We start from the raw sequence: 107,500 nt of genomic DNA on the forward strand, positions 1-107,500 counted from the left end.
GCTTTTATTTGGATCCGAAAGGCAAGCAAGGCAAACCAAAGGGCAAAACAAGAAGGCAGTCAAAAGTGCTATGGTGGCTGTTTCTGCCCAAATCTACAAGTTGAAATGGTAACCAAATGTGTGCTGCTCATGTGCTCTCCCCTCCCCCAGTGCCATACAAGCTGCAGGAGGGGGAGGTGCGCCTCATCTCCCTGGCCCAGTGTCAGTCCTACTTCGACATGAAGACCATCACCTCACGCATGCTGTGTGCCGGCTACGAGTCAGGCACCGTGGACTCCTGCATGGTGAGTGTGTGTGAGTGTGTGGGTGTGTGTGTATGTGGTGACCATTTTGGCACAGTGGACTTCAATAAATGAGGTGGGTGGGTTGGCAGACACAATGTATTAAGTATACTAGCTACAAGTTTGGCACTCTGAACTTCCAGTGAAATGCTCAATGAGCAGAGACTGTTACATCGTCATATTATGTTTTAACCTCCTGAGACCCGGGGTATAAATTTGAATGCATTTTTTTTATTTATCTCAGTTATTTTGGTTTATTAGGGCTTCATGAGTATACAAAATAAATTTCACCTCTGTACATCAAGTAGTTTTTGAGAAAAGTGATGTCCTCATTTGAGGACATTAGGTCTATTTTACCATAAAACACAACTAAATCGCCATTGTGTAACAAAGTGTAACTCTGTTTATTTCATTGGAATAGAACAGAGTTAAAAGTAAAACAAAAGTACAAAGTGTGTGTGTTTGTTAGTGTGTGTGTGTGTGCATGCGCGCTCACGTGCGTGTGTGTATACACAGGTACATGTGTGCACCTATGTATTTTATTTGATTTGATTTCATGTGTGCACCTATGTATTTTAATTGATTTTTTGATTTTTTGTTTTTTTTTAAAAAGTAACAAAAACATAAACAGTGAAATTAAACACTAAATTCAAGGATGTGCAAACTGTGTGTGTGTGTGATAGTATTGCACCCTGGAGGTGTCATTGCAAGATATTTTGTGTGTATATCAAGATAATGTGCACTCATTTTACTAAAAATGTGTGTAATTTAGCTAAATGAGCCCACAATTTAATAAAATGAGCACGCTATTTACAAAACTGAGCACATCATTTGCTAAATTCAGTGCACAATCTAGTACAATGAGGGCATGATTTAGCAGTTTTGCTAAAAATTAGCTATTTTTGTTAAATGAGCTCGCAGTGGGCTATTTACTAAAAAGAGTGGACAATTTAGTAAAATGAGCACACTATGTACTAGAATGAGTGCACAACTCAGTAAAATAAGCGCATGATTTAGTAAAATGAGCGCATATTCATTGGAACATATAATTAAAAAAACATATTTTAAGTTTAGTTGACAAAACTGTGTGGAAACAACAGTGCAAAATGCAAAAAAACAAACAATGCAAAGTGTGTGAGTGTGTTCATGTGTGTATTGAAAACGGCTAAACTTTTAGAACTAGCACCATAGGTCTATTATGTGGAAGCAATCTGGAAGCACACATTTTAAGTCCCGATGTCCTCAAATGAGGACATAAAAGATAAAAGCTTCCTGATGTGTTACAATAAAAAATAAATGTAAAAAATGTATGCCATATCATACTAGAACTGTTAATAAGCATGAATAAACAAGTTTCAACCCCATAAATTACAATGGCACTTTACCATGACGACAGTCATGTGCCCGCTGATAAAACATTTAGGTTGATATCGACGCCATCTTGTTTTTTCCCAATATAGTGTAATGTACTTTTATTACCACTAACTGGTACAAATAATTGTCATGATATGAGGGCAACAGAAATGTATTCAAAATATTGAAGTAGAAAGTCCTGCAAAGCCTAAATGTTATGTCCTCATACGAGGACGCAGGGTCTCAGGAGGTTAATGACCTTTTTCTGTGTTTGTTACAGAACACAACAAGCAATGTGTCTCTATACCTTCTCTCTTTCTCTCTCTCTCTGTGTGTGTGTGTGTGTGTGTGTGTGTATGTGTGTGTGTGTAGGGTGACAGTGGGGGCCCTCTGGTGTGCCGTGAGGGGGATGGCCGCTGGCGTCTGTATGGCCTGACCTCCTGGGGCTCGGTGTGCTTCTCCAAGGTGCTGGGGCCTGGCGTCTATGCCAACGTCACCCACTTCACCAGCTGGATCCAGCGCCAGATCTACCTGCGCACCTACAATCTGGACTAATGACACACACACACACACACACACACACACATACACACACACACTACAGTGCAACACACACACATAAAAACATGATCTTTCTAAAGTCACACACACACACACACACACACACATACATGCACATACACATACACATACACATACACACACATACACACACACACACACACACACACACACACACACGCACAATGTATACAGTACATACATGTAAACATACATACAGAGATCTCTCATACTTTGACTCACATGTTTCTGTATGTCCACACACTCACTCACATGTTGGATCCAGTGGCAGAACTACCTGTGCTTGTTCCAGCTTAAACACTGCAGTGGAAGTCTGAAGAGAGAGGGGGGGTGGGGGGGTGGGGTATGAATGAGAGAGGGTACATAAGCTTTCAGTGAAAGTGCTTCCCTAGTGCCTGTTTGTTTGTCCACGTGTATCTGACTTTGGCAGACAAGTGCAAGTCTTAGCTTCTTTTTCTTCTCATCAAGCTTTCCAATGACAACACTTTTTGCACCAAATGTGTGTGTGCGCGTGCTCGTGTGTGTGCAGAGGAAGGTTTAAGGCAGATTTGAAGAGCTGATTACGACCAAATTCAATAGAACTGCAGTTGGCAAGCATACGTCTCTCTCTTTCTCTCCCTCTCTCTTTCTCTCTCTCTCTCTCTTATTCTCACTCTTGATCTCCCTTTCTCTCGTCCGACATGGGGACCTACGTTTAATGTTTTCTTTTAGTGTGTTATGTTTTCTTATGTATATGAAGTTGCAATGCGTAAATGCATAATGATACACACAAACATACACACAAACTTGGACACACACTGTCTGTTTCAGTGTGTCATTATCTTGTACATGGATGTTTGTGTGTGTGTGTGTGGCCATGTCTGTGACTGTTATGCAATGATGCTGCAAAGACACTTTTGTTGGCAGTGTGTGTGTGTGTGTGTGTGTGTGTGTGTGTGTGTGTGTGTGTGTGTTTTCTCCTGACTAATGTACTTTCTGAGACCACACACACACTACAGCTGTGAATACACTTCCTGACTCTTCACCTTTCAACATCAACAGTCACTGACCTGTAGCAACTGATTTCTGTGAGTGTGAGTGTCTTATGTGTGTGTGTGTGCGTGCATGCATGTGTTTGTAGTTATTCCCATTGTGTGTATGTATGTGTGTGTGTTTGTGTTGTGTAGGCCTATGTGGATGTGTTTTTGGTTTTCTAAAACTGTTTGTGTGTGTTTTGCGTGTCCTTTCTCTCAGTGTGCTAGAACATTCCGTGTAAAGTTTTTTGCGTTGTGATTTTTTAAGAGTATTTTTCTACTGCTTTCTGTGGCTCTGCTCTCTCACCTGCTCTCTGGTGTATCAACAATTATAAATAAAAGATTTCTATCCCCAAAATGACCTGTGTCCACCTCAGTGTTATTTGGTGTAGAGTCTCACACACTGTAACGCCTCAGCTCAGGGGTCCGTCCGAGTGGTCCGAACAGTTAGATCGTTGGCAGTTCTGACTAATTCATGCTTGTACTGTATTACTCCTGTTCTTATGCTGTTGTATATTGTCCTTTTCCATTCGTAATGCTGCGGGCTTAGTTGCCATGGACAGATGGGTGCCGTAGAAACCACGTCAAATGTTTGACTTGCGATCATTGATGTTGCATTAATGTTTGACTTACGATCATTGATGTTGCATTAATGTAAAACGTTTTTTTTTTTATAAAACGTTTTGATGATAATCACAAAGCAGACAGACTGGACAATGATGTGTAGATAAAGATCAAATCTATTTTGTATACTATAATGTTTCTTTAGAACTAACTTTTGCTAGCTGGATCATTTCTATCACTAACAATAGTGTTGGGGTGCCCTCTACTGGGCAACTTGCTAATTGACTTGCACACATAATGCACACCGTAACTCATTCCCTAATCTAACAGGTTAATGTGACCTCATCCTATCCATACCTAAAATATCACAAGTTCACTTCTTATCACCATGGTAGCTCCTCCATGTGGACTCTAGGGAAGCACACTCCTGCCGCGGGATGCAAATGTACATATCCTGCAGCCATATGGTTTTGGTACGTTTGTCCACGGCCAATCAATTAACTGTTTTAGAGTGTTGAGAGTGAATGATGCAGTATGTAATCTACTGTAGAACATTGATTAAAAGTTGAGTTCCAATTAACCAGGACTTAATTAGAAGTCTGGTCTGTCCTGATCACTAAAGATAACTAACTAGCCTATAACAATAGTATGAGCGTCCACACTGACCATCGATTAAGGAAAGTCTCTCCTCGTGTTGATGAATGATGTCTAAAATTTGATGGATTCTGATTGTCAGTTTTTTTTTATTGTTCTCAAAATCACACTAAAAGTGATCCCCTATTGTTCTTAATGTCGTTATGGTTATAGTTTATGTGTGGACAGGACATCATCATTCATATTAGGCAGTGCCATAGGCTACTGTTTTGTCCTTACCATTAGGGGCCCAAGCAAAGCAGCTGGCTAGTAAAGGCTAATTTTCTAAAAAGGTTGCCGTGTTCCTTTAAGTATCCTAGTGAGGTGTTTGATAATATAATATATTTTGGTGGTATAATAAATTGCAAGACACACCATTTTGGCCTCCTTGCTCCCTCTTTGTGTCTTCCTAAGACACACTACCTTTTAACACACGCACACACACACACACACACACACACACACACACAAACAAACAAACAACTTCTATGTTGTATTGCATACTACATACAGTAGATGGATAGATAGATAGATACTTTATTGATCCCCAGGGGAAATTCAACATACAATGCAGTACAACATAGAACCACACAGTGGCAATGTGTCTCCAATTTTCTGAAAGAGCCAACACACTAATGTATTAACATAAATGAAACATTTTGATGTATGACCAAATTGCATGCAAACCACATACATATACATATGATATACAAACACTTTGTATCATGGTACAGAAAATACACCTCCCCTTTTCTTTCATGTTAGTGCTAGTGCTGCAGAGCCACTCAAATGCCCATGAGCTCAGAGATGAATGAAGGGAGATGGATGTTTGTGTGGAGACTTGCCTTCACATCAAACAAGCTTTTCCTTAAAAGCTCTCTCTGTGTTTGTGTGTGTGTGTGTGTGTTTGTGAGGGAGAGAGAGAGATACAAGCACAATTTCTCTGTTTTAAATTCACTGAATGTGGCAGCCTATCCACTCCAACACTTCAAACTGTCAAGGCGCTGTTACACCATGCGACAGGTGATGCGTGTGTGTGTATGTGTGCGCGCACGCGCGCGTGTGCGTGTGTGGATGTGTTGTCAGTAAGCCCACTCCAACCCATACGCATCTTCAATGTCTCGCAATGGTTTTAGTTAAGAATGATTGTCTCTCCACCCTGACGCCAGTGTCGTATGTTCCTTTGCGTGCTGTGGTGATCCACATTCTGTCGGTTTGGGAAGAGTAGGGAAATACATATCAGGAGAACATCGTAAGAAAATGATCCATTCACGTGCAAACTTATCTTTAAATAGTACCGGCAACTTCACCAACCAGTTTGTACAGCCGACATGGCGCGTGGTGCTGTGGTCTTTGGTGTATACTCTCGTCGTCGTGGTCGCCGTTATGGGCAACCTTATCGTCATGTGGATCATCCTAGCACACAAAAGGATGCGCACGGTCACCAACTATCTCCTTTTCAACCTCGCCCTCTCCGACGCGAGCGTGGCATCTTTCAACACGCTTATCAATTTCGTGAGTGCACTACACGGGGACTGGTACTTTGGCGAAGGGTATTGTAAGTTCCACAACTTTTTCCCGGTGGCTGCGGTGTTCGCCAGTATCTACTCTATGGCCGCGATCGCGGTGGACAGGTAAGGATTCGCACCCAGATGTTTTGTACAGATATTTGTATTAGACTTTTGCGCCTTATGATGACAGCAGTCACAGATCATCTGATATTTCACTGCCATACAGTATATTATGAATCACTCTACTTGTATATTCCTATTCAGGATTAATATATGAGCAGAACACTTTATTTATACTGTATGCTCTCAGTCTCTACACTAAGTTCACCCACACATACAGACACACTCTCTCAGTCTCTCACTCACGCATATAAAGACACATACTCAGACTACTGGTCTGCGCATTCCCTTGTGCCATCCTGTAAACACTGGACTGGCATCTGGTTCTTCTCCAGCGCCCACTGAGATGAGTGACGATAAACAGCCTTAACAGAGCTAGAGGGAGAGGAAACAGCCTGCATGTTAAAGAAAAGATTGTGTGTGTGTGTGTGTGTGTGTGTGTGTGTGTGTGTGTGTGTGTGTTGTCTGTGTCCATGAGTGTGTGTGTCCGTCTGATGGATAGCAAATGTGGGGGGTGCAGATGTGTTGTACAGAGGGCAGAAAGTGTCAGGGCATTAAGAACAATACCAAACACGGAGTCGAACTTTGCTGTTGATCTCTGGCAGCACGCAATGTCAGCAAGGTACAAGTCGCTGATATCAGTGCATTGGTGGCTCACTGCGGATTTTCCTCAATTGCTTTAATGCCACTGTCAACTCTAACACATTTTGTTTGCAAAAGGCACTTACGCTTTCAAAACATTTACAGTTTTTCTCGATTGCTTTAATGCTTGAGTCAACTCTGACATCACCTTTTCAAAACAATTACAGTTTTACTTTTTAAATGCTTTAGTCAACTCTGACATCACATTGTCAAAACAATTAACACACAGGTGACAACACAACTTGTAGTCAAATCGCTGTGTGCTTTCAATCAATCACTACACAATGGACAACAAAAGCCTTATTTTTTTGCTATGTCTGTATAATTTCTTTCTCATTTTTCTGGAATCAGAAAAACTGTGAAAAGACAAAATGAATAACAATGAATCATATTCATTCTTCCCAAGATGTAACTGCCATTGACTTGATACCTGTAAGCACCTAAATGAGACAAATTTCATTGAATTACAACTTGTCACTTTTTATTGAACTAGATACAGTAAACACCTGAACCAAAAAGGTGAAACAGTACTTTCTCAAATGTGCCTTAGATCCTGAAGCACTCTGGTCAAAATGCCACATTTTGCTTGCAAAAGCCTCTAACACTGTCTCAAAACATTTAAAACATGCACCAAAGCAAATTTTGCCTTCAAACAACACATCTTGTAGTCAAATCACTGTGTGATATCAATCAATCATTACACACTGGACAACAAAATGCAAAAAATAGTTCTCAAAATTAGGAGTTTCAGCCTCATTTCTGGTAAAAGAACTTGGAAAAGGTGTGTAATGATAAAGAAAACAAAAGGAGAAATGCCTCTTAACTAATTAGGGTAACTGGCAACATGATTGGAAAAAGAGCATCCGAGAGAGGCAGGGTCTCCTAGAAGTAAAGATGTATGGGTTTTCATCACTCTGTGTATCTGTGTATGATTAAACAATGTCATTTTAATGCTTCTTTTTTTGTGAAGTGTTTGGGGGGTTCATCATCTACAGGCCATAATAGTATTAAAACATTCAGAGAATCCAGAGAAATCTTTGCAAACAAGGGAAGAAGCTGAAAAACACTTTGGATGGTCGTGGTCTTTTGGACCTCAGATGGCACTGCATCAACACCAGACCTGTTTCCACACCTGTCATTCTATGGGCTCAGGACAACCTCTGATAACCATTGTCTATGTGCACAGTTTGATACTCAATTCAAAAACTGCAGCCAAAATTGTAACAGCCAAAATTGTATTGGGACACGATACAGAAAATACCACCGTCTTATCTGGGCCTGAGCTTGTTTAAAATGGACTGATGGTAACATGGAAAAAGGTCCTGTGGGTAGACCCATCAAAATGTGCCATTATTTTTGGAAATCATGGACTAATCTGGGCTAAAGAGGAAAGGGCCTATCCAAGTATCCAACCTATCCAACTTGTTTTAGTGCTCAGTTCCAAACCCAACATCTATGATGGTGTGGAGGAGCATTAGTGCCTACAGCATGGGCATCTTGTACATTTGACAAAGCACAATCAATTCTGAAAGACGTATACAGGTTTTGAGCAACATATACTGGCATCCAGGCAATGTCTATTCCAAGGAAGACCTTGAATATTTCAGGAAAACAATGGCAAAATTAATTCTGCACATATTTAGTATTTATCCATAGAGGAAGAGTCCATGTGCTAAATGGCCTGTCTGCAGTCCAGATAGGTCAAATTAGGTGCATAATGGAATGAAAAACATGACTAAGAATATCCCATACTGTTGAGCAACTGAAATCGTGTATTGGGGAGTAATGGGGCAATATTTAATTCTCAAAACTGTAGCAAATAGTCTCCTCAGTTCCTAAACATGTACAGCATTTTGTTAGATGAAGAGGTGAAGTAGTACAGTGGTAAACATGCTTCCATCCCAAACATGTTGCTGGCTTCAAATTCCAAATTAACATATTTTCCATGAAATAGTCCAAATTTTCATTTTCAACATTAGATATGTTGTCGGTGTCCTTTTTGCTGCTAAATATGGGTTTACGAGACTTGTTTGTTTTTATTTGCATTTTACACAACGTCCAAACTTTTAGTGCATTTTCAAACACTTGCCTCAAAAGCTAATATTTATGCCATTGAAATGGTCAGTGCAATCAAAATGACAAGTAATGAATTGTTTATGTCAAGATAGTCAAACTGTTTTATCTTCTTGTCAATATGACAGTTTACTCTGTAAATCTCTAATGAACAATGTGCAAGGCAGCACTATTTTCTATTTCAAAACTACGAAGTTATACAGTATTGTGTTTGTGTGTGGAGGGGGTTGATTGCAAGACAGTAGATATGCTACTAAGTTTTTTTGTTGACAGATATTGTGAAAGTATAAAGAAAACAAAGGCTTTTACAGCATTGTGTAAAATGAAAAATTAGCAATATATAGTAAAAAAAAAACCTTGTTCAGAGCTGTGCACCACTGTCTTTCTATACATTCTGACGTTCTTGTCTGTCAGGTCACTTACAACCAGAAATATTTTCGACCCTTTGAAGTATTACACATTTTGTTATGTTCAATTCATTTTTTTTCTCATCAATTTACACACAATACTCTCCTCCACCATAAAGCAGGTGTATGGAGTGTTTTGTAAATTTATATAAAAAAAGTAAAAGACTGAAATATCCTATTTATGTAAGAAACAAGAAAGCAAGCAAGATGGAAATAAAATAAAATCCAGAGTGAGTCTGAACTGTTTTGAATATGCTGTTGTGGAAATTCTGTTATTCCATCTGACTTCTATATGACAGAAAACCAGAGCACAATAACTGCAAAGGATTCTTAGATTCTTAGATGTAGTCCACTTGCGAGAAGAGGTGTCAGCTTTTGAGCCAGGACTGAGATGCTAGGTCTGAATTGCACATTTTGTTGTGCTCAAGGATAGCATAATGGAAATAATACTATAGTACTCCTATATACTGTAGTATGTATATCCGTTGTACGTGCATGTTTCAAGGACACTTGTCTAAAGGACACATTCCTCAGCCAAAGCAAGATGCAGTTGCCAAGGTTGTCCAAAAAAAAAGCACAATAGATAGATAGAAAGATAGATAGATAGATACTATAGATAGATAGATAGATAGATAGATAGATACAGTAGATAGATAGCCTGGTGTCCTATTTTCCAGTGGTCAGCCTGGTGTCCTATTTTCCAGTGGTCATTAGACTCCCATACTGTTCCAGCCCTCTGGAAAAAAACAGCCATCACCCCAGTCCCTAAGAAGCCCTGTCCTGCAGAAAATAATGATTTTAGACCGATAGCTTTGACTTCAATAGTCATGAAATGTTTTGAGAAATATATGGTTTGTCTTTTAAAAACTCAGGTAGGCCAAAAACTCGACCCCTGGCAGTTTGCCTACAAATGCCACAGAAGCTCAGGTGATGCTATAAGCAGCATCACCCACCTGGTCCTTAAACATCTTGAGGACACAAAGGCCTATGCACGTCTTCTTTTTATCAATTTTAGTTCAGCGTTTAATACAATACAGCCCTTTTTACTGCTAGAAACTCTGAAGGAAATGGGTGTCAGCCCCTTCATTATTAAATGGTACTACTCATTCTTAACAAATAGGGTGCAGTATGTAAGAGTCAATAAAGAAGTCTCACAACTAAAGCCTATAAGCACAGGGGCCCCCCAGGGGTGTGTGTTCCCCAGTCCTCTTTACCATCTACACAAATGATTGTGTGAGTAAACACCCACACAACTACATTGTTACATTTTCAGATGACACTGCCATCTTGAACATAGGGATCAAGACACAGCATCTTACCATTCAGAAATCAAGCAGTTTGTAGATTGGTGTGATGCTCACCATCTAGTTGTGAATGTAAAGAAGACTGAGGAAATGATTTTTGACCCTAGAGCAGTTTCTGAATCAAGTCCAGTGTGCATCCATAACACTCCCATACGTCAGGTCTCTTCATATAAATACCTTGGTGTTTTTATGGACTGCTCACTCACATGGCATGTCCATATAGAAAGTCTCTGTTCTAAGCTCCAGCAGAGGATGTATTTTCTGAGAAGATTGAGGCTGTATGGTGTCAGTAGCGGGCTCTTGTTTTTATTTTTCCAGATGATCTTAGAGAGCGTGATACAGTATGGCATGCAGACCTGGTATGGCAATCTGACAGTTCAGTTAGTCCAAGTTGGGGCGTCTGGTCAAAACTGCCCTGAAGATTGTAGGTCATCCAGACCAGGGCTACATGCAGGCACTCTATGAAAAGTCAGTCCTCAGGGAGGCACTGAAAATTGTAGAAGACCCCACACACATCCTGTACGAGGAGTTTGCCCTCCTACCCTCAGGTAGACGCTTTAGAGTACTAAACTGCAGATTAAATAAATACAAAAACTCCTTTATCCCAACTGCCATAAAGATGCTCAATGATAGGTAGCTGGCTACCTATATGTTATCCAGTGTGCAGCTCTGACTGAGTTTTTTTTTTTTTTTGTAACTGTGGTGGTGCGGAGCTGTATGTGTAACTGTTGTTTTTTAATTGCCTATGTATGAGCTGTGTATGTGTGATGCAGTGATCGTGAAGCCCAAGACAAATTTCCCCTTGGGGACAATAAAGTATAAAGTACAGTAAGATAGGACACTGGGGTCACTGACTAGGAATGGAAGTATTTGGGAAGCTTTGTAATGAAGAGGTCTAACTGCACCCTCATAGAGGTTAGATGTTGAAGTTGAGGTTAGAGGCTGATGTAGATGATGAGCCAGAAACTCTGTGAATGTGTATGAGCCAAAGGCAAGCACTGCCTACATTGTGCATTTGTGAGTGTGTATGTTTTCATAGAGAACCAGAGAGTGTATGTGTGTTTATTTGTCTGTGTGTGTGTGTGTGTGTGTGTGTGTGTGTGTGTGGTCTTGGTGCATCTGTGTACTGTGGCCCCTGAGAAGAGCATCTAGTGTCATTGTGCCAGAAGTTATTTAACACACACAGTCATCACACAGGGACACCCTGTAGGTATGTATGTGTGTGTGTGTGTGTGTGTGTGTGCGTGTCTGCCCTTGAGAAAATATGTAATAGTCATGTTGTTGTTTGTTGCTTGTGAATGTATGAGATTGAGAGGAGAGAGCTCTCACTCTGTAAGCAGCAGCTTCCTCCAGCATTTGCATATGTTCCTATAAACATGTGTGTGTGTGTGTGTGTGCATGGTTGTTTGTGTTTGTTGTTTTGTTCCCACTCTTGAATACTGCAGACATGCAGACATGCAAAACAAGTGTGTGTGTGCACGTGCTTGTGTGTGTACTGCATGTGTGTGTCCACCACTGACCTGTGATGTCACCTCCGGTTGGAAGGTACATGGCGATTATCCACCCCCTGAAGCCGCGACTGTCAGCGACGGTGACCAAGGCTGTGTGTGTGTGCGTGTGGGCCCTGGCCGTGATGCTGGCCCTGCCACTTTGTGTCTTCTCCACCGTCATCGTCATGCCACACAAAACCGTCTGCCACATCGTCTGGCCCCGCGGCCCGCAGGACGCCGTCATGTGAGACACACACATACACACACACACATGCATGTACTGTACACATACATGAAACACACCACACACACACACACACATGCAAGGTAAAAATGTAGAACACTCAACTATGAAGGCCGTTTAATGAAGGAAACACTGTAGAAATGTGAAAACATGTTTTGCTTTTACAGTATGTGTGCGAAAGTAGTTAACCAGAGAACTGTATAACCAAGTGGATTTAAATTGTTTTTAAATTAATGCACAGCACACACAAACAGGCACACATAAATGTACATGTCAGCATAATAATAATATGAAATAAGATAAAAAAGAATACATTCATGAAAGGCCTGTACTCAAGAAGACTTGCATTCATGAAGACACCCCATGCACACAATATACCCATGTGTAGTCATACATGTATTTACTCTCTCAGTATCTCTCTCTCTGTGTGTGTGTCTCTCTCTCTCTCTCTCTTAGGTACCACATCGTGTTGGGTGTGCTGGTGTATTTGCTGCCCCTGAGCATCATGGGAGTGGCGTACAGTAAGGTGGCTCTGATCCTCTGGGGGGCAGAGGTCCCTGGAGACTCCTCCGAAAACTATCACCAGCAGCTCCTCGCCAAGAGAAAGGTATGTGTGTGTGTGTGTGTTTGTGTGTCTGTGTGTGAGAGAGTATTTGTGTTGTGTGTCTGTGTGTGAGAGAGTGTTTGTGTGTCTGTGTGTGTGTCTGTGTGTGAGAGAGTGTTTGTGTGTCTGTGTGTGAGAGTGTTTGTGTGTCTGTGTGTGTGTGTGTCTGTGTGTGAGAGAGTGTTTGTGTTTCTGTGTGTGTGTGTCCGTGTATGAGAGAGTGTTTGTGTTTTGCTCTTTCTGTGTCTGTCTATGTACCTGCCTGTGTCTGTGTTTGCGTAAATAAATGTGTGAGTTTGTGGGACTGAGTGTGTGTGTGGAGGACTGAGCAAGCGTGTGTGTGTGTGTGTAAGAATTAATTATGTATTGTACAAGAGCACACTAGAAATATTTGAACGCTGGGTGTTGTGTTGGTTTAGAGTTTAGAGTTGGTTCAACTGATCCTGTGTGTGTGTGTGTTTGTGTGTGTGTGTGTTTGTGTGTGTGTGTGTGTGTGTGTGTTGTGTGTGTGTGTGTGTGTGTGTGTGTGTGCCTGCGTGTGTATGTGTGTGCACATGTGCAGATAGTGAAGATGATGGTGGTGGTAGTGGTGACCTTTGCCCTGTGCTGGCTGCCCTATCACCTGTACTTCCTGCTGGTGGGGCTGAACCGGAGGCTGATGCGCTGGCGGCCCATCCAGCAGATCTACTTGGCCGTCATCTGGCTGGCCATGAGCTCCACCATGTACAACCCCATCATCTACTGCTGCCTCAACAACAGGTACACACACACACACACACATGCACAAAGACATACAAGCTCTCTCTCACACACACACAAGCTCATCCACAGAGCCCCTCACATAGTCATATGTACACAGACAAATACAGAGAAAAACACATTCATTGCTCATGGAAACTGCACACATGTAGTTTACACATTGCACAATATGAACTCATACACACAAACACATACACATTCACATGACCACCCATTTACAGTTTGTGTGTGTGTGTGTGTGTGTGTGTGTGTGTGTGTGTGTGTGCGCATGTGTGTGTGTGCGCGTGTGTGTGCGTGTGTGTGTGTAGATTCCGGACTGGTTTCAAGCGTGCCTTCCGCTGGTGTCCCTGCGTGTCCCTCTCGGAGCTGGAGGAGCAGGAGCTGTTGACCACGCGACGCCACACGCTCCGGCAGAGCAGCGTCTACACGCTGGCACTCACGCGCTTTGAGTCATGCCATGGCGAGCACGGCACCGGAGACCCCAGAGCCCTCTCCACCCACCGCAAGAGCTCGGGCGCCCGCCAGCTCAACCTCAACGGTGCCCCTCGTCCACAGCAAACACGCCTGCCGGTCAGCAGCAGCAGTTGCCATGGAGATGTCATTAGTGCAAACAGTTGAGCAGTGCCAAACAGAAGACACTAATGAGAGGTAGATATTGAGCAGGCTCTTTATACAGCAAGTCAGGAAGTGATGAGTACAGAAACTTCATGAGAATGTCTAATGATAAAAATAAAATAACAAAATATGTATTTATCTAAGTCATCTGATTAGCTGTGAAATATCCAAAACACAGGTGCACACAGACACTCTGTTGGTTTAGCAATTACGGCAAGGAATTTCAGGACCAAGCCTTTGTCAAGCCATTCTGCATTTTATTTTAAATTGTAGCCAGCTTATACTTATGATACCATCTCAGGTGGACCACCGATCGCCATTTTCATTTTTGTCTCATGTTATAAAAGGGGAAAGCCTGGTAGTCTATTCCATGTAGACAATAACATAAATTTGACAGTTTTATGGGCCAACTGCCCGGGTTGTCTGCCCATGTCAAGAATGTTGCATTAAGTCTGCAGGCTATGTTTAGGCTACTTAAACAACTGTGTGAAGTGGTCCTGTTAAACCTTGCTAAGCTAAGAGCTGTTTACAACGAGCAATAATCTAGCGGAAACAAAGGGGCTTCAGCGTGTCTGTAGTAGTTCTTTGCAGACACTGATTTGGTTCTATGTGAACACTTCTTGGCAGCCTTGGCAACATATTTCTGCCTGATCATAGTTCACACACTCCAGTGAAAATGGTTTATGGATAAGTTATAATACCCAGGGGTTTTACAGCACAGAGTTTCATGGTATGACAAGGTCAGTGAAAATAATTGTAAACACTTCTTCTGCACTAAGCCAATTCAATTCAATTAACCATAGAAATAAAAAAATAGATGAAGGAACAGGAAATTATAAGATGAAATTAGACGAATAAGCATATAATGTAGTAGAAAGAAAGATAGCTAGAGTGTAGTGCAGGTCTAGCATAGCAGCTTAGTGGTGAGACAGCAAATCCAGTGTGTTTTCAGGTCGGATTTAAAAGAGGAGTCAGGAAGGGGGCACATCTGATACCCGTGCGTGCACAGCTGGCTCCAGAAGGACGTTGCATTATAGCTAAGCTAAATGTTATGTCTCCATATTTGGCTTTTGCACCAGGGACCACTAGCTGCCCTGCTCCTTGTGATTTAAGAGGCCTACATGTTTATATTGCGTAAGGACGTATATAAGTGACACCTTTTGGCCCTCATAAACTGCTCTGTAAACTAGCAACGATATAATGAAACTGAGAGTGGAACCGGTGCACATTGCACAACTGTAAGAGTTTTGTGTTTGGTTAATGTTCACAGCATGGGTTTTATTGATGTTTTAATGTTTTGAATGAGCTGTAGTTGTCTGGGGCTATTTCTTTAGACACCGGGAGACAGCACTACAGGAGTAGAGGCTGCTGTGGAAGAATATGCGTCTGGCTTTGAGTGGAGTTTGCTTATGAGTCAGTGGTCCTTCGGCTGAAGAGGTGCTTCAGGGATGTTTAGGTAGTTTCCTTCTTGTAGTCCAACTGCAAGGGGCAGTCCTACTGTGTCCCCTATGGATCTGCGGGTGAGCTGCCTTGGCAGAAGAGGCTTCAGAGGGCTTTGGCTGGTCGTCTTTTTTACACACAGCAAATAGACGACTGAGGGAGATAAAGATGGTTTGTGAGGTCTTTCGACCTGTTGGGGTGAAAGCCATGTGGCATGAAGATTCTGCAAAATATTAGGGTTTTGAAGAACATTGTGTTCTTTTTATACTGCATGAACTCTAGAGCCAGGTGTTACAGTAAAAGCAGATGCAGTTTGTCTCTGTTGTTACATTTTCATGTGGTTTCTGACACAGAGCACAAACTACTGTGAGAAGCTTGGGCGGCTGCATTATTCAAAGTTTAAAAAACTAACCACCATAATGCACTCTTAAAATGAATGTGTTGTTCCTATCTGTATCTGAACACAGAGATGTGTTAAAAACAATGCAAGTTGTGCTGTTTTCAACACATTTGTTTTATATAAGTATAAGTATAGTATAAGTATATATACTCTTTTGATCCCGTGAGGGACATTTGGTCTCTGCATTTATCCCAATCCGTGAATTAGTGAAACACACACAGCACACAGTGTACACACAGTGAGGTGAAGCACACACTAATCCCGGCGCAGTGAGCTGCCTGCATCAACAGCGGCGCTCGGGGAGCAGTGAGGGGTTAGGTGCCTTGCTCAAGGGCACCTCAGCCGTGCTTACTGGTCAGGGTTCGAACCGGCAACCCTCCGGTTACAGGTCCGAAGTGCTAACCAGTAGGCAACGGCTTTAAGAGTGCTAACCAGTAGGCCAAGGCTTTAAGAGTGTGGATAACAACAAGTGTACTGATCTAATTTGTCACTGGATGGTCAATTCATATTTAAGACAGTGTTTATTTACAGTACTGCCTCTTAGTGTTATTTCCATTAGTAATTCATATTTAAGACGGTGTTTACTTACTGCCTCTTAGTGTTATTTCCATTAGTAATTAAGACGGTGTTTACTTACTGCCTCTTAGTGTTATTTCCATTAGTAATTCATATTTAAGACGGTGTTTACTTACTGCCTCTTAGTGTTATTTCCATTAGTAATTTGCTTGTTCTTCTTTAGTGACTCATGTCTATTTTCCAAAATAAATTCATTAAGGCTGCTCATCATTGTGTATCTGCAATGTCACTGATTTGTCATGCTTTGCTTCATAGAGTGTTTGTAATAGCTCACTCGCCTCAAATTAAAGCAAAGAGTTCCAGCTCTGAATAGCTACTTAAATGCCCAACACTTTATGGGCTCCTCTCCATAGACTGTGCATGTAAATCATTTGGGATAATTGCCAGCTAGTTTATGCTGCTCAGCAAGGGAAAATGGAAGAAAAGTGTCCACCAGATTTGCATTATTACTGGCATTGCTTTGCATAAGTACGCCACAGTATTTCTAAAATAGAGAAGGTATGTGGAGCCTAAACAGTCCACCTATAAAATATGTCTCATAGATTATTATGATTGTTATTATTATTATTGTTGTTGTTATTAATATTAATTATTGTAATGTAGGCTATTTGACTTTAAGCTATTCATTTGAATGATAATGCAAAGTGTATTGATATTATTGTAAGTCACTTTGGACAAAATGACAGAAAGAAAATAACAGAAACATAGACCTACAGTACTTTTGCATTTAGGTTACATTACGAACTAGACACTAGTTAATGTTACACTGTTATTATATTGGGTAATGTGGCAAATAGAATACCTTTATCAAACATCACATGCATTATTTATTCAGAACACCATAATCAGAACCATACATTTACAGTTTGTTCATATTTGTGCATGATGATATGTCATTTAACACGAACACATCTAATATGTTAGAAAGCACATTGTCATTGAAATGTTCACACAAATGTAAATATTACACATTAGGATAAACTGTGCAGAATCCAGAATGTTCTGTTACAATTTATAAACCTATTGATAGATACTTTGTAAACAGCTGCATTGCAGATGATTTTGTTCACAACCAGTTTGACTGTGGTAAATTCTCATAAAAAATATGAAAGACTACACATCAGAAATATTGAATTTGAAATATGATTGATGAAATATGATGATTTTGAAATTCAATAAAAGTAATTTAATGTATCTGATTTCACTTCGTCATTTTTTAAATACTTTGACTCACAGTATAATGTCATCTAAAGCTGTGCTAGTTTTGAGAGTCGCATAATACCAGGTGTCCATACAACCTTGCACTCTGGAGCTTACTCTGAAGAATGAGGTGCTCTCACAGAACATTGGATTAAAACTGTTCCATTAGGTACATAATACAAAGGATCAAATGAAAGAATAGTTTAGAATTTATGAGAAATACTCAGATACTTTATTAATTCCCATGGCCCAAGTTTGGCAGCGTATTTTGCTGCCAGTGCATGCGCACTGTGGCCAGAGCAAGTCAGGCGCACAACGTGGGCCTAGGTTAATTAATAAAAGATTTGGTTAAAGCCGACCAATAGCAGTGTTGAGCAATACCTTTAAATGGAATGATCCAGACAAATAATATGTAGCATTCAGAAGTACTCCCAAGTACTCCCAAGTGCTATTGTGCCACACATTGTAGTTCTCCTCTTTATTCGCTTGGAAAATCGCCACGTTTCATGTTGTGTGACCTTACACATTTTTATCAACTGTATTTAAGTAGGGAAAACGTGGATGTTTTTGATTACTGCCGTGGATGTTTTTGCTTACTGCCTTAAGTTAACATTTCATTTGCATATTAATATGGTGATGGTAATGCCATTATTAGAGTCAAATTTCCCTGTATTCTCCTATTGCTCAAGTGCAGTAAATTAGTCTGTTTATCTACTGTGGTAAATAGTGATGTTTGAGAACATTAATTTTCTTTACTGAAGGAGTGAGACAATGAGCTAAAGTTTTAGCTAACTTAGGCTGATTACATAGTATGCTAGCTTACACATTAGCCTACTGTAAATTTCACTAAATTTGTTTGTCTTAGCTAGCTAGCTGTCTATGTGTGCACATGGCTGATTGGAATCCTAAATTTCTATTGACTGTGGGAATCCTGCAATCTGATTGGCTCCGAGAATCGTGCACTCTGCTTGGATGTTGGAATTCTGCAATCTGATTGGCCGTTGGAATCCTGCAATCGGATTGGCTGTTAGAAATCTTGCAATCTGATTGGCTCCCAGAACGCTGCAATATGATTGGCTCCCAGAATCCTGCAATCTGATTGACTGTTGGAATCCTGTATTCTGATTCGCTCCCCGAATCCTGCAATGTAATTGGCTGTTGGAATTGTGCAATCTGATTGGTTCCCAGAATGCTGCATTCTGATTGGATCCCAGAATCCTGCAATGTGATTGGCTTTTTGAATCCTTTATTCTGATTGGCTCTAATATTTGGAAAGGAGGAAAGACTTGGTTGCCACTCTCCTTGACACAAAAGGGTTGAAAGCAAAGTATACTGTTAAACATATTGATGTATTAATTGACAGTGATCTAACTTTCAACAGCCACATCAAATCAATAACTAAATCAGCTTTTTACCACTTTAAAAATATTGCCAAACTTAGGGCTGATGTCAAAACACGATTTAGAAAAACTCATTCACACATTTATCTCCAGCAGAGTGGATTATTGCAATGGGCCCTGCACTGGCTTCCAGTAAGTCACAGAATTGACTTTAAAGCACTACTGCTTGTTTTTAAATCAGTAAATGGGGCACAACCTACAGTAAATACCTATCAGACATGCTTCAGCAGCACACACCTACTCGTCCTCTCAGGTCTCTGGAGAAAAACCTGCTGGTAAAACCTGTTGTTAGAACTAAACATGGTGAAGCAGCTTTCTGCTGCTATGCGGCTCAGCTCTGGAACCAACTTTGGGATGACATCAAAAAGGCCCCAACTATAGCCAGTTTTAAATCTAGACTTAAGACCAAACTGTTCTCAGATGCCTTCTGCTAACTGCACTGAGTTACAAATTCTGAATCTGCCTTTAAATTATTCTACCTTGTGTATTTTATTTTGGCTTCATAATTATTATTTATTTTAAAATGATTTTACCTTGTGTGTTTTATGTTTTCTTTTTATTATGATCTTTACATTTTAAACTGTTATTTGACTATGCCCTTCTATACTTTTATTTACTGTTTGCTTTTGTTTATGTAAAGCACATTGTATAAACCTCTCTGTATAAAATGGCAAGTCAGACCTCTCTGTATAAAATGCGCTATATAAATAAACTTGACTTTGGTTGCTTCATTACAGGGACGCTGGCGAGACTGACTGCTCCGTCTGGCAAAGTTTAAACTACGTTTCGGCTATCTATAGCTATAATTTACATTTTACAGAAAGATGGTTCCTTTTGTTTAGGACAGGGAGACCAATAGAGTTTAGTCTTTGAATGATATCTGTGTTAACTGTTTTGCAAAAGGGTGTGAGAAATGTGTGAACCCAATGAAAACGTGTGAGCACATTTGCAAGAGATGACTTCTGCTGTGCAAAGAAGGTGTCAATAAAGATCAAGTGGATCCCAGTCTGATTGGCCCCTAGCCAGCCAATCAGAAAATATTTTTCGTCTCTCGGGGATATGTTTTCAATAATATGCCTTGTAGTTTCTTTTAAAAGTTTGTATACCATGATTTTTGTGTGGGTATTTTTGTATTTTCAAATATTTACTTGTATTTTACATTTATGAGCCATTTATAGTTTGTAACAAAATAGCTTTTGATGTATTTGTGCCCACCTCTGACAATGAGGACGGTTTGATAGTGATGTAGAACTCAAGACCGGTCTCGAGACCGATTTCTGCTTTCTCGGACTCGTCTCGGACTTGTTCCTTCAAAAACTCGGCCTTGACTCGGTCTCGGACTACAGTGGGAGGAGAAGGACTCGTAATTTCAGACAGAGTCCTCGAGACCAAAGCATTTTTTTTATGTTCATATAAAAAAAACACACAACACACAACAATAATAATAAAATGTTTATGTAATTTGTGTGTGTTTGTGTGTGTTATGGGGAAATAAAGATTTAAAAGATACTGAATTAATGTATTGTCAAAATGTTTAAAATGGGGAAATATTGAATATAATATCTGAAGACTTAACATGGACTGTTAACACTCAATATGTTCCGAAGAAGTCCAGACAACGACTCTACTTCCTTCGTCAGCTAATGAAAATTCAAAGTTTCTACATCCATCATGAAGGCCTTCTACACTTCAGCGGTTGAGTGTTCTAACTGGTAGCATCATCACCTGGTATGGGAACTCCACAGTTAGAGATTGTAGTACTCTGCAGAGAGTAGTGCGCTCAGCTGAACGTACTATAAGAACTCAACTCCCTGCTCTACAAGATATCTATTCCAGAAGAGTACTCCTAAGAGCCCAAAAGATTCTGAAGGACTCTTCTCATCCTAACAATGGATTATTCCTACCACTTAAATCAAGAAGACGCCTATGTAGTCACAAAGCCAGAACTGAGAGACTCAGGAGAAGTTTTTATCCCCAGGCCATCCGAACTCTGAACTGACTTTGCTCACATTCACTCCTCAGCACTCATGACCCCCCCCCCCCCCACACACCTACATGACCTTTAGCACTTTTACATCCCTCTCCCTATGCTACAGACCTTTTATTTATTTTCTTATTTCATCACACGTCAAAACACACACACACACACACACACACACATACATCTGACTTTCTCCAACTTTTGCACATCTCCATAGAACTTTTTATTTATTATTTTCGATTTCTCCTCCATCTATCTACCCATGTCCTTGATTGCCTAGCCTTTCTGCCCACCCCCCCCCCCACACCCCTATCCCCAACACACATCATTGTCATCACCTCACATACATACAGCACACTGCTTGCTACAGTAAGCCTCCTCTACATACTTGCTGCACACTGCCCCCCCCCCTCCCTACATCCACAGCACATTGTCTTCAGGATCTTCTCCAACACACATCCTCTACATACTTACAGCACACTGCCCCCACCTACCCACACACACACTACACACACACACACACAGTCACTGCTCCACTCCCCTCCCGCACACATCTTCACTGTCATCACTCACATACATCATACATACAGTACTCTGCTTGCAATAGTAAGTCCCTTCACCATACTTGCAGTACACTGCCCCCCCCCCCCTCCCTACACAGCACATTATTTCATCAGGAAGCTTCTCCAACACACACCCCCAACATACTTACAGCACACTGCCCCCCCCCCCCCCCCCCCCCCCCATACACAGCACATTATCTCATGAGAAAGCTTCTCCAACACACATATTGCACACTGCCCTCTCCCCACATACACAGCACACTATCCCATCTCCCCTGTCATCCCCCCAACACACACACCAAGACCCCTGACAGTTGGGTTAGCCCCTTGAGCCGTGGATCTGCCCAAGGTTTCTTCCTTGGTAAGGGAGTTTTTCCTTGCCCATGTTGCTCTTGGGTGCTTCTTGTTGGTGCCCCCCCCCCCCAATCCCAATCCTCCCCCACCTTTCTTATGCAGCCCTTGTCACTTAATCTACTAAACCCCTCTTCTACTGCACAAATAGGCTGACACCAGACATAATTTCACTGCATTTCTTACTTCCAGTAACTATATGCATGTGACAATAAACTTCCTTGTATCCTTGTATCGGAAAATGTTATAAGTCTACTAATTTAGAGATACCACTAGAACATTTTAATTTGCTCTGCATGTCCTAATTATGATTTAAAAAGTCAGGGTGGGCTTAACATGTTGATGACAGAGCAGCACTGTTGAAGCAGTTTAGAAAAATAGGCAGAAGATTATGAATGTGGTAGGGATTTTTTGCATGACAGTAAAAGCATAGTCCATATTGAGATTAGACTGCTCCTCTAAACAATTCCCAAACTAGCTTAGTCTGTAGGCCTCCCTGTTGATTATTAACTGGGGTGATATTAAATCATGAATATGAAAATTGACATGTTTTTATGGTCTTCGTCTGGACTCGCTCTCGACTCCTAAAGGACTCGGTCTCGACTCGGACTTGCTTCCTCAAAGACTCGGACTTGACTTGGACTCGACTGTATTTGAAAACCAACGGACTCGGTCTCAACCCTTCAAAGACTCGGTCTTGACTCGGACTCGGCATAGGCGGTCTCGCCCCCATCACTACAGTTTGATACTCAATTTACAAATGCTAGTGTAAACTTTACATGCAAGACATTGTATTGTAAGACATGATAGGCTACAGAAATGCACCATTTGCAGTGCTCAGTCCGAGGGTCAGGATAATCGGTTGTCTTTCAAATTCCCTCTGCACGCAATAGGATAGCGCTACTAGCCTACTTATGAGTCCCATGCGTTTTCCCACCAGCGGAGCTAGTTGGCTAGTTCAAACTTTTGCCAACGTAGAAAAAGCTTAACTCGTGTCACACTGTTCGCCGACAGCAACATCCATCTTCTTTGTTTTCAAGTAGCAGGGAATTCACGCCGAACCGTTGCAACTCTGCCCACAATCATTATGTTACGCCCGCCTAATGACTATACACGATGTGATTGGCCCTATCGAAGTGTCATTTTTCCAGCTCGCAAGCCAACAGAGAGTTGCTAGACTAGCCCGGGCATCAAATTAAATATGCTGCCGCTAGGGTGTGTCTAGATTTCTAGACTATCAGACTTGCCAACTGCAGATTTAAGTGTTGTAGACAATGAGGAATTTTGAATTAAATTCTAAAGCCAGTACAAAGACCTGAGAACTCGGGTGATGTGATCAAATTTCTTTGTTTTGATTAAAATTCTGGCTGTAGCTGTCTAACAGACTTTTTGAGGAGGCCAATGAGGAGAGCATTGCCATAGTCAACACTGCAGGATAAGAATGTGGAGTTTCTCGAAATCCTAGACACAAAATATCTGATATTAGCTATGTTTCTGAGTTGCCATGATTTATTTAGTTAAACTAATACCTGTAGGATAGCCTAAATTTTAAGTCCAAAGTAGGCAATAAGCTATTGATTGCACTAAACATGCACTGCATCAGTCATGCTGAAAACTAAAGACAAGTTGGCTTGCTTGGATCACTTTCATGGTGGATGAGATGCTTAGCTTGGTCATCTCCTTCTCTTTTGGCAGACAACTTTTTGGCAGACAACAAGTCCAGTCCTACAGTCCAGCTACTGTACACCCAAGCTTAGAAGATAAACGTAGCCTAGCCTACCAAAAAATTGGACCTTAAAACTAAAAACTTAAAACTGATCCACCTTAAACAAAAGTTCCTCTAGAATCCAATTAATCTAGTCTAATGAAATAGTCTAGAGCCAAAACAGGCCAGACAGTCCAAAAAAACAATGAACGAACAAGCAAACAACGAACAAAGGGCTCTATTTTAATGGTCTGAAACGGAAGTGTCTGCGCAAAACGCAAGTCACTTTGTGGGCGGATCTTGGGCGCTGTTGCTATTTTACCGGCAGGATAATTGACTGTTGTGCCCAACGCTAATCTAAAATGGGGTGGTCTGAAGTAGCTACATTAATCATGGGTGTGGTTTGGGCGTAACATGCAATAAACCAATCAGAGCATCATCTCACATTCCCTTTAACAACAGGCACGCTTGTTCCATAGCTGATTGCTATTATGGTGCCATATTTGCCAGGTGCAGCCAGGAGCGTTCACAGCGCTATAATCACTGTTCAGTTGGGAACAGTTAGCTATTGATTTTTCCTCTTGACAAAATGTAATACAGAATTGTCACAAAGACATACTTTCCGATGTTTTGGGATCACTCTCACTGAATCACGAGGTTATGAATGCATGATGATATTTTTGCAATGTACAATGCGATCTAACATTACCTCTCTATAGACAATGCATATCTTCTGTCAGTTCATCTCTTCTCTCCCGTGCTGCTGCTGGGGCATTTGGGTTAAATGGCATCGGCATGCAGTTCAACATCACGTCTCCTTAAGTCCTCTAATATTTCCTAATTTATGTCATCAACACATCCGTGATTCGTGAAAATGTGTATGCTAGATTTATGCCTATTTTTTCACATCTTAGGACACGACACTGATTTCCCTCGTGTGGTAATATTTTTCTTTGTTTGCAGAAATGGGAACTACGTTGTATAGATGAGAGGAGCGTGTGTGCGTTGCGCAGCACAGGCGGCCAAGCAAGGGCTTCTTACCATCAGGCAACTCAACAACGATAAACAGTTTCTAGTACTAAGTGGAAGGCTAGTACCAAGTGGAAGGCCCAGGGCTCTGTGTGCATAAAAGCTAAGTGTCCTACACATTATTGTATGCTATGTCCAACTAGCCATTTTGTGACCTCCCTGCCCTCACTAAAAATTGTTGCCCTTCTCTTTCTCTCTCCCTTGGTGTGTGTGGAAGACAGGAGCTGTTTGACCTCGAGCAGTGGGTCGGTGGTGGAGCCCTTCCCTCACTGGTCCTCTATTTTGTGCACATCCAGGGTTTTGCTTTCTTTTCTTTTGTATTTTGATCGTGCTGTGTTCACGTGAGGTGTGGTTTTGGACCTGTCCCCCTCCTCTTCAGTCTACCCCTGCCATGGTAAGCTACAGCCCTGTTTCTACCCACACTACCCATCTGAGTAGTCTCTACTCAGGGCCCTGCACCCCCATGGTCCACACATATTATAACTGCTCATATCTGCTTGTGTTTTAAGGAGTGATCACTCTGTTAGTACTTTGTCAATCTCTTAATAAAAAGGCTTTGTATTTTTTTGTAAATCACGTCTTCAGTCACTTGATGTATGCAAACCTGTGTCATTGGTTGAGAGTAACCACCCTTTAAAACTAAACTTCTTGGGGCGCAATCCCCTAGATGCCGTAGTCGTCTAGAATCAATAACCCCTCAGCTCTGCCACACATGTACCCTTAAAGCATCTGAATTTGCCCACAGACTTTAGACCAGGGAGTTCCAGGTCTGTGGCGGAATTGTTTTCTGAAACTACAAAATATCAGTGAACGTTTGTGCTGGAACACGCCCCATCTTTTCGCTGAACCGCCCCCTTTGGCGCAATCAAATTCCCTAATTTACAGGCACGTACCTGTGGAGGGAAAATTCCAATATGCGCTGACTGCAAAATAGGAAAGACAAAAGCGTGAGTATACAAAGTCAATTAGGCTGGGGTGCAAAATAGAGCCCATTAGGCTCGGACTGGTAATCTGTACAACTGGGCCCGGTGGGCCGGTCCACATGTGGGCCGGTGACCTGCGGGATAAAAAAAAAAAGTTATTTTAGCCTATTTGCGGCCCGTCATGTAGGCCTAGGCCTAGCCAGAGAATGTCTAATAGATGGGCTCTGGCCTAGCCTATAAATGCAGTTGCATCCATTTGGCTTGGGGGGTGACAGGTCAATCATTTTGGCCTCTTCATGACAGGTTCAGTGTGTGTTACGATCGCGCCCCCCTGCCCCACCCCTCAAGTGGAGCCGCTAGTTCGAGTGCATGGTAGCCTAGGCTGTATAAGTGCCCTCCGCTGGCTGGTGTTCACATTATTGCAGTTTAACCGTAAACAGCAAACAGAGGTCTAGTTTTATTCCATAAATATATTGTTTTTATAGACGTTAGTTGCACGCGCTACCAAGAGCTCATTTACAGTAGGCCTACTGCACCACGTAGGCTACTAGTGCGGTTCTGTCAACATAAAAAAAACTACGGGTAGCCTACAATTTTCGCACAACTTGGTGGAAAAGTAGCACAGGTTAAAGAAAACCTTGGAAAAGTGGTCTCTCCACCGAGTGTTACATTAGCTGCACAATCAATCGCGAGTCGATGCAGGTAAAAAGTAGGCTATCAACTGGTAGCCTAGGTTAGTAACGAAGGTATTGCAAAATGTGATGACGGCACACAAACTAGGGCAAAAACGTTTAGTAGGCTATACACTTGTGGTGATAGCCTACAGCAGAGTGTGAATTACCCCACCATAATTGGGGGGTACTGCTCCTTCACTTCTTCTGACCATCATGGTCCATTACCACATCAATCCCCACCGTGATCGCCAAGTGCAACATGTGCAACACACATACAAGGTCTAATAAACATGCGACAAACTGATAATCAGTAGGCTACAGAATATCTCATCGTTTTTATACTGTATATCCAAAAGAGATCAACTCTGCCCTCATCGTGTCGTCTCCCTGCGGCAGGGCTGTAGTCAAGACCACCTTTGTCGAGTCCAAGACAAGTCCAAGACCAGGACTAGTCGAGACCAAGTCAAGACCGAGTCCAAAGAGGTTCGAGTCCAAGACAAGACCGAGTCCAAAAAGGTTCGAGTCCGAGTCAAGACCGAGTCCAGGATAGGAAAAAAAGTCTTGTGCATGACAGTATCAAGACAATCATTTTGGGTTATTATTATTATTATTATCTAAAAGCAAAAACAGTGTGAACACACCCAGGATTTGTAAGTGTAGCTATTCCCCTTCTCCAATATTATTATAGGGCTGTCAAACGATTCAAAATATATATTTTGAAATGAATTAATCTCGATTAACCGCAATTAAAAAGTTCCTAAAGACTAAAGCTTCAACATAAATCACAAAATTAATGAGTAACCACAAAGGTAAAAGTAAAACACTTTTATATTATTTAAATGATAATACTGACACAGTAATTGTGTTTTAAAGTATTAATTTCTTAAGAAATACTACACATATGATGCTGTTTAACTCATTTGTAAATGGTGCACTGTTACTTTAAGCCCATTGTGGCCACGTTCTCATAATGATCTTTTTTTTACCAGCTCCATTGAAATATAGCCTATAGCTAGTCCACAAGCTCTAATATTGTTTGTACCACATGTATTGTACAATATTAACAATGATAAGCATGATATTAAGTTGGTATAAACAGTTTTCATTCCTTTGGAAATAGAAGCATGTAATGACATGATGCTAGCTAGACATTTTCTGTTTGCAATTAAAAGTGAATGATGAGCCTGAGCCAGTCACCTAGCTATCTGAATGGAATGTGTTTCAATCGGCATAATATGTGCTTCATGTAAACAAATTATTGAAGACTTCAAGACTCACCAGTTCCATTACACAAAGGCAAAGACAACTCTTCATATTTTTGTCCATTTTTCAAATCACAGTGAGTGCAGCCTACATGTTTATAACTGGTCAGTAGTGGAAATCGGATAAATCCGTAATCTCCTCTAACCTCGTCTTTGTTGCCTTCCTTTTATAAGTTTCTTATATTAAAAAGGAGATATCAATTATCATCAACAACGACAAGCCAGCTGGAGCCTGCCAATCGTTTTCTCTCCTCGTGTGCGTTCAGACGCGCTCTTAATTAAATGGAGTAGCATACGTTCAAGTTGGATCTTAATGGAGAGGAGCCGAAAAGTATCATCTTTATGTAACTGTTGCAGTTGGTGCATTTTGACATTGTAAACGTTATCTAAGAAGAGTGAAAAGCAGTTTGCAGTAAAGCTACTATTTGGCTAAATGTTGGTTCCTCTTTATCTTTAGCTAACTCCACAGACAGTAAAATAAACTCTCAGGCTTGCGGTTTTAGGTTTTGCGGCTTCCGTTACGTGACATCAGCCCCCCACAAAGGTAAACACTATTGAGTTAATATTTTGTAACGCATTATGTATTTCAAAATGAATCGCGGCGATTAACACGTTAATTTTGATGGCCCTAAAGACACCTGGACTCGGTCGAGACCAAAAGCCATATTTGGCAAGACCAGTGGCCGAGACCGAGACAAGACCAAGTCCAAATACTAGCGAGTCCGAGACAAGTCCGAGACCATAGAAAAACGGTCTCGAGTCCGGACTCGAGTCCAAGACCGGACTCGAGTACTACAGCCCTGCCCTGCGGCCTGCTCACGGCTTTTATCCTGTGCCTCTCCTGTCTGTTGGGTACCCCTTAACACATGAACAGTGTATAAAACCTAACTGCACTTACACTTTTAATGCAATTGTTTGTAGATAGAAAATAGTTTCATTAAGATAGTATCAGGGTTCTCAGATGAAACTACATTTATCAAACTAAAAATAGGAAATAATAGATTGTGTAACCGAGCTTTAGCACTTATTACTATATTATAATAATTCGTTAGTCAGAAGTTGTTGAGAACAGTTTACTGCACTTAGTCATCATCTGTAACACAGTATCCAGAATAGCGCTCTCTACCGCGAGAGCATGAATATATCATTTCACTACGGAAAGCCCCGAGGGGATAATACATTCATTATGATACCAGTCTGTTACATACGTCCCCCCCTCCAAGAGTAAACGTCCTCGTTTACAAAAGAACAACCACTAACAGTGTAGGTATAAAGCAACTCCACATAGAAAACACCCATGCAGAAAATATTCCAGGTAATCCCTGAAAATGTAAACAGCATACTAATCAACATATAGGTCAGATATGCAGTAGGTACAGTATGCATCCAGACATGGTATTGTATTCCACACACACTTAACCAAAACAACAAGATATGTCCCCATGTTTTTTTTTTTTTCTCTTTTTTTTTTTTTTTTTTTACAATCTCAACGGAAAGTAAAACACCGTCGACCAGAACTGCAATTCACACACACTCAGTAGACAACAAAATCACTGAAATGTCCAGGGGCCTTTAGTGCTCTCCCTTGCCGACTCCTGGTAGGGCCTGGCGGTGCAGTGTGCTCTGCCGAACACGGCCCCTCAGCTGCATCAGACAGTCCATCGTGATCCGGGCCCGAAAACACAATCCCAGAAGAACAAGGGACCGGGGGCAAAGGAGGACTGGACTTTCGCGGCTGTTCAGGCAGGTGAACTGGCAGTGTATAAGGCCTCAATCTGTCATAATGCACCACCTGCTGTCGCTCATCACAGTCCAAGGGGTTGATGATACGGTAGGTGAGGCCCGGTACATCGCCTGAGTCCAATACCTGCAAGACCTGATAGGGCCCTTTCCAGTGTGGGGCTAATTTCATGCGGCTTTCAACTGGGTTGTTAAGCCACACCATTGCACCCACCTTGTAAGGTTTGTGTCGGGCTCTCTCGTCATGATAAAGCTTCTGCCGCTCATGAGCATCCTCATTACTCATTCTGGCTCTGCTGAAGGCAGACTCCAGTTTGTCTCGCAATGAGGAGACAAACTCACTGTGAGATCCAGGTGCCAGCGACGCCAAGGCACGAGTAGGTATCAGAATGTCAACCGGAACCCTTGCCTCACGTCCGTGGGCAAGGAAGTAGGGAGTGAAACGTGTGCTGGCATGCACTGAGGTATTGTAAGCGAAGGACACTTGCTTCACATATTCATCCCATTCACCCCCACACTCCAGTAAAGTTTTAGCCAGCTGGTCAATTAAGGTCCTGTTAAAACGCTCAACCATTCCATCTGATTTTGGATTGTAGGGAGTGGTGCGTGTTTTTGTGATTCCCAGCAGCTGACAGAGGTTCTGTATCACCTCTGCTTCAAACTGACGCCCCTGATCACTGTGCAAGCGCTCCGGTACACCGTGCACTAACACATAATCCTCAAAGAGGCATCGCGCTACTGTTTGTGCTGTCTGGTTTTGCAGAGGATATAAATTAACAAATTTTGTGAAATAATCTTCAACTACCAGCACGTACCGGTTCCCTTTGGTTGTCAATGGCAATTCAACAATGTCAGCCGCCACTCTCTCAAATGGACGAGTTGCACAAGAGCCCCCCATTGGTGCACGATGTGGTGGCACTGGGGACCGGCGTGTCTGACACGCTTTGCACTGTTCACACCAGTTCTTGATGTCTTTGAACATGGAGGGCCAGAAACAGATCTGGCGTGCATGCTCCCACACACGCTCAGCTGAGAAATGGGCAGAGGCCGGGCCACCATGTAGTCGCTGCAGGATATCAGGTATGAGAGCAGAGGGGACCACAATTTGATTTAGTCTGTCACCGGTGAGGGACGAGACAACAGACCGACATAATAGTCCATCTTGCATAATTAGTCGATCAAATTCTGTCCACAGCTTCCTCAAACTGTAAGAGGCGCCCCTCAGTCGTGGTCGAGACGGCCTCCGGGATATCTCCATCCAGCCGAGAACAACTCCAATGACCACATCTGCCTCCTGTTGCGCTTTAATGTCTGCCACATCATGTCCCAGGGTGGACAGCAATGGTAGGATGCCTGTTCCTACCGCCCTTGGCGCATCCGCTGTGAGTGCCTGTGATGACAGGCAGACCCCTGTGTCAGGTTGCAGATTAGTTGGGTCTGGAGGCATTGGGTGTATAGCGTTTACTCCCACCATGTTGTCTGAGTAGCTTGCTATGCTGTCAGCCAGGCTGTCCCTCTCCGGCCGCCGGGAGAGAGCGTCTGCATTCATATGACGTTGACCGTCTTTGTACACAATGTCCCAATTGAGTGGGTCCAGCTCCAAAATCCATCTACCTCGCCTGCCTGTTGGGTCATTATCGAGAGCCATGCGTCTGAGCCCCAACAGAGGGCGGTGGTCTGTGACAATGGTAAAGGACGTAAGGCCAATGTAATGCCTGAACTCACGCACAGCCCACACAACTGCCCACAGTTCACGGTCAAATGTGGACCAGCGACGCTGTGTCTGATTTAATGTTTGGCTAGCGTACGCCACCACATGCTCCACCCCTTCTTTAACTTGGGCTAAAACGGCACCAACAGCCTCCTTTGAGGCGTCTGTGAACACTTTAAAGGGCACATTGAAGTCCGGTAGGGCCACAATGGGAGCAGAGGACAGCATATTTTTCAGATAGTTAAATGATGTTTCACAGTCCACAGTCCACTCAAAAGGTACATTTTTACCCATCAGACGATTCAGAGGGGTGGCATGTTTGGCAAAATTGTGTACAAAGCGCCTGTAATATGAGCATAAGCCCACAAAGGCTCTGATTTCAGATGGAGACTGAGGAGTTGGCCATTTTCTGACTTTATCAGTGTTCTTTGGATCAGGCTGTAGACCATGTTGAGAAATTGTGTGTCCCAAAAACAGCACATGATTCCGGGCAAGGTGACACTTTGAGGGGTTTAATTTTAATCCGGCGGTCTTAATTCTTGAAAATACCTCGCCGAGGCTGGAAAGATGTTCCTCAAAAGTGGCACTGTAAAGAAGGACATCGTCCAGGTACACCATACAGATGTTCCAAGGCAGACCCCTGAGGACAAGCTCCATCATTCTTTGAAATGTTGCGGGCGAGTTTGAAAGACCCATGGGCATAGATCGCCACTGATAGAGGCCTCGCCCGGTGGTAAACGCAGTTTTTTCTCGATCCTCTTCCGCAACTTCAATTTGCCAAAATCCATTCGAAAAGTCTAATGTGCTGAACCACACAGCACCTGCCAGTGCATCCAGTGTGTCATCTACCCGTGGCAGAGGATGACAGTCTTTCACGGTCACACTGTTGAGGCGCCTGTAGTCAACGCAAAATCTCCATTGACCATTCTTTTTCTTTACTAAAACAACTGGAGAGGCCCAGGGGCTGCAGCTCTCTTCAATGACACCATCTGCGAGCAGCTCTCCCACCTGTTTCTCAATCTCAGCTTTTTTTCCAGGGGATGTTCGGTATGCACGTTGCTTGAGTGGAGGATGGTTTCCTGTGTGAATGCGGTGTTTCACCTGTGTGCATTTACCAGTGTTCCTATTTGTGGTGCTGAAAACGTCCTTGTGCTGCTGCAGCAACTCTGAGAGTGCTGCCTTCTGTGCTTCTGAGATGGGGGACTCGTCCAATGACACAGACGGCAAAACACAGGAAGACAGAGGGGGTGTATCAGCCGTCACTGCAGCCACCTTGTGTGGCAATGAATTTAAGTCAGCCTCACTCACAGAGTAGAATTCCCCTAAATGAGTGCCCTGCCGTAAAACAACATCATTTTTAGTAGGGTTTAGAACCCGAGCACATGTCAGTCCATTCTTCACTGAGGTGACTGTGTGAGCCACTACTAGATTCGAAGTGTCAGGGATATTAGGCTCTAGATAGCCAACAAAGTCACATGAATAGGCACCAGATAAGGTAGGTGGATGGACATTAACAGGTACAATGATCTCACTGAGAGGGGGGAAGGCCATGGTGTTGGCAATAGACACATTACAGCACACAGGGGTTAGGTCTCTTCCCCTGAGTAGAGGGATGGTAGTGTCCCATAGTTGTAATCTGGCATGGGCAACGTCCAAAAGGGCATGGTTCTTCAGCAAAAAGTCCCAGCCCAATAACACTGCTTGCGTAGTTTCCCTCAACACATGGAAAGTGTGTTGCCATGAGTCTGTGCCTAGACATAAAACAACAGAAATTGTGCCCAACGTGTCTAACATTTGTCCATTCACTGCACGGGCAGTTACATAGTTTTTCCTTAAGGGGCGGATACGGAGTGCAGGGACAGACATGCGGAACTCAGCACTAATAAGAGATACGCTTGATCCTGAATCTAGTAGCACAGGAACCACTGTGCCCTCAATCACACCTTTGACATAAGAAACAGGCATCTCGCTTTCAGTGTTGTTCCCAGACACATTCATAACTGAGTCATTGTCACCTGTGTCAGTCTGTGGGCCCAAAGAGAGAGCAGCTGGCGTTTGGGCCGCAACATCAGCTACATCCCGTTTCCCTGTCGGCTGAGCTGGCGCTCGTTGTGAGGCGAGAAAAAACGCACTCCCCGTCTCCTGGGTGTCTCCTCCTCATAGTGGGTGCGATGGCCTGGGCTGGGGCTGCGCCTCCCCGGTGACCAGGCAGGACCAGGACTCCCGTGGCTGCGGGACGCCATGAACGGCCTCCGGTCTCCCCCAGGTGACGGGAATCTCCTATCCGGCGAACGGCCTCGCTGTGGCTCACGGGAGGTCCGCGACTGGCATCCAGAACCTCCACAGGTGCAATAGCATGGGCTCCTCCCTGATGGAGGAGAGCTGCGCCATCCACCTGCACTCGTCCGCAGTCGAAGATTTTCCTCGGCCATCATTTTCATCTCTACTCGCATATTCCTCAACTCCTCGGCAAGGCTATGTACTGTTTTGTGTAAACTCCCATAATCAGTCAGTGAGTGAACAGAGGCTACAGGACCCCCAACAGCGGCGGTAAAGCCAGCCGTGCCACTAGTACTCGCATAGTCCAATTTAACAGCCTCTCTAGCATTTTCACACCTCTCAGCGATCACCAATGCCTCCTCCATGTCTGTTGCCCCTTGTTCGTGACACTTTACTCTCAGCTCAGGATCCAGACCAGCAAGGAAGCGGCGAAACTTCTCCTCTTTCGTAGCATTTTTCCCATAGTCAGGGAATGCCTCTAGCACAAGTCTGTTGATATCAGCAGCATAAACAACAAGGCTCTCATGTGGAGCGCGAGGGCGGGTGGAGAGGTTTGCTTTGAAACGGTCCAAAAACTGTTTGCGACCAAAGGCTTCTTTAAGTCTCTCTTTAACAGTCTTATAATCAGCCTGGACTGTAGCAGGAAGGCTATCCCACAACAGGAATGCTGCTTTGCTCAAACGAGTTGGTAGAATTCTCACCAGTTCATAATGATACTCTCTTCCCTCGTCCCCCTCCACGAGAGCGCGGACTGCCACTTCAAATTGACGTGCCCAGCAGAGAAAACTTTGTTTGTCATCCTCCCCAGAAAACGCAGGTGGAAGGTCAATCTTCACCCTGGCGGCCTGATAATCTTTGTCCCGCCGAGTGTTAAACAGCAACGAATCTTCCTCCTCTTTGCACCACATGTTGAAAAAGTTTCTCTCCTTGCCTTCGTATTCTATTAGCCTAGGAACCGGTGAAGCTAGGCAACAATGGCCAAACTAGCTAGCCTAACGTTAACAAGACATTCACTACACACTAACAAAAGAAAACGACTACAGTAAACAAAACTCGAACGTCACAAACGTAAAACCGCTGTCACCAATGTAACCGAGCTTTAGCACTTATTACTATATTATAATAATTCGTTAGTCAGAAGTTGTTGAGAACAGTTTATTGCACTTAGTCATCATCTGTAACACAGTATCCAGAATAGCGCTCTCTACCGCGAGAGCATGAATATATCATTTCACTACGGAAAGCCCCGAGGGGATAATACATTCATTATGATACCAGTCTGTTACAATTGTAAAAACAATACCAACCAATTAAAAACAAATTCAAATACTAGCACATATTTAGCCTAGGCTACTTGGGTCTTTTTATGTTTCCACAGGTTTCACTGATATTATGTAGGCTTAGCTACATCAGACCCTCTTGTGCATAGGCCTACCGGTAATATAAAAACGGTTTATTTAAATAGAGAATTACTGGAGGAATTTACCTAGCGTTTTGTCATTCAATGTTGACACTCGCTCAGTTGCTTCTAGCGCCACGGTGGTTAAAAATGGTACGGTCCACAATAGGGGTTTCTGAAATCGCTTTACACTGAAATGTTCCTACAGTGAAAACAGGAGTTTACTTGTATTGTAACTGTAATGATATTTTTTCACAATATCAGAAACATTATCTGACCCCCCCAAAACTGATATTTCTCTTTGGGGGTACTGGGTCTTCATTGGGGGGTATAGTACCCCCCAGTATCCCCTGTAATTCGAACTATGGCCTACAGTTAATGTGAATCGCGGACTATAGAGTGTCCCAGTGACTTCCGTTTTACTTCCGCTACAAGGGACCTATCAAAGATTGTTAAGGCGGAGCAAGATATTTCATCAGGAGCCACTTCCGGGAACCCGGATCGCACGAGGGGGGGGGGGGGGTCAAAATCCCCCTTTATGCAGAGCAGAGGCAGCGACTGCTCCATTGAAGTCTATGGGCATAGCTCAGAATTTCACCACATATGCTAAAGTCTTGGTTCTATAGAGTTAGGAATGTGAATTTCGGGCACATTTTCAAGATCCTCAAACCCTTCTGAACATTTCAGGTACATTTTTAGCATTTTTGAGCAATCCAGTCTGGAGAAAATCAACCTTATATCAGGTGTGCGCCGGTTATTTCTGCCGCTGCTGTTGGCCGGTTGCAACTTACGCTCGTCAATACGTAATCGACACGCCTCTTTATGCAGACAGGATTCGATCCCCATTTCGCGCCCATAGACATGAACTACGACGAAGTATCTTGCTCCGCCTTAACAATCTTTGGACCTATCTTTTAAAAAATATGAACGGGAGTTAATGGAGAGATAACAATTATTTTTGGTCCAGTTTGAATTGTGCCACGAATTTCACATATGATGTGTGTGAATTCTAAAGATCATTTTTCACGTCAAGAAAGTACTGTTGTTCGATAGACTTCAAAAGTTATGTTGGTTTTGAGGCACAAGTCAACCGGGACCAGAAAATAATTTATTTTTCGCCATAGACTGGCGTTCAAATTTTTTTGAAAGATACCATGGAGGCAAATGGAAGTGGCGTCACTGGGACACCAAAGTTAGGAGAAGATTTGCACCAAATAAAGGCTGTGTTTGTGTTTCTAGCCTACAACATGTTGGCACAAAACGTAATTTCTGTCAACTATGACGATGTCACCCCGGACCCCCATGTTATTGTGTTTAGGCTATAGGTCCAAATCTAAATGTTTGGGTTCAGTTTATGAAGTGTTGCTACAGCATAATACTGGGGGATTTTTTGGGGGGGAGGGGGGGTCGTCGGTCCAGTGGTTGGCCGGTCCTGGAGAAAATTGCCAGGGGCGAATTTTGCTCCCAGTCTGACCCGGGAGCCCATAAACTCAAAAGGCATTTGGATAACAGTGCCAGTCGGCAACTCTTCTAAATTCCTGATCATCATTTTTCACCCGATTCCACTTCGTGTTTTCCCACTTACCCATAGACGCACTTACCACAACCCATTTTCCCGCATTGCACTCTGGGTTTTCGACATTCATCTTTCAGGCGGGAACTTTCTTTCCACAAAACGGTTAAGTTTTTTTTTCGTTACACAGATCGCCACACGAGCAGTTATGTTTAACACATGGTTAGCTACTTGGACAACAGCTTAAAAGTACTCTGTCTGAAGCCTGAAGGAGTTGTAGTTTAGTAGCATATCAGACTGCACCGGTGAGGTAAGCACAAGGCACAAAGCCATTGTAGGCATAGGCCTACCTTTGTCACTTTAGAGCAGTGTTTCTCAAAGTGTGGTCCGTGGCTATCCCAAGTGGTCCACGAGCAGACGTGGTAAAATATAATATACAGTAGATGAGTTGTTTGCAATATTGAGCCAACTTGTATGCAAATCCAAACAGTTCTGCAGTTTTTTATTGGTTAAGTGGTCCTTGGTCTAACAACAAGTTAACAACTTCAACATTTTTAATTTGAGAGCAACATAATTGGTGGCGTTTTGAGCAAGACCACTTATAAATATAATTATACTTCTGTGGTAGTGTGGTGAGGGTTTCTACAGACAAACGGAAGTATTGTAAACTTTGAAAGTGTACGGAGAGGTTATAACAAGACCTGTATCTGTAGGAAGAAAATTCCCTGGCTTCCTGCTCTGATATTGTCAAATCGGCGGCGGTGCGATCTTGCAGCGCTGCACAATTTTGTACGATAGAGACGAGTTATTGCCTTGCACATACAATTTGGAATGGTAAAATCCTCCATTTTCTAGAAAAAATGCTTGACCATTTTTACAATTTTATAGCTGGACAATAGTTTGGACATCAATGGAATACAGACGATGTTGCCTAAATGTTATTTACACATGTCATCATGCCAACATGTTCTTCCTCATTGCTCTTGTCAGCTTATCCATACACTGTAACATTTTGAGGCAAGGTTCATTCATCTCCCATTTCCAAGGGGCGTCATCTTGTATGTGTCATCTTGTATCATGAAATGTTGTATGCAATATACTGTACATCAGTGGTTCTTAAGTGGTCTTGCTTTGGGACCCACAATTTCCCATGTTCTTTTAGTCGCGACCCATATTATTTTTTAGCCTTCAAGCCAACAGATAAGGTGAGTGACATGGTAAGACACGCAAAGTGCCTGTAGGCCTACTTGTTTGGAACATGCTGATGTTTGGCGTTACATTTGTGAAGTTTTCAGGATTAGAATATTAGATCTGACAAAGTAGCACTTAAAATGGGTGATTTTTTATTGATTTTTTACCCACAAGCTCTGCGACCCACCCAAATGGTTCTGCGACCCACTTTTGGGTCCCGACCTACCAGTTAAGAAACACTGCTGTACATAATATGACAATATTTTGGTGGAGTCTAAAGAGAGCATTTTGGGCCAAACATTACATGTTCAAACTTTATTATTGTGCTGTTAGGTGAAAATGCCTCCGAAAAAAAAGCAAAACGCAGGACATCAGGGGAGGGCAAAAGATCAAGACATCAGATCCTTTTTAAAGAAGAGCGTAAGTATAATTTAACTAATAACAATGTTGTGTACTCAGTGCTTAACATTTATTATCTTGACATCTGTAACTTGTAGGCCTAGGCCAAACAAGTCCAGTCATGCCCAACAGATTCTACTTCCTTTGTTTTATCAGAACGGTCCTGACTGCAGCAGCCGCAGTACACAGCCAGATGGAGCTAGAGCCTCTCAGGTGAGCTCCCATAGCTGTGGATTCTTGAGATGTTTAAAAGATAAAAAGGCTAAATTTTTTAGATTTCAGTATCATAACCATATTCAGAAAAAAAACTTTATTAAAGGAATTAAGGGAATGGTTTTATTGTTCCTAAAGGTTATACAGGCTGTAAAATGACAATTTCAGCAAGAAGAGGGAATGTTCAGCAGACACTTTTATCCTTAGTTACTCACAATATTCAGGATTTGAACCATTTACAAAGAGACATAACTAACCACTACACCAGCACACCCTGATTGAATTAAATATCTTAGATGGCCAGGTAGAAAATAGCTTATGTGACAGTGTAATGTTAAGTCATGTTAGAGCTACTCAGGCTAAGCAGTTATTGCGTAGAAGGTGGGAGGTGTTATCCATTTTACTTTATTGACAGGATAGTGAAAATAAGACAGGAAATAAATGGAAGAGATGTGGGGAGTGGACTCTCTCTCGCAGGAAATGACCACAGGCCAAATTTGAACCTTGGGCCCACACCCTAGTATGGTATGGGACACCGTAGCTAGCAGTGGGGCAGTCGTAAATGCAGAGACCAAATTCCTTGTATACACAAGTATACTTCGAGAAACCTGATTTACATTTACATTGCACTAACCCTGATGTTGTCCATGTTGACAGCATCCTCCTCCACATGACTGTAAGCAGATTGTTTAGCACCACCCCCTGGATTGAGTTAGCTCTCTGAATAAGTTGGTTGAGTCTTTTGGTGTTGTCTACTTGCAGGTGTAGAAAATGCCCCTGGTCACTATAGACTCAAAAAAACATGTGCAGCATGGTGAATCTATTTGCCCAGTTTTGTGGCCTAGGTAGAGCCCATCTGGTATTTGTCAGATTTTCCAGATTGTTGCAATGGTAGAAGTGTATGGGTAACACATTATAATAACTACACACAATTCATAATTTATTAAGCCTTTGTTACTTATTAGTTAATGGTTTGTTCATCATTAGTAATTTCTTGTTCATACATAATTTATCATCAGTAAAGCATTTGTTCACACAATTATAAATGGTTTGTTCTATAAATAAGCCTATCCAAAAAATATGTTTGTAAGTACATGATTTATACTTAATAAGTAATTGTCAGACACCAAACAGGACGAGGACCACAAAAGCGTCACGTTCAAAAGTTTATTTAAGGGTTGGGGGTTAAGGGGGTTTATAAATAAATAAATAAATAAAAAAAATAAAATAAATAAATAAATAAATAACATTATACTGATAGCTTTTGCTTTTCCCAAACACAATGTAGCCTACAGGTGTAAGTGACCTTTCATCAATCCAGTTGCAATGGATGAACTGTGATGAACGTACTCACTTTAGATGAGCTCACAAAATATCTTTAACTAGCCACTTGTAATTCCTGAGTTAATTATGAATTATAGTATTAGGAAGTGGTTTATAAAATATGTATCCTCACCCTAACTAATCATTAGTGCATGTGTATGTAACAACTGTTAAATAATGGAAATATTACTTAATCAAAAACATATTATTGCATCATTTATTAAGTATTAACAATAATGTATAAACATATTTTAGATATAGGCTTATTTACTATGAACAAACTATTTATAACTGTGAACAAATGCTTTACTGATGATAAATTAGACATTACTAATGATGAACAAACCATTAACTAATAAGTAACAAAGGCTTAATAAATGATCAATTGTGTGTAGTTATTATAAAGTGTTACCAGTGTATGTCTGATTGCACACACCAGTGGTCACACCTAAATCTACAGTGCCCTTCACACTTATTGGCACCCTTGATAAAGTTGAGTAAAAAAAGGAATATACAATTATCTTTTGTCAATTTATCTTGGTCTCACAATGAACACAATGATTGAACCTCAAAGGGAAGCAAATTAATTGAGAGAAAACATCCTATAATAATCCTGGATGTGTATAAAAATTGATTTACTCTGGAAAATCATTGCATTCATATTGACTATCAGCCACAACGTTTAATGGAGTTCCATGATTTCAGTGAATCTAAAACTCTGTTTTTGCAGAATGTTCCACCTAGTCCAGAGAAAGTCAAGGAGGAGAATAGCCATGCATTTATGGTGAGTAAGTATCATACACTACATACATACAAAACATTTTTGCCTTTTTTAGTGCAACGAGGGCACCTAACTTTCATTGTATCACTCTGATTTCCTGCAGGACCAACATTCACATTATTTCACAGTGAAGTTTAGTCCAACTGACCTCAGTGAATACACCATTGACTGTGACCAACCCAACACAGTGCTGGAGGCTATCAAATCAAATAAAAAATCAAAGGAAATGATTACATGTGCAGATGAGAATATTATCATTCAGCTGGGTAAAGGGGATAGGGAATCTATTGTTGCAACACATTTCCTTTGTTCTTGCATTAGGAATGGTGAGTGTCTGACCATATCATGTAAATCAGAGTCGGTAGAGAAGGCTCAAAACCAACATGACAAAAATATATATCCAACAGACAAATATTCTGTCTTCTACATTGATACAGTAGGAGGGATACACACCAGAACAAAGGAGCTTTTTAGAAACAATACTGTCAAACAGTTCAAGTTTCTCTGTGTTTACGGTAAGAAAGGGATGACAGTCGAGGAGGCTCTGAGAATAGATGGTCGTTTCATTGATAACCTGGGCAACTTTCGTCTGTCCAACAATGAGAATCCAAAGCAGTACACAGTACACACACAAAAGGTTGTCAACTTGAACGAGAAAAAGTTTAAGATATGTCTTCCCAAAAGGAAAAGTGATGAACATAATAGTCATGAAAAAAATGCAAGAAACCCATCACCTAATTCACAAAGCATGCGTAAACCAAGGTCAGTCACAGATGTAGCACATCAGAGTGGAGTCAGTGTAAAAACAGCAGTAGAAAAGAGTGGCATCGACACTGAAGAGATTTATGAGCGACTGCGTCAGCATTTTCCAGATCTCAAAGAATGGATGGAGAGTAGATTCCCTGGTAATTCTTATCAGGAAGCACTGGACTTGAGGAAGGAGAACTTTGGGAAAAGTCCAACAGTCTTTTAGTGAGGTCCACAGAGTCAGGAAGCTGCTCAAACTGGGCGAGTCAGTTTGCAAAATCATTGTTACGGATGTTTGTGAGGGTACAGGCTTTGTGCTGTTTGATAGGTTTATTCTGACTAATGCACATTTGTTTAAAGATCATGTTGAAGGCAAAGAACTAGAGGTGTTTGCTCTTTTTAACTATGAGGATCCAGTGCCAAATTACCACTGCTTTACTGGTGTGAAAACATTTGTTGACATTGATGTCAATCTAGATTATGCTATTCTAGAAATCAGCCCTGTGGACCAGACATCCAATCAACAAACAAAAGCAAAGGTACCACCAGGGCTCCTGAAGAATTTCGGTCCACCGCCTCAGAATGGTGAAGCCTGTATTATTGGTCATCCAGGAGGAGAAGTGAAAAAAATGGACCCCACATTTATCATTGAGAAAGAGAAGCGAGCAGAAGCTGTAAATGGCCATTTAGATCAGTACAAAGACATGTTCATTCTCCTATCAATCGTTCAAAGTCTCAAAAACAAAGGCATTGAAGATATAATGATGGGTGGACATGTAAAATGTGTGACCTACAACACTTTCATGTATCATGGGTCTTCTGGGTCCCCAGTGTTTGATGCTCTTGGGAAAGTTTTTGGTTTGCTCACTGCAGGATATACCTATGAGTTTGCAGGTATGAAAGGGAATGTGATTGAATTTGCCCGTCCTTTGCTTACTATATTTCAAAGGTTTGTCAGGAACTTGATGGAAAGTGAAAATGAGGAGCTACTGAAAAGAGTTGAGGAGGCAGCAAAGGGAAACAAGTATCTTAAAGATATACTCAAGGCTGAGGCAGCAGATTTTGATGAGCCAATGGAGTTCAGTTAGTTATTCAGATCAGAATACAACTAAAACAGACGTGATCACATCATGTTTGTTTTAGCCTCTCCATACTGGCTCCCAGTTGATTTTAATAGATTTTAAGATTTTACTGTTTACTTTGAAGGATTTTTATTTTAATAGATTTTAAGATTTGACTGTTTACTTTTAAGGCTTTTCACTTGAAAGAGTTTTAATTTCTTTTGAACAGGTTTTCATTTCCTTTACAAAAGAATGTCTTTACCCTTTTCTACTGTATTGTTGTTATACTGTAATTGTTTTTATGTTTTTATATAATATATGTAAGGTAGTATATGCCTTTGTTGCCTTTGTAAAGCACCTTGCCATATGGATTTGGAAAAGTGCTCTATAAATAATGATCATGTTGACATGTATGGAGTAGGGCTGTGCAATTAATCAATTAATAGTGATTATGACTTCCAACGATTATGAAAACAACATAATCAAAATATAATGATTATTTTGCTACATCCAGTTTTATAACAATGCTCTCCTTTTGTCTAGCTTTCCTATGTATTATCTTTTTGCATGGTTGTTTTTCTGTTGGATTATATTTAAAATGAAATAAAAACATGTAAAAAGTTTTGAAAGTGGATGAGTTCCAAAATCACTAAGTAATCATGTTTAATAATCATGATCTCAATATTGAACAAAATAATTGTGATAATATTTGCAGAACTTGCATGTATTTCATTAATCTAAAAACATTGACACCTGGCAAGACTCAAAACCTTTGGCAAATTTGGGATTTGCTCTGCAGGTCCATCTGGCCAAGAGGCCATTGAAGCCCATTTCTAATGTCCCTAAAACATACAAATACAATCGTTAATCCAATTGTATTTCTTTAGAATTGAGTAAACAACTTAAACCATTGTTTACGAGATTGCTGCACTTCTGAAACGATTTGGTAAGAGATTACGTCTAATGCACCTATTTAAGTTTCATTTCAATGCTAGTTAGGCCCCTGCTGGAAGTCGTGTGTCAATTAACTTTTTCCAGACCCACTCTCAATTACAACTGAGAAGGTCTGCGTGCTAACCAGGCTACTTAAAAAACAATTGTGTTAATCAAGCTTTATTTTAGAAGCTTTATTATGATCACCGCGCAACAGCGGTCATGCTGTATATCATTTTGTGTCAACTATTCCCAGAACACTGAAAGACCGGGGTGCATGAAACTTGTTGGGCATGTAGCCCAAAAAGGATGACACGGAACCATTGTTTTTGATCCGTTGGTAGAGCTAGACGTCTTTCGTCAGAGGAGCGCAGCGGTCTGGAGGTAGTGTAAGTCTGTATGAGGGCATTCAAGTAGGTGGGAGCAGAACCGGAGACTACTTTGTAGGCAAGCGTTAGAGACTTGAATTTGATGCGGGCTGCCATAGGTAGCCAGTGTAGCTGGATGAGCAGCGGGGTAACATGTGCCCTTTTGGGTTGGTTGTAGACCAGGCGCGCCGCCGCGTTCTGGATCATCTGAAGTGGTTTCACTGCGCAGGCTGGGAGACCTGTCAGGAGAGCATTGCAGTAGTCGAGTCGTGAGATGACTATTGCCTGAACCAGAAGTTGGGTAGCAATTTTTCCAATTGCTAACACACTAAAATGACACGCATAGCACAATTATTTAAACTGACACACAGAGAGCAAAACCTCTTCTCAAGTCTCCAAAAGTCTAAACACATTTTCTGCTTTACACACATTTTGCAATTCAAAATGACACTTTTCAAATGCACTGAACACAGATCTCTCACAAGTCACATGTTTCCCATTTCAAAACACTGCCATTCAAAATGACACTACATAAGCTAATTGGCCTATATATGTGCATATGTTGCACTGACTTGTTTGGTGAAAAATAAAAATAAATAAATGTTTCAACAGCACTGGTGTGTATCTGCAAATACTTCTGTGCATGTGAACAATCTGAACTATTTTAGTATTAAGGCAAAGCATAGGCTACTAAAGATGAGAGTGTTTTTCATTATGCCCAACAGTGTGTAGTTGGTTAGACAAAAATCTGGTAGCTGGGCTATAAACTAGTAGTAATAAGGTGACATACATTTGTATCTCTGTTTGGGGATACCAGGTCTATATGCAAGGACTGGACTTATTGCTGGGAAACTTGAAGCCAAATTATCAGTTTTAACACAAACTGGTAGGTTCACTTATATTTAAAACTGCATTAAAAATAAGCAAAAGGCAGTGTTTTCAAAAATAGACACAGAGTTTAGAAAATGTGTGTAAACAGTTGTAAAAAACTGCAATCAGTCGTGGGTGTGTTTTGGGCGTAACATCCTTTGAGAGTAATGAGAGTGACATCTGTCATTCCCTTTACAGTTTTTCTCAATTGTTTACACACAATTACTGGTACTTGAGACACAATGACCACAACATGCAACTCGTGCACCAACCCCCTGAACCAGTTCTGCTAAACTATGAGCACAATTCCTGCTTTACACTCAAATTACAGTTCTAAAGCACACTTTTTTCAAAACACTATGACAATTCTCTGCATTTGGCACAATTTTCATGCAGATCTCTTGTTTTCACAAGGAACACACTGCCATTCAAATTCTAAAGTTAATTTCCCTACTATGCACACTGACTCATCACAGGCAAACACCTGTCACACACAGTTTTACAATTGACAATCAGAGCTTTAGCATAATGCTAGTGATGTGGATGAGGTGCTGTGGCCAGACCGAAATAGAAGAGAGGATGCATGCAGCATAGTTTTGTTTATGTTTACAGTAACTGTATACAGTCAATTCTTCTGTTGTTTTGTACCTTGTGACAGCACGGAAAGACGGCTGACAGGAGGAAATAGACCCCGCCGGGGCTACAATGGGTTAGCAGCTCATTGTGGCAGTACCCCAGGCTTCACTAAGCTATGGGCTGCACCCTACTAAGCTACAGTACGACATAATGAAAAATACCCCTAGAGTCAGCGAGAGCAGGGGCGGAAGATGACTCACTTGTGATAGACATGGTTACTGACCCTGGAACGAATTTGATTATGAGTAAGGAAAACATGTTTGTGGAAGCCACTAGTTCAGATAAAACTGAGAAAAAGCTGCAGATGTGTGTGTGTGTGGTTGGCAGAAGGTTACAAGTCTAAAGGGCCTGAAAATTCATCAAGGGAAAAAGAAGTGCTTGGTAGAGGGAACACAGGGTCCCCGCATTGATAGCTATTTCTTAAGAAGTGCATCAAGTCAGTCGGTTGAAGTTCAGCGACAGGAAGAAACCCACAGTTCGCAGGACATCAGTACCCCTGTTGTTGAGGAAAGTTCTAGCACTGAGGCAGTAAGAGAGGCCAGTCAGCCAAGGAGGGAGAAGATTAATGGTCATAGGCCTGGGGTTAGATGGCCAGGTGCAGCAGAATGTAGAATGTGGGAAGATGTTAACCTCAATGACATGCCGCATACTATATACTGCTGTTGGATGGGCCATTTGTATTGTGTTTGTGACCATTTGTTGGCGGATTTGAGGGTAGTGTGCTTTTTAAAGTTAAACTTGAGCAGGGGCTTCTGAATGTGTTTTTACCTTGGATTTTGCCACAAAACAATATTCTCAAATTCTGTCTATTACTATTCTGTCTGTAGTAAGTGTAACACTGAACAAAAAATGGCCAAAGTCATTATGATGAATGGATAAGTGTTTTCCATTCATCATAGTGTTTTACATTGAGCACATCAGTGTTCAACTGGTTCTTATCAATGTCTACTCATATGATGGTTTATGTGTGTCATTTGAAAACAAAATACCATTTCGAGAAGAAATAACATTGTTTTGAATGTAAAGTTTCATTTTGCAGGAGAATTGAGGGGTTCTGCCTGTTGTGTGTGTGTGTGTATGTTTTGATTTGTATGTAGAGTTCTGAAAGTATGGGCATGCTTTCAGAAAATGAGTGTAAACAATCAAGCAAAACTGTTTTCAGTTCATCAGTTAGCATGCTGTGAAGCTCAATGCAACACTTACAGTTTGTGTTATGTTGTTTTTCCAACAAAGCTTTTCACAACAACCAAAAATTACAGTTTTGCTTGAACACTTTTTGCAAAACTTTAGCTCATTGTGTCAAAACTTTACACACAAGCACACAGGACACAACACTGGGAAATAAACCATTCACATCTATGTCGAATTGAAACTCAGATTAGCAGCAACACACTAGTGTACTTTATATAAAACACATGCAGTCTTTAATTTGCACTGCTTTTATTCAGTTAATCAGTTAGCATTCTGTGCAGCTCAATGCAACAGTTTTTTGTTATGTTGCTTTTCCAACAAACCAAAAATACACTTCTGTAAATACAGAAAAACAGGCTTACAGTAAATGTGGACTCTGCCCAGCTTCCCTCATTTTCAGACCATGATTTACTGTACCACATGATCCACCAAAGTTGCTCTAATATCATCTGAAATATTGCTCCGTGCATAGCCTCTTCGACCACCTCCTACTCCCCTCTCTCTTTGTCTTCCTCTTCCTCTGCCTCTTGCTCTCCCTGCCTCCATGCTTGCAAAGTTCTCAAAATTGCTCAACTGAAGCCTATTTGTGGCTGGCTGATTGGTGATCAGTTTTGTAAGTATTTTCAAGTGTGCACCCAATGCATTTTGAATAGATGTGTTGTCCCAATGGTACCTATGAGATTTCATTTATGAGCGAAGTGTCTTATGTATGAAATAGTGTGTAGTGTGCAGGTGCAAGTGTGTTGCAGAAAGGTGCAAGTGTGTTGAAGAATTGGAACTAAAGTGCAAAGCAGTGATTTTGTTTAAGGTATGGTTACACTGTGTTTAAGGTATTGTAACAAAAGCTTCAAGTTTTGTTACTGTGGTCTAAGCATGTGCCTATAGCAGGGGTAGGCAACTAATTTCCCCAAGGGGTCACATGACAAACTGGGACTGTTGAGGAGGGCCGGACCCAAAATACCGAACTCAAGTCTGAACTCAATTCTGTCCAATTCTATTCTGTTCTTGTATAACATTAAGTAAATCATATGGTTTTGTTTACTACTCGTAAGAACAGATGAAAATGTGAGGGAGACCAAGGAAAAACAGCAATAGGCTATTTAATCTATGTCCAGTATTTAATCCTCATTCTCGAAAATGATTTTTTGACATTGACATTTTTTTTTTCAGTTTTCAAAGGCTGATATAAAAAAGTACTACAATATCTATATAATTAGGCTAGGCCATGAAAATGTGAAGGAGTCAGTACAACCATAGGCCTGTGCCACCATTTCATCAACACTCAGCAATATTTCATCATTAAATCATTACCATCATTAAATTAACTCTATGCAGAATTAGACTATGAAAATGTGAAGCAGACAATAGTAGGCTGTCATTAGTTAATCAACATGCACAAAGAAAACTATTTTTAAAATGTAGGCCTTGTTTTTGCTTTAACTTTATGCACAAAACTGTGATTGGTCAACTCGCCCTGTGTGTTGAGCCGGCTGCTTCAAGCAACCTGTGGGTAGTAGCATCATACTAGTTCGCTAACATAAGCTTTGCAAATAAACTCAGACATATTTTGGTTACAGTGACGGGGTTATCCGAATGTAAACTGTCTATCTGCCAGTAACGTTTTGAAATTAACACTTCGTATCTCCAACAAACAGCAGGAGTTCGTTCTGACAACCTTTGCGGTGGTGAGCGACGCAGACACAAGAGACACAACTTTGAAAGGTTTACGCCGACTTAAAGGCAACTGCATTGTGTCGACGCAGAAGCATAAATTATATTCACCAGCACATCAATGAGGGTGTTTATTTACATCGTATGCATCCACGCACAAATGTATGGGCGTACAAATAGCAGTCGCTTTCAAAATAAAAGCAACGATATTGATTTGCGAGCATTATCTCTATGCTAGGCTCTTGACTATTGTTCTTTCACGGACCTTACGCGGGCCGGTCAGGGAAAGCCCGCGGGCCGTATGTTGCCCATGTATGGCCTATAGTGTTCAAGCAATGGGCAAAACCTGTAATTAATCCTTTGTATTATGAGATGAAATGAAGCAAAAGTGGAACATATACGTACATGTGTTAAATACTACAACATAAGATCTTGATTGATGTAGGAAGCTTCCTGACGTGTTTAATGCTGATAAAGGCCTTGAGGCAGGTGGTAGTTTGGTATGTTTATGACAGACTCTTCTGCCCGGCGACAGCAGACTCTTCCCCTCATATACACACACTCCCAGCAGACATGGCCTCATTCTCACAGGCACCAAGGACTCACATATACACTGTATACTATATCTTTAAACCAGACAGTCATACGTACACACACACACACACACACACACACACACACACACGTGTTGCACACACACAGACACACACACACACAACACATCGAGGGAGAGAGAGAGCTGCTGTTTTTAAAATACTTTCATTGAATGACCATTAGGGGGCATACTGGTGGTCAGACCAGACCAGATAGAGAGCCACGTGATTGTAATAATCACATCACTGATTCATGGTTAGTCATAATGTAATGTCCCATATTCCATGGCTCAGTGTCAGTAGTTAATGTAGAAAATAATGTTGAGGTTCTGTATGATTGTGAAGTGGTTTACATGCCTTTACAAGCGTCATTGTCTCTGTGTGTGTGTGTGTGTGTGTGAGAGAGAGAGAATGGGGGTTAGCATGTGCATATGCCTGTGCTTCCATTTCTGCTTTCCATGCTGGAAAAACAACTTTTAATAGCAAAAGGATTCAGTGAGTCAGTGACACTCACACACACTCTCACACACTCTTGCATTAATCCAACGCCAACGGTTCAAGGACTAATCACTGTTCAACAGGTAAGGTCTGCCAGCTTTGATTAATATTTACGCCGTTGAGTGTGTGTGTGTGTGTGTGTGTGTGGGTGTGTGTGTGTGTGTGTTACAGATAGCCTGTATTACACCATGTCATGAAGTGCTTGTGACCTCAATTGAGGTTAGACAGAATCATATGTTGTAGTATAAGATTAAGAAGCTCTCACACACACACACACACTCACACACACACAGTCAGCATGACTGTTCCAAATGGCCATTTGTAAATACCTATAATTCAGACAGCTTGACCAACAATGGATTACAAGGGTACATGCACCTGCACACATTTGTGTGTGTGTGTGTGTGTGTGTGTGTGTGTGTGTGTGTGTGTGTGAGAGAGAGAGAGAGAATGTGAGTGTGTGTGTGTGTGTGTGTGTGTGTGTGTGAGAGAGAGAATGCAGGAGCTACATGCATGAGGAAGTGACATCAAACCAACAGGTAATTTATCAATAGATTCCGAAGCATTCCGTCTCCCTGTCGTCAGGTCAAAGGTCTTTGGGATGCACAAACACACACACACACACACACACACACACACACACACACACACACACACACACACACACACACACACACACATAATTACAGGCAGTTAGGTGGGTTGGGAACCAGCAGGTGTTGGTGTGTCCGAGGTGTCTAGGGGAAGATTTGCTGTGTGACACCAGAGGACAACAATAACAGACACCAGGGTAAGGAGTGTACACATATGTGCACTCAAACAGGTAGATACACACACACACACACATACAAACACACTCTCACACACACACACACATGCACATTCAAAGTGAGATAGACATAGGGAGAGTGAGAGAGTAAAACTCCAATCCACATGTGAGCAAACTCAACTCTGGAGCTTGTGTTTTGAAGAGGTAAGTGAGAGAATTGTGTGTTGCTTAGGTTTGCATCTTTTGCGTGTAACTGGTTTTGATCTTCATTCTATTAATCATTAATTGTGTTAGTTTATTTTCACTCTGTTAATGTGCGGCATGGAAAAGTGCTTTAGTCTCCTATCCTAGTCACAGGTGTGTATGCCTACTACTACTTTGCTTAAAACTACAGAGACAGACACACACACACACACACATACAATAACACATGTTCTTACAAAGCAATTGATCAGTCATATATACATATGTAGTCAAATAGTCAACATTATCACATTATACTATTTTCTGATTGGTTGGTGGAGTGGTTATTAATTCAGGACACTTATGAAGTTGATCTGGTAAACAAAAAAAAGTTGATTCCATTGTTGCGAAGCCTGCTTCCAGGCTCAACCGTCGTCGTACTATGGTTGTTATAGATACCATTCATAAGCATTGATATGGAACAATGATTAAACTTTTTTTTTTGCTTTGTAAAAACATATCATTTTGTGTTATTGTGTGTGTGTGTGTGTGTGTGTGTGTGTGTGTGTGTGTATGTGTGTAGATTAAAGATGAGTGAGTCAAGCTCCAACAGTTGCTGCTCAAGGCTGAGATCCTGCCCTAAGCCCAGAGGATTTGTGTCCACAGTCATCACCAAAGGTGTGTGTATGTGTATTTTAAAAGTGCGTTATTGAGTGTGGCATACATATTGTATAATTACGCTTTGTGTTTTCCAGTTGTGATGCCACCATCACCTTGTGGTGGGGTAGAATACATACATAATTTATGCTGACATGAATGACAGGTGATCTGCTGTGTTTTTAGAGAGTGTATGCGTGTATTACAGATATGATATTGTCTCATCTCTTGTGTGTGTGTGTGTGTGTGTGTGTGTGTGTGTGTGTGTGTGTGTGTGTGTGTGTGTGTGTGTGTGTGTGTGTGTGGTGTTTCAGCGGTGATGGGGGCTCTGGTGTTTGGTGTGGTTTGGGCCATCACAGGTGTGGAGTGTCTGCCGGGGGAAAACCTGTTTGGTCTGGTCATTCTGTTCCTGTGTGCGGTGTGTGGGGGCAAACTGGTGGGCCTCATCCAGTTCCCAAACCTGCCCCCACTTCCACCACTGCTGGGTAAGAGGAATGAGCTTTTATCAGTGTGTGGACATAAATAAATGGTCAATGTGTGCATGTATGTCTGAACCTAACCTTTATGAATGTGGGAACCTGCACATTACTGTAGTTTTGTGCAGTGTGTGTGTGTGTGTGTGTGTGTGTGTGTGTGTGGACACAAGTGTTTGCAATTTATTGTTATAGTTAATTACCCGTAACTGCATTATTTATCTGACACTTGTCTCATCAAATCTCAAATGTACTCACAATGTTAACGCTTCAGCACAGTCGCTATTCAGACTGCTGAGAAGCAGCCTACAGAGCTTTGCTCTGTGTATCACCACTGACACAAACTCCACATAAAGGCACATTTAATTCCTATTAAAGATACAAAATAAATTACTATTCATTTCTATTAACCCTCTCTCTCTGGCATCTTATGGCTGTCACCATGAAAGTCAGTTTGAGTTTAGCTAGCGCCAGCAAAATAAATAGATAAATAAATAGATAGATAGATAGATAGATAGATAGATAGATAGATAGATTACTTTATTCATCCCCAGAGGGAAATGATGGTGTTACAGCAGCAATTAATAATATAAACATATATCACACATAAACATACATACAAGTTAAAAAAATAAATACAATTGGAAATAGACATAATTCAGTGATGGGTCATAGCCTAATTAACCATAAAGTTTATGATAAACCCATGCCAGGTTTATTTGCAGATATATCTTAATATATAACGTTAATATGGTGATGTGGACATATGGACATGTTTCTCTCCTCCCCTTCTCATCCTTTCATCCCCCTCCTCTCTTCTCTCATGCCTCTCTCTGCTTGTCTTTGTTCCTTCCATTCACTTCACACGCACACACACTAAAGTCAACAGCTCTTTCTGGAGAGAATGAATACCTGGAGGTGACACTGACCCATTTAAGATTTAAGATGCCGTGTGTGCGTGTGTGTGTGTGTGTGTGTGTGTGTGTGTGTGTGTGTGTGTGTGTGTGTGTGTGTGTGTGTGTGTTGTAAAATTAAGTATTTTGATGGTTATACAACAAAGGTACTGTATACCTGACAACGTTTATATGAGACTGAAACTGTCTGTCGGCTTTGTGTGTGTGTGTGTGTGTGTGTGTGTGTGTGTGTGTGTGTGTGCGTGCGTGTGCGTGCATGCATGTGAGCACTGCAGGCAATCATTGATATGGAATATTTTGCTTGCGCAAATGTTATTATGGCTATATGCATGTGTTTACACTATTGCATATGTGCATGTAGAGGTCTGTATGTGTCTGTTCTTTCTGCTGTTGTAAATGTATGCATGTGTGTGTGTATATCATGGGTGTGGTGATGGTGTGTGTGCAGGTATGTTACTGGCGGGTCTGGTCTTGAGGAATGTTCCATATATAACGGATGCAGTTCATATTGAGCAAGCATGGTCATCTGCATTGAGGAATATTGCCTTGGCTATCATACTGACCCGTGCTGGCCTTGGACTCAACCCTGATGTAAGTGTGTGTGTGTGTGTGTGTGTGTGTGTGTGTGTGTGTGTGTGTCTGTGTGTGTGTGTGTGTCGGTTTCACTGAAATTGATACCCTCAATGAACCTCCGAGAATGAATAAAGGTTGAATGAATGAGTAAATATAGAGTTGCGGGCACTCTCTGCTGGACTGAATGTTGTGTTGGTCCCAGCTCACAGTTTTGACTTTTTGCAAAATATACAGACTTTTTACAAAATATGGCTCATTATGGCAAAACGCTACACACAGCCAGAGTGGCCGTGGCCCACTGGTTAGCACTCTGGACTTGTAACCGGAGGGTTGCCGGTTCGAGCCCCGACCAGTGAGCCGTGGCTGAAGTGCCCTTGAGCAAGGCACCTAACCCCTCACTGCTCCCTGAGTGCTGCCATTGTCGAAGGCAGCTCACTGCGCCGGGATTAGTGTGTGCTTCACTTCGCTGTTTGTGTTTCACTAATTCACCGATTGGGTTAAATGCAAAGACCAAATTTCCCTCACGGGATCAAAAAAGTATATATACTTATACTTAAATAAGACATAGCACTTGGAGATAAACAGCTCACAAAATGAAACACTGCAATCAAAACTCAACAATCCTTTCTAAATGTAATTATTGCAACAAAACCATACACACATGCACACCATTACGCTTTCAAATCAACAGAAACACACTGATGTGCTTTATATAAAAAACTGCAGTCTTTGTGTTTCTATTTATATTGTCATTTTCTCAGACATTTTTTGCAACAAAAGTTTTTACAAAAAACAAACATTCTTACAGAGATAAAGAAAAATATAGTCACACTTATCAATGCAATACTGTAAGTGAATGTACTCTAAACAAATAAAAAAAATGTAGCAACAAAACAAAACATAACAATTACTGGAGAAATTGCTAGATATCGGTGGGGTATACTATGAAGCATGCTGAACATACCAAGGCTTTCTTTGGATAACCTGGACCGACAAATACCAAACTCGCAATCAAGTTTGATGGTTAAATCGAGTTAAATGGTATCACGAAGCTCACTTAATGATGTTTTCTAAACAAAGTTCGGGTGGAGCCTTCGGGATGATTGACAGCAATTAACTTACCCACTGCCGCCGCAGGGTAGGCCTATTTAAGCCGACCTCCTTTTCCACACGTCACACGCTCCGACGTTAGCGAAATCAACCAGTCCGCGTATCGTTTGCCAAAGACAAACATGGAACTAGAAATCCACGCCTCTTCCAGCGATCTGGAGGACAACTTCGTCCCGCCAACACCCGACACCCAGGGCCCTCCGCCGGGCGAAAATAATCCTTATCGTTCCCCTCGCCGCCAGCGTAGGGAACCCAGGACACAGGGTCGCAGAAGGTGCTCCTCTCCTGCCCCCGTGCGGGGCAGTATTTCCCGCTCAGCAGCCTCAACTCGCGGCAGCACCAGGACCCAGCGCCAGCAAGGCGATGACCCTACCCACTGGACAGTGGCTCGCATCCGCAGCACTCTCCATTCCCGCGGCATCGCGTTCCGTAGGTCGGATAGGAAGTTCCATCTCCTCCGCCTGCTAACGCAGTCGGATAGCCCAGTCCTTTCGCCCTCCCGCTCCCTCACTTTGTTTTCCTCCCCGGACCAGGAAGCAGGCTGCTCTTTCTGGCATCCCGGCGCGGTTCTTTCCGCCAGCCATTCAGCTGGACGAAGCACACACCACCAGCCACCCCGCGAACCGGGCTCGCCGACAGAACCTTCCGGCACCACACGCTTCAGAGCGCATCATTCCGCTGCTTCAGCCACAGCCACTGCCACGTCAGCGGCTCAGGCCCATTCCCGCCGACTTTCTTCCCGCCGCATCTCCGCCGTATTTCCGGGTCCAACCCCACTTCTCCAGACGGCCCCGGTAGCGACAGCGTCGCTACTCCCCCCACCCCTTCTTTCCCTCCCCCATCCACCTCCCCTAGCCAGGACTCGGTCCAGGGCTGCCCCACCTCCAGTCGTTCCGACGACTGCTCCCTCCCTCCCCCCTTTTCCCCCTCCCCTTTCCATTCCGGGAGCCACGTCTGTACTGCACGCCTCAACTCACCAAGCGTCAGTTAGAAGATTCACCTCGCTAGCTCCCCATCTCTCTTACGAGTTAGCGAGCACCTGGTCTCAGCCGGCGCCGATAGCGACAGCATCGCTATTCCCCCCTAACCCTCTCTCCCTCCCCATCCCACTTCCCGCGACCCTGTCACAGGTTGCTCCACTTCCGGTCGCGTCAGCGACCGCTCCCTCCCTCCCTCCTTTTCTCCCTTCCCATTTCTTCCCCGGCCCCGCGCTAGACCAGCCCGCAGCAGCGGGTCACCATCAGCACTCAGCGAGTGCTTCGGACCACGACGTCCCGTTCCGGCTGCATAACTATTCTTTAGCCACAGCACAGGCCCTGCCACCGCCTCCTCACGCTGCAGCATTCGAACCACCACCCGTCACAGTGTCCACCAGGAACCTCATCTTGTCAGGTGCAGACGTAGACCTTTCTACCATTCTTCCCTCCCTTCCTATTCCCTCTCATAACCGGGATCTAGTCTGCGGCGAACTGGTTTTTTCTCTTAAAAATTCTGGCCCAGCATCAAAAACCCTGTCATTTCCCGAGTTCACCGTAGCGTTTACTTACTACACGGAAGTCATCTGTTTCGCGTTCCCCAGCCGACGCAAAGAGCTGAACGACGGCTAGACCTGGCCATCATCGCCGGTCTAGCCGTATCCTACGGGGGAGCTCATTTCTACACTTATCACCGCCTGTTTTCAGCTAAATGCGCTGCCAGAGTCGGCCTCTGGAACCAAAACCCCTACTGGGGTTCGATATGGAGGTCCATAACCGCGTTTTTCTAGGACTTAAGCCATCTTGTCCCCTCTGCAATAGCCCCAGTCACGGCGCGGCCGAGTGTCCACTAGTCAACCCCGACCATCAACTCCCCAGCACCAGCTCCACAGCCCCTAAATCCTCATCCTATGTTCCCCGCATCCCCGATGCTACGGCAGGAGAAGCCAGGGAAGAGGACGAGCGTTCCTGGAAAGGTCGAGAAATCTGCCGAAAATTTAACTTCGCTCAGTGTCGCCAATCCTCCTGCCGTTACCTCCACGTTTGCAGCTACTGCGCAGGCGCCCATGCCAAGTCAGTCTGTTCCGCACTCAAGAACATAAATAAAAAGTTTAAAAAGTACCTCTCTACTCCAATCATTGTTTCTGCTCTCCATTCAGAACTTCAGTCCAATCCAAATAGGGAATTTTGCGACTATTTGACTTTGGGGTTGAAGCATGGGTTCCATCCAGGTGTTTTAGCAAGACCTACAGAGTCTTTCGTTTGTAAAAACCTACAATCTGCCGTCAAAGATCCGGAGGTAGTCACCTCACTCCTAAGCAAAGAGGTCGAATCTGGTTTTATGATCGGTCCGTTCACCAAGCCTCCATTCCCAGTCTACAGGATCAACCCCATAGGCGTAGCTACGCGCAAATACTCAGGGAAAAAGAGACTTATCATCGACCTCTCAGCTCCGCACAATAGTACCACTCCCAGCAATAACAGTCTGATTCCACTAGAAGAGTTCTCGCTGCACTACCACTCTGTCGACGACGCTATCGCTCTGATCAAAAAGGCAGGTAGACGTTGCTGGCTAGCTAAAGCGGACATCACCTCAGCCTTCAAAGTCATGCCCATTGATCTCGAATTCTGGCACCTCTTCGGAGTCAAATGGCATAGGAGATACTATTTTGCAGTTCGCCTCACCTTCGGCTGCCGCAGCAGTCCCAAAATTTTTGATACGCTATCAGAAGCCCTGTGCTGGATTCTCCTAAATAACTATAAGCTCCCATTTCTCGTTCATCTTCTGGATGACTTTCTAGTAGTTATCCCCCATTCCTACCCACCGGCCCTAGGCATCTCTACGCTAATTGACGTATTCAACAAACTGGGAGTCCCACTCTCAGAAGAGAAGATGTGCGGTCCCTTATCCAGACTCGAATTCCTCGGCATCATTTTAGATACCGAAGAATTCTCTTCATCTCTCCCCAAAGAGAAAAAAGACAGAATCTCTTTACTGTTGAACGAGTTTATAACCTCACCATCTCACACCAAACAAGAAGTTCTCTCCCTTCTAGGCCACCTCAATTTTGCCATGCGAATCATTCCCCAGGGCCGCCCTTTCATCTCGCATCTCCTAAACTGCGCCTCAGCAACCCCATCTCTCGAAGACGTAGTATATCTAGATGCCCAGTGCCTGGCCGATCTCAAACTCTGGAGGATGTTTTTAGACGAATGGAATGGTCTGTGCATGTTCTACGACGACTGCCAATCATCTCCAGAAGACCTCCAGTTGTACACAGACGCAGCCCCCTCAATAGGCTTCGGAGGCTTTTTCAAAGGGCGCTGGTTTGCATCCCCTTGGCCACTAGAGTTCAGAGAGCTAATAACGGAAAACGAATCGTCAGCCGTGTTCGAACTCTACCCCGTAGTCATTGCGGCCCTACTCTGGGGGAAGGAGTGGACCTCCAAGAGCGTGCTAATCCACAGCGACAACGAAGCCATAGTGCACGTCATAAATAACTCGCGCTCAAAATCGCCTGCGCTTTCCCCTCTTATTAGGCGTCTAATCTGGATAGCAGCCAGCTACCAGTTCATTATAAGAGCCGCGCACGTCCCCGGTTGCCACAATGAAATTGCTGACTCTCTTTCTCGTCTTAATTTCCAGAGATTCAGAAGCTTGGCTCCAGAGGCGGACCCGTACCCTACTCCACTCCCCAGCTTTTCGGAGACCATCTTCCTATAAACCACCCCCTCAGCTATCTTCAGCCCATCACGGCCGACCTAGCCCTCCAAGCCCTCGCACCCAGGACCATGCAGTCCTACTGGACTGCTTGGTCGTGCTTCAAACAGTTCCATGCAAAGCACTCACTACCATTTCCCAGTTTCGATGCAGTCACCATATCATCATTTATCACCTACGCCCACACTTCACTCGGGATCAAAGTCTCTTCCATTAGAGTCTACCTAGCTGGCATTCATTTCGTCTACAAACTCCTCCACGGCTCCGAATGCCCTTCCTTCTCCGACACCAGGATAGGCTTGTTAATCAAAGGTATCCGTAGGCAACAGCCAGTCCCCCAAGACTCCCGCCTTCCCATTACCTCAAGCATTCTCGCCACCTGCCTTGCTACCCTTCGCAAAGGGTTCATATCACCACATTCCGATTTCACCATCTCAGTTATGTTTATACTGGCCTTTTTTGGGCTGCTGAGATGTAGCGAGTTTACATGCCCTTGTAGCGAGTTTACATGCCCTCTCTTCATTCCCGATGTCCACCCGTGCATCGCAGATCTAGAGCAGCTAGACCAAGACACCATTCGATTTACCATCAAACAGAGTAAAACCGATCAGTTCCGAAAAGGACACTCCATATTAATTTTTAACTCCGCCTCAGATCTTCAGCCTTTCCAATACCTGTCTCACTACATCTCATACCGGCCAGCTCAAGCTTCGTCTACTAGCCCGCTCTTCGTGTCAGACGAAGGGCTACCCATCACTCGCCACAGATTCCAGACACTCTTAAAAAAACATTCTAGTCGAATCTGGTTTTCCCGCGGATCGCTACTCCGCACACTCCTTCAGGATAGGAGCTGCCACAGCTGCGCTCAATGGCTTATCGGAGCAACAAATTAAAATACTGGGCCGTTGGTCCTCGGATGCCTACCAGTCTTACATCCGCTCCAATCTAGCGGATTTACGACTCGCTCAGCAAGCACTTATGTAGTTGGTAGCGGCCTTTCTCTGTGATCTTTTGGGGTGCAAGCGATCATCGCTCTATCGCGATGTCCGCTCCAGGCACTCCAGGACCACGGACAGCTACCTTGCCAAACACGCACTTCTCCCATACATTCTAGTCTAGCTGAAGCAATCATATAGAAGGGCGAACTAGTGAAATGATGTTTTCTAAACAAAGTTCGGGTGGAGCCTTCGGGATGATTGACAGCAATTAACTCACCCACTGCCGCCGCAGGGTAGGCCTATTTAAGCCGACCTCCTTTTCCATACGTCACACGCTCCGACGTTAGCGAAATCATCCCCCCTCCTCCCCCTACTCCTCCATTTCACCAACTGCCCTGTTACTCATCCTCCTTACACAGGGGGGTGCAAGCGGTCATCGCTCTATCGCGATGTCCGCTCCAGGCACTCCAGGACCACGGACAGCTACCTTGCCAAACACGCACTTCTCCCATACATTCTAGTCTAGCTGAAGCAATCATATAGAAGGGCGAACTAGTGAACTTGTAAATTTGTCACTAATGAGATTGGTGTCAAATCGTGCTCTCCCACACTGTTCTGATCACTCTAAGGTCGCCTTCAGGCAAGCAAAACAATGCTTTAAAAACATATTTTCGCTGGAAGGGCAGGGGGTACAGGACAACAGTACAGAGACGGCAAAGTCCGATGGGGCTAATGTTATGAAAGTAATAAAATACGGGATATTTTACGGGAAAATATTAAAACAGGAAGACAGCTGGAAAAAAGTTGGTAGGTATGTTTCTGACCGTGGGTGACTCTAGGGCTCTTTGCTGTTCGAATGGCCTGTATTGCTGTTGTTAGAATGACCTGTAGCCTAGGCCTATTGCACAACATAGGCCTACCATCACGTTAAATTTTGTACAAATAAACAAATAGCCTACAGCGATCATACCGGCGCTGTCACGCTTGTCAATTGACAGCTGCATTAAATAGACCCACCTATGCATTTTCTATATCAACAAAATGGCCGCTGCAAACGTTATTACCTGATTATTACGTAGATCGAATATGCCTAATTACAGCCAACCACTTATTCCCAGCCTCTCTACTAGATACTTTTACTCAGGTGGGTTAAAAACTTTTACTCAGGAGTGTTAAATATCAAGATGCTATATAAGGATGGTGTTTTCATGCCATTTGATCAGGTTAGACAGGAGTTTTCTTTACCAACATGTAACTTTTTCAGAAACCTACAAGTGAGACATTTTATACAGAATCACCTCACCCCACTTCCACCAAATTTTTCACTTGATTCAATCCTTGAAACCCCACCTAAGGTAAAAGGAACAGGTTCCTCAATGTCAATAATAAAAGAAAACTAGGAAAAGGATATGGATGCTAACATAACTGTAGATCAATGGTCTGACATACTGTAGTTCAAAGAATTTACTCTTCCTCCATTTGAGCGAAGCATAGGGCTCTAATTTGATGATCAAAAAAGCGGCGCAAAGCGTATTCTTATCATAACGCAAAGCTTATTCCTATCTTACACTCGATTTTTTTTACACAATGTGCCCAGGGGTGTGTGTGGTCTGGCGGGTGATCTAAAAATCGCTATCTTATACCATCTAAAAAGCATTATGCCACTGACCAAGAAAAACCTGGTCTATAGCGAAAGGCGCATATGAAGCACAGCTGACGAGATGTATGCAGCAACTTTTCTGCAGGATAAATGTCCTTAGGTTTTTTATTCAGTCATTCAAACATTATTGGGGTAAGTGTTGCTTTTTTCAGGCTATATGTTTTCACTGGTAACCCATTGTCAGTCAATAGTGAAAGTAATTAACTGTGTATAACTGTTATTATTGAAAGTAATTAACTGTGTATAACTGTGTATAACTGTGTATGTTTTGTTGTTGACTATGACACCACGGTGAAGTTGGTTTCACTTTGCCTGTGAGTTCAAATAATAGGCTAGTGCAGATGTGTGTACCCTATACCCTGCTAGTCAAAAACAGGTTTTGGTGAAGCATGGTTTAGTGGAATACCTGTTCCATACAATCTCGCGTGCAAGCAGATTCCTTCAAATGCTGCTTGCTGTTAAAGGGAATGGCAGACGTCATTCTCATTGGTTTAAAGGATAATATGCCCAAGACTGATTAACAAAACATAAGAACCACCTTTTTGCGCCAAACAAAACAAACAAAGACAAACCCCCAAACCCCCATTTTGGTCATGTTCTGTTTTAACAGCTTTCTGGTCCTCAATATGTCAAGTATACGCAGCGATTTTAGGTTTAAAGTGCAACTCCGGTGAAAATTGACCCCAGGGTCTTTTTCTGCATTAAAACACATCAAATAGACAGTATTACTGTACCACTACAGAGCCTTCCCCGGTATACGCTATAGCTAGCCCCAAAACGCAAACAGTGGATTATCTAAAGGCGATGAGCTAAACCCTTCCCAAATAGCATTTTGTAACCAGTAATATTGTTCAAAACAGCACCAAACTTCGTCAGTATAGCTTGCTCAGGGTCCCTACACATCAAACAAAGCACCAACAATGTAGTTAGCGAACAAAACCCTGAGTTTATTACAGAAGACTGTTAATCTCACCAACTGTCCCCCTTCCAGCTCCTCCAACCCCAGTACGAATACTAGATTAACCAAACGTGACAGTACAACCAATCCTTGCCATACTGGGTTGGAGGAGCTGGTATGTTGGATGGTAGGTAAGATTAATCGTGTGTAGTGTTTTGCAATAAGAATTGCAAACAATGTGCAAAGCAGAAAATGTTTTTAAGTTATGGTTACAGTGTTTAAGGTATGCTAGAAGAAGTTTAGGTATTGAGGCTTTGGTCTAAGCATTAGTTTTTGTGTGTAACTTAAGCAGTGGGCAAAAACTGGAAAAGGGAACGTTCTGAACATTGTCTGAGAGGTTTTTATTTTCCACAGGACATGTAAATATATGGGTTTGTATTATAATTCTCTCTCTCTCTCTCTCTCTCTGTTCTGTAGGCCTTACGTCGCCTAAAGGGAGTGTGTGTGAGAGTAGCCGTGGGACCCTGTACTACCGAAGCTTGTACAGTTGCTGTGGTTTCTCACTTCCTCTTGGGATTACCGTGGATATGGGGCTTCATCCTGGGGTAATAAACAAACTCATCTATACCATTTCAATACATCAACTCAGTGTGTGTGCGTGTTCTGAGGAGGACTCTGCATGTACACAAGGTCTGACGTGTGTGTGTGTGTGTGTGTGTGTGTGTGTGTGTGTGTGTGTGTGTGTGTGTGTGTGTGTGTAGGTTCGTGCTGGCTGCAGTGTCTCCTGCTGTGGTGGTTCCCTCCATGCTGTTGCTGCAGAAGGAGGGCTTTGGGGTGCAGAAGGGCATCCCAACGCTACTCATGGCTGCCGGCAGCTTCGACGACATCCTGGCCATCACCGGCTTCTCTACATGCCTCGGCATGGCATTTGGCACAGGTACGTACACAGGAATGCACATGCCGCGCACACACACACTTTCTCTCTCCCCCACCCCTCTCTCTTTGACTGATCTGTTTAACCTGTTGGCCTGTTTAACATTTTTTTCCCAAAAGCCATAACCACTCTAAACTCACACATGCAGAACTGTGCAACTTACCCCCCTCCTGCACTACTTATTTTATTTCATGTTGTTATATTTATTTTATTTATCTTACGTACATGTTGCCACTGAAAAAAGGAGTTGCTCTTAATCTCATTGTACATCTGTATAGTGACAATAAAAGACATTCTATCCTATTCTATTCTATTCTCTCTCTCTCTCTCTCTCTCTCTCTCTCTCTCTCTCTCTCTCTCTCTCACACACACACACACACACACACACACACATGTATGTTCTTGATGTGTGTCTATATTGCAGGATCCACCTGGTTTAACTTGCTGAAGGGGCTTCTGGAGGTGGTGGGTGGAATAGTGGCTGGACTTCTGCTGGGACTCTTCATCCATTTCTTCCCCAGTGATGACCAGGTAACGGCACACACGCACACACACACACAACCTTACCCAGGTGTGCTCTCACTCCCTATAACTGTGCCGTTGGGCTGCCATCTGGTGGCTCAGTACATGCACTGCACATGGGCATTTTGTCTCTTCTCATGCCACAGCAGAACACTTGATTTCTTGCTAAAAATGTGAAGCATTGCATTTAATTCAGATGTTTCAACCCCTGTGTTTGAGTGCATTTGTGATTGTGTGTGTGTGTGTGTGTGTGTGTGTGTGTGTGTGTGTGTGTGTGTGTGTGTGTGCGTGTGTATGTGTGTGTGTGTGCGTGTGTGCTTGTGTATGTGTGTGTGTGCGTGTGTGTTGTCAGGCCGAACTGGTCCAGCGGCGTTCCTACCTGCTGATAGCCCTTTCTCTGTTCTCCGTGTTTGGGAGCCGGGCGGTGGGCTTCGCCGGTGCCGGGGGCCTCTGCACGTTGGTGCTCGCCTTCCTTGCTGGACTCAGCTGGGGCTCCGCAAAGGTCTGTGTGTGTGTGTGTGTGTGTGTGTGTCAGAGTTTACATCAGCCGGCCACAGCTGGAAATTCGCCAATTTCATGTGAAGTTGTCTGACAGAAAAAAATATAAACGGACGGAATGTCCGGTGAAAAATATCCTACATTTATTACAACCTCAAATCAGAAAAAGTTGGGACGTTGTATAAAATGAAAATAAAAACAATAATATACAAGTCTTGTAAACCCATATCTAGCAGCAAAAATGACATAGACAACATATCAAATTTTGAAAATGAAAATTTTGACTATTTAAAGGGAAAATATATGTTCATTTTGAATTTGATGCCAGCAACATGTTTCAAAAACAAGTTGAGACAGGGAATGTTTACCACATCATTTGTGCACACAGGTTTTATACAGAGTGATGAATACCACTACATCTTAGCTTCTAAGAGACCCTGCCTCTCTGGGATGCTCTTTTTCATACCCAATCGTGTTGTCAGTTATCCTCCTTTTGTTTTCCTTATCATTACACAACTTTTCCAGCATTTTGTTACCCCCTATCCCAACTTTTTTTAAAAACATGTTGCTGGTATCAAATTCAATTAACATAATATTTTCCATGAAATAGTCAAATGTGTCATTTTCAACATTTGGTATGTTGTCTGTGTCCTTGCAACTATACTTGCAACTTGCAACTGTATATGAGTTTAAGAGATTTGCAGATTATTACATTCTGTTTTTATTTACATTTTACACAACGTCCCAACCTTTTCTGATTTGGGGTTGTAATTAATCAATAACATTAGACTTATATTGTACATCATATGGTCTACAATATGTTACACTACAACTTAAATAAAATTAGCCTATGAAACGTTTGTTTTTTTTATTTCAAGTTTGCACAAACAGTGTAGTCAAAGATCCTTGATCACTAACTGCTTTAACTCTCTCTGGTGCAATACTTTCACTCTATGAAGTCGCGCCGCAAGTAAGCAACACTAATTTATTAAGCATAGTTTCAAGTTATTTATTGGGACTATTTCTATTTTAGGGGGGAAATCCAGAGCAACTGAAAATATGTCACGACCACCCATCTAAAATGTTCAGTCTGTAAGTCAGATGTAAGCCCTTGACATGCAGTTATCACAGCTCGTCTGTGGCTACAAGGAAGATTTTTTCCAGTCAAAAGAAATATACCGTAACCTCTGGTGTGTGTGTGTATGTGTATACAAAATGTTGCAACGAACGCATTCATTAGTACGGTGTATTTATTTGTGAGTGTAAGATAGAGATAGTGTAACTATGAATTTAGTGGACATAAGTCATGTGGGGTAATTGGTGATAACTGTGTATGACATGTTAGCTAGAATTGCTACAGCTCATGCTTAATTGAATTGAATTGAATTCTTGAATTTCCCCTGGGGATCAATAAAGTATCTATCTATCTATCTATCTATTTATCTATCTATCTATCTAATTGTGAAAAATTAAGGTTGACAAATTGTGTATTTGTATGTGTGTGTGTGTGTGTGTGTGTGGACATGCTGTGTGTCAGGTCCCAGTTGCTGCTGTCTTGGCGGTGGCCTGGGACATCTTTCAGCCCCTCCTGTTTGGCCTGATCGGAGCAGAGATCATCATCTCCACACTGAACCCCAGCACTGTGGGTGGGTCGCTGACAACCAATAACATGGCTCTCTCTATTTCACACATGCCTACAGTCCTCCTTCTTGCTTTCCATCATCACACACACACACACACACACACACACACACACACACACACACACACACACACACACACACACACACACACACACAACACATAGAGGGAGAGAGAGAGCTGCTGTTTTTAAAAAAAAATCAATGCATGACCATTAGGGGGCATACTGGTGGTCAGACCAGACCAGATAGAGATTTTGGGGGTTGTGGGTGAAGAATGACAGCAAGCAAGTGGGATGGGAAAATGGGGTGGGGTGGGAAAATGACCACAGGTTGGATTCAAACACAGGTCCCCATGGACACTTGGATGGAGTGCAGAAGCTGCAGCAACCTGCACTGCAGCTCCCCCACACTGAGATGGTTTTAGAAATAAAGACTGCTGTGTTAGTCATCAGTGGGATATTTTGTCACAATTCTTATTCAACAGAAAGCTTGTGTCAGAGCATTTACTTCCTCTTACTCCTTCCTCATCCTTCGCTCCATCTCTCTCTCTCTCTCTCTCTCTCTCTCTCTCTCTGTCTGTCTCTCTCCATCCCTCCTGTGTTCCCTGCAGGGCTGGGAGTGGCAGCACTGCTTGTGGGTCTTGTGGTTAGGGTGTGTATAACATACCTCACGGTTCTGTTTGCCGGCTTCAACCTAAAGGAGAAAATCTTCATCTCGCTTGCCTGGATGCCCAAAGCCACAGTGCAGGTGTGTGTGTGTATGTGTGTTTGTGTGTGTGTGTATGAATGCGTGTGTGTGCGTACGGCGTGTGTGCGGCGTGCGAGCGTGCATGAGAGAGAGAGAGAGAGAGAGAGAGACGTGTGTAGTATTTTGCAAATGTTGTGAATGGGTGTCTAGTAAGAGCGGGCTCATTCTTATGAGTGGGTTTGTGGAGTGGGGTGTTGGGTGTTAGATGGGGTACACATTAGTGAGAAAATGATGTGTGTTTATGTAGTGGTCCAGAGCGTGAGCATATATTTATAGCACCCATGTCCATTATATGTCTATTGTGTGAATGTGTGTGTGTCTCTGTATATATGTATGACCAGGGGCGGACTGGGACCAAAAATCGGCCCAGGCATATTTGGCCCAAGCGGCCCTCAAATCGGTCGGGCACACCTAATTAAATACAAAATCTTTGCATTACCCTCCTTAACTATGCATATATTTTCAACTGTCATGGGGCACTGAAAGTGATGTAGGCCTCATTGGCTATCACTCTGACTGATCAGAGGTAGCCATGGAGCACATGATCTCCATATTCAAGTAGGCTAACAAGCAATTATTAAATTATTAAATGATTCAATAGGCTACAATTGACAGCAGCACCAAAAATTACTGAAGCCTATGTGTAAAGAGTTAAATTACCCAGATTGTCTTAGACATTAATGTAATTTATACCAGTTATCACTGTAGGACAACTGAAACAACTCGAAATAAACAGGGTTGTTGCTGGAAATATTTTATTCCTGTAGGCTATACTACATTGCTGGTACATTTGGGAACATTATAGCTACATTAACTAATTATCTTTAATGTCTTCCAGTAGCCTATCGTATAGGTTACTGTATATTAGTTGGCTTGTGCATGAATATGACTTGATGTTGTGTAGCCTACATTTCCGTCAGTCTACAGTCTTTTAGCCCATCTTTACCATGATAACCCTTCCAAGATAGAACCCTTTCGACGCTCTACTTTGAGAGACCAACCACCACTCATGCCATCGATGTTACACGCATAGCCTACCTGCTCCACCACTGAGTTCTTATGTAGCCTTAACTAGGCTCCACCACCTGCTCATTGTCCCTTGCTCTGTATGCTTGCTTATATCCTCGTTCAAACTCAACGAACTTCAACATGTTGCTGACATATGCTAGCCTACTTGCAATATTGTATTTTTGAAGCTTCTACATTGGTGTTACTTTTGCACTATATTGTCACTACCGGCACCCGCCGCAATTTCGTGTAGGCAACTTCCATTAACTTTTGATGCGCTCACAAAATCCTGGCTCTGAGCCAAAATGCGAGGGGTGGGGCCTGACGTGAGCTGTTATTGGATCAGTCGAGTGTCAATATGGAAATGTAACCAATGGGCCGCTGGTTGTCCTTCCTTTGGGCCGATCGTTGGCCAAAATTATTAAATTATAGCCTTTTTTATCGGCCCAAAAGGTGCGTCGGCCCACCGGGAAAATGCCCGGTATGCCAGATGGCCAGTCCGCCCATGTGTATGACATTAAGTGCTGTTTCTGTAATGTTTATGTGTATACAGTATATGGTGTACGTCATGTAATTGGCAAGACTCAAGGTCAGACTACTCTTCTTAGCATTCATTTAACTGGTGTCTGTATGTTTACTTTGTGTGTGTGTGTGTGTGTGTCCAGGCTGCAATTGGCTCCACAGCTCTAGACCTGGCACGTGCGGAGGGCAATGAGGTACTGGAGGAGTACGGGCTGCAGGTGCTGACCGTGGCAGTGCTGTCCATCCTCATCACTGCACCCATCGGGGCTGTGGCCATCGGCCTCGCCGGCCCTAGACTGCTGCAGAAATACACCAGCATGCCCGACGAGCAGCCAGGTATGTACTCACACAAACACATACAGTACACTTGTCCTACACATACACAAACGAAACACACACACACACACAGCACATACACTGTACAGCACATCATTCATGCACAGACACACGCACACAGGCACACACACACACACACACACACAAGCATGCACGCACACATAGTGATATGTACAGCAAACACATACATGTAAAGTAACCCACATGTATGGTATACTTAAAGTTCATTTTCTCAAATAAACTGATGTGCAGTTAAGGTATAATTCCCAAGTTTACTTTAGATAGAAAGTTTATTACAGTTTTTTCCAATTGCTAAAACACAATTCTGCAAACTATTGTGGTTTTATCAAAATAGTTAACACAATTCACAAAACCACACACCCAAACTGCAAAATACCTCATATAGCACTGCAACCAAAACTACATATATTATCAAACCTTTGCACCAAATGGCACACACGTCATTCATATTACCAGATCTTGGTCTAACCAACTACACACTGTTGGGCATAATGAAAATCAATCTCATTTTTAGTATGCTTTGCTATAATACTAAAATAGTTCAAATTGTAGAACATTCTTCAGATTGTTCACATGCACAGAAATATTTGCATATGCACACACATGCTGTTAAAACTTTTTTTTTTTTCACCAAACAAGTCAGTGCAACATATGCACAGCAGATATATTTACATTGGAGTGAACAAAAATATGCACAGAAAAAAAAAACAGTACACCGAAAAAGAAAATTGCAGAAAAATATTGTCTTCTTTGGCCATGAACACCTCTACCAGCTCTCACTCTTCCTCCCCCTCTCATTCTCACCCTCCCTGCAATGTCTTCCATTGTTGGTGCTCATATGTGGTCTTTTCATAGTGCTTACTTCCTGATTGAAGTGGTAACAATTAACCATTGACGTGTTGGGCCAGGTGGCACATATGTTGGCCAATTAGCTCCTGCAGTGTCATTTTGAATGGCAGTGTTTTGAAATGTGACTTTATGTGACCGTGTTCTGCATTTGAAAAGTGCCATTTTGAATTGCAAAATATGTGTAAAGCAGAAAATGTGTTTAGAGTTGTGGAGACTTGAGAAGAAGTTTTGCTCTCTGTGTGTCAGTTTAAATAATTGTCTTTTGCATGTTGCCAATTCAGCCAACATCAGAAGTTAGGCAACGTCTTTAATCCAAATCGTCAAAATAGAACAAAAACTCCAAAAATCCAGACAGGCAATATCCAAACAGAGTCCGAGTCAAAGATTGCAAACAAAACTCACAAAACAGACTGTTCCTCGGTTTGGCAACAGTCAGCGAGCAAAAATGACCCACAGCAAGAGACAATCTGACAATGAGTCACAAGTAGAGCAGGGTATAAATAGGGTGGGTAAAACAAGCAAATAAGAAACAGGTGAGGACCAAAAAATGCAAGTGGAGAGAGAGAGCTGTGATGGACCGGCTTGATCCGTGAGACGTGGAACGTTGGATGTACCTGTCGGAGGGACAGGGGTAAGTGAAGCCAGACTACTGAAGGACCCAGGACCCGCTCGATCAGGTAGGGTCCGATGAATCGAGGAGCCAACTTCCGGGAGTCAACCTTCAGAGGCAGGTTTCTTGTGGAAAGCCACACTCTCTGCCCCTTCCGGTAGAGGGGTGCCTTGAATCTCCGTCGGTCAGCCAACCGTTTAATCTGGGACCCCGAGTGCAGCGAGAGCTCGCCTCCAGGTGGACTTGCAACGCTGGATGAAGGCCTGGACAAAAGGCACAGAAGCTTTTGCTACCTGGGAAGAGAACAGAGGAGGTTGGTAATCCAGGGAACACTGAAAAGGAGACAATTGGCCATTGGTTTGTGGGTTGAATCCAGACGAGGGGGGTCCAGTCACAAAATCCAAGGCAATGTGCGACCATGGTCGGTTGGGAATATGGAGTGGTTGCAGGAGCCCAGTAGAAGGTTCATTGGAGGTCTTGTTACGTGCGCAGGTTGAGCAGGCCCCAGTGAATGTACGAACATCATCCACCATTCTGGGGCACCAGAAACATTGGCGGAGACAGGCCATCGTCCTCCTGACCCCAGCATGACATGCCAAATCAGAGGAGTGACCCCACTGCAAAACCTGAGAACAAACAGATCTGGGAACAAACAGACAGTTGGCAGGGCAGTTATCTGGACCAGGCTCCTTCTGCAGTGCCTTGACCCTCCTCTCAATTCCCTAGGAGACGGCCCCCACCAAACACCTAGTGGGCAGAATAGTTTCCGCAGCAAGAGACACCCCAGGATCACCGAACTGCCGGGAGAGGGTATCTGGCTTGACATTCCTGGAGCCTGGAACGAAAAGACAGGGTGAAGTTAAAACAGCTAAAAAACAAGGACCACCTAGCCTGGTGGGCACTGAGGCGCTTAGCGGTCTTCATGTACTCCAGGTTCCTGTGGTCAGTCCAGATGAGAAAGGGCTTCTCAGCACCCTCCAGCCAGTGACGCCACTCTTGCAGAGCCATCTTGACAGCAAGGAGTTCCCGATCTCCGACATCATAATTCCACTCCGATGGGGACAACCTATGTGAGTAAAAAGCACAGGGTTGCACTTTGTTATCCCAAGAAGACCTGAGACAGAACAGCCCCAACATCGGAGGCATCCACCTCAACAATGAACTGACAGGAGGGGTCGGGGGTGGCCAAAATAGGAGCAGTGCTAAATCGTGACCAGTTCCTGGAAGGCCCGCTTCGCAGCTTCACACCAGAGGAACCTAACAGAGGATGAAGTTAAAGCGGTCAGGGGAGCTGCTATGGAACTGTAGTCACGAATAAACCTCCTATAAAAATTGGCAAAGCCCAAGAACCTCTGGAGGTCCTTGCGAGATTGTGGGGTGGGCCATTCCACCACCTCCTTAACCTTCCCCGAAACCATCTCCAATCCACCATTGTTGATGATGAATCCCAGGAAGGACGTAGTGTGCTGGTAGAAAACACATTTTTCCGCTTTAAGAAAAAGCTGATTCTCCAACAATCTCTGAAGCACTGCCCGTACATGACTGACATGTTCTGAAAGAGACAAACAAAAACCTGTTTACCATATCCCGTAGGACATCATTAGCAATAGCTCAAAGGCAAAGCACAAGTGTTTCGAAACACTGCTTCGAAACGTGGTTCAAAACAGCCATGTCATGTGACCACTGCTTCGAAACATCGTTCAAAATCCCCATGTCATGTGACCAAAGTTAAGTGAACCTTCGGTGCATTTCACCGGTGTCGGCAGGCGTGCCCGCGCGTTCAATTAACAGTGTAGCTTTCTTTTAAGCAATAACCATGACCAACAAAGACTGAACACAGGTAACACAGCGAGCCACAAACTTTAAATACTACATCTCCAATACGAAGCATTTGACAGATGTTTCACCCTAAACAGCTGGTGTCGGAATTGTTTCAAAGCTTCGGAACAATTCGGCACAATTGCTTCGAACGTTTCAGTGTTTCATAAAGCCTCGCTTTGCCCATCCCTAGTCAAAGATATGCAAACAAATCAGGATAACTCACAAAACAGGACGTTTCCTCGGTTTGGCAACAGTCAGAGAGCAAAGATGACCCACGCACAGCAAGATACAATCTGACAATGAGTCACAAGTAGAGCAGGGTATAAATAGGGTGGGTAAAACAAGCAAATAAGAAACAGGTGAGGACCAAAAAATGGCGGGAAGGAGAACAAAGGCAGGAAGTAGGGGTGTGGCCAAAAGCACATGGAAAACCAAAACAAAAGCAGACATTGAAAAACACCGAAACAAGCCAGCAGAGGGCTACAGGAAAACAGAGTTCTGAAATATAAATGGCACACTTGTACATACCGGTATGTTTATACTTCTTCAGACTAAATTGGCCCACTTTCAGTTTATAATGGTAAACTCGTAAGTACTGAGAACTGCACTGTATGTAAACTAGTGAAGATAGTTATACTTCTAGCAGACCTTTTAGTTTAGTATACATTTCATATAGTTTCATATAGATTTACGTTATATTTTTAAGGTGTATGTAGTAAACTTTTAGGTGCACTACAAGTGAACTTATAAGTGTACTGTTTAGTAATAAACAGCATTTATATTGCCTATTTATATTATATACTACATTTACCGATATATTTTACACACATCAATGGCGTAGGCTGCCATGCAGGGCGCCAACCGGCACATCGGGAGAACTTTTGGGGTTTAAGTGTTTTGTTAGGACAACCTACAACCTTCCGGTTCCTGGACGACCTCCTGAGCCACTGCCATCCAACGCTGATATACATTTCTGGCCCAATTTTTCATATTCATGATAGTATAGTTAAAGTATATCCTCAGTAAAATTTAAGTTTACCGGGAGGGTAGTATTAGAATCAGTTAAGTTAAATGAGTTAAATTAAATTAAATGAGAATCTGTCACACAGCCTCTCAAAGATCAGTCTCTGGCCACAAGTACATGCAAATATACTTAGACTTTTCCATCAAGTATATTAAGTATTTTATCATAAGTATAAGTACCAAGTATAGGTTACATACATATCTTTATGTATACTGATTGGTATAAGCCAAGTATAATTAAATTTAGTGTATGTCTCTGATCAGTACACAAAAAGTAAGTATATATGTATGCTTAGTTCAAAATAAGTAGACCAGCAGTGCACTTCCATACACTTGTTTTTGCTAAGGGAAGATGAGAGGTGAGTGCTATTCCATGCAGATGATGCACACACAGGTTAGGGCAAGGAAACGGAAACCCTGCATGGAGAGTTGCTGTTGCGCTGTGTGTTTACGTGTGCTATTATTTCTTATTCTTTTCACAGAGAAACCAGAAGCATCTGCAGCTCCTGATGGCAAAGACAATACAACCTTCGAAAGCAAACTATAGAGAGAGAGAGAGAGAGAGAGAGACAGAGAGAGAGAGAGCGCGCTGATGGAGAGTGCTATGACTAGTTATATTATTACTTTCCCTACTCATATTTATATGGTCACACAGACACTCATGTGATATTTCTGCTCAAACAACCTGCAAGACATCTGAAACATCAAAGTGATTACTTTTGATAAATGCTCTGATTAAAGAAGGCAAAATATTGTTGGCAAAAGACTTGTTTATTTACAAATGTATGCATGTTGATGACATGAACTCTGCATGCTCCTGAGTTTAGAATCAAGTCAGCATAAAATGAACTCTTGTTTAATCCAGAATTACAGTCAGATGGGTGGGACTCACACAACATAGCACTTATCATGATATGCATCACTCCCCGCTGTCATAGCAACCAATATGACCGAGATAAAGACAATGCAGGTGTGGTCTGTCTGTGGAAAAATCCTGTTATAGACAGACACACGCACGCACACACACACACACACACACACACACACACACACACACACGCACACGCACACACACACACAAACACACACACACACAGAGTTTCCAAATTCAAAAACAATTTCTCATACAGCAGCACACATACACCATACACACTTTGTCTGTAGCGTGTTTACTTAAGGGAGAGGACAAGCATCCAAAACCTTATGAGGTTTATGTGGTGCAGACAGCATAATCAGTTTAAACAGTTGAAACAGAAGTCTGTCACTCTTATATACACACCTAAACAAGACACAGCATATCTCTCTCTGCCCGCACATGTTGCACAGAAAACAATGCTCGCTACATACATATAAACACCACTACCACATTTAGTTTCTCACACCTCCACTAATCTCTCCTCTCCTCCCAGTAATCGCTAACTCAGTGAACACCCACACTAGGGATCACCACTCCATTGCATCACTCTACATACCTTTCACATTCACAAGCTTAACATATCAGGGAAGAGGGATCCCTCCTTCTCAAGTGCTCTTAAAAGCTTGCCCAGAATGTCAGTGTCTCTGTTCTTCAGTGCACTTTAGCAGGAATATATAGACCTCGTGTCTGGCAATATACAGTACGTACTACAGTAGATTCTATTTGTGGGTCAGAAAATATAGTTAGATACTTCTTGTGCATGTGTGCATATTTAAAGGAGCATTAAAGGGAGAGAGTGTGTGTGTGCGTGGGGGTGGGAGTTTGAAGAGGCAATGTGTATGATGGTCGGAGGCACAGCTGGACTGCTCCTCTTTCAGCTGACTTTACTCTTTGGAGGCTCTTCAGGTGAGCTTGCACACTTTATCTCTCTCTCTCTCTCTCTCTCACACACACACACACACACACACACACACACTAATAGACAGGTGGCATTAGTCACTGAATCCTAAAGCTAGCCATCATGGCACTTGGGAGTGCATACATGTACATGTTTGTACTGACATAATGATATGAAGTTGACATATAACAAATGCAGTTGTTTTACATGGTTACAGTGCTAATATATGGATTAACAATGTCTGACTGAGAAAGTACTATGAACTTAGTTACATTCAGTCCAGTTGTTACACATTATAGCATAGCATTATAAACATTCTTAAAGGCTTATAAGGAATTCATAAACGCAAATAAATAGCCTACAGTATATACAACTTTTTACATAGTCATGACTGCACTTATAAAGTGTTATAATGTAATTGTAAAAGAATTTAAACACATTCGTAAAGGGTTATGAAGTATTCATAATGCCTCATAATAATAGAAATGAATACAATATTATAAGCCCTTATAGCTAATGTATCACAATGCATTATAACATTTCTTTTATCTCTGCAATGTCATTATTACTATCATCAAGAGGTAATGGCTTAATTACACATTACAGATACTTCAAGCTCTTAGGGCTTATATTATTATATTGCATTTGTTGTTCCTTTATTTTTTATATAATTTGTTTTATTTTGTACAGCACTTTGGGCAGTGAAAACTGTGTTTACATGTCTTTTATAAATATATTTCACTTACTTACTATTTTTCTTACCTGTCTACCATTATGAGGTCTTGTGAAGACTTCATATCCCTATATATATATATATGTCTATAGACAGGTAAGAAAAATAGTAAGTACCAGTAAGTGAAATGTATATTATGTTTATATCCTTAAGAAATACAGGCTTTTAAATACAATGTCCACACAACATTTGTGTGTAATATTAATGTTTTATAAATGTTTTTGGTTGATCTCTAGGATTGGGGATTCCATGGCTGGACGGGTTCCAGCCACCTGAGCTTGATGGAGCCCCAGTTGTGCCAGTGTGCACAGTTGTCACATTAACGCCTCCATATCCAGCTTCAGCTGTTCCAGTAGGCCCTCAGCCACCAAGCAGTGTGTTACCACACAAGACACAAGCCCCTCCCATCCTGAAAAGAACTCATTTGCTGTCTCTGCTGGTCTTCCTCCTGTCCAATCAGAAAGGTGCTGATCACAAATCTGCTCAGAGTGCTGTGGTCATAGGAGCCAGCCGTCATCATGGCAGCGCTGCTGTTTTGCCCTGGTGGGAGGTGTTGAGGCAGGAAAAGGGTGGGGCCAGGCGGAAAGGGAGGGCCAGGTCTGTCCACGCATTGGCCTGGAGTCAAGTCCTTCAAAAAGCATCAGACTCGGACTCATCTGAGGAGCTCGAGTTAGTATGACCAGACATCCCCATTCTTCAAGGACATTGCCCGTTTTTGGTAGCCTGTCCTTAGTCAAAATGCAAACCAGAACGGTTCCCCCCTATCTATAGGTAATACAATTTCTATTTTAATCATGTTGACCACCAAATTGGAAATGTTTTCCAAGAAATGTCCCTGATTTTCATCTTAGAAATCAGGTCACCTGAGAACGGATGAAAACTAGCACTCACAAGCTAACTCTGGCTTATTAACAGCTTTTTATCTGTCAATTAATGATCATTGTCCCTATTAAATAAATAAACAAACAGATAAATAAATAAAAATACCTCGAGATATTTCTACACATACATTACATACAGGCATGGTCTTTGGTTATTCTTTATTGACACAAAAAGCAGCAAAATGAGAATATTTATACATGTATAGGGAACACTGCAATTGTTGTTTTGTACAAAAATAATAAACTATGCGGTAAATTTAGCATTTGTATAATATTCCCTTTTAATATGTAAAAGTCTATCACAGTCTCCTTATGCTTTCACAAAATATACAATAAAAACATGTAACAGGTTGGGATATCGTCTATTCTACCCCTGAACAAGCTCAACTCTTAAAGCATAAGGAGTTTGAGTTCTGCCCACTGAGCAATATCTGTCCTTTTCCCTGGTCCAACATAAACAGCTTTGTACATCCACTCAAATTGTTGTCTTCACAACAGTGATGAAATACAACATGTAGGCAATGCAGAGCTTTTGCAGTATACGTGTGGTATTTCAACAAGGTATTTCCCAATGTGAAGAGGGGCATGTGGAAAGCATCAGAATGTTGTTCTGTGTGATTATCTCCTCATATGCCCAGATGTGTATTGCAGTGCAGGTCCACTGCCGCTAGAGATGGGATCTTTGTCTCTCGCTTCTGATCCTTCTCTTTAGTCCACTTGTGTTTTCCTGTGACACCAACACACACATGCCAGATTTGATTTACATTTCAATATAAAACAAAACCATTGACCATTTAATTCTCTCTCTCACACATGTGTGCGCGCACACACACACACACACACACACACACACCCTCTGTTCCTCTGAGCTCTGGCAGCAGTGTGTTCTTGAGTTCCGGGAGTCGGATATCTTCCCGATGTGTGTGTGTGTCCCTTCTCTTCATCACGGTCCCAACTGACCGCTCACACACCAAACTTCTCTCACTGGGTATCTGAAGAGAACCCAAACACACAGACAAACACCGACACACACACATGGATTTTCTTGATTACAACAATGCTAAATACTACCAAAACAGTGATGAGTAAATCATGAACACATTATTCTTGTATTAACATTTGCAAAAGCCACACACCACTTACCACACACCTTAACCTGTAGTGCACCTCAGAGAATGTGTCAGTGACTATGGAAAAGTTACTGTGGGAAGATTTCTGACGTGCTCTAAATATCATACCTCATACCAGTTGAAGCAGGGATAAATAACCCATTTTTACACAAACACACACACCTGTACGGCAAGGTGGCTGGACACAGACTGCTGTGAGATTCGGTTGAGAATGTTGACATGTTTCTTAGTCTTGTCAAAGGACCTTAACAAACAAACAAACAAACAAACACACACACACTTAATTCAGTCCACATTTCATATGCATTGAAAAAATATGTAGAATGTAGTGCATTTTGGGAAATGCAATACTTAAGTGGCCCTGGCATGGTCAGGGGGTTCTGGGTAATGGGAGGGATGGGTCTTGAGGAGGAGGCAGGCTCCTGGCTGGTGAGGGGGCAGGACTCTGGCTCATCCTCATTAGGTTTCACATGTGCCATGGCTTTAGAAGGGGGGTCTTTAGGGGCAGGGGCCTATGAAGAGGAAGACATTAGAACTCTGTGTGTGGGAGAGAGAGAGAGAGAGAGAGAGAGAGAGAAAGAGAGAGAGAGAGAGAGAGACACTCTCTCAGACTGTGGACACTACATCCACATTATTTCGTTGAATCAGAAACACATTTGACGTTTTTGCCTCTCATATACACTACACTGGTGTTTTCACAGGCTGTCAGCTCGTATTCATTCAAAACTTTGTGTTTTAATGTGGACACCGAATCCAGAAACATCTCAAAACAATGACGTAGAAACTCATGTTCCCTTCCTGACTAGACCTTGTCAGTGAGTGAGTGAGTGAGAAAGAGGGAGGGGGGTCTACAAAGATGAGGACGATTAGGATGGATGAAAGCGTGTATGAGAGTGAGGGAGACAGAGAGAAAAGAGGAAGAGTGGAGGAGGGTGTTAGTGTGGATGTGCCTCACCCTCCCCTCCTCTGGCTCCTGTTTAGCTGCTACGGCTCCTTTAAGCCAGCTATGGCTCTCCTTCACGTCCTCTCTGGAGCTTTGGACCTGATGAAACCTGAATAATAGAGAAAGGGTTGAGCTTTGTGTGTGTGTGTGTGTGTGTGTGTGTGTGTGTGTGTGTGTGTGTGTGTGTGTGTGGAGTGAAAGTGTGGGTACCTGACATTAAAGCCATCTTTGGTAAAATACTCATGCTGTTGAAGATCCACACAGCACGGTCTGTTATCAGGGTCAATCTGCAGACATTCCTGACACACACACACACACATAAATAACAATGTAACTGGTAAATCTGGTAAAGATTAACATGTGGTGAGTGTGCCTTTGTGCTCAACCATGTGTACAAATGTATGCATGCTTGCTTGCTTGCATAGCGTAGTGTGTATGTTTTGGTTGGTTGATTAGTTGGTTGTGTGTATACACGTGTGCACGTGTGTGTATGTCTAAGAGAGAGAGAGCGAGGGAGAGAAAGAGAGAGCGAGAGAGAGCGAGAGAGAAAGAAAGAGAGTGTGTTTTCTACCTTGGCAAAGCTGGCAGCAGATTGTGTGAGTGTCGGGAAGCGCATGTTGAGTGTGTGAGTGTTTGAATGCAGGTTCTCAGGAAGACTGACTCCAGAGAACAGTGGGTTTCTATAGAACATCTCCTGGTGCCGTGGTGTGAGACTACCTGCACACAAACACAGACAAACACACACACACACACACACACACACACACACACACACACACACACACACACACACACACACACACACACACACACACACACACACACACACACCAAACATTCCTAATGGTCACACACAGATTAAGCAGCACCCTTAATGGCATAGGGTAGAGTTTTCCCCTGATCACTCCAATGGGCTGTTGGACAATAGTTTGAGGAAATTGATGGCTGCTGTTGGACAATAGTTTGAGGAAATTGATGGCTATCAATGAAGGATAACATTGTGAAGAAAAAGGTCTGAATATGAGAGTGTCTGGTCACAGTCGTGTTGGAAGGGGATAATAGAAGAACATCCACTTAGCGTCCACTCAATACGGACAACTCTGCCTGGGAGTGGAACCGTACAATAGATTTGCCAGGTGTGACGCCCACCTGGGTGAAAACCACGACCCCTATGGGTCTAGTGCAGTCAGTGCACGGACAGTGCTAGGCTTAGGTGTCCTAGGCAGCCTAAGTGCCTTATTGGTTTCACCTGCACTTAGGGGTTAGGCTATAAAAGGGGCTTCTCTCTCTCTTACCGTTGGGCACTTTTTCCTTTCATATAGGCACTATTTGACTTCTTTCCTTCACGGACACGCTCTCTATCATTCTTCATCTCACTCTATCTTAATGATAATTTCCTTCCTTTACAGCTAACATCCTGATACTGATCTACTAGACGCTCACCACATCCATACACGCACGACATTGCACCAACATACCCTAGACACATATTATTGACCTGATTTGATTGCACTTCTTTAAATAAATTATTATTCTTTACAACCATTTCTTGTCCCTCATTATGTGATGGTGTGAACGAGCCCACGCCGTTACATAATTTGGGGGCTCGTCCGGGATCTAGCCTAATTGGTTGAAAACCTGACCATAAACTCACGTGCTTCCAGGTGAGAACATCCTCTGGTTGTTCGTTGGTTAGTTGCCAAGACCGGCACGTTCCCAAAGCCTAGCAAGGTCAGTTAGCTTCCTGGTTAAGTAATTAGGAACCAGAGGCCTGCGTTATCCACACAGCTACCGTGGAGTTCAATGGCAGTCAGCTGATGCTTTCACCTGGAGGTATGCTTGATTGCCTGAACGTGATGTTCAGCACTTAGCTAAAGCTTGTTTTGAGAACGATAGGCTATTTTTGTGGTTTTGCCGGTAGATGTGCTTAGTGGTAACACTTTGACACTGTGTAGCCTATTGACTCATTGTGCGTGGGGAAGTTATAGTAGCCTGTGTGATTTTTCTTTTTTCTTTCTACATTCTCATTGTGCCTCAATTTTGATTTTGCGTAATTTTTGTGCCTCTGTTATTGCTGCTGTAATTTAGCATCGGCTTATTGCCAATATTGGTCAATTAGGCCTAAGTCATAATAAAGGGTTTTATTGGGTTTATTGGTTGTATAGCTCATTGTGTTGAACAATGGTGTCTTCTTCAGACTTTATTGCTGACCCTTCTGAGGAGTTGCTTTCTGGCTTGAGTAAAGCTCAACTGTTAGAGGTGGTTCAACATTACAACTTGATTGTTACTGCTCAAGAGAAAAGTATAAAGAAAACATTGTATCTTTCTGTTAAAAACCAGTTGGAGGTTAAAAGCGTCTTAAAGAAAGCTGAGGCGAGTGCCGCATCAACAGTGCAGCTTCAGAAGCCTAGGGCAGATATTGAGGATAGGGTCTTAAGGGAGAGGGAGCTTGCACTGCAGGAGGCTGCACTCAAGCAAGAACTAGAAATCAGGCGCATGGAACATGAGCTTGAGATGAAGAAGCTTGAGTTGGAGTTCAGGAAAACTGAGCCTCTTCAGCCACCTCCTCTAGATGTTAGCAGGAACATCCGCCTCGTGCCACCTTTTTCCGAAAAGGAAGTAGAGAGCTACTTTGCCCATTTCGAGAGGGTAGCGACCAGTCTTAAATGGCCTAAAGCTGACTGGCCTCTTTTATTGCAATGTGTGTTCACAGGGAAGGCGATGGAGGTATATGCTGCTCTTAGTGATGAACAGGCTGCACGGTATGAGGTCGTGAAGAATGATGTTCTCCATGCGTATGAGCTCGTCCCTGAGGCTTATCGCCAAAGGTTCAGGAATGCAAAAAGATCAGATAAACAGACATTTGTTGAGTTTTCACGTGAAAAGCAGAGCTTGTTCGACAGGTGGTGCATTTCCCAAAGAGCAGAGTCCAGAGAGGAGTTGAGACAACTAGTCCTCTTGGAGGATTTTATGAATCGTGTCCCCGAGACTGTGGCTCTTTATCTGTTTGAACAAGAAGTGAAAAACATTAATGATGCTGCTGTTCTAGTGGACAAGTTTGTCCTCACACACAAGCGCATTCCTTATAATCGTAGTCCTCAAAATAGGTGAGTGGTGCCTCACAGGGAAAATCAGTTCAGAGATGGTGATAAGTCCTCACCGACAGTCCATTCTCACAGCTTCAAACGTCCTCCATCCGGTAAGACTGAAGTAATTTGTTTCCACTGTAAGAAACCAGGCCATAAAGTTCCCGAATGCCCTCAGAGGAAGAGTGGTAAACACACAAAGGGTTTTGGCCTAGTGGCAGCTTGTGGCGTTGACATGTCTTTGAACACAGTTACAAATGCTGGCCCTGTGGTTGCTACTGAAGTTGGCAAAAGTAAACTTGACACCGACTATGCTCCATTTGTAACAGATGGTTTTGTTTCTTTGCCTGATGAATCAGGTGGTGTGCCGGTTCGCATACTGAGGGACACTGGGGCAGCTCAGTCATTTTTACTTTCTGGTGTGTTGCCTTTGTCTGCCAGCACTGACACTGGAACGCAGGTGTTGATCAGAGGTTTTGAAATTACTCCTGTGCAGGTGCCATTACATCGAGTTCATCTGTCCTCTGAACTGATCAATGGTGATGTGATGGTTGGAGTTCGTCCATCTCTCCCTATACAAGGTATTTCATTTGTTTTGGGTTTAATTGTTTAATGACTTGGCTGGGTCGAAGGTGTGTGGTAAGGCCAATACCGTTTCTGCCCCTATTGTCTCGTCTTCGCCTGAACTACCGCCGAAGCCTGATCGGTGCTCTAGGTGGCATCTTGATGTCTTTCCAGCATGCGCCGTCACTCGTGCTGTGGCGAACCGTGGTGTTGAACCTGATGGTGTGTCCCTAAAGGACACTTTTCTTGTCTCTCCTGATGACAGTAGTTCTTTAAAGCTACCAATAGGGGAGATAGAGAACACTAACCCTGGTGACACCACTGGGGGTGACGAAAGTTCAGATGTTGAGATTGAGTCTGTTGGAGTAGTCCCTCCTGTGGTGGTGAGTGGTAGTGAGTCACCATCTACTCTGTTAAATACTGGTGAACTTGAAAGTTGTTCCTTGCCACATTTGTTTAAGGTTTCACGTGAGGAGCTGATTAATGAGCAGTCAGGTGACCCCTCTCTTGAACCTTTGTTTGCTTTGGCTGCTCAAGACAGTCCTGATAATGTGTCAACCTATTTTATTGCAAGACGGCTTGTTATGTAGGCGATATGTGTTTCAACAAGAAACTTTTTCCAACACTGTTGTGCAGGTGGTTGTCCCACATAAGTTTCGGAATGCTGTGTTAGACCTAGCGCATAATGACGTAGCAGGACACACTGGAGTGCGCAAGACTCATGATAGAATTGTGCGTCGATTCTTTTGGCCAAAGTTGAGTAAAGATGTCTCTTCTTATGTTAGATCTTGTCATGTGTGTCAATTGACTGGCAAGCCGAATCAGAAGATTCCTGTTGCTCCTTTACATCCGATCCCTGCTGTGTCAAACCCCTTTGAGCACCTTATTGTTGATTGCGTGGGTCCCTTGCCTCGCTCCAGGCGGGGCATAGCTTTCTGTTAACTGTAATGTGCCAGTCCACACGATACCAGTTAGATTATCCACTAAGGTCTATTACTGCTAAGTTAGTGTTGAAGGCTCTTACTAATTTCATGTCTATTTTTGGAATTCAGAATGTCATTCAGAGTGATCAAGGCTCCAATTTTATGTCAAAACAGTTCTCTAGGGCATTGAAACAACTGAAAGCCAAACACAACATCTCAAGCGCTTACCATCCTCAAAGTCAGGGTGCCCTTGAGCGATTTCATCAGACTTTGAAGTCTCTTATGCGGTCTTACTGTGTTTAGCTTGGGTCTGACTGGGAGGAGGGTCTCCCCTGGCTACGTAGCAATTAGAGAGGTGGTCCAGGAGAGCACGGGCTTCAGCCCTAATGAACTTGTTTTTGGTCATGCAGTAAGAGGGCCAACGGCTGTTTTTGCTGATGAGTGGTGTGTAGCTGAGGCCCCGGTTAATGTGCTGGATTACGTTAGTGGCTTCTGCTATCGGTTGTATGAGGCTAGAGCAGCTGCTAGATGTAAACTGGGTAAAGCTCAGTGTAAGATGCAATGTCTTTTTAACCGAAAGGCTGAACACCGTAGCTTTAACGTTGGTGATAAAGTTCTGGCTCTGTTGCCTCTTGTGAATAGTCCCTTTCAAGCATAGCTTTCAAGCATAGCGGCCCTTATGAGATTGTCAAGTTCCTTCCTGACCATAATTATCTCATTAGTACGCCTGAGCGGCGGAAGAAGGTACAAGTTTGTCACATCAATATTAAAACCTTATTTTCATCTGTGCCATCTACAGTTGTCGCTTTGGTTACCACCACTCCACTAGGGAGCTCTAGTGATTCAGAACCTGTCTGTTTTGGCAATGGGGTTCCGTCTCTAGATCCTGTCAGTGAAGAGTTTGATGAGGGGGTGAGGGGTCCATCGCAGGCGATTGTGGAGGGTCGCTTGCAAAACTCTGAGTTCTTGGAAGACTTGCCTTCACATCTCTCTCACTTGTCTGATCTAGAGAAGGCAGATATCATTGGGTTGATTGAGTCCTTTCCTAGTCTCTTTCCTGACGTTCCTTCCCGTACATCTGTGATTGAACGTGATATAGACGTTGGCGAGGCTTTGCCCATCAAGCAGCACGCCTATCGTGTCAATCCGAGGAAAAGGGAATTGTTACAAAAAGAGGTTGATTACCTTCTAGCCAATAATCTTGCTGAACCTAGCTTTAGTCCCTGGAGCTCCCCCTGTCTGTTGGTTAATAAACCAGACGGAACGTATCAGTTCTGCACTAATTATAGGCGACTTAATTCAGTAACAAAACCTGATTGCATTACCACGTTGCGATGACTGTGTGGATCGTGTTGGGTCGGCTAGGTACGTGAGTAAATTTGACCTTCTAAAAGGATACTGGCAGGTCCCTCTAACGGCTAGGGCTAAAGAGTTATCTGCCTTTGTAACACCTGACAATTTCTTGCAGTACCAGGTCATGCCTTTTGGGGTCATGAATGCTGCCTCCACATTTCAACGGCTTGTTAATTGCGTTTTAGCTGGGATGCGTGGCTGTGATGCATACATCGATGATTTGGTTCTTTATAGTAATAACTGGGTTAATCATCTAAAACAGATTAATGAACTTTTCACCCGACTATCTGCAGCCAACCTTACGGTTAACCTGGCCAAATGTGAGTTTGCTCAGGCTAGCATCACCTGTGTTGGAAAGGTAGTAGGAGGTGGGCAAGTTCGACCAGTAGAGGCCAAAATTGAAGCCATTTGTAATTTCCCAGAGCCGGAAACCCGCCGGGATCTCCGTAAGTTTTTGGGTATGGCGGGGTACTACAGAGCCTTTTGTAAAAATTTTGCCTGTGTAGTTGTGCCCTTGACAGACCTACTAAGCCCAAAGACTCCATATGAATGGTCTGTTGTGTGTCAAAAAGCCTTTGATAATGTGAAGTGTCTGCTTGCTTCTGCCCCTGTTCTCTCCGCTCCTTATTTTGATTGTCCCTTCAGTGTTGCTGTTGACGCCAGTGAGAGTGGCGCAGGTGCAGTTCTGTTGCAGTTGGGATCTGACGGTGTAGAGCACCCTGTTGGGTACTTCTCTAAGAAGTTTAATCGCCATCAGCGAGTCTATTCCACTAGCTTTAATCCTAGCTGTTCAACACTTTGAGGTGTACCTTGGCTCTTCTTTAATTCCAATAGAGGTTTACACTGATCACAACCCGTTGGTCTTTATTAATCGAATGAAGAATCAGAACCAACGCATTATGCGTTGGAGCTTAATCCTTCAACAATATCCACTAAGGATAAAGCACATCAGAGGCAAAGACAATGTTGTTGCTGATGCATTGTCTAGAGTTTAATTCTGTTTTTCTCTATCTTCCTCCACTGCTTTCACGCTGCCTGTTTTCCCTTCATTCTTTTCCCTAGCCCAAAGGCGCCTGGATCTAGGGAGGTGTTTGCATGTGTGGAACAGGTGGTCGTTTGTTTGTTTGGGTTTTTGGTTTGCCTTGCCTTAGCAAACCTTTTTAGGGAGGGAGATGTGACGCCCACCTGGGTGAAAACCACGACCCCTATGGGTCTAGTGCAGTCAGTGCACGGACAGTGCTAGGCCTAGGTGTCCTAGGCAGCCTAAGTGCCTTATTGGTTTCACCTGCACTTAGGGGTTGGGCTATAAAAGGGGCTTCTCTCTCTCTTACCGTTGGGCACTTTTTCCTTTCATATAGGCACTATTTGACTTCTTTCCTTCACGGACACGCTCTCTATCATTCTTCATCTCACTCTATCTTAATGATAATTTCCTTCCTTTACAGCTAACATCCTGATACTGATCTACTAGACGCTCACCACATCCATACACGCACGACATTGCACCAACATACCCTAGACACATATTATTGACCTGATTTGATTGCACTTCTTTAAATAAATTATTATTCTTTACAACCGTTTCTTGTCCCTCATTATGTGTGACGTGTTGCCAGAACACCAACCGTATAGACCCCAGAGCGATAGCACAAAATCAATACGTCTTACAAGGCGAAAACGCAGAAAGGCTAGATTCAGCGCTAGCTATCAAGGTAATCTCTCTGATCTAGAAAATATGATTAGACAAATTAGGAAAGAAACTGACCAGGAATTGAATCGTAATGTTAAACCAATGACCTTGCAACCTACTCTTAAATTAAGTTCACCTGAAAGCGTGGAAGTGAATGAATGTGTTGAAGCAGATGTTGAACAATGTGCAGGATTACTAAACCAGATCACCCTGACCTCAGAAATAGTTGATGATTATTGAATGTGAATAAAAGAATGGAAAAAGAACCATAACTGCAAACAATGACCTCATAATAAATAATAAAGTGCGATGAATGAAATGTATCATTACAAGTATTTTAGTAGCCTGACCTTGTAAAGTCTAGGGAATTATGCATGTAAAGAATTGTATGTCTCAAACTGTGAAATGGGTAAAGTGCCTTAAACTGTTTAAATGAATGTATTCAGATTGCATTGTGTGAAGAGTTAATGCCATAAGTGTTTGTAACCTGTAAGAATGTAACCGATCTCCCTTGATGACTGTAAAAGTGTATGTTGCTAAATGTAATGTGTCACATGGTTATAATTGCCATTGAATGTAAACTGTTTGTGTAACCTCTGGAAACTATCTGTAAACCTGAATGTAATGTATCATCTCCGAAATGTAACCCGGAGAAGTATGTTAATGCATGTCATCTTAAATTGTTGGTTAAGATCAGTGACTTCTAGAATGTATTAGCTATCGTGAGAATTTTCCCAGCTAACGTGAGAATATTCCCAGCCATCGTGGGAACTTCTAGAAGGTTCTAAACTGTCGTGGGAAAATAGGATTGATTTGTCTCAGGAATGTGTGGGGGAGGTTAAGTCCACCTAGTATAAATAGGGGTCGAACCAAATGATCGGGGCTGCTTCTTCTTTTTTCCTTCCTTCAACTCGTTGGGTTTTTGCTTTATGATGTCGCGTGCGGTTTTTAGAATTCGTCCTCCGAAATTCGTTGAGAAGCAAAGTGTTGGACGTCGTGCCAGGCTGAGTCGCGGACCGAAACTCCGTGGAACCTGTTGCAGATATCAGATCTGCTACTCCGACAGAGAGTGACTGCAGAAGACAATCAGCTGACTTTTTCCCCTTTTTTGAGGACTTACTTTTTTCCTTCTATTCTCTTTTTCTCCATTTGTGGATTTACCATTTTTATTGTAATCTCTTCTCCATGTGTGGATTTACTATTTTCCTATTTTGTGGATTTACTCTTTTTATATTTTCTATAACATTGTAACCTGCAAGTGGATATTACGCCGCATTTTGTTAACATCCCCAAAGTGCTGAAAAGTAAAGAACTCATTTAACCTTGGCATCCAATTCTTCAAGCAGTATTTTTGTCTTTTCTTGGTTTTTCTACGAATTCCAGCAGGAGGGTAAGATAACTGGTTTCTTCTGTGGTTATTCATCTGCTCTGTCTAAGACTTGGGTTAGTTGGACTAATAAAATCTCCATCCTTATAAAACCTGAGCAAGAAGTAGCCTATAACCTGTGTCTCTAGATAAATTCTAGGGTCAAACATCTTCGCACGTTAGCCAACTGTTCGAGACCTAGGCGTAGTCGCTCCTTATTTCATAAACATCTCAATAAATCCACCACTGAAGCCTGATCAACTTCCAAGGGGGATATTAAAATAGGAGTAATAGGTTATCTGCGCCGCAGAGGGAAGACGTGCGACTTCGCTCGACAGTAGGTCCCTGCTATCTACAATAACCTCAAGGGGGTATCGTGGGTCTTAACTGCCTAGGCCTGGGGTTACGTCTGAGAAACGGCTGACGTTGACTAGGTTCTGGGGGTTACCTGCAGGGGGCAACACATGTGATGGTGTGAACGAGCCCACGCCGTTACACAGGGGAGGAACTTAACTGAATGTGTGTGTGTGTGTGTTTGCTTGTGTGTCTTACCGATGCATCTGATGATGTGGTAGAGCTGGTCAATGTCGGAGTCACCAGGAAACAGAGGTTCCCCACTCAGCATCTCCATAAACAAACACCCAACAGCCCAGATATCCACAGCCCTACACACACACACTGTTAATCTCTCACACATACACACACACACACCATATCTCAGATATCCACAACTGTACACGCACAGATGGACACAATTGCATAAAATGACCAAAACAGATATCTACAGTGATGGCCAAAAGTATTGGCACCCATGCTAAAGTTGACTGAAAAGAGGAATATAAAATTATCTTTTGGAAATTGATCTTAATGCCTTAAGTGAAAAATGAGGAAATATCTTAAATTCCCATATTTCAGTTAGCCTATTAGCTGGTTTGATTTGCATTGAGCTCAATGAGCATCAAACCAGCTAATAGGCTAACTGAAATAACACCCATGCCAATCTCTAGGTATGGTGAAGGGTATGTGATGATGTGGGGCTATTTTAATTCCAAAGGCCAAGGTAACTTTATCAGGATGCACAGTATTCTGGATCCATGAAATAACTGGCCTTTAAAAATAAAAATCTGCCTGTCTCTATGGGAATTTAACATAGGGGTGGGAATACTTATGACCCATGTATTTTAAGGAAGATCATTTATTTATTTATGATACATTATTCATTCACTAAGACAATTGGTGTCCTTAAAGGTTAGATATTTCCTCATTTTTCACTTAAGGCATTAAGATCAATTTCCAAAAGATGATTTTATATTCCTCTTTTCAGTCAACTTTAGCATGGGTGCCAATACTTTTGGCCATCACTGTACAATCTAAACTGTTCCGATATCTACACCCTTACTCTGACACTCTCTCTCACACAGACAGAGCTGATCACACATAGCAGAGCCAAGTTGCCCATACTCCAGGATGCATGATGCTCAAGCAAAACCCCACTCTGCGGGACGGGACTACCTACTTGCCGTATTTGGGGTCCCCCACGAGTAGCTCAGGCGCTCTGTACCAGCGCGTTGCCACGTAGTCCGTGTAGGCCTCCCCCGGCAACGCCAGTGTCCGTGCAAAGCCGAAATCACACAATTTGACCACGCCCTGCTGTGACACCAGAACATTCTCCGGCTTCACGTCCCTGTGGATGATCTACACACATACCACACCATCAATGACATATAGACTGTAGGGATGATCTACACACACACACCACACCATCAATGACATACAGTATACTGTAGGGATGATCTACACACACACCACACCATCAATGACATACTGTATACTGTAGGGATGATCTACACACATACCACACCATCAACGACATATATACTGTAGGGTGGGACTAGAAAAGGATGCTTCAGTTTGCCTCGTCACTAGAACAGTATTGATCAAGTTTGGCAGGCGAGTGTGTTGTATGCAAGGGGTTTGCCATCTAAAAGTGTGTGTTTACTGTTGAGCAGATCAGGACACTGAATATGTGTTAAAGAGTAAAGACGTGTTTGGAATGAAGCGTAAGCATTGGCACGGTCTCGTTCAGGTTTGTTAAGAGTGTGCAAATAAGACACAAAGAATGTGTTTGTGTTGTTGCCTGTGTGGTGAAAAGCATGCCTCCACAACTTGACAATTGTGCAATTTTCCCAGCCTATTGTCTGGCCAAACCAATGAAATACAGCACAAAGCGGTGCCAAGCAGTCATCTGAACATGCCTAAAAGGATTAAAATATTCATCACTTTTGGAAAACAGATATGGGGGTGTTTGTGTGTGAATGTGTAGGCCTACGTGTGTGGGTGTGTGTGTCACATAATTGCTGGAGTCAACGCTGAATGGTGTGAGCTCATCAGCAGGATCACCTTTCACCACCACAAACACAGACAGACAGACAGACAGACAGACCCACACCTAACCCTTAAGAACGCAGGTTCATGTAGCCTACTCCACTGGGTGAGTTTTCTGGGGCTGCGTCACTATCGCGCCCCGCCCACCCCACATGTTTTAAATGCACCTGATTACTTAAATGAAGCTGCGATGACAAGGGGATAAAATTGTCGCGAGGATAATACATGCACAATCAGGGCTAAGTATAGGATATAACTCTCACAAGGAAACACTCTGGACACTGGATTGATAAAAGGGCCTGCTGTGGTAGATAGCCTATGGATCTGTCAAACATAACACAAGGCCTAATAACAGCACACACAATTACTGATAGACATGACTAAACACAGAGAGCACATTTGTGCAAAAAAAAAACTCACTCGCTCTCTCTCTGACACACACACAATAGCTATAACGCGCGCGCATATGGTGGCTATTCGGACTTCACACACACATTGTGCTGGTGACAGTAGCTGAGAGCCCTCAGGATCTGGTACAGATAGGCCCGGCATCGGCTCTTCTCCAGCCCAGAGGAGTGGAACTCGAGCTCATCCAGCAGGTTCCGGTCCACAAACTCGAACACCAGGTACCAGCGGCGTCTCCGCTTGCACACCTCCAGCAAGCTGACCAAGTTCTCATGCCGCAGTTGCTGCCACACACAAAGCATCAGTGTTTAGTGATGGGTGTAGGCTAGCCAATTTTAAGTTAACAGTAAAAACATACTGCTTTAAGTAAATAGATACCGGAATAGGTGGATTCAGGCATTTTGTTGGAGAGTTAACTTTACGCACAACCCAAAAGAAAATCTTACTTTCAGCATCTTTATCTCGCGGAGTGCGATTTTCTTCACGCTTTTGTCATCCTCACTCTCCAAAAACTTCTTCACAGCCACAATCTTTCCGGTCTCGCGGTTGCGGCACTTCATCACCATTCCGTAACTGCCCTCTCCGACAAGCCCCAAATTCTCATATTTTTCCATCAAGTGTGAGCTGGTGCTGCGCTTCACCTGCGCAAAACAGCGATGTCTTTGTTGTGTAATTGTAGCCAGCCTTAATAATGAAGCGTCTCAAACCCACCCACACACGGCGGCTTCATTTTACCAGGACTCTGCTGGTAGTCAGTTATATAACACTAAAGTTAAACCATTAAACATTTGCTAAAGCTCTGTTAATGATTGTTGACCGGGGCATTGCGCCCCCACCCCACTTTCTTACCGGTTTTAAAAATGCTTTTCCAAGTTACATCCCACGGGGATGCACGCCAGTTCGTCAGGCGACAAAGATGTCCCCTGGAGGAAAAAAAGTCACTAGTCACGCTAGTGTTTTCGCGCCTACTTGCATCTGCGGGTTGATCAACGAGAAGGATCAGCTGTCAGCGCAGGTTAACCATAGCAACGGGCCTCCTGCTTGATACACAAAGGAAGATCCGCTGAAAAGATGTTAATGCCCCGAGTAGTCTGGATACAGGTGCAAAGATAAAATTAATTTTAAGAACAAACATCCACGTAGCCTCATCAATTCAATCCAGAAGGCGGACTGAGGGATTCTTGGTGGCTGGTAGATGAAACCTCAACTTGTGTTCATAGAAACTATTGGAGTATTTCATTCTTCTGAAATGGCCTACATCAGTTAACTATTAAATAAAAAGTGACCTAGTGAAGGTCAAGTCAGTCAATATCTAAGGGGGTGTGTACTGAAGCAGAACTGGCCATTATATGGATGAGAAATTAACTATTCTAGCCTCTATGTATCTTACACATTCAAGCCATAATATTCAAGGACAACTATTATCAAGTAAAATGAATGCTGGATATAATTCCAAACCATTATTTCTAAGCTCATGTAGGTTAGTAGTACAGCCATCAACACCAACCCCCTTCAATGGACGGTTGTATTATGCATTAGAGGAACAGCTTTTTAAAAAAAAAAAGATGTCCGCATGTGCAGTTTCTCAGTAGTTTCGTTTTTATTGAAAGTTGACACGCTCACGCATACACATACACACAGTTGGGATTGGTCGCGCGGGAGCCGGAAGCAGTGCGACACCCCAGCGGATAAGAGGTGCGGGGCTCTGCAGATCACCTACATTTTTTACCTTTCTGTAGAAAAGAGCGGAACATTCAATCACGAGCGGGAGCTGTAAGGTCTCACAGAACATACATACGCACGCACGCATACGCACGCACACACACACACACGCACGCACACACACAAACTGAAACGGTCGCACACAAACTCACACACACACACACGTGTACACTAAAAGCCTTCCTTTCACCACAACAAAAACAAAAAGCTCAACCTGCTTACAAGAACAACCCAACGACAACCACACACAAACAAACGTGCATGCGTACAAGAATACCAGCATTGATCTTTTTGAACCATTCACACAGCTGCGGTGTCACCCATCTCACAGCACACAGACAGGGAGAAAGAAACAAAAAAAGAGGAGGAGGCGGAGAGAGAGAGAAAGAGAGAGAGAAAACAGTTATAAGGCACCATCTCGCGTTATTATTAACTACCAAAATAAATTAATCGAGTGTGAGCGTTGATTTGCGTCTGTCGCGTGCGAGCTTTCCCGGTTGACCAATCCAGAAACCCCTCCCACCTCCGAGTGACATCACCAGTTCTGTTTGTTCCTCAGAAATAAAAAAAGAAAACAGAAAAAAAAAAAAAAGAAAAAAAAGGCTTTTCCTCAGGTTCTCTTGTTCTGCAGCAGCAGTTAGGCAGTCCAGGGACATTCCAGAGAGAGAAAGAAAGAAAGAGGGTAAAGAGAGAAAGAAAGAGCGCTGTGAACGTTGGGAGATTTTGTCGCTTTTTTCCCCCCATTCCGTCAAACATCATGGGTCAAGCTAGCAGGAGCTTCAGCGCCTCTGACCGGCGAATCTGCTTTCTCCGCCCTGGCCGCCACCCCTGCCGGAGCCAATCCCTCCGCGGGAGGAAGGCGGGCCGCGGCCCATGCCGTTGCCCATTGGCCCCCGGGCTCCCCCACCGCGCCGCATGTCTCCTCCCGCGCCGCCGCCTCGGGTCTCCCTCTCCCGCAGAGCGCGCGTCTTCTTCTCCTCCACGTTCAGACGCACATCCCCTCGAAACATCACAGGCTGGACGGGAGAGAAGTGGGAGAGGAGCTATGTTTCAACTGGCCATCCACCACAAAGCTGCTTGGCATAGTTACACACATTACAGAAGTGATAGTGTAGTGGTCTCTTCATCTTTTGGTGAGCAAGGTTCAATATGCCAGACAAAATGTAATAGAAATGGAAAACTGCTGTGTGTGTGTGTGTGTGTGTGTGTGTGAGAGAGAGATTCCCACCTTGGCTACCAGGATCTTTTGCACAGGCTCAGAGTCATCAAATACGACGAAGCCAAAGTTGGGCAGTTTCCCGCCAACACCCTTGGTGTTGATGCGCATCTCAACCACGTTCCCAAAAGCTGCACACAGATAGTACACAAAGACTGTCTACAATCACATATTATAGTATATGTTTATAATGTTGAAATGTGGAGCCCCTGTAGCTCAAGAGGGGTTGTCAAAAGAACCACATCTTTCTAAATGGCATCTATTACTGTATGTACACACCACCACCGAGTTGAAGTTATTCATTTTCAATGGAAGCTGGCTTCTCTCGGCGGTGCGGTGAGAAGCTGCAAATCCGTTTTGAGTGACCAGAGCATCAAAGTAGAGAGTTGAAACTTGGTCAACATTATGCTAATGAGCAATGACTCTGTTCCAATTCAAAATGAGGTAGACAGTTGAGAACAAAACCAATGTGAACTTTTCTTGTGAACAGTTCCTACGAAACATTGTTTCATTTAGTGTTTGTAATATCGAGAATAAGGCCAAGTTAGTGTTTTTAGTCTATATGAGTAATATAGAGAATCAATAAAATGAACATGGTGTCAAATGTTTTTTATAGGCTGAATAATGTTACATGAGTAAGTTATGGATAGTAGCAATATACAGGCTATTCATGGGTTTCATCAGGTGCCCTGCCACAGGTGTATAAAATCAGGCACCTAGTTTATGAATGCAGACCGCATGGTGCTTGTTTTTATACACTGTGGCAAGGGACTTGATGAAACCCATGAGTACTATACGAGGTAAGTCAGACACTGTCAACGACAATCATTCAAAATTGAGGCAAGCTCAATTTGTATTGCTTCTTGATAAAGTAATGTTTAATATTAGAGATGCACCGATTGCAATTTTTTGGGCCAATTCCAATTTTTCATAGAGTTTGACCTGCCGATACCGATTTTAGCCGATTCCGATTTCATTTCTTCTAACCATTTTACAGCACACACAAATAGTTATTTTCTATCTTTTCTTTAATATAACATGTTATGTTTTTTTCTTCACATCCAATACCCAACTAAAGATATAAGAACAATTTTCATGATGCACTTGAACATCCTAATATGTAACATATTTTCATATGCATTGATGAATTTATAGGAGGGCGAGGGAAATGTGGGAGTAGTAGGCTATCAGCAAACACAGGGGAGGAGAAGTACTAATAGCAATTAGGTGCTCCACCATATATGAAATCACGTCTGTTTTGCGGTGAAAAACTTAAATCCAAATTCCGGTTAAATGCATCAATTAGGCTATAGAAACTTTCAGAGACAGCTGATTCAGTATTCAGAGCATCAGTTTTCTTCATTGTAGGCTACTATGTCAAAAGCAACTTTAACTTTTGTTTGCCTTTCTAATAGGCTATCGTTTGTTCACTTTCACGACATCCACTTCTCAATCTGCTAGACTAGGGTATTTTAAGGCATAGCCCTAGTCTACGTGCAGTAAATAGTTTGAGTATTTTTTTTAAGTGGACTAGAACTAGGGCTACTGTATGTCGCTGCTTGTTGGCATCTTATTATCATGTAGCCCATGATCGCTAAACTTTGATTCTTTTTAATGTCACAATCTGTTATCTCCGTTCAGCTGCGCTTGTGGTTCAGCTGTGGGCACGCAATTATCGGCAGGGACGGGCGGTGATGAGCGATGTTTACGTAGCCTAATGAAGTGACAGATTAGTAAATTTCACACAATATGGCAAAGCACAGCATTCGCTGCAAAGAGAACTCAGTAGCGTATTAGATATTTATTTGTAGCCCTACATCCAGCCCTGAGTGTTGGCCTGGTTGCTAGCTTCTTCAAACTTTGCAAACTCAGCTAGGTATTGTTACAATTGTGGCGCGCGAGTGCATTTGACCGGCATAAAATCGGCATGTCTCAGACTGACCAGCCGGTCGCCGGTCATGGCCGATCACGTGAAAATCGGCCAATTCCGGTCACCAGGCGATCTATCAGTGTATCTCTATTTAATATCAAATGAAGTTAATTTGTGTAGGAATACGTTATCCCGGCGATTGTTTTAAAATGTAACAACTGCGGTCATCTGGAATACCTCATGGGGTTCAAGCGGCCAAAACAGTGTCTACTATTTAGGCCTAAGGGATAACGTCCGCCGAGGTGTCCCGTTATTCACAATTAATGGACGAGGCAGAGGCAAAGAACTCCCGACGCGCAGCACCCGGGTTTGTAGGCTAACTAGTAGCCTAGGCTAAACAGCATATCACTAACGTGCATCAATCGGGAATTCGCTAAATGAAGGAAGTGGGTGCTTTACTTATTAATCCGGATCAAAGAGACAATAGCGTCCAAAGTGGTGTTTTTGTAACTTCAGTGTAGATGTGTACAGAAAATGTAACAACTGCGGTCATCTGGAATACCTCATGGGGTTCAAGCGGCCAAAACAGGGCTGCTAGAGCGTATTTTGCAGCTCAACTTGGTCGCGGTGTGTACATACAGTTACAGAGCGTTGAACTTCTTGAATTTCCCCTGGGGATCAATAAAGTGTCTGTCTGTCTTTCCCAGAAAGGTTCTGGCATTGCCCTTAAAACTCAGAAGGGGTTAAAACAAGGCCACTCACTCATGAAGAAGTCCTTGAGCTCTCCCTCGTCGATGTCGTGTGGCAGGTTGCCAACAAACAGCTGATGGGAGTCTGGGTAGCGCACAGTCCTGCGCACCTCCTGCTCACCTGACTCTCCATCCCCACGCCCTACACACACACACACATACATACACACCGTCACATATCTGGAGTTATACAATATATACAGTTTCATATGTAAACATGGCTTAAAGATATTAAAATGTCTGTGCCTTAAGACATCAGATACATCTGTTTCAAAACAAGTTGTTTCATATAATTATCCATTTTCAAATCTTAAACAGCCAGAATTCAGGCACAGTGCCTGACAACTAGGGATCGACCGATATGGTTTTTTCAGGGCCGATAACGATATCAATTATTACCAAAACAGGAGGCCGATAACTGATATGTAAAACTGATGTCAGTTGTCAAAAAGAGATAGTAAAGGCGATATGCTGCAAAAAAATCATTCAAAAGCATTTAATTATGCAAACTTTTCTTTCTTCTTTTGATACACAATTGTCTATCAACTTGCATCACATGTAAATCCTGTGTATGATATTAATCCAAGAACTGAGTAATAGCAATTATTTTCATAGACTAGGCCTACACAATGGGCTATGTGCTTGTTAAGGGACCGGTCACAAAGAGGATGCTTTGCCATTGTGTGTGTGAGTGCACGAGAGAGGGAGAGGAAGAGGTGCATGCGTGATGGCAAGTGTTAACGGTTGAACAGTTTAACAAAACAGTTTAAAAATAGTTCTTAGGCTATTTAAGCATGCAATTTGTGTCCATGTGTAGGCTGTTGAGCCTAAAAGGCACGTTAATAGCCAGTTCAGGCCGCGGCTACTTCAGGTCGAATTAAATTACGGCTGGCCCTGGGTGCCTGTAGCCTAGTCTTTTCTGACAGTCCGTTTCAAAAAGGAGCAACTAGACTTTGACGTTTGCTATTGCATAATTTAGGACTTGTCTACTATTTAGGCCTAAGGGATAACGTCCGCCGAGGTGTCCCGTTATTCACAATTAATGGACGAGGCAGAGGCAAAGAACTCCCGACGCGCAGCACCCGGGTAACTAGTAGCCTAGGCTAAACAGCATATCACTAACGTGCATCAATCGGGAATTCGCTAAATGAAGGAAGTGGGTGCTTTACTTATTGATCCGGATCAAAGAGACAATAGCGTCCAAAGTGGTGTTTTTGTAACTTCAGTGTAGATGATAGTGATGCATTGCAACTTCAGCAATGTAAGGTAGGCTACCTTCCTTACCTTCGAAAAATAGCTCCGTACAGCTGAAGCCCATCTACAATCTGCCTCAGTGAGAATCCTAAACTTTCTCTGTGTTCAGTCTTCGATCCTGATTGGCTGCATTCGTGCTAACTAACAAATCAGACGGTGTAGTGGGCGGGACAATGCTCTCGACCACAGAGTAGCAAATGCAGGGAGTGAGAGACGCTTTACAGACAAAGTAGCGCGTTTCATTCTTTATCCATTTCAATATCGGCTTATCGGTGGAAAAAATGACCGATACCAATTATTATAAAAATGCTAAATATCGGCCCTAATAATCGGCCCGCCCGATAATTGGTCGACCCCTACTGATAACTTTAAGCCCTGTGTGAAAGATTTAAACAGGACCCTTACATCTGGATGTGTGTATGCACGCGCGCACACACAAACATGGGTTACATATGAGGAAGTTCATACCTTTGAAACTGAAGTAGGGTTTCCCACTGGATTCTGAGGCTGCACCCTCTACAAACACACACATCAACATTAAATGTACTACATCCGGCACAATATTAGACATTCTTTGGCCACTGAGGACAAGGGGAGTTTCTTATGCTACTCATAATTACCCTCCAAATGAATTGTTACCAACCCCACCCTTCTTCAGAGGACATTGCATTTTAAACACATTGCATACTTCACACGTGTTATATCAATGTCCATGAACACAGAGAACCAAGAAACAACTGAACATGACAACCTGGTCAAACAAACGCCTTTTACTGGCCATTAGCGCTACGCAGGACTGTAGTCTCGCAGCAATACCAACTGCTTAGTCACAGTGGCCCATAAAAGGTGCCTAGGGTAATGCAGCGTGATGTGGGTGCCAAGCGCCATGCTGGACTGTCAAAACTAGGGGTGGAACGCTTCAGAAACGTTTTTGGGCCACGGTACGGTTTGGTAGGAGGCATAATGTTCCGTTTAGCAATGCAGTGTACCATGACAATGTACTGTGTCCCTTGTGTAAACCCAGCAGTGCTGTCTGAGGGATGTGGATGCTGCTCTGTGTGTGTGTGTGTGTGTGTGTGTGTGTGTGTGTGTGTACGGGAGGGGTTTCGTCCGCTCACCTGGGCGGTTTCCTCTTGGGGCGAAGCCCGGCCTCTCACGAGCCCGCTGGTCTCTAGGCAACGCCGCCTGGGCATCTGCCTTCACCTCCACCCTGGGCTGCAAGGACAACAAAAGAGTTTCAAAACAAGGAGTTTGTAACTGTCCCCATTTTCAAGTGTCTTCCAAGACAAATCGAAGACATTTCGCCTGAGGAGCTCTCACCTGTGGGCTGGAGACTTTGACCACATGGGGAGGTATCCCAGTGGTGTGAAGGCTAGGGGGCAAGTTCTTACTGGTCACCGAAGCCCAGGAGAAAGTCTGAGGAGGACCAATCACAAAGCAGCATTCACCCAGAGTATTCAATAGCAATTAAGAACAACTGCAACTGATAAGGTAATGGTCATAAATTATCATACATAGACACATCAAGGACATTCATCTTCTCCCCATACCTAATAATTAACGTGTTCATTTCAATTAATTAATTAAATTACAGAAAAAATACAAAAGGAAAAAAAATACATGCTGATTAATCACATTTCGTAGTGACATTTGACCCAGTGCAGTCTGGCTATAGTGACTGAAGGAGGCAGACAAGAAAGCACTGCTTGGTCCAGTGAATGAAAGCTTTTCGTTTAAAAAAAAAAGAGAAAAATGCCCAGACCACTCCTGTTGACAGGAGGATCATTCTCTACCATTTCTGCAGTAAGAAATTTCCGTTGGCTACCATTGAAGTTAACTCAAATCTGAAGTTATCGCCTCAATGCAAAGCAATTCGGAGGTATTAGTTAGCACACCTCTTGATGCTAATAATGTCAGCCGCCAGCCGTGTCAAAGTTAACTTTTGCAAACTTAGCCTATCCTATGACCAACTAACAAACTAACAAACCATCTTACTAAAGGGAAAATTATAATAAAAGAGTGAGACGTTTAACTTTTAAGTCTATAATGTTGCTTTGGCTCTGAATTGATTCACTCATCTGCCAAAATTGTTTTTGAAATACGTTCATAGCAAAATGGATGCATGCGATTAATTTAGCCTATTTTTTTTCTAAATCATGTCACAGCCCCACTAATAATTACATTTCCAAGACACCGTTAAATGAAAGACTGAGAGGCTCCAACCTCCTCTACCTAGCCAATCAGAAAGTTCAACTCACCTTGGGTGGTTCAGGTGTTTGTGGGGGTGGAGACTGAGCAGGTGCAGGAGAGGGGACTTTCTCCTCTGGCTCTTCCGGAACCTTCTCCTCCTCCTCTGGCACCACCTCCTCCACCTGGGGCTCTGCCTCTGGGACAGGCTCAGGGCCCGCCTCCTGATTGGCCTCCGGCTCAGGCTGGACCTCTGGCTCCGCCTCTGCAACCACCTCCTCCTGAGGCTCTTCCACACCATTACTACAATACACACACACACACACACACACGTATAGATAAATAGGAAATATAAATTTGTGGCATGCATGAATACCCATGTGTACATGTGTGTGTGTAAATACAAAAATATGGCAGTATTAGGAAGAGGCCTATATGAGGCCTCATAAAGGCTAAACGCTCAGACTCAAGTGTGTAGTTGGGACATATATGATAGGACTCGTACTTAAACAATATGTGGTTTTTCATGAGTAGATGTGTCTCCAGTGCATGTGTACCTCACAGGGGCATGCTCATAGTAGGCTGCGCTGGAAGGGGTCTCCTGGGGCTCAGGGGAGGTCTGGGTCTCCTGCTGCTCTTCCTCACCCTCCTCATCCTCAGAATCTGCACACACAAGGATACAGAACAGGGTCCAGTTTTATGGTCAGAATCTATCTAATGCTTCACCCTGATTGCAAATGTGACTAACAGGGTAAAATTACAATAATTGTCTGTGTGTGTATGTAAGGCTGACGTGTGTGTGTGTGTGTGTGTGTGTGTGTGTGCGCGTATTATATGGGCGCATGGAAGCAAAAAAGTACTCACCACCCAGCTCAGCCTCAGAGTCGTTGAAGAGCTCCTCCTCATAGCGGAAGATGTCATTGTGTACATAGAACTTATTTGCTGCAGAGCCCTAAAAAGGAGGAGAAACAGAGTTTGTGGCTTGGTAAATATATACGCTTGGTAAATATATATGCCTGTGATGAATACACTTTCGATATATCCAGAGTATATGTGCTCTGAAAGCAGCCTTGTATTGATTTATTCCCCATTGGTGCGAGTATGCCTACTAGATCATGCATAAAACTAGAATTGGAAGACAATTAAATGAGCTCACCAATATTAAGGTCCGGCAGCACATAACAGCTCAGAACATAAACACTTGATGGGAGCTTTATTGTTGGGTGTGTGTTCATTTCTCTAATCAAGGTGTGTATGAGAGTGTGTGTAAAAGAGAGAGTGCGCCCACACCTCTGGTGCCAGCACAAACGTCTGCATGAACCTTCTCATGGGACGGCCACTGTTGGACAGCTCCCCCATCACCTGGACAACAACCCCATCACCGAGGGTCGCGTGAGCGTCGACGTGACGGATCTTGGTGTGACATTCACTGAATTGCAGCGACATCACTTTCTTATGGATCTCCTATAGGCACAGTCCAGAATTGACAATTTTAAAGCAACATGCTTTTTAAACTATATCCAAGGTATATGTACTTTTTGGTACATAAAATCCTCAAATACATTTGGTTCGTATATGGGCACACATGCCATTACCACAGGCTGCCATGGCTTCAGCCAGTGGTTTTGTGCATTGGGAATCAGATGATCAAATATCACATTGAACACAGCAGGTAAAAAGGTATATGGGTCCGTTTCCTGTACATTGATTAAATCCTATACCAAAAGCTTTTAACAATGAAGAATATTTCCTATGAAATTTTCTTTTAGCCTGTATCTAAACTTCATCCACAAATACGCACAGGTAAGGCTTAATGCATGGACAGGAAACCAGGACCATATGTTGTGTTGGCTGTGTAACACTTTAGTATCCTCTAATAAATGTGTGCCTGTGCCTATGGAAATTACTTACAGCCTGGCCATAGACAGCCTCCTCGGGTTTCCCACTGCTGTCAAGTCCTCCATGCACATAAGAGGAATTCCTGCCATAGAACCTAAGAGAGGAAAACAGCATTATTATGAGCGATTGGACAGACACTAACTGACTGGCACCACTCAGGAGGTCCGATCAAGACATAAATTACAGGTTTCCCTCTCTCTCACACACACACCTGTGTAGGTAGTCAGGAGCCTTGTTCAAAAGTGTGTAGTACTGCCTCACAAACTCGCGACCTACGAGCAGGGGGCTTGGTTTCTCCATAACCATCTCTTAGGGAGCAGGGAGCTGCACTAAGAGAGAGAGACAGGTAAGTGGCAACAAGGGAACAATGGAGGCACATCACAAATGACGACAGATGAGAGGAGCAAGGCAAAGCAATGCGTTGCTAGTGGCAGTATGCAGATTCAATAAGACCAACGTTATTCTCTAACGTTACACTACGAACAAGCTAACATAAATTGACAAATAACGGGAATGGTAAACAGGATTTAATCTCCTGCGGACATCACCTGATCATACCGTTAAGTTACCCGAGCCACTGCGGTCACTGTTCATAACGTTAACGTTACAGTTGGTATTTATAGTTATCCGACGTTAACAAAATAGTTGATTATAATATAATCAAAGCATATATGGTAAGACAGTGTAGTAAATTGTATATTGGTCACACAAATTATGGAATAGGCGTCGTAAGGATTTATGCGACATGAGTCCAGCTAACATAAAGGCTAGCTAGCTAACTGTTAATTGTCTAGCGCAAGGCAGACAAGCAACACTAGCAAGCTAGCTAGGAACTGCGCAGTGCCATGAAACCCGTCCAACATCAACCAACATTAGTTAATTCTTAGAGGTTTACCGTATTTGGTTAAATGTTCACCGCCCTGAATGTCATGTTAAACCAATTGTCTTTGTTTGCAGGTTCGCTATGGCACAACCACTACACGTTCACAAGGCTGACCCAGTGGTGGATTGGGGAAACTGTCCTAGTCTATACCAATGTCGAAGAGCTGGACTAGCTTACCTAGCAAGGCAGCTAGCCAGCTAACTCACCAAATAAAAGCTCGGGATTTCATGATTGACGTTGACATATACTTGTATAACATCACCTTATACAAAATACTAATTTATAATCAGACGACATCAAGCAAACGACAGGAAAAGAAAGGCTATTTTTGGAAAGGTTTCCAAACGGTACAGTGAGTCAGGCTAGCTACTTGAAGACAAAGCAAAGTGGGGTCTTGCTACCTGGGTTAGCCTTAGCTTTCTGTTGCCGCAGGGCTACTCACCAGGATGAAAAGTGTGGTTGACCTGACGTTACGGTGCTCTGTGTGGAATCGATTAACAAACCGTATATTGATGCCACCACTACGGCGAACAAATGGCGTTCGGGACACAGAATTACTCTGGTCTTCACACACCACTTCGGCGTCTCACCCCCTGCTGAGCGAGCAGGGAACCCCAATGCTAAGCCGGGTGTGACGCAAAAGGCATCTTTTTCCCGCCGGGGTCGCGGCAAAATTACGTCACTCTGGAATCAATCTGGAATGTATGCCTACTGGAAAGCTGTTATTTCTGGTGATTAGATAATGAATAACATATATAAAAAAATATATGAATTAAATATTAAAAAGGTCAAAACATTTGTGCAGACAGAAATAACATAATGTAGTTTACTTGATAGCCCAGCATTGAAAATGGAATAGGCCAATTTTACAATCACAGCGAAAGCATGAGGGAGGCCTAATGCTAAGATCTCTTTTTCAGACAATGGATAGGCCTACACATTATGAATGCAAATGCCGTAGAAGTAGCTCGATTTGCAGAGTGCCTCAAGTTGCTCAATGAGCAATGATTGCTTTGTGTTGGCAACTGGCTGCCACACCTGTGCCAACAATTTATTTGTAAAGAAATTGTTTCAAACATGACTTGTTAATGTGTCAAATGTTTAATGTGTAAACTAATCCAAGTTTTTATTAAGAATAGGTGATATTTATGCTAAGTGTGTTAAAAGTGATGAAGCAAAGTATGTTGTGTTTGTGTCATTTAGACAGTTGTCAACTTAATTCATAAACAGTCTCCTCTACATCCTGGAATTGTCGTTGGACCTGATGGTAATGGTGTTTGTGGCGATGGAGGTTTCGGAGTTGATGGTGCAGGAGGTTTTGGAGTTGATGGTGCGGGAGGTTTTGGAGTTGATGGTGCGGGAGGTTTTAAAGTTGATGGTGCAGGAGGTTTTGGAGTTGATGGTGTGGGAGGTTTTGGAGGTGACGGTGCGGGAGGTTTTGGAGTTGATGGTGCGGGAGGTTTCGGAGTTGATGGTGCAGGAGGTTTCTGAGTTGATGGTGCTGGAGGTTTCGGAGTTGACGGTGAAGGAGGTTTTGGAGTTGATGGTGCTGGAGGTTTCGGAGTTACTGGAGGTTGAGGGATTCGTACAGGGATTTCCTGTAATACAAACATAGCCATTAATTGAATATGAAATTGGTTGCAAACTGTTGCAAAGATGTCAGCAACTGTCGTGCATTTTCATCATGCAGTTCTCTCTTTGTCATGTCTAGATTTCTCATAATCATTGACACCAAACTCACCTCTCAGAATAGACTACATTTACAAAATAGCAAGGCGTCTCTCTCTTTTCAGGAAAGGATCTTCAGCACCAGCAAAGCTACCCCCCTTTTGTTTTTACTGTGTTGCCAGATTTGCAAAAGTCAAATGAAGAGTTGGTTCCAAGCACTATTTTTCTCCATTTTTGAAAACATAAATAAGTCATGGCATTTAATTGTATATTTCAGGTAATATCAATAAATTGCAGTTGTGGTTTTTATTGAGATAAATCAAATAACAAAAATTATTATATTATATAAAAAAAATATTCATGAAAATTCATTCAAATGGAGGATATAGCATTTTGGAAACTCTTTAATGGAAAATTATCCCATCTTATTTTACATAAACCGGAATATGCTGTTGTGATCTTACATAGCGAATGAACACCTTCACCTACAGAGAGAGAAAAAACAGAATTTTATTTTTATTTAGTTACATCTGCACATAATGCTATTTCATATGGTATTTCCCCTTACACCCATTCAAAAAGCTGAACATTGTGCCCACACACCCACCCTCTCTCTCTCTCTCTCTCTCTCTCTCTCTCTCTCTCTCTCTCTCTCAGACACACACACACACAGACACTCACCAGTACAGGATGGACACTTCTTATCCCTCCAAAGGGGTAGCATAAGGACACCTACATAGAGAAAAGACTCTCCTTGAGTTGTTCATGTGCTTATGGAACTTATTCCCACGACCCTCGGTGTAACATAGGTTACTCACCAACACTATATGCCTCCTTGTCCAGTGAGGGTAGATGAGAGACACCTGTCAGGTAACAGACATAGTGAAGGACCTAATCATTGTTTTTTTTATTAGTCTCCAGGCTTGGAATTTCACCATTCTGGGGGCAAGGCCACTTGGCCTTCAGTTGGGCATATTTGGTGGGGGGCACAAAGGCCACATGTCAGGGCACCAAGGCCAAAGTGAACTATTAGTAGTAGGCTATAAAAATTATCAAAGTTGTATTTAGCCTATTCACTGCAGTAGACCTGCATCACTGTATGAAACATTACAAAAACATGAAATGAAAACATGACATATTACATAGAACTGTAAATCATCTGACTATCTAATATTCACAGATATCTAGGCTATATATAACATTTATTTTATATTTGGCCTGTTATGAAATCTTGTATTGAACAATTTAAGCACAGCTCAGCTTTAAGAAACTCAAATAGCCTAGATGCATGCTTAGCATTTTGTGATCATTAAGGCTACTTTTACAAACTCTTAGTCAGCTGTCATCTGATTTACCAATATATAGGCGATATTTGTAACATTTATTTTGTATTTGGCCCGTTATGAAATCATGTGGAACAATTTAAACACATTGTAAAACTTAAAGCCCAAATTTGGAGACATCCATGTATGTCGAACTTTACTGCAAATTCAAAACTGGATTACTCTGGAACGGCAACTGTACAGGGGACTGCTTTACACCTTTGTGTTCGGTAGGTCTCCTGTTTATTCTGATATATGGGTTGTCATGTGTTAAAAGAAGGGTTCGTAAAGTATTACACCGAGATGAATGGGTATGGAGATCATGGGACGCAAAACCTTCAGTAGAATGTATGATTAAATTGAATTATATTATTTACTTTTCTCGCGAACCGTTCAACACAGCAATTATCGGCTAACATCGTTTAAAAGCTGAGAAAAAGCTCTTTCATGTGATACGTGTGATGTCTGTGTGATGAATAGGCTACTTCGCGAGTAGTTCAACCGAGAATGGGTGAATTTGGAAACACTTTCTTTCTTGCGCTGCCACTTTCTCCACTGCGTAAATGACTAAATTAATTTGCGCTGTGAATGCTAAGATTATTTTGACAGGCCACAGGCTAAATAAAAATCGCTATTAGTAGGACGCAAAGCAGAATATTGAAAGAAGGGGGCACCAAGGCCACCGTGGCCTGTAAACCTCTGATTTTCAAAGGGGCCTCACGGCCAACGCAAGGGGCCACGACGGCCATGGCCGCCGTGAAATTCTTACCCTGCTAGTCTCTATTAAAAGATTGAATGCTCATATACACTACCAGTCAAAAGTTTGAGGTCACTTAGATTATGTAAGCACATAATGTAATCTGAAAACTGCCCTGATCAAAAAAACAATGCAATTGATCTCAGCTGGTATTCTGTCTATAATGGAGTGGAATGGAAAATTCTAAGTGACCCCAATCTTTTGGAGTGGGTATAGAGGTAGAGAGAGAGGTAGTTGTTTCTGTATCCTCTCCCTATGTTGCTTCATATCCATCTATTACACAGTCCCTTAATATCCTATAAACATGCAGAGTGATGACTGCACGCACCTTATAATCCTCTGATGGTGAAGCCTATCATTGGAAGTTTACAACACATACATTTTGAGTCAAGGCAGGAGAAGTTTTGCCCAAAGAAAATATAATATCATATAAAAAAAACACAGATGTACATAAATGCACATATACTAATATATCTTAAACAGGACAAGATCATGTTACTTACAGTCTGGTGGTGTGGCAGAGGACCTCCATTCTAGGGAGAGTTATTGGAATTACTCAGAAAGCACTGAATAGGTTAGATATGACTAATAGGAAATCACCAACAAAAAATTCATTATTTAAACCACAATAAAAATCCATAGGAGAGAGAGAGAGAGAGAGAGAGTGAGTGAATTGGAAGTTACTATCAGATGGAAGATGAAGGTCCAAACAGAAAGAATGAAAATCCTCCAGCACATCTTCTGGTGTGACCTTTTAAACACAAAGTGAGAAAGGAAGTGTTTAATGTATAGCACATTGTTCATGCAACACAAATCACATTAAACATAATAACAAGACATAACTAATCATTTTTCAAAAATAAAAATAATCCAAAAATTGAAATTATTTAATTGATTAAAAAACAACTGAAATGTCCATGTTCAGCAAAAGCCAAGACTGATAATTAATGGGTAATTGGTCATTTCTCACACACATCATTATTACACAGTACTTTAATCTCACAGATTTTCATTATTATGTTATTACCTTAACTTGATGTACAGTGTGTGATTTAGAAGATTACCTGAGGTTGTCTTCACCTGTCTCTCTGCATGAAATATCTGTGTCTGGGGTTTATGGGTATATGTAGGGATGTTTGTGTGTGTGTGTGTGTGTGTGTGTATTTGTCTGCGCACATCAGCAAATTCCTTCAAACCACTTAAGACACACTTGTCTTGTCCTGCCGTGTCTGTACTCTTGTGCTGTATTGTGTGGTTGCATGTGGATTTTGTTTTTGTCTTTTATATCATGTATATTTGTAGTGTGTGTATTAAAAGGGTACTTCCTTACTAACCTTTGTTTTGACAATGGGAGAAAAGGGGTGTAATAGCAGGTCCTTATCACAGTGTGAATGGGAACAACATGGGTTCAACATTCGCTGTCATTTTATTAATTAATTAATTTATTTATTTATAGGTAGCCCTGTGGTAAAAATAATCCACAAAGAGGCAAAACGTCACAGGCAAGCTGACCATACGGCAGAGTACAAAGCTTTATTCCCAACTCCAGATACAGGTTCCAAACACACAAGCATCCTAGCGAGCATGAGAGAAACATGTCTGTGGTAGACAAAGTCTTACCATTATTTAGAAGACTAAAACAGGATAAACAGGATATTCTTGATGGATTACATAAAATGAAAATATGAAAGCTGTCATGATAAAGAAAAGCTGTTATTAACAGACTCCATTAGGGAGGTTGACCTCAGAGGTCATGGACAAAAGTAACCCCAAAATAACTAGGATCGTCCTTGTATGTCTACATTTCTTTTACAGTTTTTTTCAATCGCTACCAAGCGCTTACCCATACTTCAGATACTAAACTCTTAACACAGACTCACACCTACAAAACACAATTGGCCAAATGGATAATTTTCTTCTCAAAAACACATTTTGTTAAATATATACTAACTCTTCATTTCAAAACAGAACACATATTTCTCTGCACACACTAACTTTACCAAAACACTGGAAATCTGACTCAAAATTAAATTATTCTGTCAAAGAATAACACTTGTTTTCTCTTCACAAGGTACTGTACATGCAGTCAATCAAAGTACACCAGGTTTCAAAATACTGGCTATTGTTGACATTACAAAAATTGCATAGACTTTTATGTTTCAGTTTTACAGGTATTTGCATGCAAAACATGCTCTATCCACAGTTTTTACACTAAATTTCTTGGTTGGGAACTGTATGTCCACATGTAATGTGCACATTAAAAAGCATTCCAGTAACAAGCAAATCAGTTTTTTTTCCCTTTACTGTTTACTACAGGAGGTACAGTAGAAATACTGTTTACAGTATGATAGAACAGAAAAAGTTTTACAGTATTGCTTACAGTGAACAAAATATCCATGAAACACACAAGAGCATTCTGAACAAAAAACAACAGCAAAAAGCCCAGATAAAAAGGGGGAACTAAAAAAAGCACAAAATTACTGTATCTCATCTCTGTGATCTTTAGAGTTAGGCCACATGTTTTCATCAACATCGCATCTGATATTATCCAAGGCGATGCACCTGAGATAAAACCATTTGCTAGCAGAAGCAGAGCAGAAGCAGAGGTTTTGATATAGTGTATCTAAGGTTTGGAATATTGTGTTTGCTATTGTGGGATGTTGTGTGTAAGTGTATAGCCAGTTGGACAACAACAACCCGAGTAGACATTAAACAGCTAAAGTTTTAATTACTGGAAAGTTTCCCACAGACCTATATTTTATTTTATCTGTTTACAAAGATTGGAAAATCTGAGAAAATGTTTTATAGAAAACATAATAAGATATTTTATAGCATGATGTCACCAAAATACTAGACATTTTACAGTGTGCTGGTGTTGTTTGTAAGAGAAGCCTGTTAGAACCTGTGAAAACATTTGATGTAAACCCTAATAGCAATCACAGAAACCTGTGGTATGAGGGCTCTGGCATGATATACTGTATGTGTGGATTTAACAAATGTTGGGTTGGCATTGATCACAGAGAATTGCTCACACACAATGCAGGCATCTACCATTTTGCTAAAACATGCCCTGACCACACACACACACACACACACACACACACACACACACAAATATATTCAACAAGGAAGAGCAAAGAGGTTTTATTTACATATATATTTTTTGTACATGGAATTCAACATTGTTGTATATAGTATTTTCCTTTTTATTTACACAATTGTCAGCTGTCTTTTGTTGTCTAAGGAGTCACTACTAGCATATCCACACCCTGTTTTCGGGGCATTTGTGTTTGTTGCCTTGGCTGCAACTCTGGATGCATGTCTGTCAGTCAGTCAGTCAGTCAGTCAGTCAGTCAGTCAGATTTTGTACTGCCAACCTCTTTCACCACATATTTGTTTGTGTCCTTCTGTTCTGTTTTTAATATTTATGAGTCAGTCTTGTATTTGGCTGTCTCGGTGTCTCTCTGATTGTGTATCT

At 42.6% G+C, this 107,500-nt stretch overlaps 7 protein-coding genes across 15 annotated transcripts in view; 4 read left to right on the forward strand and 3 right to left on the reverse strand.

Moving 5' to 3' along the window:
- corin (corin, serine peptidase) overlaps positions 1–3,587 on the forward strand; it is a 33,219-nt gene extending 29,632 nt beyond the window's left edge. For 2 of the 3 annotated variants that reach the window (XM_042069490.1, XM_042069492.1), the window contains exons 21-22: positions 151–284; positions 2,007–2,300. In XM_042069490.1, coding sequence (XP_041925424.1) covers positions 151–284; positions 2,007–2,189 — 317 coding nt within the window. In that variant the 3' untranslated portion in view covers positions 2,190–2,300. Of the gene's footprint in view, positions 1–150; positions 285–2,006 lie in introns of all 3 variants that reach the window. The other variant, XM_042069491.1, reaches the window with a different exon arrangement.
- Positions 3,588–5,562: 1,975 nt separating this feature from the next.
- Positions 5,563–14,226, forward strand: LOC121689902 (neuromedin-K receptor). Its single transcript, XM_042070141.1, has 5 exons — positions 5,563–6,060; positions 12,029–12,217; positions 12,674–12,824; positions 13,384–13,580; positions 13,889–14,226. The coding sequence occupies exons 1-5, from the start codon at positions 5,687–5,689 to the stop codon at positions 14,196–14,198; spliced, it is 1,221 nt and encodes a 406-aa protein (XP_041926075.1). The 5' UTR covers positions 5,563–5,686; the 3' UTR covers positions 14,199–14,226.
- Positions 14,227–36,495: 22,269 nt separating this feature from the next.
- LOC121690071 (serine protease FAM111A-like) lies at positions 36,496–41,364 on the forward strand. The gene is made up of 5 exons (XM_042070417.1): positions 36,496–36,652; positions 37,867–37,953; positions 38,089–38,145; positions 40,199–40,252; positions 40,353–41,364. The coding sequence occupies exons 2-5, from the start codon at positions 37,873–37,875 to the stop codon at positions 41,220–41,222; spliced, it is 1,062 nt and encodes a 353-aa protein (XP_041926351.1). The 5' UTR covers positions 36,496–36,652; positions 37,867–37,872; the 3' UTR covers positions 41,223–41,364.
- Positions 41,365–48,817: 7,453 nt separating this feature from the next.
- LOC121690070 (sodium/hydrogen exchanger 9B2) lies at positions 48,818–76,357 on the forward strand. 4 transcript variants are annotated; one of them, XM_042070414.1, is made up of 13 exons: positions 49,530–49,790; positions 50,353–50,447; positions 50,741–50,911; positions 52,262–52,404; positions 61,166–61,293; positions 61,450–61,625; positions 62,047–62,153; positions 62,497–62,646; positions 64,180–64,288; positions 64,896–65,032; positions 66,706–66,898; positions 71,705–71,792; positions 76,328–76,357. In XM_042070414.1, the coding sequence occupies exons 2-12, from the start codon at positions 50,360–50,362 to the stop codon at positions 71,767–71,769; spliced, it is 1,467 nt and encodes a 488-aa protein (XP_041926348.1). In that variant the 5' UTR covers positions 49,530–49,790; positions 50,353–50,359; the 3' UTR covers positions 71,770–71,792; positions 76,328–76,357. The 4 variants fall into 4 exon arrangements, with proteins under 4 accessions (XP_041926350.1, XP_041926349.1, XP_041926348.1 ...); XM_042070416.1 differs by lacking the exons at positions 49,530–49,790; positions 76,328–76,357 and adding an exon at positions 48,818–48,900 and having other exon boundaries at positions 71,705–71,986; XM_042070415.1 differs by lacking the exon at positions 76,328–76,357 and having other exon boundaries at positions 49,528–49,607; positions 71,705–71,986.
- Positions 74,798–89,445, reverse strand: LOC121690069 (cyclin-dependent kinase-like 2). 3 transcript variants are annotated; one of them, XM_042070411.1, is made up of 12 exons: positions 89,345–89,445; positions 88,942–89,136; positions 88,585–88,779; positions 87,222–87,400; positions 86,258–86,370; positions 77,295–77,440; positions 76,934–77,022; positions 76,736–76,832; positions 76,132–76,292; positions 75,943–76,024; positions 75,504–75,642; positions 74,799–75,377 (listed from the first exon to the last, which is right to left on the reverse strand). In XM_042070411.1, the coding sequence occupies exons 2-12, from the start codon at positions 89,107–89,109 to the stop codon at positions 75,277–75,279; spliced, it is 1,470 nt and encodes a 489-aa protein (XP_041926345.1). In that variant the 5' UTR covers positions 89,110–89,136; positions 89,345–89,445; the 3' UTR covers positions 74,799–75,276. The 3 variants fall into 3 exon arrangements, with proteins under 3 accessions (XP_041926343.1, XP_041926345.1, XP_041926346.1); XM_042070409.1 differs by lacking the exon at positions 89,345–89,445 and having other exon boundaries at positions 74,798–75,377; positions 88,942–89,319; XM_042070412.1 differs by lacking the exons at positions 88,585–88,779; positions 88,942–89,136; positions 89,345–89,445 and adding an exon at positions 88,354–88,554 and having other exon boundaries at positions 74,801–75,377.
- Positions 89,446–90,071: 626 nt separating this feature from the next.
- g3bp2b (G3BP stress granule assembly factor 2b) lies at positions 90,072–100,911 on the reverse strand. Of its 2 annotated transcripts, none has more exons than XM_042069870.1 (13): positions 100,718–100,911; positions 99,604–99,716; positions 99,405–99,486; positions 98,784–98,957; positions 98,358–98,445; positions 98,051–98,156; positions 97,565–97,796; positions 96,627–96,722; positions 96,425–96,521; positions 95,775–95,822; positions 94,066–94,194; positions 91,446–91,564; positions 90,072–91,233 (listed from the first exon to the last, which is right to left on the reverse strand). In XM_042069870.1, exons 2-13 carry the CDS (start codon positions 99,696–99,698, stop codon positions 90,997–90,999), a joined length of 1,503 nt encoding a protein of 500 aa, XP_041925804.1. In that variant the 5' UTR covers positions 99,699–99,716; positions 100,718–100,911; the 3' UTR covers positions 90,072–90,996. The 2 variants fall into 2 exon arrangements, with proteins under 2 accessions (XP_041925804.1, XP_041925803.1); XM_042069869.1 differs by having other exon boundaries at positions 99,604–99,721.
- A 5,778-nt stretch (positions 100,912–106,689) lies between these two features.
- Positions 106,690–107,500, reverse strand: part of txk (TXK tyrosine kinase) — a 21,607-nt gene continuing 20,796 nt past the window's right edge. The window contains exon 15 of the mRNA XM_042069871.1: positions 106,690–107,500. This exon is cut by the window's right edge and continues 87 nt beyond it. The gene's annotated coding sequence lies outside the window, so the exon portion shown is untranslated.

Source organism: Alosa sapidissima, chromosome 18 (genome assembly GCF_018492685.1).
Source record: "Alosa sapidissima isolate fAloSap1 chromosome 18, fAloSap1.pri, whole genome shotgun sequence".
NCBI classification, from domain to species: domain Eukaryota; kingdom Metazoa; phylum Chordata; class Actinopteri; order Clupeiformes; family Clupeidae; genus Alosa; species Alosa sapidissima.

What these genes read in the sequence shown, in the direction of transcription:
- LOC121689902 (XM_042070141.1), top strand. Translation starts at nt 5,687, where the DNA reads ATGATCCATTCACGTGCAAACTTATCTTTAAATAGTACCGGCAACTTC. An exon ending in GCCGCGATCGCGGTGGACAG is followed by an intron (nt 6,061 to 12,028) that starts GTAAGGATTCGC and finishes TCCGGTTGGAAG; the next exon opens with GTACATGGCGATTATCCACC. An exon ending in AGCTCCTCGCCAAGAGAAAG is followed by an intron (nt 12,825 to 13,383) that starts GTATGTGTGTGT and finishes GCACATGTGCAG; the next exon opens with ATAGTGAAGATGATGGTGGT.
- LOC121690069 (XM_042070409.1), bottom strand. Translation starts at nt 89,109, where the DNA reads ATGGAAAAATATGAGAATTTGGGGCTTGTCGGAGAGGGCAGTTACGGA. An exon ending in CCACATCATCAGATGCATCG is followed by an intron (nt 77,441 to 86,257) that starts GTAAGACACACA and finishes GTTTGTGTGCAG; the next exon opens with GTAGTCTCACACCACGGCAC. An exon ending in AGAGCTCAGAGGAACAGAGG is followed by an intron (nt 75,378 to 75,503) that starts GTGTGTGTGTGT and finishes TTGGTGTCACAG; the next exon opens with GAAAACACAAGTGGACTAAA.
- LOC121690070 (XM_042070416.1), top strand. Translation starts at nt 50,360, where the DNA reads ATGAGTGAGTCAAGCTCCAACAGTTGCTGCTCAAGGCTGAGATCCTGC. An exon ending in CGGCATGGCATTTGGCACAG is followed by an intron (nt 61,626 to 62,046) that starts GTACGTACACAG and finishes TCTATATTGCAG; the next exon opens with GATCCACCTGGTTTAACTTG. An exon ending in TCAGCTGGGGCTCCGCAAAG is followed by an intron (nt 62,647 to 64,179) that starts GTCTGTGTGTGT and finishes GCTGTGTGTCAG; the next exon opens with GTCCCAGTTGCTGCTGTCTT.
- LOC121690071 (XM_042070417.1), top strand. Translation starts at nt 37,873, where the DNA reads ATGCCTCCGAAAAAAAAGCAAAACGCAGGACATCAGGGGAGGGCAAAA. An exon ending in ATGGAGCTAGAGCCTCTCAG is followed by an intron (nt 38,146 to 40,198) that starts GTGAGCTCCCAT and finishes CTGTTTTTGCAG; the next exon opens with AATGTTCCACCTAGTCCAGA. An exon ending in AGAATAGCCATGCATTTATG is followed by an intron (nt 40,253 to 40,352) that starts GTGAGTAAGTAT and finishes GATTTCCTGCAG; the next exon opens with GACCAACATTCACATTATTT.
- g3bp2b (XM_042069870.1), bottom strand. Translation starts at nt 99,698, where the DNA reads ATGGTTATGGAGAAACCAAGCCCCCTGCTCGTAGGTCGCGAGTTTGTG. An exon ending in TATGAGCATGCCCCTGTGAG is followed by an intron (nt 97,797 to 98,050) that starts GTACACATGCAC and finishes TGTGTATTGTAG; the next exon opens with TAATGGTGTGGAAGAGCCTC. An exon ending in AAAAGATCCTGGTAGCCAAG is followed by an intron (nt 91,234 to 91,445) that starts GTGGGAATCTCT and finishes TCTCCCGTCCAG; the next exon opens with CCTGTGATGTTTCGAGGGGA.